We start from the raw sequence: 107,834 nt of genomic DNA on the forward strand, positions 1-107,834 counted from the left end.
TTTGTTCATCCATTTTGACACATTTTATAGTAAGTATGGCCCCAGAAGACCATCCTCGGAAAATTTCGAGAAAATCCAAGGGGGTGATCTCGAGCAATGTTGCCGAGTTGCCTCAACATCCATAGGAGGAGAGCCGCGTAAATTTGGAGCAGGCTCTGTCGTTTCATCCATTTCATTTGTTCATCCATTTTGACACATTTTATAGTAAGTATAGCCTCAAAAGACCATCCTCGGAAAATTTCGAGAACTTCCAAGGGGGTGATCTCGAGCAATGTTGCCGAGTTGCCTCAACATCCATAGGAGGAGAGCCGCGTAATTTTGGAGCAGGCTCTGTCGTTTCATCCATTTCATTTGTTCATCCAATCAGACACATGTTATAGTAAGTATGGCCTTCCAGGAGCATCCTTCGAAAATTTTGAGAAATTCCAAGGGGAAAAATGCATGCAATGTTGCCACATCCGTCATTCATTCCCGTCAAGCCGCGTAAATTCGGAGCAAGCCTTGTCATTTCATCAATTTCATTTGTTCGTCCAATTCGACTCATTTTATATAATTTATGGCCTCCCAGGATTATCCTTGGAAAATTTAAGGAAAATCCAAGGGGAAAATCTCGAGCAATGTTGTCACATCTACCTATCTTACGCGTAAAGTCGCGTAAATTCGGAGCAGGCTATTTCGCCTCATCGATTTCATTTGTTCATCCGATTTTACACATTTTATATCACCGATGACCTCCAAGCACCATCTTAAGAAAATTTCGAGTAAATCCAAGGATGAAATCCCGAGCAATGTTGTCATATCTCTGTATCAATTGCGTAAAGTCGCGTAACTTCGAAGCAGGCTCTTTCGTTTCATAGATTTCATTTGTTCATCCGATTTGACACATTTTATATCACCGATGACCTCCAAGGACCATCCTCGGAAAATTTCGAGAAAATCCAAGGATGAAATCTCGAGCAATGTTGTCACATCTATCTATCAATGCGTAAAGTCGCGTAACTTCGGAGCAGGCTCTTTCGTTACATCGATTTCATTTGTTCACCTGATTTGACACATTTTATATTTCCTACGGCCTCCCGGGACCACCATAAGAAAATTTCGAGAAATTCCAAGGGTGAAATTTCATACAATGTTGCCGCATCCGTCATTCATTCGCGTCAAGTCGCGTAAATCCGGAGCAGGCTCTTCCGTTACATCTTTTTCATTTGTTCATCGGATTTGACACATTTAGTATTAATTATGGACCCCAAGGACCATCCTCGGAAAATTTAGAGAAAATCGAAGTGAGACATCTCGAGCAATGTTGCCACATCCATCATTCAAACGAGTCCAGTCGCGTAAATTCGGAGCAGGATCGGTCATTTCGTCAATTTCATTTGTTCATCCGATTTGACTCATTTTATATCAACTTTGGCCTCCCAAGACCATCTTAGGAAAATTCCGAAAAATTCCAAGGTGGAAATTTCCTGCATTGTTGCCACATCCGTCATTCATACGAGTAGAGTCGCGTAAATTCGGAGCAGGCTGACGTTTGATCAATTTCATTTGTTAATCCGATTTGACACATTTTATATTCAGTATGGACCCCCAGGATGATCTTCGGAAAATATAGAGAGAATCCAAGGGGGAAATCTTGAGCAATGGTGCCGAATTGCCTTAAAGTTCTTACGAGTCGAATCGCGTAAATTTGGAACCGGCTAAGACGGTTCAACAATTTTATTTGTTCATATTTTTTAACTCATTTTATAAATATTATGGCCTCCGTGGACCATCTTAAGAAAATTTTGAGAAAATTTAAGTGGGAAATCTTTATCAATGTTGTTGAATTCAGTATCATCAATAGGAGTCGAGTCGTGTAAATTCACAAAAGGCTGCGAATTTTCTTTTGTTTATCCGATTCGCCTCGTTTCATATGAAGTATCTATCTCGGACTATTGCATGTTTATTCGGTTGGGGGGCTGAGATCTACTCACGAGCATCCTCGGAGTCCGAACACACAAAAAAACATCATGTCACCGCGAAAAATCTTGGAAAATTTTTCATTTTTTAGGTCGCCCTAAAATCACTAACAAAAAGGAGAAAATGATTTTTCCGAAGGTAAACTGTTGTATGTCCATGCGATTTGGGGACTGAAATCAACTCTGGAGCATCCCCGGAGTCCGAAAAAATTACAAAACCATCATTTCACCACGGAAAATCCCAGAAAATTCTCTCTTTTACGTTACCTAAATTATTTGTTATCTTCAACGAGGAAATAATTTTCCCAAGGGCAACGCTTCTTTTTCGATTACGTTTCGCAGCTGATATCTACTCAGAAGGACTCTCTGAGTTTGAACACAGAACAATAATTGTTTTTTATCACGGTGAATCCTGGATTCTTTGCACTGCCGGGAATTTGTCTAATACAGGGTGTCCGGAAGTTAACTTACTTAACTTTCAGGATCGCTTTTTCGGCTTAAAATATGATTTATTTCCCTATACACATATGCTCGAAAACGCTTCATAAGTGAGCTATGCGCTTCCAAAGTTGCCATTTTTTTCTTTCAAATTGATGTAAATCCTCGTCATTTTTTCATAAGTGGCTGAAACTTAGCATGGGGAATTTTTAGCGCTCTATTCATTTTTTGTGTTTTCAAGGACGTACGTCTTCGAAAAATGACGTCACAAGCGTTCCCGAATTTGAAAATTGCAAAAACTTTCTTGGTAAATGATATCTCGAAAAACGAATTATGGCACTTGAATGAGCGTGAAAAATCAAGGGGCAAAGATTATGCACAAAATTTTCCAGAAATGCATTTCAACGCAAAAGAGCTTTGACAAATTTTAAGATTTTCGAAGTTCCTTGCTGAGTAGGCAATTTTTGCTGCAAGGACTGTAAGAAAAGCCTATAGAGCAAGGGGTTTCGAAAATTCCGAAGCTATCGATACGGCTGTTGACCCTTCCTTTCCCTCACACTTTTTTCAGGCTTGGGACTGGCCCGAGCATCATCTTACGAAAATCGCGGTTAGGCGGCGATATTTTTGATATCAAATATCCACCGAAAAAGCATACTTGGAGGCTTGTCGAAAACATGGTTTCAAAGTGCGTTAGTTTCGTAGCACGAGTGTTAACAAATCATGCCGCCCCGAGCATTCACACGTAATCACTAAGCATGAAATGTTACACTAATTTAAATTGTTACACACACAATAACCGCAATTATTGTTGTTTGTTCAAACTCACAGGGTCCTTCTGAGTAGATATCAGCTGCGCGAAACGTAATCGAAAAAGAAGCGTTTCCGTTAGAAAAATTATTTCCTCGTTGTAGATAGCAAATAATTTAGGTAGGCGTAAAGAATAGAGAATTTTCCGGGATTTCCGCGGTGACATGATGTTTTTTTGTGTGTTCGGACTCCGAGGATGCTCGTGAGTAGATTTCAGCCCCCAAACCGAATGGACGTACAACAGTTTTCCATTGGAAAAATAATTTCCTCGTTGTAGTTAGCGATTTCCCGGCGACTTAAAAATATGGAATTTTCCGAAATTATCCGCGGTGACATGATGGTTTTTTCATGTGTTCGGACTCCAAGGATGCCCGTGAGTAGATTTCAGCCCCCAAACCAAATGGACGTACAACAGTGTTCCCTTGGGAAAATTATTTCCTTTTGTAGTTAGCGATTTCCCGGCGGCGGGAAAAATAAATAATTTTCCGAGGTGACATGTGGTTTTCCTCGTTGAAGATAACAAATAATTTAGGTAAGCGTAAAAGAGAGAATTTTCCGGGATTTTCCGTGGTAAAATGATGGTTTTGTAATTTTTTCGGACTCCGGGGATGCTCCAGAGTTGATTTCAATCCCCAAATCGCATGGACATACAACAGTTTACCTTCGGAAAAATCATTTTCTCCTTGTTGTTAGTGATTTTAGGGCGACCTAAAAAATGAAGAATTTTCCAAGATTTTTCGCGGTGACATGATGTTTTTAAAAGGTTTTCGGACTCCGAGGATGCTCCTGAGTAGATTTCAGCACCGAAACCGGATGAGCATACAATAATTTTCCCTTCGAAAAATTATTTCCTTTTGTAGTTAGCGATTTCCCGGCGGCAGGAAAAATAAATAATTTTCCGAGGTGACATGTGGTTTTTATTGTTAATTCGCACTCCGGGAATACTCCCGAGTACATTTCAGTCCGAATTAGGTGGCAAAAAATTTGCACTTCTGAAAGAGAGAAAAAAACAGGGCTTTTTAATGCGAAAAAGTAGCCCAACCTCACGCTACATATTATCTCTGGATTCGACTCCAAAGCTCAGAAAAAGCTCTGCAAGTTACGGCGATGAGCAGAGGAGTTTGTTAGGAGAGTTACACTGAGAGTGGACGCATGTATCAAGACAAACTCTCTGTGCAAAGATATATACGAAACACATCTTAACATAGTTGCCACTCTGTTATGGACCGACTCGATTCGTATATGAATGATGGGGACATTTGGCAGCATTGCTGGAGATTTCCCCAATAGATTTCCTCTAAAATTTCAAAGAATGATGCTTTGGGTCCATACTGAATATAAAATGTGTCAAATCGGATGAGCAAATAAAAATGATCGAACGTCAGCCTGCTTCGAATTAACGCGACTCGCGAAATATGGATGATCGTAATGTTTGGCGATATCGCTCGAGATTTCATCCTTGAATTTCCTCTATAATTTCCTAGGATGGCCCTGGGGTTCCATACTTAACATAAAATGTGTCAAATCGGATGAACAAATGAAATAGACGTAAGGGCTGAGCCTGCTCCGAATTTACGCGGCTCTCCTCGTTTGGATGTTGAGGCAACTCGGCAACATTGCTCGAGATTACCCCCCTGGATTTTCTCGAAACTTTCCGAGGACGGTCCGAGGAGGCCATAGGGACTTCATATAAAATGAATCAAATGGCATGAACAAATGAAATCGATGAAACGACAGAGCCTGCTCCAAATTTACGCGACTCTACTCGTATGAATGATGGATATGGCAACATTGCTCGAGATTTTCACCTTGGATTTTCCTGAAATTTTCCGAGGATGGTCCTGGGAGGCCATTAATGATATAAAATGAGTCGAATCAGACGAACAAATGAAATTGATGAAATGACAAGGCTTGCTCCGAATTTACGCGGCTTGACAGGAATGAATGACGGATGTGGACATTGCATGAAATTTCCTCCTTGGAATTTCTTGAAATTTTCAGAGGATGGTCTTTTGAAGCCATACTTACTATGAAATGTGTCAAAATGGATGAACAAATGAAATGAATGAAACGACGGAGCCTGCTCCGAATTTACGCGGCTCTCCTCCTATGGATGTAGACGCAACTCGGCAACATTGCTCGAGATATTCCCCTTGGATTTTCTCGAAATTTTCCGAGGATAGTCTTTAGGGGCCATTCTTACTATAAAATGTGTCAAAAAGGATGAACAAATGAAATCGATGAAACGCCGGAGCCTGCTCCGAATTTACGCGGCTCTCCTCGTATGGATGTTGAGGCAACTCGGCAACATTGCTCGAGATTACCCCCTTGGATTTTCTCGAAATTTTCCAAGGATGGTCTTTTGGGGCCATACTTACTATAAAATGGGTTAAAATGGATGAACAAATGAAGTTGATGAAAGGACAGAGCCTGTTCCAAATATACGCGACTCTACTCGTATGAATGATGGACATGGCAACATTGCTTGAGATTTCCTCCTTGGATTTTCTCGAAATTTTCCCAACATGGTCCTGGGAGGTCTTAGTCATTATAAAATGAGTGAAATCGGATGAACAAATGAATTGGTTAAAACGACAGAGCCTGCTCCGAATTTACGCGACTTGATTCGTATTAATGACAGACGTGGCAACATTGCATGAATTTTTCCCCTTGGAATTTCTTGATATTTTCCGAGGATGGTCTTTTGAGGCTATACTTACTATAAAATGTGTCAAAATGGATGAACAAATGAATTGGTTGAAACGACAGAGCCTGCTCCGAATTTACGCGACTTGATTCGTATTAATGACGGACGTGGGAACATTGCATGAATTTTTCCCCTTGGAATTTCTTGAAATTTTCCGAGGATGGTCTTTTGAGGCTATACTTACTATAAAATGTGTCAAAATGGATGAACAAATGAAATGGATGTAACGACGGAGCCTGCTCCGAATTTACGCGGCTCTCCTCCTATGGATGTAGAGGCAACTCGGCAACATTGCTCGAGATATTCCCCTTGGATTTTCTCGAAATTTTCCGAGGATAGTCTTTAGGGGCCATTCTTAATATAAAATGTGTCAAAAGGGATGAACAAATGAAATGGATGAAACGACGGAGCCTGCTCCATATTTACGCGGCTCTACTCGTATGGATGTAGAGGCAACTCGGCAACATTGCTCGAGATTTCCTCCTTGGATTTTCTCGAAATTTTCCCAACATGGTCCTGGGAGGTCTTAGTCAGTATAAAATGAGTGGAATCGGATGAACAAATGAATTGGTTAAAACGACAGAGCCTGCTCCGAATTTACGCGACTTGATTCGTATTTATGACGGACGTGGCAACATTGCATGAATTTTTCCCCTTGGAATTTCTTGAAATTTTCCGAGGATGGACTTTTGAGGCTATACTTACTATAAAATGTGTCAAAATGGATGAACAAATGAAATGGATGAAACGACAGAGACTGCTTCGAATTAACGCGGCTCTCCTCCTATGGATGTAGAGGCAACTCGGCAACATTGCTCGAGATATTCCCCTTGGATTTCCTCGAAATTTTCCAAGGATGGTCTTTTGGGGCCATACTTACTATAAAATGTGTCAAATCGGATGAACAAATGAAGTTGATGAAAGGACAGAGCCTGTTCCAAATATACGCGACTCTACTCGTATGAATGATGGATATGGCAACATTGCTCGAGATTTTCCCCTTGGATTTTCCTGAAATTTTCCGAGGATGGTCCTGGGAGGCCATTAATGATATAAAATGAGTCGAATCAGACGAACAAATGAAATTGATGAAATGACAAGGCTTGCTCCGAATTTACGCGGCTTGACAGGAATGAATGACGGATGTGGCAACATTGCATGAAATTTCCCCCTTGGAATTTCTCGAAATTTTCAGAGGATGGTCTTCTGAAGCCATTCTTACTATAAAATGTGTCTGACAAGTTGAACAACGGAAATGGATGAAACTACGGAGCCTCCTCCGAATTTACGCGGCTCTACTCGTATTGATGATGGATGTGGCAACATTGCATGAATTTTTCCCCTTGGAATTTCTCGAAATTTTCCGAGGATGGTCCTGGGCGGCCATACATATGTAAAATGTGTCTGATCGGATGAACAAATGAAATGGATGAAACGCAGAGCCTACTCTGAATTTACGCGACATTGACTCGTATTGATGATGGATGTGGCAACATTGCATGAATTTTTCCCTTTGGAATTTCTCGAAATTTTCCGAGGATGGTCTTTTGAGGCTATACTTACTATAAAATGTGTCAAAATGAATGAACAAATGAATCGGTTGAAACGACAGAGCCTGCTCCGAATTTACGTGACTCGATTCGCATCAATGATCAATCAATCAATCAATCAATCAATCAATCAATCTATCAGTGGTTATTAAAGTAGGTAGAGAAACTGACGAAGCATCAACTCCACCGTCCCTTCGCTCCCTCCCCCTCCCCTCCCCTCTTCCTCCCCTCCCCTCCCCTCCCCTCCCCTCCCTCTCCCCCCTGCCACTCTATCCCTCTCCCTGCCACTCCCCTCCCCCCTGCCACTCCCCTCCCTTCCCCTCCCTCTCCTCCCCCTCCCCCCACCTTCATCCGCCCCTACAGCCTACCTTCCCCCTCCTCTCCTTTCCCTCCACCAACCGCCCCTTTAGCCTACCTTCCCCTCCCCCTCCCCCTCCCCTCCCCTCCCCCCTCCCTCAACCAACCGCCCCTTTAGCCTACCTTCTCCCCCTCCCCCTCTCTCCTCCAACCGCCCCTTTAGCCTACCTCCCCCCTCCCCTCCCTCCTTCCTCTCCCTCCCCCTCCCTAACACTCCCCGCTTTTCCCGCATCCCTAATGCATTATGCACCTCTCCCTGGCCATCATCTGATCGCGACGGGCCTTTCCTCGGGCTATCCTTTCTGCCAATCGGCTCTAAAAAGATAATATCTGCGATTCATTAATACGGAAGACTCCAAAAGGGTTTAATAAACCGTGAAAACCGATCCCGGAACGATTTCCGCTGTTTTAAGATGGTTCCGGATCTTTTCCGGATCTTTTAGAATACTACCTGTTCCGAAAACATCGGACATCAACTTTGTAGGTAACTATGTAGCTCACTTCAGTTAAGTTAAACAAACAATAAACATAGATTAGACGCCACTGAGGAGAGGAGGCAACTACCATGAGGCATAGGCAGAATGAGGGAGCTAGCGCGCCTTGCGATGCTGCAACTTACACAACACTGTAGTACACGGGCTGTGTTGAAGCGAAGCCTACTTCAGTTTCGGATAGCGGCGGCTTAAAGTTCTGAACTACAAAAATAAAAAACTACGCATCTCGATTTGCGACGTTGGAGATTTCCGGTCCTAATTTTTTAGGTGGAGAGCTATTAGACGTTATTCGACGACTTCCGTGATTTTTCCTCCTGTGCGAAACATATTTTGAAAAAAAAAAAAACCTCAGAGAACGATGCTGAGGTGCTTTCCTTTAAAAATAAAAATAGGAGCAGAAATTTTCAAACGTTGCAAACGAGACGCGTTGTTTTGGACATGGCCGGATTTACCTACTTGCCGACCATGGGCCGCCTGAATTTTGCCGCCCTCTTCTCATTCATTTTGAAACATAATGTGCCGGAGGGAGAAGGGTGCATAAGACGCGTTCACTCGCGTTGGATAGGCGTTGGACACATTTTTTGCGTCAGCCCTGTCAACACTACTGGCAAAAGTTCAGTTCCGTAAACCTATCTCTGTGAGGACAAGGCCTTTCATTTGTAGGAAATGAACTAAAAAATTAAGTAAGAACAAACATAAATGTGGTTTGATAATTTTAACTCCCGCCGTGCCGCGCTGACCACACTGTGTTTGGCGCAATGCGTGAAGTATTCATGCAATCTCGCAGGCGCTAATATGTGTGACATGCCGACCGCCGCGCCGAGGGCTTCTCCTTTTTATCTTAAGTCCCCGTCATCATTGCTCTCTGCGCCGCGCCGCTCCAGGCCACGTGTTTGGTTTCTCTCTTAAATCAACCGAAACACGACAAAATTAGAAATTAATGAATTCTAGAAATTAATGAAAATATCGTTTGTAATTTTTTTTCTGAATCCGATTTTCTTTGTACCTGCATTTAAGAAAATTGCAAAATTTGCTGCCCCTAATTTTGCCGCCATGGGCCGCGGCCCATGTGGCCACCCCCTTAATCCGGCCCTGGTTTTGGAGTTTTGCCGTAGTTAGGTAAAGTAGGTACAGCTACCTATGCAACATCTTCTTTCTCGTTGTAAGCCACAACTTTTACGTTCTCAAATTAAAGGGCAACGGACGTGGCAGTAGCGTCATTTCACCTGAGGGAGGGGGGTTCTCGATACTCAAAAGAATATGATACCTGAGTAAATACTAACATTGCATATGAGGACATTAACGTTATAATACAAATCGTTTCTTTCCCGTCATACATTCACGTTCTTCGTCTCCCATTTGCCTCATTTTATACCTATTAATTTTATGTCAGATATGTTGTGAAACACCCCCCCCCCCCCCCCTCCAAGTAAATTTTCCCTTTGTCAAACAACTTTTACCACTTCCTGAAATTCGGCTGAAATGACGCCCTTCATCTCGCATGCAAAATGTCACAGCCAAATATTTGAAATATTAAGATTACTTATACACAATACTGCTCTGAATAGGTCTTCTCTAATTTGCATTTCAAAATCTGTCAATACTTACTCCTGGTAAAGATTTGGTATTTAATGTTCTTGCATTTACGCAGTGTGTATGTTGCACCCTATTTTTTTAATTCAATTACTAGTATTGTGCATCATCTTCTGCGCAATGCTTTTCTCCAAAATTTTTTGACCCCCTTAACACTCCAAAAGAGCTCCTCAAAATTCGAGAATTTTTGACAAAAAAATTTAAAATCATTGAGGTGGGAGAAAGTGGCCATAGCGTGAAGGCAAAATTAGGAGAAGAGGTTTGTTCACATTAAAAATTTTCTCTGTTTTGTGCGTTTAGTGCAGTGAGTGGATTTTGCTCCATGCAAAATGAAACATAATTATAGAAAACAGGTTATTTCGGTATGCTAGGAATACAGAAATTTCAACTCCTGACAAGTTATTTTTCAATGTGCCTATGGCTTAAGTATGTTCAAAAAATCTGGAAAGATAGCTTAACAGTAATTACTTATTCAGATAATCGATCATGTAAAGCGTTTCGGAAATTTACAAATATAATTACATTAAAATACACTAATTGCCTGCGACACATATGTATACATATATACTGAAAATTAGAAACTAAAATGATTTTTTAAAGTATTAATCTCTTCTATTGTTATTCACTCCCAATATTGGAATGCTTGAGAAGACAAGCGACAGAGGCCCCAAACTTGCTTGTACTTGCTAGATTGAATGCTATTCAGGACTTAGGATAAAATAGAGTCAAAAACGTCACCATCAAAATAAATTTATTAAATTGATAATTGAACAGAAGATCTTTTGTTACAACCTAAAATGAAGGTCATTTTTCATGTCTAATTTTAATAAACATAATAATTTAGTTTTTTTATTTATTAATTTTTGTTCTTTTTTTCATGAGCTGTTGCTCAGGCATACATTAAATATTTTAAAAGTTAAAGCAATTATTGAATCACATGTATTTACACGGTTAAATAAAAAACAAATAATTAGGCAGTTGTAAAATTTAAAAAATTGAAATAGTTACAAAATAGTTAAAAAGTTAAAAATTCCAATAATTACATATTTTTTAAATTCTTAGTACATTTTAGTTCCACATTAATAATACAAAAATTACAATAAAACAGTGGTGGGGATTAAAAACTTAATAGTTACTTGATTATTGATAAATAAAGCGATGAAGCTGGTATTTCAAACACCAAGTTCATAGGTCGAGTTCAAATCAACGCACGGTTTTCTTTCAACTGCAACAGAAAAACATTAAATATGATTATAGACACACACTAATTCAAATATTAGGTGAGAGTAAAAGCAGTCAAAATAAAATAAGATTCTTCGTTAGTTCCATTTTGTGAAATTGATTAATGAGCGAATATGTACAGAGTATTCATTTTTCCTGACAGTTTTACATTTTTCTCTTCCTCCATTAAGGCATCAAAAAGAGAATTTTTTTGAAAGTACAAAAAAAATTGTGTAATCTAATGTGCAGTTTTGGGATTAAATATAATTTTAAAAAAAACTTTTAAGAGAAATCTATTGATTTCTTTCTTTAAAGTTATGAAACAGCTCACATTTTACAGTAATATTTGATGGTTCTTAGTGAGCAAAGCTTAAAGAATTTTTTTTCTTTTAAGGAGAAAAATTCACTCAAAAAAGCAAAAACTTGAGGTAATCATAATCATCAATCAGGTTTAAGCTGATTGCCCGTAAATCTGACATTAAATGTCACGATAAAGATGGAAGCAGACTTTGTAGTGGAGGAATACATGTACGGTGGTCCTGCAGTGTGTTATTCATCAGGATGAAATTCAAAGTTTATTTTCATTTATTCTTACAACCCAACACAGAACAGGATTTTCCTTCCATCATACTTGGGTTGAAATGACATTCCGCTTTCTTACGGAGTGTGTAGTACTAATATGATAGAAACTCTATTTCACTTTGAACACTCTTCACACTCCTCTCCAAAAGAAAGCATTATTTATCCACTAGGATTTTCTTGTAAAATATTTCACCAAGCTCATCATTTTTCTTGCAATATAAACTATAAGAAACAACTGATTGCAAGCACATCCCTTTCCATAGTTTGTGCAGCCTCAGGAATGAAAACTCGTGTACTTTTCGAGCTGTCCTTGAAGGATTTTCAAGCACTTCTTGGGACTTGTCAGTAATTTGTCCCATAATGCATAATATTCTTTCCGTCTTGTGAGTCTGAGTCAGCAATTTTTGGTTCTTGTAGAGGAAAGGTCAGGATATTCTAAGTTGATAAGGTGTTTTTCCGAACAATGTATTTAATGTCAAATGTTGTTATTTCTTGACAGCAACAATTTACCGTTAAAAATAATTTTTAAAGAGTAAGCAGACTTCAAGCACTTTCAAGTCTTTAAAATAAAATCCCAAAATCAAGTTTTTTCAAAGTTTTTTCCAAGGCCACACAAACCATGCTTCCAGTTAGACCAGAGTCAACTGACTCATTAATACAATCTGACACGCACTTAAGTAATAACCACAAATTTTTATCCAATATAAAGAAAACCAAACAAAAACTGTAAAATAGAGACACATTGAGAAAGCAACAAACATGCTAAAAGATTAGAACATAAAGCAAGGCTCTTAACAGCAGCATAGTGCACCAAACACGGACTATCACTGTAATAAACTTTGTAAAAACCAATTTACAACAGAGCAGTCAAATATACACTGGATTTTAGACAACTTGCTGATTGATCAGAAACAGGGTAAGATTAATACCAGTCTTGTCCAAATACGTATAATCTATGTTCAGTTTTGATCTTAACATACACAGAATGATGAGATTAAAAATCATCAATGGAAAGTGGACTTACACATTTTTTTTCATAAGGATTAAAAAAGGGTTCTTGATAAAGAAAGGGATTCATTTTTAACAAATCCTCTAAAAATTCTATCATTCATCAGATGGAGGATTAAAGATGATTGTTTCCGATTTGTAGACAAATCAAATAAAGGGTTGCCCTAAAACCAGTATTTCTTAGTTTTTTGCAAATAATCCCCCAACTTACTAAAAAATTTAGTGATATTGCATGCATTCACTGTAAATCCCATGAGCGTTTTATTTGTGACCATCTTTAATCATAAAATAGTAACGGTATGATGCTCATTTTCTATGCGATCTCTTTACCTATGTTTAAATTTCACTTGATGTACTTCTTGTCCTTGAGAGTAATTCTCTGCGGAAAAACTGAGGCTAGCTAGAACTACATATGTATATTAAAAACTGGACTTACCCGGCTTTTTTACTTTGACTTTTAGTTGTCTACTATGGAACGCCGTCTGTACGAAAACCTATTTTCAGGGGGAGAAGTGATTTTTCTTGGGGGAAGAGCAATTTTCGTCGGGAGAGAAACACTTTTTCAGGGGTGGAGAAACTTTTTTAGGGGTGGAGACACTTTTTCTATGGGTGGAGAAGGAATTTCAGGAGGCGTGAGAATTCTGTGCTCCACTCTCCCGATGAAAATCTTTCCGTCCCTGATCGTGAATATATCGAATATCTGGAGGAGAAATGAAAAAAATAAAAAATTCTTCCCTCCGCCGTGCGTTCGATATCGCGACTCCTCGGTGCGGAGAAGGATCTTGCTGCGCCGCGACTGCTTTCGATATATCGATTGAGCGCGGCGGAGAAACGTTTCTACGCGTGGATCCACTTTTTTTCGCGGCGATCCACTTTTTCGCGGGGAGGAGCCGATCGCGACTGCTCGGCGCACAATGGTCCACAGACTGGATTTAACGGATCTTTATTCGAAAATGCAATGCACCGTTTTGAAAGTTGAAGGAGCTAATCATTTTAGGGTCGCGGATTTTATTGTACATCTTAGTGAGTGAAACAAAATATTACTTAACATCCTGACCGAGAAACTTGACTTTTTAATTGTGATTTCTGACCCTTTTAGGAATAAAGGTCTAAGGATAGCGAGGCTTTGTCAGAGGCAAGTAGAGGTCAAACTCGGGTTCGATGGCTCTAAAGACCTCAGAGCAGACCTAAAGAGGATCTCGGAAAATTCTAAAACTCCTCAGAACAGGAAAATCGTCGCAACAGTACTAAAAAAGCTGGTTCTCCGAGGAAAATCGACTTTGCCGGGAAAAACAGATGTGATAGTGAAAATCAAAGGTCATCAAGTCAAAATACATAAGAATCGATGTATCACACATCGAAAACATTTTTACAATATATTTTTAATAGACTTTGGGGTCGCAAAGGGTTTTACAAGGAAGGCTCGGAAAATTTAGCGTTATCGGAGTGCTGGAGAGTGATAAAAAAAAACCGAGGTCATATTCGGATTTAGCAGCTTCAAATACATAAGAACAACTCTACCGTGGGTCCAGGAAAATGTACCAAAATGAATTGCAGGCATCACAAAAAGACGTCAAATTTCCTAATTTTCCCGGGCAAAAGTCGCTTTTTCGGAAAAGTGAAAGATGAAAGGAAAAAACGAAGGTCATTTTCGGACTCAGCTGCTCAAAACATATCAGAGTAGTATAATTTCGTACATGAGAAAAATTTTACCTACATGCTGCGGGGGTCAGCAGTCGCAAAAACACCAAAAATGCCCATTTTCTGCCCAAGATTGAAGGGCGATGCACAAAAACGGAGGTCATATTCGAATTCAGCGCCTAAAAATACATTCAAATCACCTGATCACGACCGGGAGACTTTTTTTTTAAAAAAACAATTGTTTATACATGTTCTTTATTGTCGTAATAGGAGAAAAAAATCTTGAGTCTTAAAAGGGTCAGAAATCACAATTAAAGTCAAGTTTCTCGGTCAGGATGTTAAGTAATATTTTGTTTCACTCACTAAGATGTACAATAAAATCCGCGACCCTAAAATGATTAGCTCCTTCAACTTTCAAAACGGTGCATTGCATTTTCGAATAAAGATCCGTTAAATCCAGTCTGTGGACCATTGTGCGCCGAGCAGTCGCGATCGGCTCCTCCCCGCGAAAAAGTGGATCGCCGCGAAAAAAAGTGGATCCACGCGTAGAAACGTTTCTCCGCCGCGCTCAATCGATATATCGAAAGCAGTCGCGGCGCAGCAAGATCCTTCTCCGCACCGAGGAGTCGCGATATCGAACGCACGGCGGAGGGAAGAATTTTTTATTTTTTTCATTTCTCCTCCAGATATTCGATATATTCACGATCAGGGACGGAAAGATTTTCATCGGGAGAGTGGAGCACAGAATTCTCACGCCTCCTGAAATTCCTTCTCCACCCATAGAAAAAGTGTCTCCACCCCTAAAAAAGTTTCTCCACACCAAAAAAAGTTTCTCCACCCCTGAAAAAGTGTTTCTCTCCCGACGAAAATTGCTCTTCCCCCAAGAAAAATCACTTCTCCCCCTGAAAATAGGTTTTCGTACAAACGGCGTTCCATAGTCTACTATTCTCACTATTTTGTCCTAAATCGTGCAGGCGTTTTCGAGAACTGTACGGCACTAGAAATAGAGGACACGCATGAATTAAAAATGAAATTCGACGGAGAGGACCAACAACAAAAAAATAAAAATTGAAACACAATGAAAGGCAGTTCTCAGGAGGGATGAAAAAATGAAGCTGTGCGCTGTGACTTGGAGCAAAATTTTTGGAAACATCTAACTTATTAATTTATCTGCCTTTTTGTTTGGACCTTCAGCTGAAAATAATGGTTCTCAGCATGCTTCATTTGACCATATAATTTTTAACTTCTTAATACCAGTGATTTATGTGATGACTAAGTCCGCTCAGGTATTTCTGAACCACAAGTATTTCATTAAACATACCGACATTTATGGAGAGTTTTAGGTGAGTGAATACAATTTGATACAACATTTTTCATTTTATCTTAATTTTAATTTTCGGCTTCCTTTTGCATATGGATTTAAACAGTTTCTTCACCGAATCACTGATAGGAAAGGTAAATATATCGAGGTGTAAAAGACGCCAAACCTTGCGATTCAAAAATCTTGAGAGCCAGGCACATTTACAAACTCAAAAAATAAATTCTGTGTGTATATCAGATGATTCTCAAGTGCCAAAAAATGAGGTAACTGACGATTTCTGCCATGAAGCAGAAAAGCTGGATTACAAGAAACAGTCAGTGCTTTAGAACTGTACGCACCCATTAAAATATTGAGTGATTGTAAATTACAAGTGTTAAAAAAAAAAAAAAAAAAAAAAAAAAAAAAAAAAAAAAAAAAAATTGATGAAGAGAAAAAAAACTTGAAATGATGGCGTCAAGGATGCAGAAGGTGATAAAAGCTGATAAGACACAGCAATCCAGAGTGAATATCGATTTATTCCTGTTACAAACATCAGGATAATTGGTGGAAACTATTTCGAGACAATCAAGATAGATTTTGGCGAATTGTACTTAAACAATGTCATAATCTCCTCCAATTATACCAATGGAAATGGATCGATACTCAATTAGGACACAAGACTAATGGCGTCTGTACTAATTGGTAGATGTGAGAGATACTAATCAGATGTAACAATCGGCAAACAATAAGGTTTCATGAAGAGACAGGAGACCACACTTCCAACTACGATTTTGGCACACTCAAATTTTATGAATTTATACTTAAAAATGTCACTTTCCAAAAACTCCTCGAGCTGATGAACTTAGCTGATGTGACTGGATGTGATGGAATAAATAGCCTAGGATGGACTGGCCTACTTTTTTTTAACTTGGTATGTACATACCACAATAAAGATCAGTCTTGGATTTCTAGCCATCTCTATCCTGAATTTCCTGAACTATTGCAATATTCAATGCTGACTACCTGCTGTTACTAGAAGCCTGAAAAACTGATTGCTCACTTGATAACAGTTGTCATTAGTGCAAGGAATCACTTACGTATCTGGTAGAATAAGTAAATAATTAAGAATCACAGAATTCTCTCTAAGCACAATGGGAACCTTAAAAGAGTAGGTACATATTCCTATTTGACAAGGTTAAATTAGGTTCTTTTGAAGTATGACATTCTTCAACAGGGTTACTGAATGGAAAAATATTTAATCAACTTGAGGTTGAACCTGCGTAACGATACTTTCCTGCAGAATCAAAACATTCCTTTTATTTTTCCCAATTCAAATAATTTCTGAGCTTGTCACGATTTCTCAGATTTTTAAGACTGTTAGAGACCCTTTCTTACAAACTTCCGGGAGGAATAGAATCTTACCTTAACTGATTGGCATCCACTAATGTTTTGAGCATGCTCCTCCTTTTCATGTTATCTCTAGGCAGCAACTTGTTTAAAGAATTTCTTCTTTTACCCTGTGCTGATTTCTTCATTGCCGTTGATAAAGTGGCTTTGGAAAGAAAAAGAAAGGAAGATTCTTCCTGAATCAGGTGTAATTTTCAAGTGATTGAAGGAGCACCGCAAAGGTGGCAAGCAATAGGATAGAGAAGACTTGAGATTTTGAGCAATAAGGATAGCAAGTAAGTTTTTTTATGACTTGAATCAGCTAAAGATTTTTTAAAGTTAAAATCCATGCAGCTCAATTTTCTAAAATAACTTAGATTTTTACAGTAGAAGTTTTTAAATCTGATACAATGACAACGGTGAAAAAATCTGATAAAATTAATTGTCTGGACCTGAAAATTCTGAGGAAAAAAATTTGATTTGACGCTAAGATCAGTTGATTTAAAGGCAGATTCTTCATTTTAAGATTAGACTGACCCTGTTTCTAAAAATCAGCAAGCGTCTTGGTAACCATGGAAGTTATTTTAGTACTTCATTTTCTTAATGACGACTGTCCATGGAAAAGAGTCCTTTTAGGAACAGAAGCCATTTCTTTTCAGAGAGCACTTGAGGGGCTGGGTGCAGGAAGGACACTTGATTGCAGTGTTTCAGAATTTCTGCCACTAAATGTTTTGAAGAAGAACCCAATGGGTGGTTTTTCTGGGATTTTTACTACAGTACACTGTAGAATCGTGAAGAATATTCAGTAAAAATGTTAATAAAATATGAAATGCATGCATTCACTTTCCTTTCAATGAATGAAATACTAGCAGAGACTCTGAAAGACTGCAACCCAGAAGTGCCTTTCTTGAACCCAGCGCCTCAATTCTTTAGAAGTTAGTTCAAAAAGTCAGAATTGCAATTTTCCGCAAAAAACATTCTTAAACATCTACAGAGCTTTTAAATTGGAAATTACTTAAGTTTAGTACCAACAGAGGGTAAAACTGGCAGTATATTCTGAGTGTTTTAACCTAAAACACATTGGATTACATTTTCGAATGGCAATTCTTTCAAACTGCTAGGACCTTGATTAGGTTCAATGTATTTCAGACTTTTCTGACCCATTATTTATGTAAAACACCACTAAATTTATTTTTTGAAGAAATCCGTGGACAGTCTTTCATAAATATTCCGGGACTTGGACACATTCAATAAAAATCAGCATGCTGGATTAGAACCATGCTTGAATTAAGACCAATATTTGAGACATTACAACTCAAAATTTAGCGAACAAAATCTCTAAAAAAACCCTTCTCAGAAAAATTTTCGAAAACAAAGACTTGAGATTCAATAAAGTCAAAAATGATTTGGGATATTCGCGGAGTTACGCAAGAGTCCAAGTTAAGAAACATGTACTTCTGGAGCATTGCGATTGAGTAAATCAAGAGATTATCACAAAAGAGAAAATTTTAAGATCGAATTAAATTTTGTTTTACTAATATTTTTAGCTTCATGATTTAAAACACACCTGTCAACAATAAATCGGATAAAAACATGCAAAGTTCTATGGAAGAGACTACCCTAAATTTAAAAAAATGTAGCTGAGTCGCAGAAATGGGTCTCCAGGTGGGTATAAGCTCACACTGTTCAGGGTAGGTAGTGGAAGTTTGTGGCTTAAGTCAGAAGTATTGATTTTCTGTTTTTGACGCTCATTGCTTTTTAAAATTCTCAAGAATGTTGTGTTAAAATTTCAAGTCATAATTGGGCGGAATTAACTGGAATCAACCCAACTGCATCAAACGTTCCCTAAGTTCTTTTTCTGCTTTATTTTTTCAACAGAGAGCTAATCAACATTCTGATTTGAAATTTTTAGAGTATATTCTCTCTTTTTATTATTTTCGAGAATATATATATAATCTAGAACAAATTCATACAGAGTTAAAGCAAAATGTTGGTTGGTTCTTGATAAAAAACAAAACAAAACTCAAGAGGACTTTACACGACATGAAATGTAATTGAACTGGTTCCAATAGAATCCGTCTAATTTCAATAAAAATATTGGTGATACATCAATGTTAAACTAGACCCTGGAAACCCTCTTTTCTTGACTCCATTGCAAACACCTATATTTTCACTGTATATTTACACAGACATATTTTACATAGGGACAGTCAGAAAGGACTCAATCCTGTGGCAACTTTGGGACTTCCTCTGTGAGTTTCATTGCGATGAAAGGAGAAAAACAAGCAGAATCAAAACACATAGCGATGAATATTCAGTCGCCAATAAGCTGACATTTTTTTAAAACAGACAATGGACAGAAAACGAAAAGGTTCAGAAGCAAAAGCCATTCACCATTGAAAGCCACAAAGAAATCACAACGTAAATCAATAAAGCTGAAATTGGTACTTACCAGTTTTACCTGGCGTCGGGAGATGAGCTGTAACTGATTTAAAGTTGGCGCCACGAGGTGTCCTACTGGGCGGCAGCATTTTGGCACTGGGTAGAGGTTTATTTTCTTTGTTCAAGCCATATTTCACATTCGGCTGAAGCATGTCCCTTAGAGGTGTCTTTCTGCTGGAGGCTAAGCCTACTCTCTGCTTCCAGTTGTTCATGGGCTTCTTTTTCATGCCTACAAAAATGTTTTCTCATTAGTTTCTATTTAGATATATAATAACACTGAAGAGCTTAATATAGTAGCAAATACTTAATAATTAATTTTGCAAAGAGCAAGTTGATAAACTTTAGTCATGATCTTAGAGCATTTCCCTTTCATAAAATACTAAAAACATAACGGGAAAAGGAGATACTAGTACATCTAATGGACGCTAGCTTGATTCGAAAATCTCACCAACTCAGATCAAATCGAACTCATTGCCTAAAATGAGGAGGGCTTAGGGAAGGTGCCAAATCGGAGAGGACTTCCTATTACATTATTTATGCATACTTTTGAATAATGTCACATCCAAAAAACGACAGTTAGAATTAGATAGGATCATAAGACTTTCAAGACAACGCGGTGTTTTGTGAGAAGTTTATTTGCTTTAAAAGCACAAGCTACACAAACATTATGTTCAATCTTAAGGCAAATAAAAATTGATGACAATGACTATACTGCAGATGAGACGGGTTAAAAATGCTGCGAACATACTTACTTCTGGGTGGAGAGGGAAGTTTCAGATTATTTGGCATCGTGAAAGTACCATCTAAATTACTAGAGTTAATTGGTCTAAGTGGATTACTACTGGTAGAAACTGGATCACCGGGCCCTGGTGCCTGAAAAATAAAGAAACCGAGGCAGGTTTTTACTTTTGGTGCAGTCATAAAAGGGAACTAAGAGACTAGATACATAAAAGACACGGAAAAAAATTTGCTAGATTTCCTTTTCTTGGAAGTTTTTTCGATCTGAATACTTCATGCAATGTCACAATAGCCCTGCAGTAACTTCACCGCTGGCACGCTGTCAACGGAGAATAGTTTAAGTACATAAAATGTTTGAGTTTGTTGGGGGATAGAATGCTTGATGGTTTGCATTGTTTGAATTGACAGATGACTAGCATGTTTGCATACATTTCCTTAATGTTTTTAATAAATGTTAAGGTGCCTCAAGAGGTTGTTGGAATCATTCCATTGCTTATAGTAAACAGAGAATTTTGCGAACATATTGATCAAACTGTCTAAAATTCAGAGAAAAGATGCAAAAAGGACTTTATGGTCAATCTTTCTGTGACTTATTATTCTCTCTCTCTCTGATGTCAATATTATACATCCTCGACTGGATAATGAAGAAAGGACCCTTACCGGAGGCTGATTGACAACTAGGGTTGGTAACTCTGGCGATGACTGCGCAGAATCAGATGAAAATAATTGGATTGGCCGTAAAATGAAGTTATTATTAGACGCTTGCTCCATATTGACATCATCATCATCCCAGGTGACAGCTTTCATTTCCTTCCAGAAATTCTAAATAAGAGAAATTAAAGAAATAAATACAATCAAACAGAGCATTAAAGAGTGCCTGAAATGACCTGGAATCAAAATTACCAGTTTGTCCACCTCTAGAGCATTCTAATAGACTGAGAATAATTTCTATTAGTACCTGTGAAAAAAAAAATGGTTGGACAACTAAATCTTATGCCCTCGTCAAAGGAGTAGGAAGTGGAAGAAAAAATTTTTAAAAGCAGAGTTTTTAAGCTTAGTTAGACATTCATTTACTTAAGGTCCCCAGGTTGAGGTGGTCCAAGTTAGAGACTTATTTTTGTCAACACATTTCTAATTTTCCATTTGGGAGAAGAAACAATATCAAAGAGGGAGAGCAAACAAACTCTGTCAGAAATCCCTTCAACTGATTTCATGCGCAAGAATTTTAGCTGATGAACACTCATTATAATGCAATTTTCTTTGTAAAACAGAAAACTCGAGTTTTTTTTCTGATTTTCCAGACTGATCCTAATTACTGCAATTTTAAAATGTTTATTTTATTTCTTTTCCTGATGATTGCCACCTTGAAAATACTTAAAGATTGGTACCTTATATTCCATTTCCATTTCGTTTGTGACTTTGTTGAAGCCCTTGAGGAGTAGGAAGTATTTCATAATCATATTCGACGTTTTTGTCAACTGTTGTTCCCACACTTCCTGGCGCGAGCTTTGAAGTCTACTTAATTTTTCGCCATGGGCATACCTTTGTTCTAGATCATTATTTCGTAACTGGAACAACATACAAAAAATATATTAGTAGCCTTTAACATCAAGGATGTAAACGAAACTATTGTTACCATTGCTAACAATTTAACCAAGTTATTTGAACAGCCAACTTCTAACCATTATAACTTCAGTTTGGTTTAATATTCCAAGGGGGTTTTTGCCCTGGGAAGTCCATAGAACATTTATCTAGACCACATTTTCCAATTAGAAACTACTATTCCTGGTCCATCCATGAAAACATCTATTTGCGAGGGAAACTGAAGGTACAGGTGTTGTTTCTACAACTTTAGTACAGTTCCATAACGCAAAATGTAATCCATCTATGCTCTGAAGACAATAACTCAATTTCCAGTTTTTGAGGAATAAGGTTCGTTTTACCGCAAATGGTCTCATCTGTTCCTGTTATCGTATTTATTCATCAAGATGTGCTGTGTTTTTTTTTTTAAAATACAACCAATGATTTAGTTAAACTCAATTTGATGATAAGCATTTTTTCATTTTCTGTTTTGAAAGATTTAACTTTTTCACAAATTTCAAACATGGAATAGAAGCTGTTAATATCCAATCACAAAAAAGTAAATAAATTTTAGTTCTTACTTCTTACTTTTCATTTCCCTTAAAAACTATGAACTTATTTTTAAAACATAGTTTGCAAGAGACTGAAATTTTTTTCATCTCATACGTACTTTTGGAGCTCTTTAATGTCATAAGTATGAACGTGTAACATATTTTCGTGAAACAGTTTCATTCTGACGACCGTTGCAGGGCAATAATACGAGTAAATGAAAAGAGAAGGAAAAAAAGAGAACCAATAATAAAACCAAAATAAAATTGAGTGAATCTTACCGTTAGTTCTAAATTTCTAATATCTACAGATAAACTATTGTACAGATTATTTTTCTTTAATTCTTTGACTAAATCTTTGATCGCTAATGAATTTGTCTTTAATTTTGTTTCCGCTTGAGAAATGGCATCCATCACTCCAACTACTCTTCCTTCTAGTTGAGCAAGGCTTGATTCTAATTTTGTTCGACCCTGAAAAATCAATTTAAATAAAAAATCAGAAAAGAAGAGAAAATTGAAGTTAGCAAATAGAAGCAATTGACAAAGACCAAAGTTTCAACCTCCACTTTGGGAACAATTTAAATTATCATTGAACAGTTACGTGTCATGCTTTGCGATATATTGATTGATCTGCCATTATTTGAATCTAAGGAAAAGGATTGATAGACAGGGTGTTCGCAACGAACACCAATCGATTCTTCACCACAGCTTCAAATGGGGAAATATTGATAATCTATCATTCAGCCTCGCCACTGAAAAACAAATAAGCTAGGTACAATAAAAAGAAAGTTTAAAATAGGTTTGGATCTGAAAATGAAAGTGATGGCTGGACTCTGATAATGCACAACCTAGTATGCAATACAGTAAATTGCATACGTATTTCATTTTAAGTGAAAACTTATCTGCATTACTTCTTAAAAATCTTTGATTTCATCTCAGTAATTTTTAATGGAAATTCCTCACGATAAAGTTTGATGAATATTCTTTAAAAATATCAAACAATTAACCAGTAAGTTATTTCATTTTCTAATGAAAGGAAACTAAAGAAGAGATGCCAAAACAAATTATCTGAGAGATTTATGTACCTATTTTGCAGGTGCTCATTGCCTGGTAAAAACTGCATTGGGAGGCTGTATTAACACTGTGTAAGGAGCCCACAATTAACCAAGAAACAAATTGAGACTCACCTTGCCAGATGACTCGATTCCATTCTCTAGCTTGGAAACACGTTCGAGATCAAAATGCTTGCACTTTATTCGCCATTGGAGAATTTGTTTCTGTGATTCTAGGAGCAGGATTTCCTTGGTGATGCTTTCTTTTTCTCCAAATACTTTGTTCAGCTTGTCCTTCCATTCCTTGATTTGCACCAATGGCTTGCATTTGCAGCTGCTACTCGGAGGACGCTCATTGGCAATTTGGCTTTGGAGTTTCTGGTTTTGAGCTTTGAGCAGACTCAACTCTCTTTTGAGGTCGTCATTCATTTTCTTATATTGCAGCGGGTTACAGTTCATAGAGACAATGTTCTTTTGCAGCTGAAAACAAACACGATCAGGGTAATCACAGATAGTAGAACTAGATCATAAAGGAAAAAGAGATATCGCTATTTTTGAAGGTTTGAGACTCTTCAAGAGCAAATTGGTACACGTGTAAGAAAATTTAGTATTAAAAAAATTCCTGGCATGGATCATGCAAGTTTTCGAGAGAATAATTCAAGAATGGTTTGATATTTTCAAGCTCTGCAATTGAAAATTCTCAATCATGATACAATGGGCGAGGTGAGGTTTCAGAGTTAAAAATAAACTACATAATACATTTTTTTTTTTTAAGAAAACAAATAGCAGTTCATCTTCATCAATTAATTTAAACTGACACTACATAGCACACCCTGCATCAGCAACAGATTCACCCGTGCTGTGTTTCCGACATAATAACAAAAAACTTTGCAATTCACAGGCTTTGTTAGTTTTTCTGTATGTTTCACAAGAGAACTTTGTTTTTACTTGCAGAAATTTTGAGTATATTTCTTTACGAGTGTAGAAAATGCAGGATTGAGGGTTAGTAGGAAAGGTAGAAGGTAACTAAAAAAGTCGTAATTCCTTTTCCCACTAAATTTTCTGAGCAGTTACGCAAGGACATGTACCGACTAATCGCTCTGCAATTTCTCAAGAAGACTTGGAGACCGCAATTTAGTGGGTAAAATTATACAACTTGCGATTTAGCGTAAAAGCTAGGAATTTTGCAGGAGAATCCGTAATTCTTTGATCTACTTACTTGTGAACATTTTCAAAGCTTAATCCTCGGACTAATTTTCTAAAGATAAGTGTTCTTTATTACACTGAAATTGATTTCAAGAACACTATAAGAAAGTAAGAAACTCTCTGTAGGCTAAGACAAATTCACACAAATGAGGAGTCAAAAATTTTTGTTGCTTGTTTTCCAAATTTTACCTTAGATTTGATTTTCTTGGCACGATCCGCATATTTCAATGTGTTGTAGGTATCTTCATAGGCTATCTGTGCCGGTGATACATTTGCAATCATAATAGTTTTGCAATTCCCACCTAAACTGTCCTTTAAAATCCTGGTTAACTTTGAGTCACGATACGGAATATGCCGCTGGTTATCCGCTAGGGCATTAATCACATTTCCTGTGCAATAGAAAAATCTCAATTAGTTACACATGGTTGCCAGTGATAAAAATACTATTTTATTGTAGAATCAATAATTTTATATTGAGCTCTTAAACCAGAACTAAAGGGCACTCCAAAAACTTAAAATTTCTTCTAGTTTTCATAATATGATCTAAAATTCCTACTGGAGGGACATTATCAAAATTTTAAGAGCAGAAGATTTACAGGGTTATCTTGTGTGCAAAGGAATTCCCGCTTTAGTCATCAGGGAGCAGAAAGAGATCAATTATATGAATACAAAATGCAATAGTCTAAAACATATAAGGCACAAGAAAGCAATTTTAAAAAAATGATGACCCTTTGTTGTTTTAGAAACTGAGAAATTCGGAGAAAAAATAGACAATCTTGGTGGAAATTTCCAGAAAAATAGAGGGGGAGGGTTGTAGCAGAAGCTCAGAGGCAATTTGAAAATGTTAGTAAAAATCATGAGACAATTGCAAAATTTAGCTTCGAAGGAAATTATCCGAGACATGGCCAGCAGGCAACATCATAGAATTTTTTTTCACTCTTGTGGGATAAACTTTAACAGTTTCCTTCAACCAGGGTAATTACTTCTTGAAACACTGATAAAACGCTTCACTTACCTTCCAATATGAGATAATTTTATGACTGCGTAAAAGTTCATCACTATTTATAGCTGCCTTTAAAGGAACAGGAGACTTTTCTGTTCATCAGGACACAACTTGTGAAATTTTGTCGCTGGCATTTCTCGGAAATTGATGAAAGTTTGGTTCAAGACTACTTAGTTAAAATTGTTTAAATGGTGCACAAAATGACTTCAGAAATAATGGCTGATGATGAAATTCTAGATTTTTCAAGCATATGATAGAAAAGGCCAAAAATGAGAAAGGGAGGAAATCTTTTGTTTTTGAGAATTACCAGAAAGAAATACATAGTAAAAAAGAAACTTACATTTCTTAAAATCTTTGATAAAAATATGGATTAAACAGTTTTAAGTTGTGAGGCTTCATCAATGGCTAACTGAATGGTTTCCTCATTTGCGAAACTTTCGGTTAGTATCATCTCTGTCAAAAAGCTTTAAAATTTGCAAAACTTTTTTGTCAAGTGTTTAACCGCTAACTTCTCAATGTATGCTGCTTTCTACCCCAATACATCATCATTGAGATTGATAAAACAAACTTTCGATTAGAAAACTTGTTGAGATGTTCATTAAGAATTGCAATTTTCCCACTCACCTAAAGCTAGAAGCGATTTATTGATGTTCGAGCCTTCATTGAACCTTGCTTTGACATTTTGGGTGGCGGATGCCCTCTCGGAACCAGCAAGATCAATCATTGAAAGTTTGAAATGTTTGAACTGGTCAGTCCCTTTTGGCGCCAGTTTGACAAATACCTGTCGCAAGATGACAAGCAGTGAACATTAGTGAAATTTTTTTGCAATTAACGAACAAGTAAATGTTGTTATAAGGTATTTGAAAGCCTCAAGGAGAGATATTTGACTTCTTAGGATTCCTCCATCTTGAATTTTCAATTTCCTCAACTCGAAAGGGCAAAACTCTTTGCATTTTTTACCCTCTTCCAGCAGCATTTTATGTGAGAATCAAGAGAGATTTCGGGTTTTTTTTTTTATTCTTTCAAATACCTACTCCATGAGAATCGTATAGTTTTTCTTTTATGAAAAGAGGCGTGCGCAACCAGCACCTCCAAATGGAAAAGATAAAAAAATTTGGAATAAAAAAGAAAAACAGAATGGGTCAGTTGCGCTGGTCACAGAATTGTGTTTTGATGCTTGATTCTTGTAGATCAGTCAAAAATAAAAAGATTTGTCCAAACAGCAACTTTCTATGTTCAATATTAACGGAGATATCATCCTTCAAAATGTTGGGTTTTTGACGTCATCCACCGCGGTTGTGCATAACATGGTATGAGGTATGTGCTACCGCAGTGGATGACGTCATAAATCAAGTTTTTCAAGGCGCAATATCTCTGTTAATATACAACGTAGAATGTTGCTGTTTGGACGAATCTTAATATTTTTAGCTGCTCTACAAGAATAAAGCATCAAAACACAATTCTGCAACCAGTGCAACCGATCTGTTAGCATTGCTTAAAGTAGGCTCCTTAACTTTTGAAGGTGTGTATTCATGGAAAAGCCATTCAAACTACATGAGATATAGCTTACTTGGAAAATAGCATGACTCCGAGATGACTCAGCATTAGCATCAGTGGGATGCTGGGTCCTTTGTTTGTTTCCTTCTACCAGTCGCTCAAATAATTCGTCCTCTGAATTAATCTCTATCACTTTCATTCCACTGATCACTACGTCTCCATTCCTTTCAAGAAGATGCAGCTGCTTGGATTCGGGGTTGAGCAGATCGTGGACTACCTCGTTATATACCTGAAAGCATTGAGTAGTATATGAGACACAGGTTTTAACGTGTGAGAAGTTTTCAAATGGAGCATCGATGATTTACTAGGTGTCAGGAGTCAAAATTGGAGGAGTTTATCTTGAGTATGATATTACATTTTGACGGCGTAAGTCTGCAATCACATATCTCGTTTGCGGTGACTGAAAATCTTCGCCTGTATGTTATATTTGGAAAGGAGAAAAAATTGGCTTCATTCCTTGAAGTTTATGCAGAATTTTCTTCGCACAGTGAAGAAAAATCACGGCAGTTTTGAAGAATTGCTGTTGAGTTTTCTGTTTAAAAAATAATGTATAACAAGAAGTCTGCGACGTCGCAAACCCAGATATGTGATTGCCAACTTACACCATTTATTTACTTTTTCTACGAGCTAATTTCCCTTAATTTTTTCCATTTGATTGGCTTTGAAGACTGTGTCTTAGTTTCTTGATTGATGAATACATTTCTGATTCGATTTTACAATAAGTACAATGCCTGGAATTTTGAAACAATCTCATTCCATAATTTTTTACACAGCAGAGGATCAGCATCAACTCGCCTCTGATGAGCTCTCAAACTCATGCAGATACAGACCTGTACTGAGAGCTTGAGTACATGAGCACTGTCAATGTGTGGGTGGAAGAGGACATGACTGCTAGATAACGACTTAAAGCAGTTGCTACGCCCATACCTGTTTTCTTTCATTGTGGATTTTTGGAAGCAAGTCCTTCAAGACGAATTTTCTGACATGGGTTCCCTCTCACTTTGCCCACTTCAGCCCAACTTCGAGCCAACAGACAAATTTAAAGACAAAATGGTTTCAAAATAGGAAAAAAAGGAAGAAAATTCCTGGTTTCAATATCGATTTTCTGATAACGCCTGAGATTTAAAAGCACCAATTGATCCTAGCAATTTTCATTTCAGTGGTTATAAACCTACTAATATTTTACTGTTGTGAGTAAGAACGTTAATTATCAAATATTATTAGTGCTCGTGTTTCGTGGTATCAATAACTTTAGATACAATGCATAATGGAGGCTTGCTTTATTCCCTCTTTCAGTACTACAAACCAATATCAGGATTAAACTCGAATAAAATGAATGACTGAAGACCCAATCCAACCATGAGAAATTGAACCAACCTCGATGTAACCCACAACAAGCGTGATGTCATGATCTTCCCGCAATTTTTCAAGCTCAGCGTAGAGAGCCACCATGGTCAAGTACATGATACCTTTGTTCTCATCGTTTCCAAGCATTGTGTATGTTTTTCCAGCTCCAGTTGCTCCGTAGCTAAAAACTAAAAAAAATTGAAAAAAAAAAAAAATTAAATGGATGCCAAGTGGGAATAGTGAGCGGTTAAAGGTATGGTAAGAATTGATGGCAAAAAAATAAATAAAATAAAGGAGTGGGCCCTGCTTCAAAAGGTGTCTGATCTTCAATTAACAGTATGGTACAATTCTGCCATGCTAAGGAAGAACGCTGTGTGAACATACAAGAGTTGCCAAATCTTCCTTGATAAAACATGTATTTTTGACAATATTTATGCTCAATTTTCTTTTAAATTTTCAGATATTTTAGTTTAAATTGCGTACAAAATAGTCTGAAAATTTTGGAAAAAAAATATTCACAATTTTTCCAATAAATTCGGTTTTTATCGAAGGGAACTTGGCAAAGTCTGAAGGCTCATACGGTGTTCTTTCTTAGCATGGCAGAATAAGGGGAGGTTCACACTATCCTGAGGGGAACTCAAAACCATCCTTCTTTTATCTCTTTGATGAATTTGATTAGAAATTGGAATACTTCACTTTGGGGACTCAATACGTTCTAAATAGGCTTTGATAACATTTGTTGAGGAATTAATTATACCTCTTAAGAAGACAAAACTATTTTTAAATCTGAAATAAACATTTTTTTTTAAGTTTTGAAAAACTTACACCTACCGGGAATCAAATGATTAGTCAATGATTTTTTAAAACATGGGGAGGTAAAATAAATCGTGACCCATGCATACATTTCAGTGTGATGAGCAGTGACAGAGAATGTTAAATTTCAGAATGATATAATCATGAAGAGGCGTAGAAGACATTATATTGTTCAGTTCTGAGTTTAGTTAGTTAGCCTTGTTTAGTTACAGCATTTTGGAATAAGGAACTACAATTTCTGGCTCATTCACAAAAGCATCTAGATCTGCAAAGAGAAATTAATGGTACATAAGTTGTTTCTAAAATGAGCAAGAAATAGTAGTTCCTGATTGCAAAATGTAGACCAGTTAGGCGATGGGAAATGCAGATAGGCTGATTTTGGTGAAATCCAACCATTTGTAGTTTAAAGTCTTAGAAGAAATTCTAATTCAGAGGGTTTTAAACAAAATCAGACTGCATTTCTGCCAATACTTTAATATTAAAAAGGAGATGGGGTTCAGTTTCAAGCGTATTGATTACCTGAGCAGTTGTAACCTTCAAACAGAGTTTTGATGACATCTTTTGTGGTATGCTCATAAACTTCATTATTGTCTGCATATTGATCAAAAACTCGATCGAATGTCAACGGAAGGTTTTTATTTGCTCGCTTCGTTGGATCTCTTAATTTCTGTTTGACGCCATGGTAGAAGAAAGGGACATCGCTTTCTTTAGGATCAAAGATTAGGGATGTGGAGTCCACAACATCGATAATACTCCTGAAAAAAAGAAAAGACAAAAACTTTAGAAGAAACGCTCGCTGGTTGGACGGCTTTCAAAGACTAAAACTAATTTAGAGGAGAAACCTGCAGAAAATCTGTAATTATTGAGGTGGAATTCCTTTTGAAAAAAAAATAAAAAAAATTCATGATAACTCTGTGGGTCTTTTACTCAAAGGTGGAGGGGGGAGGGGGCAAGGAAAATAATTGCTCTCAAACTCCTTAAGTCCATAATTCTTTAATCCATCCTCCTTAAGTCCTCAAAATTATTAACACATGTACTACTATATGAATGATAGTACTGAGTTGAGCTTTTGCCAGAATCCTACTGCAACGAGCAACATTGAGTAGGTCTGAGGAGGTGAAAATTGCGGAGGCTTAAAACAATTAAAATGCCTGTAGGCAGGGAATGATTCCGATGAATCTTGATTTTTGCGAGTCCTAAACACTCTGCTCCAAAATTTACATTCACAAACAAGAGGGGCTGAAATTATGAAAAATTGAAGACATTGAAAAATGCATCTATAAATTGGAATTAAATGGATAAAAGTTGGTGGTTACTATAATTACTTAATCTATAATGTATCATCTCCCACACAGAGGGGCTTACCTCCAATTCAAGGTGTTGCAAAATTAACTTCAACAATTCAATTTCTTACAAGAACTTGACTGAGTATTTTTATTTTAATTTACGGATTTGGGAATGATCAGAGGAAAAACCAGTGAAATTCCCACTTTAAAAACCACAATGGTTCCTCTGTACCTAAAAAAAACAACTTACTTACTTACATGCAGAAATTTTCTAATTATGAAAGGTAGTTATATTTTTTTGTCCTAGAAATGACAAATTTTTCAAAGGACATTTCAAAGCTATGATGAATTATTGTAAACTGTGGCTAATGGAAAGAAAGTAGTTTTGTAATATGTTTTCTATTGATGTACGCATTTACTTACCTATCATTTTTTTCTCTTTCTCGTCCATTCAATGGCCTAACTCTGATGAAAACTTGAACATTAGAGTTCGTTGGCGGACTTGTGGAGGGTGCGGCAGAAACTCCAGTTGCACTTCTGAATCTTTTGATGTTTCGTGGGGAACAAACTTTTCCACCATCTCGTCTGCTGCCGAGGACCATGATTCTAAAAAACAAAAACATTATCAGAGGATAAAAAAGTAGACTAGGAGGCGATGAGCACATATCAATGAAACAAAATACAGTCAGAAACTTGAGGAAAAGCTGATCTTCCGCTATGATTAGAGTAAACACTTAAAATTTTTTTACAGCAGGTTGAGAGGAGTGCAGTCTACACAAAAAATCATACCTAAAGTACTTAATCTCTGATAAACTTCGACAGATTTGATAACAGCTCTGGGAGACAGGGGAGGGTATTCAAATTCGAGTTCAATTTGATAGTAAAATTCTTCTCTGGAGCACAAAGAAACGTATCCTCCAAGCATCCCATTAGGGTGTACTAAGAAACAGGCCCCATTGATTTTTACCGAAGGAAGGAATCTCACAGCCTCGAAAGAAATAGGGCCTAAGTTTCCAAGTTAAAATTTAGCAGCATTTTACAACTGCAGCCTTCTGCTTATCCATAGGGTCATAGGCATCATTCCAGGATCATCTTATGAGGATTGGGGGGGATGATAGACTTAGGTCTGCATTAAGGCAAGATTTGTCAGCTCTTTTTTTACTGCTTGCCATTATAAGAGGGATTTAATTAAGAGCATTAACATAAATGTATAGACTGACAATGTAGCAATTATTAGAAAATGTAAGACATGTTCTTCTCATTTTACCTTTTATACATACAAATAGGTAACTACTTATGCATCAAAATTAAGTTCATACATGATTGAAATAAATTTGCATTCTACATTTAAATTCTTGTGTTCCTTACGCGGAAAATTGTGTGAAAACAGAAAGACATCATCTATGACACAGGAATAATGGTTAATTGACCAGAATTCTCCCTAAAAATAGCCTGTTTAAAGCAGGTTGTTTAGGTATAAGTTCAATACTAATTGTAATATGTGAAAGTTTTTCATGTAACTGTATCAAACTGTTGGGCATTTGTCCTGAGAAAATGAAGTACATTATTAGGTTTTTCATAATTCGGGCTTTTGGTTCAGGAATAAAGAAGAAAATCTAGCAAGAAGTGACAAGCCAGTGACTCCTTCCAAGCATTCTTGCACAGGGTCATAGAGTAAGTGGATGCTTATGGAGTTTACTAGTAGCATCCACTGACCAAGGGCTCTAAAGGATAGTGAAACTATAAACTAAGACGAGGACAATGTTCTAGAGATAATGAATCAATGTAAGCACAGCAATGTATCATCAGATAAAAGCAGGTGCAATATCCAAGAGAACGGGGAGCTAGCTAAATGAAATAGAGAGGGCAAAATACGATTCTCTCTTGAAATAGAATGCAACTGAATCATTGTGTAAATCTTTGAGACCTTGAATCTGGAAGGGTCAGATAAAACTTATCTGTATATGATAATGAGCTTAGATAGGTATCCAATGAAAATAATGATAAGGTAACACAAGTGAATTAGCATCATAGGTACTGATTACCATTTTAAGTTAAGAAGTAAACTTCAGTACAAAATTGAAAGATGTAATACATCCATTTACTTCCATCAGAGTGGATAATTGGTTTACTTTCGGGGCATCAACACTCTCATGCCAAGTATGGCAGCACTCATAAGAGAAGGTAGACAAATGAAAAGGATCTGAGTTGAATTCAAAGGAATTAATCGGAGGGTAAAATTACCCCAAAAATTTAAGAGGCCATAGATTAATGGAGGAAAAGAATCTACCTTAAAAAGCTGGTCGAGCTCTCGAAATGGCCTCAAGCTAGAATCAGTGAACCATGTTGACAAAGACAACACCTTGAGATTTAGCCACATTTGAGAGGCTTTCCTCCAAAAATTTACAAGAGCGGTTCATTAAGACTGAGTTGAACACGAGTTTGATAAGAGAAAGGTGTTTGACTCAGGTAATTTTAACGTAACACATAAGTACCTTCAGTGTATGACAGGCTTCAGGTCTTGATGAATGAAGCTCTCACCAACACCAGTTGCAGCCTCAGTTTTGGTCAGCTGAAAAACCGAATACGGATCCTTGCGATGACATTTCTCGAGGACCTATCGACTAATGTTGACTTCACGTTCTTCTAAAATATCTACACTTGATCACGCTGATGATACGATTCGAATTAGGGGCCATGAAAATTTGGAAAAAACTTACCGATACCGATAAAACGAACTTTTGCACCCTCGCGTCGTGACTCGGATTTAAAAACTCCCACTTTTCACCGGAAAACAAAAACAAACGTTGAGTGACCGTTTTTTTATCAGATATACCAACCTTGCAGATTTTTTCCCAATCAAGTTGTAACAAGTTCCTTGTGTTGTGATTTGCTGTTTTCTTCTCGTTGCTCCATTCGTGCGTCAAATAATGTGTTTGATCGTTTGATTTAATTTTAGTTTACTGGAGAACTGACTTTTGCGATAGCTAAAAAGAATCAAAACATTTTTCTACTTAGAAGTTTATCATCGTAAATTGGTCTTCGTTTTCTATCTTTCGCCATAGTGTTGACGCACCTGACGGTCACATGATACATTTCGCGGGAAAAATGACGTTCTTTTCTTTTATTTTGAATTATCAACGATAACGGAAAAAATTGATAACTGCGAACCGTTCGAACCATTGATACTTTTTGTGCGCTTGTTCGGATCGGAAGTTTTAATCGGGACGGGAACTTAGCAAACGATTAATGTAGTTAGTTTCTCTTCAATGTTTCCCGTTTTTTCGTCTCTTCAAGAACCCTCAATAATTTAACAATTCTCATTTTCTAAAACCTCGTGGCTCGTGAACGATAGTATTTAAGTGAAGTCTGGTATCAGGGAGTGCTGCATCTTTATCTGTCACGCTTCAGCAATGGCAACCCCTTTCAAATTCAATGCTCCAATGTTTACTGATTTTTTGTCGTCAGATCAAGACGACATTAATAGACTAGATAAATTTTTCTGTAAGTTTTCATATCTTCTCTATCTTCGATAAGTTTTTTCACTCTTCTCACAGACCCTGCTGTTGCAACCGAAGAACATGTGCGGCACCCACAGTCATAACTCTCTTAGCGACTGTCCCTCCCCAGGCATTTGCCTCATGACATTATTTCTCAACCATTTTTCATGTAGGTAGCGTTGGAAGCAGTTTGAGATTCATCTAATGCAGTATAGAAATCAAAAATTGTGTTATACAATTTTATAGGCTTGCTTCTGCTGTTTCTCCTCTCACTTGAATTCTTAATTATTCAGGAGATTGCTGTTAGGTTTATGTGCTCCATCTCACAAAATTCTCAAACGAGGATACCAAGCAGTGTTCTCAGGTGTGCCGTAGGCTAAAGTCTGTAAGCTCTAGGCTTGGCTAAACAAACTTATAGCTAGGTTCGTGCTACTTTTTTACCCTGTATCATCATGTGTACGGAATTTTGAAGACAGGTTAAGGGTTTACCTATGTAATTTTGGTTATACGCTGTCTGTACAGGTAAGGAAAAGGTTCGCACATTACAGATGTATCTGTGCGCTTTGGATCTCTGCCATGAAGACACTCAGTAGAACCTAGACCCTATGTAAGATTGTTGTGTAATATTTAACAGGTCCTCTAGTCTATGCAACCCAGAACTGGTTGTAAGCTTCATGGATTTGATTGAATCAATTTCTTACAAGCTCAGAATCAGAGCTACTCAACAGGTCCATGCAGAGGTTCATACAGTATCACTCACTGGTGTTGATATGAACCAAGTTGAATTTTTTTTTACAGTATTGAATGAGCCTACTGCTTCATGAATAACCCATTTTATTTGTACTGTTCCTTAGTATCATGCCACAATACGTACTTTTTTGGATCAAGTATAGTTCTTTTTTTTGTGCAAGGGGTGAAAAGAAGACCTTAAGTCATAAGAAAATATCCTATACATATAGCATGCTAGGCCTCAACTCTGGTTAGTTTTCATCTGAGAGCTATTTTTGGTTTTTCAGGTACAAATGATGATCTTTCTTCCAAACCTGTCACCCGCATATCAATTAAGCAGGAAATTGCTTCTCCTCGAATTGGCTCTTCTGATAAACGTAAAAGCTTGTCTTTGAACAGTCTCCATATCAAAGAAGAAACAAAATCACCATCGCCTGTTGCTCCGGTAAACAAACGTAGAAGTCCTCGGTCAGCAACGCGTAATTACACAGGTATTTTAATTAAGTACTATAATTTTTTAGGTATCATACTTATTTTCGACAGATGTCACTGTTCATCGGCACTTTAGAACAGCTCGATTTAAATACTTTTAAACTTCTAAAAATAATGTAGGAGGTCTGTAACATTGCATGAACTAAATCCATGCTTCGGGGGATACTGCCTCTTATTTGAATATAATAATCGAGAATTTTGTTGTTGCAAAAGTGTAAGTAATAATCACTATTTAGGTTGCATCCAGTGTCACTGTTTTTATCAACGACCATGGAGAATGCACTGACGTCCTTTGAATATCATTTGCCGGAGAACATCCTAGCTGGAATTGTGCAATTAAATGTAGCTGCAAGACTCGAAGTGTGTACATTTCCAGCAATGTCAGTTTTGACAAATTGACTATAACCAATAAGAACTGGCTGATGACATAGAAGATCTTAAACAGGCAGCGTTGCAGCAGAGCATCGATGAACGAGATTCTCAAAGGACATTAATCACAAAAAAAATCAGCTTGTCCGCGGCTAGCCTACCCGTTTGAGTCACAGAAGCCCTAATCCATCCCCATTAATCAAGGAGAAGTTCCCAAAAACTTTATTGCTGATAGGAGCATTCTCCTCTGTGATTTTGATGGACAGGAAAAAATGGTTTTTTAGGGAGAATATTGGTTGCATTATATAAATGAGATCTTCGCAGTGGACCTAGAAGTAACAGTAGAATGAAGAACTTCACTGATTTTATCTTTATTAAGCTGTGTCTACACCAAACCAAAAAATTTGAATAATTTTAGTCAGGGAAAATCTGGAAAGTCCAGTAGTTTTTTCTGCCGGTTCTGAAGACATCTTGCGTACCCAAAATAGGTATAGTACAAGTTTACCAATCAAACCATCTATATTCTAGACACCATTAAATTTTTGGCCAACGTGTGTTTCTTTTTAAAACCGAAATGCTCATTCCAGAGAGAAAAAGTTCACACGATCTTTCTGAAATTCTATCATAAATATTACTTTCATGAGCTTTTTTTGAGCCTCTACAAAGAGCATTTCAGTTTTAAACCAAATTCTAGCACTTTTTAGCCAAGAAACTGGGTGTCACCACAACTCGTGCACACAAACCCACTTCGACGGTGAAAGTCGGCAATCACATAACTCGGTTTGCGACGTCGCAGACTTCCTGTCATACTTTATTTTTTAAACGGAAAACTACTCAACGGTAATTCTTTGAAACTGCCGTGATTTTTCTTCTATGTGCGAGGAAAATTCTGCAAAAACTTCAAGGAATCATGTCCATTTGTTCTCCTTTAAAAAAATAACATAGTTGCGGAGATTTTCAGACACCGCAAACGAGTTATGTGATTGCCGACTTGCACCGTCGACTTGTAGCATTAAGCTAGTTCTTTTTGTTCACATTTTAGTCTCTGAGTTTTTTCCTTTTAAATGGCTTCATTTTTCTAACTAGACCTGGAGAAATGCTCTAAACTCTTAATTTTTTTCTTTTTTCAGCTACAGATGATTCCAACAGATGCCGATCCAGGTCAAGAAGCTGTGTGTCCTCTCAAAAACCAGAGCTTTCAGATCCAAGCAACCATGAGAGCATTTTGAAGTAAGTCTCCTAACAGAGCTCCTAATGAGCAAAGTAAAAACTCTTGCAGGAGTCGAGTCAATTCTTTCCTGTTTTTACCAAAAATTTAAAGTGAGATCAGTATTTTAGCAAAACATGTTTGATAAGTATCTTGATTATTCCTTACTCCTGCTGTAGAGTCTTGTCAAAGAAGAAATCTGAAGCTCTCTCTCAGCAAATACTTTGTATCTAAGTGAAAGTCTGGAGAGGAAAAGTTACGCCTTGAAACAGAAAAGGAAAGTTCATCTTTTATTGTTGAGCTTCAAATATTTTTTATTTAGTGTATTTCCTTCGAAAAATACACTATGTATTTTTCGAAAGAAATAGACTAATCCGTTTTTTTTTATTTGGACCATTGGACGAGATAAAAATTGGTGGATCACAAAATATTTTCTTCATCAGAATCTTCTGCAAAAGTTGTTGGAACTATTGAACATGCCAAAATCAACTGTAAGGTGAGAAAAAAGCGGAAGTGCTTACATCGAAATCAGTTAAGCTAAATTTCCCGCTTTCAGAAGAAACCCCAAATTAATGTAAGTCAAATTGGTCGTTAAAAAAAAACTTGTATCGAGTTTCTTGAAATTTCCTACCTCTTCTCATGCCACAATACTCGTAAACTTGTCACAAAAAATTCAGTATTTGTGAACATTATTCCACCATGAAGCACACTGAATTTTATCTGGTGCCCAACTAGATTCAAACACTCATTGGTTCTTTTGGTGAGCAAAAATTCTAATTTACAAAGTTTGAAAACATTAATGATTTGTCCAAGAAATGTCAGCCCAACTTTAGTTGTCAGGAACCCCCTAAGTTGAACTTGGAAAGTCTCAATATGTCCCTTGTATTTTTTGTTGAACTTAGCTAGAGAAAAAAACGTATGTTATGATGCTGAATTTTTAATCCTGTGTTCCAGTCTTTTTCTGCAATTGATTTAATTGATTCCATATTATGTCTAAATATTTATTTCTCATTTCCAGCCAAGCTCTTGAACATTTAACTGTATCAGCGAAGAAGAAGAAATTGCCAGGACAAAATATATACAACGGTATTCAGTTAGACCCATCTGTATTAGCATCAAGTAACAAAGAACACCCAATGATGACACGTCGGGATAAAATTATCAAAACTCCTGTATTGGTCCTACGCACTCGCTCAGTGTTGAAGTCAGCCGAAAAAATTAATCCGTCAGCTTCTGAGAAACGGAGCCAAGCAGCTAAACAAGAGGAGGCAGGTAGCAGGAAACGCAAATCTCTCCAACCTTTGGAGGCTCTGTGCCTTCCGCTTTTTAGCAATCAAGCATCTTCAGAAGTAGACACCGCAGATGTTGAAATGCAGGATGGAATGTAAGTTTTACATTACAAGCTTTCCCCTCTGAATTGTGTAGTGTAACTATACATTAATGTGACTGCTCCTGTGGAAAGGGGTGTTACTTACTCTACAGATTCTGATTTTCCAGGGACTGGAGTCCTTTTTGTTAATCTCGGTAAACAAATTGAACTTGAAATCTCCAACAAAAAATGCTCTCAAGTATTAGGAAGAGTATGTTGCAAGGAGTTTAGTTCATTTTTACCAATCAAAGAGTGTGAAGTCGCATTTTGAACTGAAAATTAAAAAATAAAGAATCATCTTCTGAACTATGAACTTAAAACCGTCATTACTTATTACCTACGCTAGTTTCTTTGACAAGCTTCGTCATTTCTTGTGCCAAAGTGCTTGTAAAACAGGTCTGCAATGAAACTTGTGCAGGGTGTCTATAGGTCTGAAAAACTGGGAGGTCAGGAAATCTTATGTGGGAAATCAGGAAAATTCAGGTAATTATATGGAAAAAACTGAAAGTTGGAAACATCTTGAAACTTGAAATCTGATAAAATATCAGCGCTGTCAACACAATCAAATCGAGTCTCGGTCTTTTTTTGGGTCCAATGCTCTAATTGTCACGCTGGACAATGAAAAAGGGAATAAGTTTAAATGGGATTTTGCAATTTTAGGAGTTGAGTGTAAAATACATGAAAAAGAAAAGTTCACTTATTTCTGCAATCTGTACTTTACAGTGAAGTCAATTCCAAATATTGCTCATTTTCTATGCGACAAGTGCTAATTGTCGATGGTAAAAGTCAGGGAGTTTCGATCATTTTGGTAAGAGAAAATCTGGAAAAGTCAGGATATTTTCTCCTGCTGAGTCTGTAAACACCCTTCTCATGCCCTTCCCCTTTTTTTCTTTGTAGATAACCAACTGATATTTTTTTTATGAAAGTAGCAAGATATCTCCATTCAGATAATGAAAATGTATATGAAGTTCGACAAATAAATAGTAATAAAATTGAACTAGACAGAATTTTTTCAACCAATTAATTGAAGAAGATATCACTAAGTAATGTATTTCTTTGGACCCTCCTGTAGGAAAAAATGTGAATCAAAATCCGTCTAAGTCTAACCATAAGTCTGGAAAAACATCTAATTTTAATCTGACCAGCAAGGGTATTGGTTTATTATATATAGGAAGGAGAAAGCATAGGATCTTTGAAGTATCACTCCTGCACAGTGTTCGAAACTCATAGGCGCCAAATACGCCTAAGAAATCGGTCATGGCACTTAAAAATGAAGGCTCTGCGCCATCGTGGCCCCTGAAAATCCCCCCCCCCCCCCCAAAAAAAAAATCCTAGTTTTTCTGTTTGGTGATTTTTGTAATTTCACCCAAATAACAGCTACTAGTTCTGTGTCTAAAACATCTTGCGTCTAAAACATCTTGCGTCTAACTTGTCACTAAATGCGCCATGAATGTCATGATACATAGGCTGAAAGTCAATTTGGCCCCTAAAAATTGAGCTTGATGCGCCACATGGCTCCTGAAACTCCAAAGTGAGTTTGGAACACTGCTCCTGCATTAAATATTCAGATTCACTAATCATTGGTTTTCTTTAAAATTGTTACAGTGTCCAGATGAAAATTCCTAAACATCCCCAAGACGATTGTGTACAATTATCGTGCCCGCCTCCCAGGAAAAGCACTGTCACTTTCTCTGATGTGAAGTATGAACCAAAGAAGCCTGATGTAAGTGGTGATTCTTTTATTTTATTGGGTGATATTTTTATTTCAACTTTACTGTTCACTGAGGGAAAGAGAATGAAAAACCGAACTCCTGGGTAAAATTAATTCATGCGCCAATGCTTTATTGGGACATAGCAACGGATTCTAGACCAAACCCCAACAGAATATAATCCACAGTTCCTTTTTCACAGTCCTCAAGGTCAATAAAACCAAAACATTATTGCTTTTTCATTTATTTTTTAACTTCTTTACTCATGGTGTCTTTTTCATAGTTCATGAACTCACAGTTTGTCCCCCTATTTTTTCTATATAGATAGTCCTGTTTGTATAGATTTTGATAGTTTACCCTTCGAGTATTATCACAGTTTTTCTATCTTTGTTCAAGTAGTGAAAACTCCCTATATCTATATCCTTTATTGTCTCCCGGTTATAAGCTTGAAAAATATCATTCAACTCAGAAAAATTGTGTGCTACCAAAAAATTAGCAATATGTATTCTAACCTACATATTTCAATAATGGAAACCATTGGTTATTCATCTTTCTTTACATGAAAATTACCAAATTTTTTTATGGATATACCTGAGAATAAGTTTCCCACCTATGAGGAATCCATACCTAGGTACTTTTGTTGAATCTGCCTTTTTTTCCATACCTACCGGGTAAAAAGTACAACATTCGAAAATTCGGAATTGTTTTTCTCTTTGTGTTTCGTCATTGCTATTTCTTTTGTCACTCACATGATCTTAGGAACAACATTTTATTTTCTCTTTAACACAGGTGCACACAGACTCGAAAGGCCCCTACAATTTCAGCGCAAAACCTGATGCAGGAAGTATATTCCCAGTCACTCGTAAACGCCTCGTTCTGACAGAACCAAAAACTCCACAATTGAGAACTGCTCGTAGAAGTGTGGCGAGGACAAATAATAGAGTTGCAGTTATCAACTCAGCTGGAGGAAGTCAGACTTTCAAATTTCAAACGGTGCTTCATACGGGTGTGCCAGCCAATATCAAATCTGGCCCAACGGAAGTTAAACCTTTCAGCTTTGAGGAAAGAGATAAGCAGATGCTGTTGAAAAAAGAACAAAAAATAAAGCAGGTAAACTTTCTCTGCAAGTTGTCTTAAATATTTTATTACATTTAAGTTTTTTTCTCCCATCAGAAAAGGAAAAGTTCAGATCAGCCAAAGCAGGGGTCGATAATCTTCTGTGTGAAGAAATTGTCACACCATCCTTTTTAAAAGTTTGATCATTCATGGTATATTTCGAATTTTTACCATGAAGTTAAATAGTGCAATCACCAAAAGTTTGCCAATTTTTATTAAAAATGATGAAAGTATGCAAATGAAAAACCCTCAAACCAATATTTTTCATCTCTATAATTACTGATATCATTAGGAGACAAATATTTGGACTGTAAAGGAACCAAGCCACATCAGCTATTGCCAAATTTAATTGGCTATTTTAATTTTTACATGAAAACAGTTGTGCGGATTTTCGTGCAAATTTCATTGAATTTTCTCCATAGTACAAAGCAAATTCCTTAACATTTTCAAAGGTTCCGCACAAACGTTTCCTCATAAAAAATTAAATTGCCCAGTTAAAATTGGCAATAGCTGATGTGGCTTGATTCCTTTCTGTTAAACGCGGTCCATTTATAATCAGAAACGGGTTTTTACCAGTTTTTTGCCACCCAAAATATAGCCAAGTTGTGCATTACATTATCCTATGAACCAGTACCTGTAGCCTTGGTAAAACAGTACTGTTGCTTAGCCTCTTAGGGTGAAAAATCACAAAAAAGCAGGAATAAATAGTTGAAAAAATGAACGCTTCTTAGCCCATTACAGGTTGTAGTTATTCATATGGGACACTACCATGTTAAGTAGACAGTAAATAGTTGACTGCATAGACCAAGTAACATGTAACATCTGATCTGCTAACTTATCTGAGGCAGTTCAATCGATTGAATGTTCCTTCTGTAGAGCTTATTGCCAATGCATTCTCATGATACATTTGCTCTGCATTTTTTATTTTAATTTTCTTGTTTTCTTCTCAGATGTTGGAGGAAGAAAGAAAAAAAGCTGAATTTCATGCCAATCCATTGCCATCATATCTCAATGTCAAAAAAGAGATACCTATCCCCAGCACTCGCAGCTATACTCTCAGCAAACGCCGCACTCTCTACAAATTCGAACTGGTAGGCACTAAAGTTGTAAGCGGTTCAAAGATTTTAATGAAGCCATTACTTTTTTCACACATTTTTTTTATCAGTCATCGCATAATGCTTCAATGTGTCGCAAAATTATATGAAGCTAGTGGCTCACAACAAAGTCTGTGATATCTTTAAACCTCCTTTGACTTTAATCCTTTAATCTTTCAAATTATCTGGAGCTAGTGGCTTATAACAGTTTTTGATATCTTTACAACTCCGTTCACTTGTTTTACAACAAAATTACTTTGGAACCCAATGACCTATTTCCCCTGAAAGCCATTGAGCCTCTAGTTAAGACTGAATAAAGGAGCCTCTCTGTTCACCTATCTTCTCCATGTTATTCATTCTATTGCATGCTAATTACATAAATTTTCCTGCAATGCCTAGAAATACAATGATGATTTTCCATGAAATAATTCATTTCATTTATTCAGGTTGGCAACAGAAGAATAGTACTTGAGGCACTATAGTGAATGCCAGGCTTGTGGGGACTTTGAAGTTTCCAATTTCATTTTCTGTGTTTTAATTGCATTGTTTCACCTCTCCTCCCAGTGAATCACTGTACTTCTATCTTTTAAGTTTATTGTTACAATTTTTTTACAGAACGAAAAAGAAAACCCTGCACCTCTGCCTTTCAAAGCCCAACCCCCGACGGTGCTCCAGAAAGACCCATTCATACCCAAGAAGGCAGATCGACCCTTACTAGAAATCCCTGACTTTGAACTGAAAACTGAAAGAAGGGCCCGAGAAAGAGAGCAGTTTGAAATAACCATGAAAGAACGGGAAGCACAAATGGAGATGGCCCTCAGAGAGGTATCGTATTTTATGTCCTATCGTACAAATAAGGGCTTAAAGTTCAGCCAGGTATTGGATCTCAGGATTTTCGAGAATGATACAAATTTAACGTAAATCTCAATCTTTAAATCTGACTCTAGAATTTTGGGAATTCCTTACTTTTTTCCTGCTCGTAAAAGTGGTTGCTTTAACAATGTCCCAACGTTATTTTAAAGTCATAGATAGTCCAGTCAATCTAGCATTTTTCTGGGAAAATCTATATATAGAAGGTTTTTTTGCGGAAACATGTTGCATTAGGCTACCAGAACAACATATCAAAAGTTTACCAAAATCGGCCGTCCGCTAAGGCCGCCATCTTGAAAAAAGGGGGGGCGGGGGGCCAAAATACGCCGCCGGCGACCGGTTTTTAGCTTATATCTTGAAAAATATCGATCCTACGGAAAAATGTCACTGAACCTTTTAAAAAGATCATAAAATTTCCTATTAGAAACACTATACATTTATCAAGTTGCGACTTCTGGTTCGTGAGATATGGCGGTAGTTTCCTGCGGCTAGGAAAGTCAAATCTTGCGAGAAATCACGTTTTTTCAACAAAATCTGTAATTATCTTAAAAACGGCGAGTCTGAGGCAAAAAAGTGTTCTCACCGGAATGAAAGAGCATGAAATTTCCATGCTAAAATGCTTATGAATTCACTAGGGGGTCCGCCCCCGGAGCGCTATGCGGTCCGAACCAACGGCGGCTACTACGCGGTGAGGCTCGGCTTGGCCGCGCCATGAATTGTTGCGGTCCAAGATGAAACGGCTTCACTTTTTTGGTAGATTTACCGCGAGGGTAAGTCATATTATCCATTTAAATATGTGCTAATTTCCTTTCATCATGAACCCCCCCCCCCCTCCCCCTTTAGGTCATGCATGTTGTATAGTTAATAAATGTCAACGGTCGCGCTTGAAGATAATGTTATTATTTTATGCTTTCTTATTCAAATTAAATTTGTCAAACAAATCCTCTTTTTTCAAAGTAACTAAAAGGAAATGAATTAATACAAAATATAGAAAGAGGGAGTTTAAATTCATCCTCTGCTTCCTCTTCGATCAGTGTTTCTGCTTGATTGCTGCATCCCAAGCCGGAACAATGTAGACAAATGTCACTGCATGGTAGACCAGCTCTCTTACAAGAGCAGCGGTCACTACAGCCTTTCGAACATGTACATGAGATGATTTGTAAAAGTTCTTGGGGGGGGGGGGGGGGGTCAGGCGGGTTGAGCATAGGCACAAGGAGAAGCCTGAGTTCCGAAGATTTCCACCCCCATTCCTTGGGATTCCGTTTTCTTCCTCTCCAGAGTTGAACTTGATAATATACACGTAAGAAGTGTTGTTTGCACGCATCTGAAGTTGGAGGCAACGTTTGCAGTTTCACCTCAGTTTTTGCCTTGCCAAAGCACGATTAAAACATTGAAATCTGCATTTGTTCAAAGCAGTAACTGATTTTTCAGCACCATACAGCAAAAGAACGAGTTGCTCACCCGCTTGACAAAGCTCATCTTGAGTGCAGTCGGTTTCATCAAATTTCTCAGCAATACAAGAGACTTCGCCACATTTTTCTAACAGTTTAATAAATTTGCCTTTGCCCTTGCCACGAAATGCTGAAGTAGTATCACATCCACTGACGACATGGATAAACAGAATGCTCTTCTTCAAATTTACATTCGATGTTCGCAATTGATTTGAGCTAAAAATTTGGGCTGCATATTTGCCCTTACCTGGTTTGAGTAATAGGACGTCGCTTGATGCAGGCGTCAAAGCTATCATTAGAACAAGGAGGTCAATGTCTTCACCAACGATTAGAGTACCTATATTGAGAGAGTATGGCCACCGGTGTTACCACCTCTGATTGGCTCAGCCATCTTAGGCTGAATGGAGCCCTTAGGACCCAAAAATGGCGGACGCCATAAATTAATGTGATGCAAAATGACTCAAATTGTAGTTTTCTTTGCTTATCGTAACGAGAAATTTACCCAAATGCACTATTGCGATTCTTTGCATATTTTTAAGGCTAATCGTGTGCAATTTTTGAGAAAAATTATCTTAGATGTAGTAAGGTTGGCAGCAAGTGCGGTTGGTGAAAACCGTCAAAAGTTGGCAATGACCCCCCTCCTATCCACAAAAACCAAAACAAAGCACCGCCATTTTTGGGTCCTAAAAGTCTCTCCATGGGGCCCAGTGGCCATACTCTCTCAATATAGGTACTCTACCAACGATAACAACTTGTTTCTTCGTTCCTCTCGGCAGACTGATAGCTTCATTTACGATGAGAGTATCCGCATCGTCCTCTGCTTGAGATACTTTAACTTGACTCCCTGTAGTAAAGTGTTTCGATAGCAAGCAAATCAAACGCGCCTCATTCTTTTCATTATAGATAGAAGCAAGTCCTGGGCCACGGATAGAGGAGTGTCCTCAAAAAAAATTAAGGCAGGACATTTCTTAAAGCTATAACGTCGTCACCTTTCAACGCTTTTTGTAGAATCTGTTGCGCTTTTTGTTCGTATCCATCAAAAACAATTGAACCTTCAAGACCATCATGCTTTTCAACATATAGGTATTAATAAACGATTCCACCGCTTAAGGTAATAAACGAAGAAATGCTTGTCTTATTCCTATTTCTATATTTTGTATTAATTCATTTCCTTTTAGTTACTTTGAAAAAAGAAGATTTGTTGTTGACAAATTTAATTTGAATAAGAAAGCATAAAATAATAACATTATCTTCAAGCGCGACCGTTGACATTTATTAACTATACAACATGCATGACCTAAAGGGGGAGGGGGGGGGGGGGTTCATGATGAAAGGAAATTAGCACATATTTAAATGGATAATATGACTTACCCTCGCGGTAAATCTACCAAAAAAGTGAAGCCGTTTCATCTTGGACCGCAACAATTCATGGCGCGGCCAAGCCGAGCCTCACCGCGTAGTAGCCGCCGTTGGTTCGGACCGCATAGCGCTCCGGGGGCGGACCCCCTAGTGAATTCATAAGCATTTTAGCATGGAAATTTCATGCTCTTTCATTCCGGTGAGAACACTTTTTTGCCTCAGACTCGCCGTTTTTAAGATAATTACAGATTTTGTTGAAAAAACGTGATTTCTCGCAAGATTTGACTTTCCTAGCCGCAGGAAACTACCGCCATATCTCACGAACCAGAAGTCGCAACTTGATAAATGTATAGTGTTTCTAATAGGAAATTTTATGATCTTTTTAAAAGGTTCAGTGACATTTTTCCGTAGGATCGATATTTTTCAAGATATAAGCTAAAAACCGGTCGCCGGCGGCGTATTTTGGCCCCCCGCCCCCCCTTTTTTCAAGATGGCGGCCTTAGCGGACGGCCGATTTTGGTAAACTTTTGATATGTTGTTCTGGTAGCCTAATGCAACATGTTTCCGCAAAAAAACCTTCTATATATGGATTTTCCCAGATGACCCTTATTTAGAGCTAAATTGACTGGACTAAGAAACAATTTATGAAGTTATTTTGGCAGTTGTTGGGTGAGATGTAAACTGCACAAGTAGGTAACTTCAAACATTTAGGAAAATTGTATTAAAAAAAAAAAGAAGAAAGAAAGAAAAAAATATATAATTCATTTGTTTGGTTTTGTTTTTTTTTTCCTCTCTATTTTTATTTATTTATTTTTTTTTCAAGAGTAAAGAAGTGACTTAAAAAAATGTATGTGTACGTTTATTGACAGACTTTAGTTTTGCATTTCACCCTCCGCACTTTTCACGCATCAATAATTTTGTGATTAAATGATAGTTTACCAAAAACGCTCAAATTTAATTCATTCCTCACCACTTCAGGCATGAATGAGGGGTGCAAAAAATTGGAAGGTACTCCTTATGACACGTTTCCCTCCTTATTGAATCTTACGAATTCTTAAATGTATCCAAGATTCCTCAATTTCTCAAAAAATGACTTTTTTTCCTAAAATCTCAGAGGGAATTTTCAAAGTTATGAAAGGAAAAGTCTTATTTTTTAATTAATTTCAAATTACTCATCTTTCTTTGAGTTTGCTGCTTTCTGATCACATAATGGGGAAATTTGTACACCTCCTGCATCAGCGAAAATACAAGTTTATTTTGCAAACAGTGAACTCACAATTTTGTGCTCATGACTGCAAGATTTTTTGAAACGTAATGCAAGGAAAGATTTCCAATGTCTGAACTCGAAAACTGCATCCCCTGGTCAGCCACATTCCTGACTTCCAATGATGACAACAGAGTTATGAAGCATTGAGTTGGAACCCTAAATAACATTGCTTTCATCTTTCATTACTGAAACTTGGATTCACTGTAGATGTACTTTTTCTTTTTATAGCGAGAAGCGGAACGTAAAAGGCAAGAGGAACGAGAAATTGCTATGATGCGGCAACAGGCTGTTCACAAGGCGCAACCTGTCCCTAAAGTAAAGCCACCCCAGATCAAGCCATCGATGAAGCCCTTAACTAACCCGGTATCACCTAAATTCTCCTCTCGGTTCACTCGGCAAGAGAACTGATCCTATCTTTATTCCTAATTTCATCTAATCTCTCAACACGTACAAGAATCCTGCATGAGAAACGCAGAATATCTTCCGAGGCATGCTTTAAGCATTGTTACATAAGATAATTTTAATCCGATTTTCTACTCGTTTTTACTAAGAGACAGCTGGACCCTCTTTTTAGTATGTACATTTTTTGTTAAATTTTATATTTTATTTTAGTTGATAGCACCTATATGTTGCCTCAAGATAATTCTTAAGGCAATAAAACCGAGGAAAATGATCTGGAAATAATCGTACGAAAAGTAGAAACAAATGATAGACTTTGATAGTAAAGTTAGGTACAATAGTCAATCAGACTCAACTCTGAAGATGGGAAAGCGATCTCCAGAGCATATATGTCATTTAAAAATTTTGATAATCAATTTTCATCTTAAAAAAAATGGACCAGAAATGACAAGGAAGAAGTGCTGAGTGCAGATAAATTATGAAGCAAATCTCATTCTGATCATTGATCTCATTGACATACAATATCAAACACTATGCTCAGAGCCTTTAACAATACACTGGGAGTTTCAAGTTCTACACTGGTGAAAACATGGAAAAAGGAGAAAAAAAATATCAATGATGAGAGGGGGTTGTAAATAGATTGTAAGATGTAAATAGCACGTGCAAGAAAAAAGTCAGATTACTTTGAAAAATAATGAAGTCCTCAAAAATTGTCAGCTGTTTAAAAATCCGTGCATTACTCACGTTCATTATTCTTGTATTTACCTCTGAGTTTTGAACTCTACATATCAGGGACTTCCCTTTTCATACCAAATTGAAAACGTTTCTTTTTTCTCCTTTCATAGTCCTTGCCAAATGAGTTTATACATTTCTAGACTACGACATAAGATCGGTTATCCTGATCAGGGTTGCCAGCGACCGGGAAAACCAGGAAAAGTCAGGGAAAAAAATCAACGGAGAAAAGTCAGGGAAAGTCAGGGAATTTCGGTGTTGGTCAGGGATTTTTCTGATTTTTCGTGGAATTAGGCGCGGGCGGTCTCGGGCTCGCGTTGCGGGATCAATTTGGCAATCTGACTGCGTCAGATCCATACATATAAGTCAGGGAAAAATATTGGAAAGTCAGGGAAAAGTCAGGGAATGGAAAAAAATAATTTGGCTGGCAACCCTGCCTGATTCTTCCATTTACTTTACATGTAAAATTGATGTCAGACAAGCTTCTGTCGCAGTCTAAAAATGTGTAAACTCATTTGGCATGTGGACTCTAAAACCATGTCAAAATCAATTCTAAGTTAAGCCCCCTAAATTTTTATTTGAAATTTATATTTTCATATTTGTGTATTTTTATATATGTTTTATTGTCTACGACTTAACTCGGTAAAATTAAATTAAAGCAAAAATCAAGGTATGATAAAACTTATTCTTTTCTTTCTCATCAACTATTGATAGTGGGGGTAGGTTCCAATAAGTACAAAAATCATTTACATAGACTGATTCAGTGGCTATGTCACAATTTGATATCGCAGTTTCGATGGTTCAAATGTAGACAATCACATAACCTTGTTGTATTTGCACTGTGGTGGTAAAATGCCCTCAGTGTTTATTGCAATCAAAATTTCTCTTGTTTAATGATTTATTTTTTGATTTATGACTTGCCAATGACTAAGTTGTAGGGAATTAACTTGAGCAGAATTTGGAAATGAGATTATGCTCTATTGTTTTGGTTTGAACCATCACAGATCCATCCGTCAAAAATCGCAAGAATGATGTAGCCACTAAATCAGTTTATTGAGAAACAGTGCAATTAAAAAAAAGACTGCCTCTTTTAAACTACTTTGGTGCCATCTCAAAATCAACAAACTAAAACAAATTCATACTAAGCAATTAAATCAAAATTTTTAAGAGTAACCAGTGAAAACATTGAGGTTATGGCAGTTTAATGATTCCATTTGACACTTCTACCGATATTTTGTAAAAAAAAATAAAAGAGTCAAGGCATTGGATTGAACCAAAAACAAATTATATTTTAAACAGGTACAAAAATTCCGCTGAGAAAATGCCTGTAAAACAAGCGGGCTATTTTCTTAATCAATAAAGACACACAGAAGCAGCAGGATAAAAAAAATCATGCGTCACGTATGAGTTGACTCAAGTATATTCTGTAAAATCATCCATTTGCACTCGCCGATGGTATCGCGTATCGGTTGAGTTGGAATTCTGATTTTCAAGACTCCTCTCTTGCATTACTTTAGTTCCGATACTCTTAATTTTTCTCAGGCGTTCCAACCAGTTTGAGGCGTACGGGTTCCTGGCATTGCTTTGGAGGCTCTGCAACACCCTTGATGCCAACTGAAAATTAAATAATAAAATCAATTCAAATATTGAGTCTGCAAATCTTAGATTATAATTTTAAGGTTTTAATTTATCAGAAATTAGGAAGCTGAGGGCCAAATCTATCACTTCAGATAAAAATGTTGGTTACGTCTAACAAGAGACCTAGATACTTGAATACTACATTCAATGAAATTCTGATAGAGCCACCCCTGAAACAGCTACTTCTCCAGAATAAAGACAGCAGCAGCTTGTCTGCTTATATTCTGCATATGAAATTTTCACTAAAAGTATCATTTTCTTATTCATTAATTTATTTATTTATTTACATCAAAAAGGTTAATAGTGACGAATTTAAAAATATATCCGGCAAAATGTTGTAGAAATGAGACAAATTAATTGGAAAAAGGAAGATTCCACTCACATTAGCATGTAAAGCTAACTGCCGAGCAAGAACAGCTACATTCTGATCGGAGACTATCTTTGGTTCTGAGTTTCCTACATGTTCGACTAGCTCTTCTCGCACCTTGACCGTAACTTGGTTACTTCCATGATCCAACGGTTCAATTATGACACATGCATAATTGAACTGACCCTGCAAATAATTCAAAGGTTACCAGAATTAGCTGCTAATTAATCACAACATAACTAAATTATAGGGGAAAAGAGAGAATACACGCCTTTGTGGTAATCTTTCAAAATTTCTCCTCTCATTATATTCCCTTAAAATAAAACATACTAAAACTTTCCGTTAAAATTTTCATGGACTTTTTTCTAAGAAGCTACAGAAAATTAGAAAAAAATTGACAATGTAAGGCTGTCCAAAAAAATAGAGAACTTATCACCAAAAACTCAAAATCAAGAGCACTAGTACTGATGCACAGAAATTACTGTACAAACATTTTGGAGTAAAAATTTCAAGCTAAACGAGAATGGTGATGGTCGGAAAGAAAGGAGAATGTTTACCTTAACGGTTCTAATATTATAATCACAGCCGCTTTCATTGTAAACTATTGTAACAAAATCGTTTCCGATGTTTTTCTTTTTGTTGTTGCAATTCGGATCAGTGTCCAGTGTGGGCATGAGGGTTGCCGTGTGGAAAATCACCTGCATCACATCATCTTGCCAAACAAATGCGAACTGACCGTCTGTCCCATTCATCTCCAAACCACCCAGAAAAACATTTGTTGCGTCTGCCAATTTGATTAGAGTGCCTAGTCGCTGTAAATAGTCACGAAAAAAAAAACAAATACAAATCAATTTACCAGTAACCAAGGGGGTAATATACCAGAGCCGACTTATACACCGATGACATCATACCTCTCCTCTTACTTAAAGTTGAGAGTGTATGTTAATATCTTGCTTAGGTATTGAGATCTGAACTTGGCGTTGCGTCAGTGTCTCTAACGTCGTTTGGTTAAGTGATTGTGATATGTAAGTATGACATTTCAAAAAAAAAAGAGATCTCTTTCTATTTTCAACTGAATATCCATCCACACTTGAAATTGTGCTTTATCTCACAAATAACACGTGTCTAGAAAAAGTTACTTCAAATTTCATCCTAGAGTAGAAATGACGATTAGGGTTTGAAAAGGGCATTAATTTGTTATAGTGTTTCAAAATCTTCATCAGCAATTTTTATTTTTTTGTGAGGGAACTATTTGATCATTAAACTTGAGATTTAGGCCGAAGATATCATTAAAATATGAAGAATATTCGGTTCCACTTCCATTTTTCGACAATTTTTTTTTCCTATTGCCCCTTTCATCACATGGCTAGATTTTGTATACGCATGCCCCACAACAGACATTGGCTTGTCATGCTAATAAATCAAAGCGCACTTGGCCGGGAAACATCTACAGTTGCAGTTCAGATTAGCCTAAACAGATGGAGCTACAAATATGAATACTTTTGAATAACGGTGGCAGAGAGATAACTGAAATGCTACTAGAAGGATACAATTTTGAGAGAGTTTAGAGTAAAAATATAATGGGTAATTTTGAAGCAATGAAACTAAGAGGTACCCTTTCCCCACCCAAGTCTTCAATAATCACTTTACCTGTAGAAACTCAGCATATCTGACGGAGCCAAATTGGTTACGTAAGATTTCTACTTCCGAATTGGCTTGTCCTGGTCCGACATACAGAACGCCAATCTGAAAAAATATTATATTTCAATGGTTAGCGAGAAAGGATTCTAACAAAACTGATAGAAATTTGATCAGGAAAAGAGAAAAATCAATCTCTGAAAAATTAAACCTTTGCAATACTTCTAGATAACAAAAAGGAATTTTGCCAGATTTGACGAGCCTTTCGCAGAGAAATAGATGTTAAAAATGTTGACTCAGTTGTTCGAAAAATTAGAAATGGACTTATAGACAAGGTGCAAATTTAAGCATTCTGATAGACGTTTGAAATGAAATGAGAGAGTACCAACTCCCTGACGGGTTGTGGGAGGACCGAGTTTTGTGGTGGTTAGGGCGTCGCAGAGCGCCAGAGAGGGCTATGAAAGCAACTCTTAAGTATGTACGATACATGCTTCTCCTTAAAAATTTCATGTAAAACACAATACGTGTAGCAAATATTATTAAAAGTAACTCCTAACTAAGATGCTAACATTTTTCTTTAGCACCAGTTACGCAAAATTTAAATTTCCTGCTCACTTAAAAAATCAGAGCCTACTTGAATCAAATCGCGCTTTATCATGGTTTTGGTAAGCTCCTCGATAGGCAGCTTTCCTTCCCCACTGTGCATTGTTCAAAGAGTAAACATCATGCAATAGCTGAGCCAAAGCACCGATTTTGATGCTGTCATACTGCCAAGACTGTAATGGTAATGTTTAGTGTGCAATTTGACTCAAGCAGATTGGCTCTTTCGTGCATAGGAAGTTTAAATATATACATCGGAAAACGTTGATATCTTGGTTCGCAGTTATTTTCAATGATTTTCATTGCATGAATCCTGTTTTACGTGAAATAATGATGGGACAACATTAAAATTCGCATTTCATCTGGTGGTCCTTTTAAACATGCAGAATTAGCTCATTTTTACACAAATCGAAATTTAACTTGCAAGTCTAGAATTTTTTTGTATTCATTTTTTGCGGGAGGGAATTTGGCTTTCACAAATACTCAAATTAAAGGCTAACTTCCCTTTTTTTCTATAAAGCACAGATCTATTTTCCGAAGTAGAGTCCAAAGAGGTCAAGAAAAATGTTCACATGATAACGTTGCTTCCAGCTTCCTGAAATTCTACGTCTGCTTCAAAATTAGTATTAATGAAGAATCAAGGTCAGTGCTGAGCAAAACTGAAGTTTTTATGAGAGGTAAAACACTATTTTAAACGTGAGTAAGAAAAGAGAAATAAATAAACCTCAGATGAAAAACACATTTCACATACCTTGTGCGTTTCATAAGGTGGAATGTAGTCTAGAACATTGATTGTTCTTTGATGGTTTTGAGAAATCAACAAAGGTTTTTCCGTCGAGTGTCCAAAAAGCGCTGAATGATACAGTTGCAGAAATACAAAACTGAAATTTAAAAGTAAAATTGTTACACATACATAACTGGCAAAGGGAAACTCGAACTCGTACTAATACAGCTTAAGCAAAAACAAATTGATAAGATACCACACACGCTTAATAAGCATGGTATGGTAAGTATGTTATTTATGACTGAAAAACTAATCAATGTTCTATTTGCAACTTAAATGAAGCCACATGTATATAAGTAGCAGGTGTCGAAGTTTTGGGAAAATCGTTTTCAACCTGTGCATTTCAGTGTCCATAAAGCAAATAGGCAGCAAGGTCTCCTCTAAACAATGAGTTTTAGAACCGCAACTCCATGTCCAACAAATATTTCCTGTGGGGCAAGGCCTTTTTTTTTTCTTTTTTCTTTTTTTTAAAGGAAAAATATTCGATTCCCTAACCAAATTTTTTTTTTTTATTTCCAAGTTTGAGATGCTCATGTGCACTGATTTCTATCGGAACAAATTCATAGTTGCAAATAATTCCGTTGTTATATTTTCGTTTTCTTTGATGAAGAAAAATCCCTCTTCATAATACCCTTCAACTTGAAAGCTCTAAAATTCAAAATTTTAAGTATGAAATTTTATGATGTAATCTTTCATGAAGACTAAACTCAAGGATTCATTTGAATGAGAACATGTAATATCAATGCTGTCTGGTGCGTATATTACAATAAATGGAGCATAAATTCATATAGTGCATCAGATCAATTTATGTTCTAATTTACAAGAGGGGATGTTGACTTTTACCTTGGATTTACGCCGGACTTGATTGTTGGCTCTTTGGGCCGGGGTATCGAATTGTGTTTGGCTTTGGCGGAGGATTCCCATTCCATTTTAGGTTTCCGCGCAGGACTCATGACGGATATTGTGTGACCTCTGTCTCTTTTGAAAGCTAATGGTGGCAAAGTGGCAGGGTCTTTCCTTCGGTCTGCTTCAGAGGGCGCAGCAGATTCCTGACAGAATGAAAATAAAAATCAAACAGCTAGACCTTAGTAAAATTTTATCAATAAGTCTCGATTGAAAAAGTCCTATCTTACTGAGGATACTCTTTATCAACCACCTGTTAATTGGAGGAGGAACATGATAAGAATTTTTAGCTGTAATAAAAATATGATCTTCATTTCAACGATCTTTGAAGAAATCAAAATATCAACCTTAAAATCATTTTAAATCCTAAATTTATCAATTAAAATAGGTGCTCACTAACACGAAATAGATATTGCATCTTCTCAAATAAAACAAGGATATTGTCTATGAGCAGCTATCAGAAATCCTTGCTGAAAGTTAAAATTTTACTCCTAATCTAACCTAACCTTACCTTAACCGAACCTAATTTGGATCCACCGGCATCATAGAAAAAATTGACCTCTTACCTTCCCATATTTATACTGCAGTCTCGGCGACAACTGTGAAGCAGCAACTGTGGGCGCAGGGAATTTCAGAGCTGATTGCGACTGTGCGTGACTCGACGGAAGAATGTTCATAAGAGTGGATGCACCACCACCATCGACCGAGTCAGTCCCATTCGACGTTACCCCTGAGCTTTCGTTGACTTTCGGTTCTCTCGAAAATGGAGCAGCAGTATTAAATTCACTAGCTCTTGTACGATTATCAGAGACACTAGACCAGGGCTCGGGGTCTATGGAAATCAAGGAGGGATGAGAGCCGGTTATGGTCTCCGGAAGTGTCGCCAGCGTCACTTGGTGGTGGGGCGTCTCTAAGGATGATGAATTTGCAGTTGGAGGCGTGGAACCTTGACTTGACATTTCCTCTGGGATTGCCTCACAATTTGTTCTGTAGAGGAGAAGAGTTTCAGTTAATAGCAGTGAAAATTTGCAATTGTTCAACCCAATTCAATCAGTTTTCCATTGAAACTGACTCTGAAATTTTTCTGATTTCCAATCTGAGAAAAGTACTGATAAGTATAATCTAAGATTCTCCATTATGAACAGGAAAACAAACTTTCATCACAACTAACACCTAATGAGGCTGATAAGTTTCAAAAACCTGTCCCTTTCTTCAGAGTTGAGGCATTTTCGATCAAAGTTCACGAACTTTTCTATCTTACATTTAAATCTTTTTTAATATCACCTTTCTAATTAATGATGTTATGGGTTTGATTTTTTAGTTTCACATTTTAGCATACATACGCAATGATAACGTTTTTCTTAGTTTTATAATAAGTTTGTTACTTTGATTTTACGGGTGTTTCTCCTTTAACCTGCATGAGTTCAGTTGCTTCAAAAACTAAAGAAAACTTCTGTTAATTCAAAACGCATGGGTATACAGTTTATTTATTTTTCTTTATAAATGAGGAACATTAGTAAAATGTGTACTTATCATTTATTTTGTTGAGCCTAATGAAGATATATAAAATTCAAAAAAACTTCCTTGACTGTCATTTTCTTTCAGCTTTCCAAAGAGCTTTCGTTTTTTTTTAGAGTGCTGGTTTGCAAATGAAGTCATTTTTTCTGTACCCACTTCTTGCTATTGTGTGTCCTAAACTTTTTATATGCTACAAGACTTGTCAGATATTTGAATGCTTTCAACTTTAGAGGAAGTGAGAAGAATTGTTATGGTTACATAAACCTAGCATGATTTTGAAGTTTTGTAACTGTAAGATGGATTGCAAGTTTGGAGACCTTGCGAGAAACTTTTACCTTAGATCCTTATTAAACATCTGCTTGGTTAATTTCTTTGACTCAATTACACCATCTTTGTCCTGTTCTTGCTTGCAATCTTTTTGAAGGAATGGATTTTTCCAATTGGAACTCATTTCAGGACTTGAGTTTGAACGTCTTACAGGATTTCTATTTTTTGAGTTAGCTGAAACATAAAAACGAAGAAGAGTAAGAAGGATACAGTCACACAATGTTCGATATACATTAAAACTAATGATACCTGAACTTACGAGAGAAGAAAATGTTTAGGAAGGCAAAAAAAAGTATAATGGGCCGATCATAGAAAATTTAACAAATTTTAATACTACTAAAATGAAAAACGAAATTTTCAAGTTTGCCATCCATGATTCAACATAATTTTGGCCTTTTTTTAAAGTTTGATCATCCTTAGTTTTCATTTTTGTAACTCATAGATCTCTTACTTATCTGATCCAATTCTAATATCCCTCCCGCTGCAGCTAGGATCTTGAATGCAGGTTGCCTTTTACCACGATTTAAAGTTTGTGCAGCCTTGCATTGAAATCAGCTGCATGGAACATGGATTGCAGCAGAGACAATGCGTAATTGGGACAGTGGCTATGACAGGAGGAATATTTTTGGACGTCATTTTGGATTTCTCAGCAATTCGCAATATGATAGAGGCCAGAAATATGCAATATTGAACTCTTTTTTTGTGGATTAATATTGGCGAAATAAATCTGGGCAGATTCCTGTGAGCTAAATGCATTTTCCAATTTTCAAAAAGGCCACAATTAAAAGTTACGAAACAAACGAGGGTTTTGAATAGCCTCTAAAAATAAGATGCTGAAGTTTCATAATTTAATGCGTGTTTGAAGTATACTTACAATCAAAATCTTCTAGATCATCTTCCTCATGAACGCTGTCAATTGATGAGTGCCGCGAGGGTGAGAAAGGAATGCTCACAGGTTCTGAAACTATTCTTTCACAACTGCCAGTTGTTGATGATGGGTTTGAGTTGTCTTTCAGGGACTCAACAGAACTGCGGTGGTTTTCGAGACCATTCTGATCATGATTAAAAAACAAAAGATGTTGAGAAAGCTTTTAATCACAATGGGTTAGTGACTCCTATTTTCTTTCATTAATTTGCTGAAAGAACAGAGTGAGCTCAGCTTCTAGGAATTTTTCCAGACTTTTCGAACCTTACATGGCAAAGCAGCCCTGTTTTGAAAATGCCTAAAATAGGAATTGTTTGTAACAATATTTTTAGCAGGCTTTGATGACATACTCACTGCTCAGACAGGAAAAAAGGTGTTTGCTGACTGACTGAACTTATCCTCGAGCATCACCTAGCTATGTCAACTCAAATGTCAGATTTTCATCACTTTTTTCTCCCATGAGAAAAGATTTTGTGAACTTTTTAAATTTTTTCTTGGTTATTTCACGTTTTACGTCAAAAAATACTATACCACAACCCTGCAATCATTTAAAAGGAAAGACACACAAAAATCATGACCATAAAAAAAAACAAGAGTTGAATCTGTAAGAAGCCAGGGAAGTTTACAGCTTCAGTCAATTATTGTGAAATTGAAAAATTCTTTGTGAAGTAAAACAAAACAGCTTACCAAAAGAGGTTTCAGGGCTAGATTTTCCTTGGCCTCATCCTGAGACGGCTGGTAGATTTCCTCCAATCGTTTTGATATCGTTGGGAAGAAAAGGGTTGTTATGTCTGTGAAGGGGAAATCTGGCAAATAATGTGACGTCATTTCATTTTGCAAACGCATCATCCAAGAAACATCACCTTCAAATGAATAATTGACATCAAAATTAAAAATGATATGATAAATAAGTGGTCCAAAGCACATAATAAACTTGCAAACTTAGAGGATGAAAAATAGGACATCCATTGGTGGGGATAAAGGAGATCTTAGCAAATGTCTTCAGATGATACAAAATTATTATCATATTAAGCTAAAATCAAATAAGAAAAAACAGCAGCAACAATCAATAGATATTTTTATGTAGGAGGCTGGAAGGAACTAAAACAAAACTAAAAACAACTGAAAAAATGAGGTAAAACAACTATGAGCTCGACAATTAAGAAGGAAAAAAAAATCGGAGAATTAAAAAACTCAAACTCACAAAAAACATTAAAGTAAACGCTGACATGTTTTAGGACCCTGCTGTCCATGTTTCGAGGCTGAACTTTTGATTGCGTGGTTACCCTTAATGTCTTGTTAGATTTGATTCCTGTCAGGGGTGATTGGATGGATGCAGTAAGAGGAGACAGTTGAAGGTCTTAAAAGCAATGAAAATGTATAAAAACAGAGGATTGATAGTAGATTTGGATTCGGAATGTTGGGAAAACTGTTTACCTGAGGTGATGGGTGGCACCCCTGATAGAAGTCAAGTCAAACAAAATGTGAACAACAACCGGCTAGCGAGAATTCAGCCTTGAAAAAGGTCCCAAAGCTAGACAGCTTTTACTTTAATTCATTAAGAAAGTTAACGTTTTTTAATACTTAATAAGATTCTTTTTTCTTCCTTTGAAGTTATCAGTGTTCCATATTTCCTGTTATTTTCATTCTTGTGTAAGCCGGAAATAGAGGTCAAAATGTAGAAGGAGAAATTTGATTTTTTAAAATCATTTTCCTTCCTCACCTGTTGGTCTTCTGATGTATACCTCTGCCCAATTCTGACACCAGCAGATGCAAACCTGCCGTTCTTTTTCTGTGGAGCCTTGATTGGCAAAAAGGTCTAGTTTATTTTCTGGCTCAAAATCATAGAGTTTCTTCTCTTCCACAGGTGACCGGGAATTTGTCTGAAAAATTAAGACGAAAATTAGCCAATTTAAATTCATCTTTCATTCATTTTCTTATGTTTGTTACACAGCTTCCTCAGAGAGAGAAAAATAAAGTTTTAAAATAAGAAATAGTTTTTATGAAATACATTGAAGTGATTTTAATCTGACAGATTGAACTTCTTCTGACTGAATCTGTTCTTTATTTTTACGTTTCAAAATGTACTTACATCACCGGGGTTTGGAGCTTTTCGATTCTTAGAATCACTATCTGCAGCTAAAGGTGAGCCAGGTTTGGCATCTGTAAGAAAAAAATTTTAAACCTTAAGATGTATCCTTGAGCAACAGAGAAAAGTTATTAGACTGCGATATGCTTTCAATTTTATATTTTTCAAAAATAAAAAGGACATTTTTAAGAATACCAATTGAATCAGGCTACTTTTGAATCACAAAGCTTGGTTGCTGGGTTATGAAATCAAGGCATATTTTCTGGATATAGTTGGAAATGGCAAGTTCGCCCACAAATACATTTTTGGCACTTTTTGTACATTCTGATCAAGGAGCCGAGTAAAGTTGAGGATTTTCTCAGGAAAAGGACGAGTAGAAGCTTACACCCTTTTTAGGGAAACGCATTTTCTGAATCCTAGTAATTAGAAATGATATAGACTTCATAGAGTGTGGTGGGAATATGTACTAATTTTGCTGTGTTTCTATAGGAGGCAGCATATCATCACACCTTGTCAATTCGGCACATACATATTGGGCATTTCTACACTTGTCTTATTCACGCATTAACAGTTTATGAATGATAGCTTAAATTTCTCTTATTTTTTGGTTAAAATGAAAAATGAGACATGTATCCAACATTCCATCCTCCTTCTACACTTGCCACAAGAAAGTTGATCCAGATAAAAGGGTGTATACCATGTTTTTGTAAAAGCTTTACTGTAGAACAACCATTCCGTTTGTTGATCTGCGATTTTGCATACTTTTTATAAGAGTGAGGTTGCAGGACGGATCAACCATTTCAGAGAGGATACGTTTTTCAACATTTAAAATTGCTTTTCCTCAAAACTAAAAGTTTTGTTGGATACCCTTTTACCAAAGAAGTTCTGAATTGATACTTGGGGAAAATATACTTTCAACTTTGAAAACAAGGTCAATTTGTAGTGCAATTCACCTTTGTCCAATCGACATAAATGATTGCATCTATCACAGAGATCGTTTCGAATTGGTTTTTGAGAGCATCCACTGGTAGTGACAGTAATGAGCTTGTTTCCTAAGAGCCACGTCATGGATTGTCCTCCATGTAGCAAAAACTCAGCGCTAGGTTGTCTAAAACAACAAAACAGATTTGGAATCGAAATATATTTTAAAAAAATAAAGTTTTTTGATAGGAAAATGTTGCTCACTTTCATGTGAGTGTGCTCAAAGTTTTATCTACATGTTTGGTCTGGAATAGAAACAGAAAACAAAAGAAGTAGTTTTGTCGCACTTGGACAAATTTATGCTCAGTTTTAATCTATGACCTACCGTTCTTCTGAAATGTTTCATTGATAACACTTTAAAAAGATGTTCAATCAATGTCGATAATGCAAAGAATAATTTTCCTCAACTTGAATGGATGTGGACAAATATTCTAAGAATTACTATTTCACTTGATGTGTTAGTTTCACATTTCATTCTGTGTACTTAAAATGCTTCATATTCTCGACACAATACCAACTTTTCAAAAATGTACTAATGTCTCATACATTAAGATGACTCAAATGTACTATAGAAAAAAATGAAGAAAAAAAAGGACTGAGAGACAATCACCAAGATTTGGAAAATGCATTGAAATAAAAAACTGAACTGACCTAACTGGCATGGCAGCACAAGTGGAAAAGGTGTACCTAGCCATGAGATCAATACAAGTTTCCGTCAATTCACGGTGGAATGTCATTAGCGCTTCATCTATTGGAGGTTTCAGATCTGAGACAGGGCCCCGAGAATCTAATCGAGAGGCTCCACTGATGGGCCTTTCGCGCCTTCTGCTACCCTGAGAAGAGAACAAAACAAGGATAGAATTAGACGAGTGGACATAAAATCAGTATGGCTATGTATCCTCATGCTAACAAATTGCTTGGTGAGTTCAAATTCTGGCAGTGGTTACTGTTGCTAGCTCCTTACCCTAAAAAGGCACCCACCAATGGGCTTTTCACAAAATTTTAATAAGTACTGACTAAAATGCTACTACAGAGCTTTATCGAGCGGTCAATTTTTTAAATAAAAATAAAGATTAAGCGTTTTGATACCCGTTTGGGGCAAAAACAAGTGGAGCCTGTGTTAAAGGAGGCTCAAGCCCTCTTACAATGCTGCAACGTGCTTACACTCTGTGTCATGAACATGCTAAAGTTGTGGATCATGTTCTCAGTAACAGAAAGCATATGAACAGGGAAACTGTAAAAATCCATATCTTGCTTGCGATGTTTCAAATACATCAATACATATAAGGATTACAATACAGCAAAAATGCGTTTGAACCAAAAAAGGATAAATACATCTGAGGTATATAGAGTGTGGATATGTGCCCACTCTAAAGGAGTACATTGACGTTGTAAGTTGACAATCACATAACTCGTTTGCGGTGTCTGAAAATCTCCACCTCTATGTTATTTTTTTAAAGGAGAACAAATTGGCATCATTCTTTGAAGTTTACGCAGAATTTTATTCGCACAGAGAAGAAAAATCACGGTAGTTTTAAAGAATTGCTGTTGAGTATTTTTCCGTTTAAAAAATAAAGTATGATAGGAAGTCTGCGACGTCGCAAACCGAGTTATGTGATTGCCGACTTACACCGTCGACATGTATTTGTCCACGGTACTAAAAAGGGTCAACCTTTCAACTTTGAACTCGCCTTCAGAGATTCTCCATGAAAAATCACGTCAGATTCAATCACTTTACCTGTTCTGTGAGACTGGAACTTCTTTTCCGGTTGGTGGAGTCTTCATTAGTTATATCAACATTTTTCATCATCTGACCTTCTTCAAAAGGGACAAGCACATTCGCCTTCAAACCGGTAATTATGAACTTAACAAAATCCCTCCTAAATGTGCGACGGCACTTGAGGAACCACACAGCTATCACATGATGAGCAAGAGAGACTGTATAGTGATTATACTTGAAAGGATTCGTGTACGGCAGAGCAATCGCAAATACTGACATGTACTGATCACCGACAAAATTTGCAAATACTTTAGGCAATCTTGTGAGCACTGCAAATGAAAAAATTTCATATTATAAGGAGAGAAGATTACAAGGACAAAGAGGTCGAAGGAACCAACAATGAGTTAGGCAATTCAATATCTTTCAGCTTTGGCTTCCTAATGAAAATTAAACAGACCTAGCTTGCTGCAGAGAAACTTTAGTATTGGGTTACAATTTTAGGATCTCGTTGGCTTCTGCCGGGCAATGTTGTGAGTCACTTGGTAATACAACTAAGAATTCAATTAATCTCAATTTGACATGGGCTAACCTAGGGAACCTGGTACAAGTAATAAGTTAAATTTTGCAAAGCATCCTTATTTAATACAATTCTTGACGTCCTCTCTACCGTTCCAAGAAGAAAAGTCATGAAGTTATTTTGTCATGTAATGGTAAATAAAAAATTGATTTCTTAAAAAATCATTATATCACTAAAAAGGCAAGGGTGTAGTTTGTAGTGAGTGTACCCATAACTATGGACTGAGGTCCTCTTCTCTTTAGACTGTCACAAATTGAGCACTGAATACTTTATCTGCCAACTGAATGGTTGTAGAAAAAAACAGGGTGAATTAAATACTTATACCCATTTTATGCAAAATAGCTGTACGTCAACCCTACACTTTAGGTTGCCTCTGTAATTTTAACTTTTGGTAAATACCAGCTTTCTTGAGGTCGAACAATAAAGATTAATTTCCTTATAAGGTAGTCAAAACAATTCAGAAGATAATGAATAATGAGTGCTTTTCTGGAAAAAGTTAGACCTCTCAAGAAGTTCCTCACTAGATAAAAATTCCAAGATGGGCACTGCAATGTAGACTGTGGCAGACATTTTAGATAGATTCAGGAGAACACCTGGTAACATTTTCACCATGACGTCCCTCATTTCAAGGGTGCACGTTGTTAGGGCCATCACACACTGTCGAGCACATCTTGAAGCAAGACCTGAAAGGTAGTAAAGAAGAAAAATTAGCTATTACAACAAAGACCCTACGTTCAAGACGTTGGCAAGAGATGCACCTTTCTGGCCAAAATGACTCTGGAACCAGTGTGCTATCAGGCATCAGATGAAACTCCAAGTCATGTTCTTTTCTCTACATGAGTTCTGGAGATCAGAAATCACTGGACTAACCTAGAGCTAGACAACATGCTCGTCAGACATTTTGAGAAGTTGGAAAGTCAGATTTAGGAATGAAAAGGTCTATACACATATGTATACTGTTCTGTTGAAAATGTTGCAAAAATGCAAGAGGCTTGTGTAAGAAAAGAAAAGCCCAGACTCAAATCGGACATCCTAATTTGAGATTTTCCTGGATAAATTTTCCTAGATTGACGTATTTCATAATATGAGTAAAATAAATTAAAAATCGAGCATCATTCATTACTCACCAACTTCGAGACACTTGATAAGTTTCTGCTGAAGAGGAAAATCCAACGAAGAGTGGTATGATGCCAGAGCCGCAAGAACTGGGTAAATATAACTATGAAAATCGGTCCTTGTAAACTTGGGGGGAGCATTTCGCAATGCTTCAGGCAGCCCTCTCGTTTTGTCATTGATCTAGTGAAAGAAGGAAGAAATTAAAAGAGAAAAAACCTTTTTTCTTGTAAAAGGAAAACAAAATAAAAGGGGGGCTTGAATCAGAGGTGTAGCAAAACAGAGTAGCTATGAGAGAGCGACTTTGAGAAATTTGGTACTGATTTCAATAGGTGCTGCTATAGATTCACACCCAGATGCAGATCTCTCCGCCCTGAGACAATAGGTGCAGCGACTTTTGCTAAAAACTTTGCATAAATTTCATTCTCTTCTCTGACAGATTAATTACCTCTCTCATTGCAGTGGATAGGATGTGTTTGACTGTGATTCTAATAGATCTTCCTTTTGAAACTCATTGATTGAACACGTCAAATATCAAATTAATTCAAACGTATTACCTATTAATAATAATTTTTTTCAATGATAAAAGACTGTATTCTGTATCATTAGTTGTACATTGGGGTCCAATGGCTCCATTTAAAATAGACACAAAACCTGTCTCATTGCATTCATGTCAGAGTAGTAGAATGTGTCTAAGTGTTCTTTGTAATTGGAACTAATATTTTAGGTAAGATTTGCTAATGATAAAATTGCTAATGAAATATGTGACACAACAAATTCTACACAAAATTTAGACTTTAAGTTACAATTTACAGTATTTTTGGGAACAATCGGAAATTGATACATCGAGCATTGCAAAGATTATTGCCACTAAACCGATCTATGAACATTAAAAAGAGATTAACTGTCTAGTTACCATTAAGCATAGAGCTGCTGCCAACTGGTCGACATCGTTTCCATTTCGAGCTAACACGAGAGCTTTGTTTTTGAGGGCTTGAGGCACTTCTTGGAGGACAAGCAGGAGGACTTTCCAATCTAGAAACAGGAATGAATAAATAAATGAACACACTTATGATAAAAATAGACTCAACATCTCATAAACACAATAGTGTATGCAAGCACTAAGTGATACAATGGCAAAAAATAGTTGTGTGCTTTGCATTCTACACTCTACTGCCATCTAAAATGGTATGGTGTATTCTAGCAAACAACCTACTTCATTAGATTTTTGAAGGACTCAAACACTAGTTTACACAGACTTTCAGAGGGAATCAGCATTTATGTTTACAGATCCATGGATAAGGAGCCCATAAAATTGTTGACAGTGGAATCTCTTTGTAATACTACCCAGAGCTGTAAAATCAGGGATACAAAAAAAATTAAATAAAAATGCCCCTTCGCTAAAATCGAATTTTTGAGACAGGATGCATAGAAATGCATAATGACAGTATAAGTCTGCAACCGCATATCTCGATTTGTGACAAGGCAGACTTCCCGTCATACTTAATTTTTTAAACCGAAACTACTCAACTGCAATTATTTAAAACTGCCATGATTTTTCTTTTCTACGCAAAGAAAGTTCTGCAAATGCGTCAAGGAATTATGTCAAATTGTTTTCCTTAGAAAAAATAATGTAGAGGCGGAGATTTTCAAACACGGCAAACGAGATACGTGGTTGCGGACTTACGACATCGACATGCTTCTTCCTCAAGTTTTAGACTTTGCTAATGTGCATTTCGACACTTCTGGGTTTCTTTACGTCAAGACGACTCTCCTTCAGTATAAACCAAAACTTTTAACAGGCTCAATCTACAGCATTATTTACAATAACAGAGGAAATTTGGTCAAAGAGCACTCTAATATAAAACCTGCATACCAAGCTCTTGTTTGAGGCAGGTGACAACTGCTTTGCAGGCTGTCGCGAGAGATATGTAAGTTACTTCACATGTTGGGTACGTCACTTTGGATGGAGGGTTGGAATTTGAGAGTGTGCTGAGAGAGCTGATGGTTGATGGGCTGGTGGGTGGACTTGCAGCTTTCTCTTGTGCCAGAGGAAGACCAATAGTACTGTGATGATCGACCAGTAAATAAGGAGAGAATCGGAATTCTTCTTGAGGGTTTAGCGGGTATCCTAGATGGTAGGTTGAATCGGCTCGTAGGCGAAGGAAACACTCAAAAATCTGAAAACAGGTTATAGATATTTACAGGTTATATTTATTATTCAAGGACCATAACAGGATGGCACTTTTAAGATGAAAAGGAGAGGATTAGGAAAACTGATAAACAGACATTCAACATGACATTAAAAACAGAAAATTTTGGGGAATAAGTTGAAAGGGATTTATTTAAAAAATAAGAGAGAATAAGTTTGAGCCCCAAACATGGCCATTCTAAACTTTTTAAAACTTTTTTTTAAAAATATGTTTTTTGAACTACAAGCTCGAGAGCATCATAATTCTAGTTTGGTTAACATTTTTTGGGCGCTTTCTGAGCCGAGATGCAAGAAAAATATTCCCCTGAGGAATGGTACCAATATGCCAATTTCACTGTCTGCACTTGCACCTGCAATTTTCAGCACTTGCTACTTTTCTCATGAATGGTCACATGTTAATGGTGGAATCTCTTTTGTAATGTTTCAAAATCTCCGCTCCTATTTTACTGTTTTAGAGGGAACAAACCAACATCATTCCTTCAAGTTTTCACAGAATTTAATTCACTTAGAGATCTGAGAGAATCATGGCAGCTTTTAAGAACTAACGCTAAGCAGTCTCCCGATCAAACAGTATAGCATGACAGGAAGTCTGCAAGGTTGCATACAAACCATTCGGGAATTTCACCACCATGATACAAAAAGTTATTTTTCATTATAATTTATTTTCAGTGAAGACTTTTTGGAAAATCTACAAAGTATTTTCTTTCCATTTATATTATTTAATATTTTTTGCAAGAGAAATATCTGGAGAGTGATAGCATAAAATTTTGAAGCAAAATGATTTTTCAATGCAATCAAAACTTAGGAATATAGAAATAGATAAGAAACGGAAAAAAGTGGTTTACCATAAATCTAATTGATGTAACTTTTTCCAAAACGCTAGGATGTTTGTAATGCATATCAAGATGTGAGACCAAGAGACGATAGGAGGCAAGAGCAACTGACGATGGAAGCTGATAGATGTTTTGGGTAAAAACTGATATCAGTCCAAAAATAACTGTTTTGATGTCCGCTGCTTCTGTTTCTGAGAGAATCGGTGGATTCGGCTGTTCGAAAGGCCGCATCAAAATCTTTGACGACAAAGAAAGAAAGAAAAAAAACATCATTCCCGGATAAATATATGCATACATTGCAGAGAAAACAAGAAAAAATTTAAACTAACAGAAAAACAAGGTTAGGACTGGCAAGTAATTTGAGGAAATTTGCAGATTTTTTTTTTTTTTTTAAATTTGGAGACTAGGAACAGACTTTTGAGCAAATATGTCATGTACTTAATGCCTTAATTCATATGTGTAATTTCAAGCTCACAATAAGTGGTTGATAAACTAAGACTTTCTCCAAACTTAACATTTCCCTTTCAAAGTAAATAAAATAGCAGCTCAGAGCCAGTTAGGGAGAATAACTATTTCCATCTATCATTTAAAATAGGCAAGGAGTACCTAACTTAGACTGAACTTTTTTCAGACTATCATTTCTTGATTAATATCATTCAAAACTGATCATGAAATTTGTCAATGTAAAATGTTTCAGCGTTGATACATACGCTAACTTCTTTTGCTGGATCCATGGATAAAATGAAAACATGATTTACCCGATGGATAATAAATCTAAATAAGACCGTGGAAATGAGAAAGTAGGACGGACAAAAGACAACTCTGTTTAACTCCAGAACCTTTCGGTTGCGATGAAGGGTGGAATATCACTATGCATTACCTTTTCAACTATGTCCATTAACTTTAAAGCTCTTTTGGCGTCGCACTCAAGACAGAGCTTAACAAGTAACTCGGCTGCTGAGTTTCTGACGATAACTTCTGATTCTTGTGCAACATTTTCTAATTTCGGGATGACAATATTGTCGACTAATTCTTCTTCATAGCAGGACCTGGATACAAGAGTAAAGGATACTTAAAGCTATTAAATACAGCTTACACTAATCAGAGATTAGACGCTCTTACTTAAATGTTCTTACGTTTCCTAGTTTGATACTATGAATGAGATTGAGGACCTTAGTGCTCAGAAGCAAATTGCTCAGGAGAACAATCGGACTACATTTTGTAATTCGGAGCTCATATTTCATTCATGAAAGCACCTATCTGCAAATGGGCATTATTAGCAAGTATGTTGTTTTTTAAAAGAGCCAGAGGTAGCAGTTTTCAGATGCAAAATGTAGTCCAATTAGCTAAAAACATCTCTGGTATCCCAAAGAAATAACTGTTAGCCATTTACTTCATTTTTCTGCAAAAAGAGAAGGTGAAGTTGCATTGATACTCCACGCACACTACGCAGTGTAGCAAGAGTCGCCAACGAACCCAGATTACGCAGTGAGGGAAGGCTACACTCTCGGCGAGTGAAAAAAGTCAGAAATTACATGAATAACAATGCAGCCACGGAAAGGCTGACGAATGAGAGCTGCTGCAGCTTTGGGTTATGAGTATGCAAATACCTGCTTTCTCTGACGTTCTATTGCATCCAAAATTCACATTTGCCTCATTTTAACGAAATGTTATCCACACCTCCAAACTTGTGTCTGACTCATTGCAAAAAACCTTAATAATGGAGCAGAAAAATATGTCTTAGGTTTTTTGACTTGGACAAAATTAAAGTTTCTGAAATTTTCTTTTTTCAAAAGGGGAAAATGACAGTTCCAGAGAAAAATCCAATACAGGTGAATTTCCAACTTACTGCTGATCCAACATATTAAGATTATACTATAATTGTAGTGATTCTTACAGAGATTCCCAAATGGCTCATCTCAAAACTTACTTACCTATTGTAAATTATTATAGTTAACAGAACGTTAAGAGTTTTGATGCGGATGGGATTTCGTTTTTCTTTATTAAAGTAGATGTCTACGAGGGATTCCAAAATGTCAAGCCAGTTAGGCTGCGTTGGTTCGATCGAGTTTGATAAGTAATTGACCAGTCGAAGGATGGAACTTTCCTGGAAGGGATTAAAAGCACAAAACGGATTAAATTCGATAATACTCGTTCTTGATACGTTTTTCATGGCAAAATTGACAGAAAATTAGGGACACAGCTAAAAATTATAGGTTGTAACAGAAAAATAATTTTAATCTAATTAACTGAAGGATGACTTTGATGGACACAGTGACAACATCATAAGTTCATCCAAGATTTGTCTTTGTTTTTCAAGGCAAAATAAGGCCTTACAAGATAACCAGCAAGCACATGTATTTTATTTATTCAGAGTGACTCGATCATATTATTTACAACTCACACTAAAATAATTGAGGTCACAAGTTATCAAATATTCTATAACAGAGCATATTATTCGAAATGATTCCAAAATTTGCAAATGAGTTATGGTATTACTACTTTGGGTATCGGTTCTACAAATCTTTGGTAAAAGCGCTATAAGTAAATTGCTGCGTTTCAATGGTCAATATTCCGATTTTTTCATGCAAAATGTTTTTTGTTTGGTATTACAAAAAAAAAAAAAAAAAATTAGGGCTGTAATAATTTTAGAAGAATGTTTTAAAGTTGTGTAACAAAAATGCCTTAGTCACAGTTTCCTTGTTAAAAATGTTTTGCTGAGAAAAGCTCAAACTTTGTGATAACTCACAGCCCTCTTGCTGGTAATAGATAATTTCATTTACGTATACCTGCTATGCATAAGAAAACATCAAGAAAAATATTTGATGAAATATTAATTATTTTATGAAATTTATAAATGCTCTCAATTTGCAGTCTTGGGGTCACATGATAGGTGTTAAATCTTGAAAGAGCAAGGATCTAAATCGCTTGGTTATTTCCCTTTTTTCCCTGTGCTCATACCTAATTTCCCAAAAAGAGGAGGGTTTTCAGCCTCCTTTAGTCTTTGCAGCACTGCATTTATTTACAGCCTTGAACACTCTTTCACTGATTAACTAGAAAATTACTAGGCTTCAAAGTTTTGCCCCCAATCAGTACTTTTATTACATTCATAATACTCTGACAGATTCCTTGAAAGGATGCTGAACTTTGAACCTTTTTACAAAAATGACTTAAAATTTGAAATTTTCACTTTAATTGCTATTCAGAGTGCAACTAAGACATATATACAAAGAGTTCTTTTTGGTTTTGCTTCCTTATTTGTGAAGAAAATAATCATAGAGCTGATCTTTAGGAGACTGAGGCCAAAAATGGAGGGTAAAAGTTTCCAAAACCTTCCAAAATTTGGCTGATGAACTGTCTGAAATTTGAAAAGACTTAGCCAAGTGATAGAAAAAATAAAATTTTTAACATGAAAATAAATAGAAAGAGAAAGTGCAAAGTGTAACCAACCGGTCGCGAGGAGGCACATTTTTCTATTACTTCAAAGACTTGGTGTTTGTTTCCCTTGAACTGATTAGAATCCATGAGCTGTTCAATTGAATTCAATGTATCTTGTAAGTAGCTATCAACTTGCCCAACAGCTGGAAGTAGGGGCTGATTTGCTAAGACACAAATATAAACTTCCGTTAGGTAAATGTGTATTTGCTTCAAAATTCTATTGCGATAAAGTTATGATGACAATGACAGCAGTGTCTGATAAAATCCATATTTGAGACTCATCAGCAATTTGCTTTAAGACTACTAGGGCCTTGATTCAATAAAAATTAAATCTTTCAGTTCAAAAATAAACCAACTCTGGGGGGAAAAAGAGGCAAAACTGAGAGAAAAAAAATTCATTGGAAAAAATATTTTTTAAAGATTAGAGAATGTTTTAGATACACGTTGTGAATCTATTGTGGTTAGGTCAATAGGGAAGGGTTAAAAAATGTTTGCTCTTCTGTCAATTGATGCTTCCTGAAAGCGGTGGTTTTTGAATAGATCAAAGTCCGCTGATATTAAAATGGAAAGTCATTTTTTCCCTTCTTTTTTCAAATCTCTAAAAGCATAAAAAATTATGAAGACTATTACAGTAATGTCTGATGCAACATTTGAAGTTCTGTTTATCTGTTTCCAGACAATTAAAGCCTTGGGCGGTTCAGATTGCCAAGGATGATTGACGAAGCTTCAAAATTTACTGGATGGTAAAACGGCTCGCAAAATTTTGCACGATCTAAATTTTTCTCATTAAAATTTCTTCCAGCAAAGCTATCAAAGGTCTCTCCAAATCAGTGGAGGCTGAATTGTCTTCAGATTTGACATCATATTGTTACAAGTTATCTCAGAATTTATAAGATAGAAACGAAAAAGATAAACAGTATCCAAAGCACAAGAAAATCTTACCAATGTGGACAATAATGTCATCAAGAATGAGCAGAATGAGGTCCCACGAAGAATCATACAACTCACTTCCAAAACGGGAGATTAAAGACTGAACACCCAACATGACTTCAAAAACTACTAGTGTGTGATCACATTTCAGAGCCTAAAAATTTGCAGAAAGAGTTATAAAGTGGGAATACTGGCAAGCAACTGAAAGGATCCTACAAGTGAGAGATTTTCTGTGATACAGCAGACTGCAAAATAGCATAATTATTATTTCTGTTCTACTGTAACTACTTTGTATTTTACAAACACATGTTGATTTTTTTTATTTAATTTTTTTATTCTTGCACTTGCTTTCATGATAAAATGAAAACGACAGAGCTTCTGATCCATTTTAGAAGAGTATGAATTTATTTAGATTGGCTTCTATTTAGTGAGCGGTTCACAACCTTCATTTTTATGAGGTATCTTCAAGAGGTAAAATATTGTTGACTCAAATAATCAAGACTAGTTTAGACCGCTTCTTGTTTCATGTAATGACCAATTTTGAAAATACTGAATGAAAGACACAAGGCGCACATTTTCTTAAAACTTACAAATATTTTAGGTGCGTGAATGAAAACAAAAGAGATTATTTTGCATTCAATTTTAGTAATTTACTAATTAGAAAAATAGGTGTGATGAAGCTTACAGCTCTGAGGGATGGAAGAACAGAGGTGGGTGTGCATTTCAAGGTTGTGACACGATTTTTACCCCACAATGCAGCGGTGATGTAGAAAACCGCTCCGCGAACAAGACCCACATCAACCGTGGTGCTGGCATCTTGAAGTATTCGACACATGATGTACATTGACACATGCCCTAAATGGGTGCCGATCAGATTTCTCATCACCTAACATGAAATAAAAAAATTAGATATCACCAAGAGGAAAGAAAAAAGAATAAGAAACACAAAAAACATGCAAGTTTTTTCAATCAGACTTTTGTCTCCATGAACCAAGGATCTAATAAATCTATTATACATATAAAGATTGGTAGGTACAGTAAAAAGTCAAGACTTCAAATTTTGGTTAGAGAAAAATTACACGAAATACAACATTTTCAGGATGCTTAAATTAGAATCAAATAAAACAGAGGTACAATGAAATAGATTTGCAGAAATTGGATCAGCTTGAGAGCCTGTTAAATCAGGAAACAGCTATTGACTTTTAATCTATTGTTGGGAAAAACGTGAGGAGTGGGGAAAAACTATTCCAAAAAAAATTTCCTCACCAAATCTTCATGAGATCACATTTTTATGCATCGGAATTTAATTGAAAATGAGCTCAATAGTACCATCTGATAAGAATTTTCTTTCCATCAGAATGATGTGATATTTATTATCTTCTGTACTTCACAAGACAACGAACACCAACTTCACTTTTAAAAATGATACTTGATGTGCTGGTTTACGGTAAGTTGAAAAGGTGCACAGAGATCTATCTTTGGTCATGTTCCATTGCTCTGGTTAGCTTTCAATTTGAACGATAAAATTTTCACTCAAGAAACTGGTAAAACGTTTCCATATACCTTCAATGGCTCATCTTAAATTTTTAATCCATGCTACTTGGTTCATGAGATTCAATTACTGTGCAGGTTAAAAAAAGTAAATTGAGAGAAATTTTAGGATCTAAAGACTAAAAAAAAGGCCTATGAGGTTTATGTAGGGCTAAATAATTTCCTGAAGGTAAAAAGTTAAAAGAAACTCTAATTTCTGAATTAAATAAAATTAATTGATGTGAAGATTCTACCTTCCAGCTAAGTTGGCAGTAGGCCTCTAAATTGACAGTGCGGCATAAGGCAGAGATGAACGGTGGTAAAGATTCGGATGCAAGGTTGCTGTAACTGATGACAATCTGAAGAACTTGAAGGCCTGCCAGAACAACTTGGTCAGAGTCATGGTTGCAACAAAGCTCACATGTATTCCTGAAACATAATAAAAGCAGAGGAAGAGTTATAATTGTCATGCAATTGATTTGTCATTGATGACTTCACAATAAGTCTAAAGAATGGTCTAGAAAAGGAAAGAGCAAGGTCCTTTGGACTTATTTTTATTCATTAAGAATGGAAAGAACCATAATTTACCTCAGCATAATTCTTCCAAAAAACTGGACCTTAAACCACAAAAATCCTGAATTTCTAGTTTTCACCTCACTCATCTAAACTCATAATATCTCAAAAATTGGTATACTTCCAAGAAAAACAGACACAATATAAGAATTTAATCGCCATGAGAGTTACTGAGATGGCAACATTTATCACAGCTGTGCAGAGGGATGGCGATACGTACAGGACCAAAAAGTGGTGAGCACCTCTGAAAAACTTTCCCGGCTGTAATGAGGGTAAAATTGCCTTCCATTATGGATTAAATATATTTTGGGTTACTTTAAAAACTGAATTGCTTCGGATGAAGCGTGCGTTACTTCCTTCAATATAGTCACAAATTATAATATTAGAGATTTTCCATGAGAAGCACTGATAAAACTGGTGTAGGCTGGAGAAAAATTGAGGATGTCTCATTTTTCAAGGACCGAACACTTAAAACATCTCATCTCTTTGTCAGGATTTGTTCTACATTGCTATGAATCAGTGAAAAAATATTAAAAGTGGTCCTTTATTTTGCGCACACAGAGTTCAAGTTTTGAAACACATAGTCATTTGAGGGAAATAACAGATTTTGAAAAGTAGGATTGATGACGCAATTGGGTTGTGATTCATAAAAATGTGTTTGCTACGGTGTGCAACACAAAAAGGGGCAACTCAGAGGCGGAGTCAGGAGAACTGTTCGATCCATTGTTTAAGGGTTGATTGGCTTTGGCGAGTCTAAATCCTTTGAATGTGCAAACATACCTACGTTTCAACCTCTAAACAATGCCCCAAGCCACTAACTCTACCTCCCAACCACCTCGTGTGGTAGTTTTGTGTGGTAGACTGTGAGGAAAGATTGCTCTAAATTTGAAAGAAAAATTCGAGAGTTTAAACAATTTATTACTGAAACTGGAATTTTTGCTTCGATTCCGACAACAATTACAAGCGCATTAAACTTTTAAAGAACTATGACAACAGGAGAAAATTATACTTTAACACTTACTGAACAATGCCTGAAATAACTTGGTCATCAATGAATGCAGCATTGTACTTGATACAATTGGCCAAGATAATTAGGAACTCTTGAGCATAATTAGCTCCAACAACAATATGCATCCAATTTAACAGAAATGGCCCAACTGACTCTTCAAAGTACTGAATATCTTGTCCATTCTTCGTTAAACTTTGAAATAGTTCTAACCTGGAAATATAAAGAAAAAAACATTCACTCTGTTAATTCTGTCCCTTCCACGGAACAAGTCAAAGATGCTAATAATTAGATAAAAAGCTGTAGAAGAAGCTAAATAAAACACAAGCCAGTCATTGTGCTTCCTAGACTGCATATTGATGGATAAATGCAGCAAAAGTGTATCTTAATTGCCACATTAAAAATTTCTGATTATATTAGATTCCTTTCAAGGAAGACTGATCCAACTGTTCCCTTGTAATTTAGGGCAATATTTCTGTTTTTGGAATGAGTGAAGAAAATTCATTAACAATTTTAACAGAGACATCTTTTTTGTTTTCCTTTTTTGATAGTGTCAATTGTGCAATGAGGTGCAAAGTATCTTAAAATCTAATCGGAGGAATAAAAAAGAGAGGGTTATAACTTGAAAAACCTAGGAGCTGCAAATTATTGTTAGCCTAAGGAGGCAAAATCAAATCTCTATTCTTAAATGTATCGATTAAGATTGAGTTTGAAAACAAACAAATAAATTTTCCTTTCTCAAATCTCGAGAAAAGACTTTTCCTCGTAAGTGCAGTAACAACTGGTTTGCTACTGAAGAAATTTTAACCCAGACATACCTCTGCTTGACATCTTCAGAATTGTGGTGGGCTATGACATTGAAAAAGTGTACACGCATTAAACTACCAAGCCGATCATACTGCCCTTGAATTAATGACCGGAAAAACCCAAAAGCTAAAAGGCGATGTTCACGGTTGACCTCCTCTTGAAGCAGATCTTGTAAGCAGGTCCACAGTCTTTCTGCTGCATTCTGAAATTAATGAACAGGAATATTTTGGTTTAGGTATTGAAAAAACACATTCCTCTATTGGGAAACTTTTATACTTCAAAATAAAATATTACAGACCAGTTAAGTATTGCAATATCACAAACCTTTGGGGACTTAGTATGCTCCTCTACTCCGAATAGAATTCTATGTGCGTACAATTTTTTTGTAGTTTCATACGTAAGGAATTTTTCAGGATGCCAATAGACTTGCAGGGAAAATATTCTCCTTTTTGTTGGGTTATCACTGATGGATAACAAAAATTATTGAGCATTTTTGGACAATAGTCAACTAGGTATCTTGCATGATAAAAATGGGGTGCTCAGTTAGGTACAAACTGGAGTGTTCTTTAAAGTTTTCCCTTCAAATTTTATGATGAGATAATTTTACATAGGTAGCGAGAAGTTAAGAAATTAACTCTAGACAAGATATAAGTATTAATAGTAAAACTTTAGTTGAATTGCAAAACCTCACAACCATGTCATTTGTATAATTTGCATTCCATTAGATAAGCCTAAAGAAAACATGTTAATATCTCGCTTGAGAGTTAATTTTTGAACTTCATGTTGCATTTCTACGTAAAAGTTTACGAGGAACCATGTAATGTAGCGCTTTAATTCATAACTCTTCTGACCCATTGGAGTTCGTTCTGCTATAAAAACATAAACAGATTTAGTGGCCGTAAGCATCATAGTTCTACATTGCAGTTCAGTGGTTCTACTGAGGACAAATGCATCTTTTGAAATTAGTATAGTAAAAACATATTCTTTGGATGAACCTAAAAACTAGCAACAAGAGAACAGCCTAGTTGTTGGATTGAAATTTCCCTGTGAGCCTATGCATTTTGGGAGAAACATACAACCTGATTTTTCAGCCCTGTAAACAACAAACAAACCTTAGAATTTAATAACAATACCTGGCATACATAGGAAAAATTTCTATTTTGCAGCAGGGTTTCAACCAATCCTTGATCTCTACGATGTTCAAAATGACTAGAGAAAAATGAAAAGAAAATAAGAGGATCCACCACAACTTCAAAATTTAAAACCATCCCTTCCAAATTGGATACAGCAGAATGGTTAAATATTGGTGTCTTTCTGCAAAATTTAAAGATTTCAATTATTGCTAATCAACGTTTTTTACAATGTTCAAAGAAAAACCTCTTGATTGATATTGTCTTTTTGAGATGTGCTTAATCGAGAGGTAGGTATACATTTTTCCATTCATGTTTAATAATTAAGATATGTACATTGACAAGGAAACACTTACATCTTCAAGACGGTGGCTGGATACTATGTCACTGAGTGCACTGATTGTTTTAAGCCTCTGGTTGATGGGTGTTTCGTCACTCAGCTCCTTTATTACTTCTGGTGTTAAGACATAATCTTTTTCAGGTCTGCTAAGTCCTATATGAGGGCATTAAGCAGAGTAACTAAGATTCTTGAGTGGACTTTCAGAAGGCCAAAATGAGCAGTTATATCAAGAAATACTGATGGTAAAATAGAAGCCTTTCAAAATATTAGCGATTGTTTCTGCCTGGGCAAGCAGTCCCTTGCATTCCTGCAGATATAAAACCGGTCGCTGTGATTTGATGCTCTGCAGAATGAAATACGCCACTATACATCTCAAGTGCAAGAGCAATATGAGTGCAAATTTCTCTTTGCCTCTTCATATGGGAGGCATTATCTCTCGATCGTTCGACTGATAGCTCGCCAAAGACCACACTTCTTTGTCTCCTAGGCAAGTGGTCCAGTTGACCAACTGCTATGATATTATCATAGCTTGAACAGCAGTCTAGTTTTTTAGATTCCCGCTCTTTCGCTCTTACGTTCTGTCAGCATTAAAATAATTGCTTCCGGGAAAAATCGGACTGAATACAAGTACATAAGTAAAGGGAATTAACAGGGAAGTATGACATAACCTTCAAATTAGAACATAGAGACAACTCACCAGTTCCACCTTTGTTTAGGCGGAAAAATTGCCGCAGCTTTTCAAACGTCTTGCCATCCTTCGCTGACATGCTTGGCTACTGCAATCAAACTTACATTTTCCTCACACCAATTTCATTAATTATTATCAACTCCCTTATCAGTGACACAACCTCAAACCCGATCCACGAACCAACAACAACACCATCACCTCAAGCTCCCCTATTTACCGTTTGGACCAATAGGAAGGGCGCTGTGCTCCGAAATAAAGTCTTCGCAACTCTGATTGGTTAGCCTTTGAAATTTTTCGGGAGAGGAGGGATAGTGGTTCTTAGGAGGGGAAAATTGAAAGCAAAACAATAACAAAGCATGTTATCAGTTATCATGTGAAAAATCTTGGCGTGTTCGGCTTCTTGTGTCTCAATCGTAATTTTTCCCTTTGAGGACATCTTTGGCTTCCACGAATGGTTTATTGGAATTGATATCAATGATGGCAACTGTAGTCAAGTGCTTCAAATTTTTTACCAGTGCATGTGCAACAACTGATACGTTTCCAACCATGCTTGTTCCCAGAACTTTTACACACTTTTTCATAAAAGTACATTCCAGCTCTAAAGCCAGAATTAAAGCATTTGATCGCATGAGAATTAATTCTGAAAACCGACTCATGTATGGTGACCTCCTAGAAACACAATCTGAAAGGAAAAAGAGGCTGGCTAACAAGCGGGAAACTTCCAGCAAGTCCGATGCTAGTGTCGAACAGAAAGCTAGAGGCGAAACCAGTCTTTCAATGGATAGTAATATCCCTGCAAGTGTTGTTGACTCAAATAATATATCCTTAAAATTTTCTGAAACTTTAAAGATCGAGCCGGCGTCACCAGTGGACAAGGATTTCAAAGATATAGAAAAGAATATTGCGCAGTGTGATAGTAGCAGTGAAGTTAAAGTAACGATTGAGACAGATTCAGTCACATCCACCTCCCAGTCTTCAAGTGGAGTGAAAGATAATGTCAATAATTTGGCTGAGGATCCTCAAACAAATACAGGTATTTATTTCATTGGCTTCCATTTAAGCGGGATATTATGTATTGCTCAAAATTTGATAAGTACCTACTAAGTATCAGATCTATGAGTATGAGAAGCAGTGCGCTGTGTCACTCTAGAACCAAATGTTCTTCAAACTCATCAGGATGAAGTTATAATTCCCTCATCTAGAAGTTGACCCTCTTCAACTCACTATCTCACAAACCTCTTCTATAAAAAATTGAGAAGTTAAATTTGTGAAAACTATGAGATCCACCAATGTGGAATGATTAATGAAATGGGGTCGTAGGTAAAATGATGTTGCTATTGAAAGTCAAAACTTATGTACCATATTCTAACGTTGCAGTAAGTAGTACGCATCTATCATTTTTGAAAATAGACAGGAAAAGGTAGGAACGAGGCTGAAAAACCAGCCTGGCTGGGCCAGGCAGTCTGAGGCTGTTTTTTCAGCCTTGTCCCCGCCTTTTCCTGCCTATTTTTATTCTATGTTCTCGCGCTGCCATAGTGTACTTTTATCTCCATCGTTTTATCTATATATTTTTTTTAAAAACAAGAATTTCCTAGGTATCAGCAGGAATTTTGAACTAAAAATGAAGAAATTGCAGACTCTGGAAGATCACGCAACTATATGATGTATTATCATCACAAAGAAATTTATTACTCGATGATTCATCCTTTTGAAGAATTGAATTTATTCAGAAATCCATCATATTATAATCCAAGATCCAAGGTTTTACACTTTTCCTGCAGTTCATCATGTTAGGAACTTAATTTTTGAAAGAAGTAAGTACAGCATGTGAGTGATTGTTAATCAATTTGTTTCAGAACGTTTTACTTTTCCTATTGAAAATGCAGATAAACCAGATCTTGAAATATCTGCAGACACTGAATTACTCCTCGGAAGGATCATCACAAAATCAGATAGCCTGTACAAATATCCTTCAGTGACCAAAATTCTAAACTTAACAATGTCAGAAGCATCCAAGAGTGCTCTTTTTCGATGGAGAAATAGGTTGATTGCTGAACTTGGTGAAGAAAAATTTCAAGAACATCATGCAAGTAAGTTTCGTTTCGGAAAAATCATCTCTTGCCATTTTGACAGGTAATAATTTCACAGATACAGTTGTGTCTGAATAAATAATACCTAAAGGAACTGATGAAGACCAAGATACATGACAAACTTGGAATCAAGTTAACATCAAAAATGAAAATACACCATTCCAGGAGGACAGTGCTGCCATGCTAAGGAAGAACGCCATATGAACATTTGAGAGTTGCCAAATTTCCTTCGAAAAAATGTTCATTTCTGAGGAAATTTCTAGATATTTTCCCTTGAAATTTTCAGGACTTTTTGGTGGAATTGCAAGGAAAATAATCTGAAATATTGGAAGAAAAATTTTCATAGGTTTACTAGGAAATTCGTATTTTATCAAAGGAAATTTTGCAATGCCTAAAGGTTCATACGGCATTCTTCCTTATTACGGCAGAGTAGGGTTCTGCTCAGCATTACATACATGAACTAAGTACATGAAGATTTGTGTTTAAAACTCCTCCATCATTTTTTGAGGAAAAAATATTTTCAAGCTAACACAGTTCAAAAGATGGAGGGGACGAGTTTGGTTTTGAAGTGTAGTATTGTTACTGTGAGGGCTAAAAAACGGTACATTTCATAAATTTTAAGCTGCTCTGATAAAAATTTAAAACTCGGACAACACCCTCTAAAAGAGATAATTTTCACCATAGATGTTCTTTGAATCAACTTCAGACCAGAACATGATTAGCCAATTGTTTTAAGGCTCGTGTTCATGTAGTGGGATGTATCAGATGCCACCTTATCAAGACATTCAATTGATGTTCAAAAAGTTGATAAGGATAGTAACATGAGAGGTTACAATGTAGCTAGCTTTTTTAAGACAAAATGAGAATCAATGTAGTAATATGATATATGAAACGTATTCAATTAAAATTTAAAAAATGTATTTATCTGAGAGATTACCCAAGGATGAAAGTAAATTTTGACTCTCCCTACCTTTGAAATGCCAATTTATCCTGCCTGCCCACCCTTATTATCTACCTGTAGTACGTGTAAGTACCTTTACATATCATATTCACTTTTAGTTTCAAGAAAACCTCTTTGATTCTTTTCATGTGTTAAGCTTCCTCATGTTTTGTATGATTATTCCTTTTTCAGAACAACTTCAATTAGGTACCTTATTCCATTCCAGTCTTCAAGAATACTTACAGGTAACTCCTAAAGATGAATCAGTTCTCGAACCTGAATTGGAAGGATGTTGGAAAAGTCTGGAGAGAGTTCTCCCTCGGATATCTACTGTCAAACTACTAGAAAGCCATGTTGTACATGAAAAATTAAAGTACCGGGGAATTATAGATTGCATTGCTGTGTACAGGTATTGTTGCTCTAGAAATGTTTTCTCATCTTGTAATTTTTACAACTAAGTATGCTCTCTTTTTGCATTTTTTAAAATAGGATCTCAGTTAGAAGAAAGAGTCAAAGTACTCGGTTTGAATTGAAATGAATACAAAAATATGGTTTCAAACCTTTAAGTACGAGACCTTTTGGGCCATTTTGAATTTTACTAAGATTATTTACTTTTATTAACTCTTTACTATTAATTGCACCGAGTTTAACGGAAAGGAACCAAGCCACATCAGCTAACGCCAAATTTAACTAGGCAATTAAATTTTTTACGAGAGAGTGTTTGTGCAGATTCATTTGAAATTTTTAAGGAATTTGCTTCAAGCTATGGAAACTTTTCCCTGAAATTTGCACGAAAATCCGCACAACCGTTTTCATGTAAAAAATGAAATTGCCCAATTAAATTCAGCAATAGCTGATGTGGCTTGGTTCCTTTCTGTTTAACGCGGTCCAATTACTGGCTGTTACTAATTTTGTTAACTTTACTATTACTTTTATACTATGACTGGGCTATTCATTCATTTTTTCAAGTTACATTCTTTACAACTACTACATTGGAGATAAGTATTCATAAAATTTGAGTTTTGACTTTCAGAAATGTTCAAACTTAGCTGAAATGATGAAGAATACCTAAGTAACACTCAGTTTATTCTAAAATTTTGGAGCGTTCATTTGTCTCATCAATCATCCAAAACAAGAGAAAAAACCAATTTTTACGCGTGTATGCCATGTATTTGTATCAGCAGTAATTCAGTCACTCTCCTTGTTTATACTCATTATTACAGTTCATTTTATTTTCCCCCTCTAACCTAAAATTCGAGTACAGGTCCTTTACTCCGACTTAGATTAAAAATAGTGCGGCATTTCACCTATTTGCCTTACTGGCCTCCTCTGACCTTCACAACTGATCCCTCATCAAGACTCAGGCTTTCTTACTTGATTGGACACTTTTTGTATCTTGCAAGTAATCCATTTTTGTGTTTGTGAGTAAAGTCTCTCATTATGTAATTCAAGGTGTACTCCATTTTCATCAACCCTTACTTCTTTGTTTATTTTTGCACAGGAATACCCCTCTCATCATTGAGTGGAAAAAATCTGGGAAGTCCAAAAGTAGTCTAGCCATGACTTATGATGCTCCTTTGCAGCTATCCGCATATATTGGTGCCTTAAATTATGATTCAAGCTACCCATTCAAGGTAAAAGCTCAGAAAATGTTATATTCCCTATTTTAATCATTTTTCTGTCAAAGATTATTGCTATTTAGTGTGAATGGGAATATTATCATTTCACTATATCATTGTAATTGCATGATGATTATCTACAGTAATTTTTACTTGCTTTAGTTCCTATACTTGAGGAGCCTTCCAGAAAAAGGGCACATAGCAAAAAATAGTGTTAGAGAAAAATGCATTTTAAGTTTCCATCATTAATTTCTGGCCACTGATGGTTCCTTTCATCGCAGCTTGAACTCCCGATTTCGAACGAAAGTCACTGTTAGTGGCCATAGAGTAATGATCAAAACTTCAAATGCATTTCTCTCAAACGCAATTTCTTGTTATGTGCCCTTTTTCTGGAAAGCTCCTCAGTTGTATTTCTCTATCTCATTGCTTGTCATGGCAAGAAATCACATCAGAAAATTGAGGTATATCGACGGTGAAGGTCGGCAATCACATAACTCGATTTGCGACGTCGCAGACTTCCTGTCATACTTTATTCTTTAAACGGAAAACTACTCAACGGTAATTCCTTAAAACTGCCGTGATTTTTCTTCTATATGCGAGGAAAATTCTGCAAAAACTGCAAGGAATCATGTCCATTTGTTCTCCTTTAAAAAAATAACATAGTCGCAGAGATTTTCAGACATCGCATACGAGTTATGTGATTGCCGACTTGCACCGTCGATATGTTAAAAAGATCATCAAATAAAAAAGTGTACATTGATTTGTAAGTATTTTTTTTTTTTGTTTGTTTGTTTGTTTTTTTTGGTCTAGTATTATGTCTCTCTTGATTATTCTTGAAATAATGATTCATGCCTTGATTCCTTTTCTGCTAATGTTTTCTATCAAAGCTACTCATTTACTCATACTTACCTGTATCTCTTCACATTGACGTTCAGAGCAATGAGGAGAAGTCACATTGTGCTAACACCAGTAATGTATGGCTTTTATGAGCAAAAGCATTCTTTTTTACCCACTGTTTATTTTTTTCTTTAGGTTTCCGAAGGTCTAGTTGTTGTTGCGTATAGTGATGGTGCACCCGCAAATGTATTTCGTTTATCTCCAGCGGAGTTAAAGCATAATTGGAATGCCTGGTTGGAACGCTACAAAAAATTTACGGATATGGTAGAGATTGAATCAACCTAAGGAGCAAGTAAGTGAATGCTTCGCTACTTTTTGTGTTTTAATACTGTGCCAAATACTATCATGTTCATTTAGAATATTCAAGACCACCAGATCCCTATTTTTTTTCTGACAAAACAGCAGAAGATTTTAAAAAATCCAACTGAACATTCATTGAGTGAATCAAGTACATGAGTGGACAAAGTTGTGTGGAAAAAGTGTAGATAACAGGGGTAGGCAGCGCATCCCAGATTGAAGGACTCGGTGGGTTGCCTCTTTTGGAGATAGTTCACAAGGGAAGGCTCCATGGAATTCTTTTAAAAAAAAATGGAAAATGGTTTCATAGAAAATATCTCAGTGTTGAATACTAAGTAACGAAGGTGAAATTTTTAGTTAATCATTCACATTTTCCATGACAATCAACTATTATTGCATACTTTTTCCACCAAAATTTGTGAATTTATTGTTTTGTGGCTGTACATTTCGCCTTAGTAGTCAGCAAAATTTTAACTTTGATTCCATTGGAAACAGAAATTCAACAATTTACCAAAAAATGACATAACTTTAGCCTTAATTCATACAAATTTGAATTTTAGAAATAATTAGCTGGTTATCAGCAATAGAGTGAAGAATTAAATGAATTAATATTGTTCAAATACTAAAATTTGTCAACCATAAGAGTACTAACCAAAGGCATATTGAAAAACAATTTAAGGATCTTGTCAGATGAATATAAAGGGCGTTATGCAATCTCGGTGCAACTGCATTTGTAGTCACAGCACAAACTGATTGCAGTAGACGCATGGGTCTTAAGACAGTATGTTGGAGTTTTTTGCGGACAAGTGTTAAAAATTCAGCATAAAGCTGAAAATCTCAATACAGAGGGAAAAAGCTCATTTGAGCACAGTTGTCCCTCAAAGAGATATGCTGTTTGATGTAGCACTAGTTACGTCCATTTAGGAAGGCAACTGCAGACTTGTTTCGGCCTTGTTGGGCCAGTCCTTAGTGCGGTGCAGCCTCCTGAATTGTCTGCTACCAAGTTCGAGAGGTCGTGAAACCCTTTTTGCATTTTTAGTCATGATTGTGATGAAAATACAACATTTTCAAGTTAAAGATGCATTTATGGATAATCATACTAGAATATGCCGTATAAGATAACAGAAACATAAAGAAAACTTCACTTGAGATGAAAATAAGGCTTGCTGGTCTTTTCCTCTGATTTGTATACTGTACACACAGTTCAAAAGTCATGTTTGCTGCTAATTTTTAAAATGTCCTGAAATATCCAGTTTACCAACAAGTTTTTTTTAACCATGAGCGCCTGATCTAACTAAAACCTAACAACATATCTTAAACCTTCCTTTGTAACATATCCAACGATCGTTTTAGGTTGTTAGTGCTCCTGGTGTGAAAAACATGTAGATGTGGTTGAAACACGCCTATGGACCTATGTTTAAGTAACAAAAATTTCATCATCCAAATCGTTATTATTGTAAATTTCATAAGCTCAAATCTTGATTCATACAGTAATTGCTACATTTTAGAAAGGGTCTAAAAAGTAGCCCTCATTGCTACTCTTTCTAAGAGTTCAAGCCTTTTTTAAAACAAGAAGGAAAATTTAGGGCTCCTAAGATATGAAATTAATGAAATTTGTTTTAATATTTTTAACTTCTAGTTTTATTTGTTTGTTGAGCTTTCAGTTATTGAAGTGGACTTCTGCTGTTGATAAAAGATTTTCACCTAATTGTTCGTATTGTTTCAGGATGCCGTGTGATTAACAAGTTTCAACTAGTTCAGAAAATTATAATCAGTCTTTTTCACCTCACTGCCAATCCTTTCAGGTGTGCTGGCTCCACTATGAATATTTGAGCCGATTGTGATAATATCAATTAAGTTTTTACTCCTTTTTTTCCAACCCTGTAGAAACTGATACTGAATGTATCAGGCTGAAAATGAAGGTAAGACTGTTGTATTCTGTTCTGTTAAATCATATTTTTTGAGCTTTTTGTATTATTTAAGTTACCCTGCAGAAGTTAAATTTTGTAAAGTTCATGTATTACTTGTTGTACTTTGTTTGATGCATTTATTTGCGAAGTCTCTGATGGACTTAACCCATTGACTTAAGATTTAATTTGACCCTGCCGGGCCAGGAATTATGATTTAATTTGGCGAAAATCAGCAACTTTGAACACTTCAAAATAATCCAGAAATTATTTCTCAAAGGGTGAAAATTGACAAAATAAGCATTCACAATACAACGTTTGAGAAAAATGGTGAAAACTTTGAACACAATGATTTTTTTATGTGGTTTATAGCTGTCAAAATCGCAAAAATCGCAAGATCAGCGAAAATCAGAAAATTTTGAGGTTATTTCATGTGCAAACGCACATTAATATGAAAATACCGCAACAAAACAAGCAATTACCGTACACAATAAGTCATAGGGTGGCCACACTACTCATATAAACATTGATGAGAACGCAATCTACCGGAGAATTGCCGAAATAACGCGAACAATCAGCGGACGGCTCTGAGCCGTCATTGCAGAGCTGGCCCAGCGCTGCGATGACGGCTGGGAGCCGTCATTGTAAGTCAATGGGTTAAGTTTTGAAGTTCAGGAATGGACCACTAGACAGGATAAGACATGTGCCCTGCAGAACATGTTTCCTCATCAAAATTTCTCGTGAAACAAGATGAACATGTGAAAAAATTTCAACATCAAGTTACAAGAGAGAAAAAAATGTAGAACAGTAGATTCAAATTTCCCACTCGCAATAAAAACCATAATCAATGTAGGTCTAATCAGACATTAGAATCAACCCATACATTAAGCACATAACTGGAACTTAACCAGAACTCTGATTCAAAGTATCTTTAATTTTGTCCAAAAAAAAAGTTCGTACACAGTAGAATTCTTTCATCACAGAAAATACCGAAATTAGCTTTATATTCGATTCGATTCAAGTAAACTCTGGTTTTTTTCTCTCAGCAGGAAGTGTGAATTAATGTAAACAAAAACAGGTTATTTTTTAACTTATTAATATAGTTTGGAAAATTTTAATGCATCTTTTGTATCCTACGTTAAATTTTGATGAGGTAAAATATATTTTGGTTTTTAATTTCAAACCGAATGCAGTGGTTCATTGTTTACTTAAGTGGTGTTAAAGCACTATATAATCATCAAAAATCGTGTAATTTCTTTCATTACAGCAATAGAGATATTACACTCAGAATAAGGAATATTTTATAGGGTAAAAATTTCAAGAGGAAATTATAAGAAATTAAGACTGCTTTATTCTAGAAACTAACAGCAACAGGAAGTAAAATAAAACTACTTTGTTCCATTTTTTCATTTTATAAGTGCTGAATCCAGCCACCTTCATTTATACCTACTCTACTTTTTATAGACAAAAAGTTATGCTCAAAAGACCCACTTTCTCAGTTTTTCCTCTTTCATCTTAATGCTAGACAAAAAAAGTTCAAAATCTTTATAGTTTACCAGCTACAAAAAGAAGCCATCTGCTCACCTTATAAGGACTAAAATCAATGATTCTTTATTTATTTGGGAACTCTTCATTATAAATCTACCTGCAGAGTTTTTTTAGTTCCCACGTAAAACCAGACGCACTGTGGCATTGTAGCTTTAGTCAATATTCAAGGAAGCTTTATAAACCTACCCAAGAGGCTGTCTCTCATTCTCCATCTTGATTCTTGATTGTTCTTGATTTCACGTTTAGTTTTCTGTTAACTTGTGTAGCTTTTCTTAATTGTCTAAGAATACCAATAATTAAGTCATTACATGGGTCTTTAAATAAAAATCTAAATGAAATCATTATTTCAAATGAAAAATTGGGTGGACCTATTACATTGGCTCAGTCATACATTTGTACAATGTACACAGCTATATTTTAACATTTTAGGACTTAAAGTGCCTCAACCTTATCCCGGCATGTGTTAAAACTGTGAAGTAAAGATCTAGGATTTCTTTCTTTTTGTCCTGCTCTAGACAAATAAACTCAATACTTGCCTGTCATGAATTCTTTCTGACAGCCCAATTTTGCAAATTTTTCTTCTTTACTATTTCCAAACGTCTCCGCAACTCGTCCGCGTTGACAGGCTTAGATGCTTTGTTCCATGGCGTGATGTCCCCTTCGAGTTGACTCTCATCCCAATCTACCACAATGTTGTTCTCGGGTCGTAGATGCTCCTTGGCTGTCAGTGGCCGGTCCTCGTTTGGAGGTGACTCAGGACTATCTAAATCCCATCGAATTTTGTGTCCTCCTGCACCTTGCTGGTTTTGGCGGCGGGGGCTTTTGCTGTGGTGCGGACCTGTCCGTTGTGCAACCTAATCAAATTTATCAATTTTAGAATGCATAAAAATGTACTGTTGTAGCATCATCAGTAAAAAAAAAATAAATAAAAAAATGGATTCTATGTAAGCACAAAACGGTAAGATCTATCCAAATGCCAACTGTCATATTCAATACCAATGAAGACATTTTTTGTTGACAAAAAAGGTTATTGCCGTCATCTAGTAGCTGTAGCAGTGGTTTCTCTCACCATGGATCTATCAATTTTTGGTGCAATATGTCGATGGCCAAAGTGCAAAACCACTTATTTCTATCCTGGTGTTTCAAAATTTCTGCTTGCATTTTGTTTGATCGAAGAGAAAATAGATAACTTTATAGCTTGAAATTTTTACAGAATATTCTGTTAACAGATAAGAAAAATCAAGAAAGCTTTCAATAAATTACACTGCCTAGTTTTCCAAAGAAAAAATAAAGTATGACAGGAAGTCTGCAATGTTGCAAACAGAGATATGAGGTTTCGCACTTCAGCCATCTACGTGCTCCTTGTTCATCATTGACAAAATAAAGGTAGAAGAAGCTAAGCATTACCACCATGGATGATCTTACATACCGTTTTTCTCGAAAGGTGACATCTGCATTATTATTTAGTGCAGAAACTTTTTGGAGTTTGGAAAGGTCTATTTTGCTAGTCTATACCCCTCAATAATCAAAAAGTTTTCATAATCCAGATAGACCCTGTTACTTATTCATACCACAATTTTCTCTCAACTGTTTGTGCCAATTGCCCATGAGCATTGCTATGATGATTAATTCATGATTTTATAGTGCCTTAAAAAGTTTCATTCACGTTTGAAAAGCCATTTTAAGTAGTTGTTTAAGCTCAATTGTGTAGCGCAATTAAAAAATTTAGCCAAACCTGTGTTTGCAGCCGGCCATTAGGCTGTTTTTTAATGACGCCTCTTGCAGTGCTTATGACTGCAGAGTTGCGTTGGCCAGGACCAATGTGCTGCACTTTTGTCTGCTTAATATACTCCATTTTTTCTCTTTTAATTTCATTTGTAATCTGGCGCATCAGTGCTCTGGTGCTTGCGTGTGGACTGGGGCTTCTGCGTGGACTGCGCCGAGGCGAGGGGCTCCTACTTCTGTAATGCCCTTGTCGGTACCTAAAATTTGAAAGAATAGTAATTGATCAGAAGATTATTTTGTATACTATACATTCTAAGTTAAAGTGAAGAAGGTTATTGCTAACTTCTTCGTAATTTGTTCAATATTTAAATCATGGAAGAATGCCCTGTCAAAACTAAGAATGAAGAGATTCAAATTCTTGTACATCAGACTTCTATATTCAGGGCACAGCTCATTTTTCATGCTTTGGCATGATTTTGCAAGTTCATCAAGTCTTTTTTTTTTGCAAAATCCTTTGAAATTCTTCAACAACTTTCTCTTGTAAACACTGTCTAAAACCGGATCACGAATTCAAATAAGTTTGTGCAGGTAAGGGAAGAAAATTCGACTTGAGCTATGACTATTCCTGAGTATGTTTAATCAATCCTAACCAATCTAATTTGATCTTGAGTCAAAGTTGGCCCATTCTAAACGTGTATAATGACTGTGAATAAATAGGTATTTTAGGAAAATTTACTATTTCAGAAAGGAATCAGTAATTTGCATTATAATGTACTTGAGAATTTAAAATCATATTTTGCGGCCTGCATGTTCCCATCTTAGTGTGAAGTGTGAGTGCAGTGCAGCAACAGTTCCTCAAGTATCAGGTCCTTACCTTTGACGTACAATATTCATGAGAGCGTTGTCTATTTGCGCAGGGGTTTTTCCACGCACAATTCGGCAGTCGAATGGGGTTGGAGAATTACTCCTAACTATGAGTTGGTGTGCTGACAAGTTTGTCTTGTCTTCTGAGTCTACAAAGATGAGATCAAGGCTCGCTGAAAGACCCGCTTTCAGAAGCGTATCAAAGTCTTCGGTTTCTTCTTGAGAGGTCAACAGTTGATTCTCAAAATATTGATAGCAGTCTTGACACGTACACAGTTTTGAAGGCTCATCGTTTGTGCATTCTCTTCTGCAGATCAACAAAAACTTCTTGCTAGGATTTGCTAGAAGGAAATTAATATGATAATCCGTTATGCAACCAGCAAATAATTTTGCGAAAGTAAAACTTTAGTTTAAGTTGAGCATCAAATTCAGGAAAAGATTGCTTTTGCTGCCTGTTAAATTCTTAAAAAAAGAATGAATAGTTACCCCCAATAATTATTCACTTTAGTAAATAGTTTGAGTTTAACGTTTACTCTTGCTCCCTCTGCACCCTCTTAGCAGTTCATGTACTTAATGTGATAATGTTCCATGGCAGAGCTAGTTTAAGCAACTCTTTAAAGTCACTACCCTACCTCTGTAAAATTTCCTGGAGGAATATCGAGTCCCTTGAAGGGTAAAATTTCTCAAAATGGGTCACTGGCAAAAATGGTCGAATTTGAATTAGCTTTTTCTCCTCTTACAAATATTTTTTTAAACTTTTCAATGAACTTCTTGGTTTTTTCTCGAAATTTTACGTTAGGAATACCACACTGCAACCTTGCAAACATTTCTTGCCATCACCCAATTCTTGTTTCAACTCTTTGCCAAAAATACGTCTGAATCTCAATTCTATCATGTTAGGACGAAACTTAACTCTAAAAAGTTCCCTAGACGATTTTTTAGCATTACCCGTGTGACAATCCTGGTTCTGATTCTGTAATGTCATTGTAAAAACTTTACAACACTGTATAGTTTTTAGTTGCCTAGTGATTTCTCCCTGCTGTTCTGTTTATGCTGTTAATATATAAAAAGTTATTGCGATCCAGTTTGGTTTCCTCCGGTATTTGAGATTATTTATTTACTGATTAGTTTAGCTATTGAAAATAGCTCCAGTCATTTTTACAGAATTTAATTTTCTGTAGATTGTTCAGGTCGGAGGCAAATAGTGAAGTTAGGCATATTGTCAAATTCCCTGGCAGATTGTACGGCGCGCAAGCGCATATACTTGCACGGAAGAAGTCCTCAATTGTTACTATGGCCCATCTTTTTACAGAAGTTTTTCATCAGCATCTTCCCTTATACTCATCATAAAACAGCAAATACCTTGTAGATAATATGTTTGTATTTAATAAAAATAGGTAAATCTGACAAAATGCCTGATTTGAATACATGCCCGGCATGCAAATGCGGGTAGACATTGCTATTTTTTTCTTTCTTTTTTATTCGTTAGCTAGGTTGTGATGCTTTTTGTACCAATTTAGCTCCGATTTTTCAAATATTACCAGCCTTTTTGTTTTGCAAGAAATCGAACAATATCTTAGAAGCCAGTGCATTATCAATGCTATCATCCAGAAATGAGACCCAATGTTCAGTCACTTTTTCTGTTATATTTGAACACCATATAGTGCCGTGCTTGATATGGAAACACGTCATTGAGATAGTCTCCGCTTCCTCTGCATCTGTGGAAGAAAGAGCAAATAATGAGAACTAAAGCTTAACTATAGCTTAACTATAGCTTAAGCGCCAACTTGCCAAGTCATGCGCTTTTTCGTGTGAGGTAATATCTTTTAAAAATTGCGCTCCCTTTTTTTGCTCCTATAGCCCTTAAAGCACCATTACAAACAAGATAAACGGAATGAAACACAAGACGGTAACAGAGCAAAGGAAAAGAGGCGCGTTGATAACGGCGTAGAGAAACGACTATTCGTGATTGATGGCTTGAATCCGTACAGAATGTACAAACATTTCAAAATTGTCAGTTGAAAAATGCTGACTCCGCGGGTTCGAATATCAGAGCCGAGTACAGTGCGGCCAGCGGACTAGCGCCCACGAGACTGCATGGATACTTCACGCATTGCGCGTACGCACCGTGATGGACGTGCAATGCGTGAAGTATCCTCCGCGGTGTACGCGCAATGCATGAAGTATCCATGCAGTCTTGTAGGCGCTAGTCCGCTTCTCGCGCTAGCCGCACTGCGCTGTGCTCTAATATTTGAACTCCGTGTCCGTGTCGCATCTGCAAAATTGGAGGCGCGATTGAGGCATGAACACTAAATGCTCCGCTCCATGCTGCAAACCACCGATAACTAGTGGCATTGTTATAAAAAAAATCATAATAAAAGCATGAGAAGTTACAATAACATTATATAAATGTTCATTTGATATAAAAGACCCAACGAAGCGGCAACGAAGTGCCGCTCAGATTAGGGATGAAAGTCAAAAAACGAAGCGCTAATCCGCCTTTCTTTCCTTCGTTAAGGTTGACACTCGATTTTCTCCCTATTTTTTCAATTCAATATCTGGTTCTATATTTAGGATGTATATAATATGTAGACGTACATCTAAAGCTCGCGCTGAAACATCCTCTCCAAGCTTTCATAAATTCAGAAAGGGAATTAGATTGGCTTTTTGATCACCATATTTCAGCCGCCCCCCAAACGATATCTTTTCTCTGGTCGCAAAAGCAGTTCTATCGTGATTCTGAGAATTAGAAACATGTCTGTGTCATGTTCTGTCATGTGGGACTCATCATGTGCGGTCGTGATTTTTCCTCGGTTCTCTTCCAAATTCCACAACGAACATTAGCTTTTGCATGTTCAAAAAGAATAAAATGTAGAGATCTCACACTCGCCGCACACGCAAAATGCACAGAAGAGGGGAAAGTCGATGTCGAGGCTCTAATTTTTTAATGGGCGACAAAACCAGGGACAAAGCACTCTACACTGATAGTCGGGGCGATTTTGGGCGCTTCTGGGTACCAGATGCGCCCTTTCCAACCGTTCGACTCCCCCGATGTAACATGTACTATACTACATGCCCTTTTGCCTTATGGGTAATGACGCCATTCTGGTACACCCGGGAAAATTGGATTTTTTTTCTGCATCTGTTATTCGTAAAAGTTTTCGTGAAATGTTTTGCTTTTAAGCATAACAATCTCGCACGGACGTATTACCTGGTTAAAGTATTTTAGGGCCTCCTTATGCTTTAAATACTTATATCCGAGGCAGTACTTTCAGATCGATTTGAAAATATTACGAACAGTCACGTGATCTCTTCATTTTAGTGACGTATTACTGTGCTACTTTGTGATTGGTTCATTTTCTTGGCGCAGCATCGACACGTCAGCTGTTTGCGGCATTGAGCGGAAGGTTTAAGGTTATGTCATGGACCAAGAGAATGAATAAGGACCCCCAACTCCAGTTAGCGGAGACATTAGCGCTGCCTGGATGTCACCGCCGGCCGGCCGGTCCCTCTCTTCCCCGCGACCCGCGCTTCCCCTCCCCACTGCTGAACTCCTCTTCACGCGGCCCCGCTACCCCGCGACCTGCGCGCCCTACCTCGCGGCGTCGCGACGCCGCTGTCCGCTAGATCGCGTTGACGCACCAGCTTTAGAGGTTCCGCCGCTCTTTCCCGTCGTCTGATTTACAGTGCATCCTTTATGTTTCCATTCGCCACCAACTTATTCATCACAAAAGGCTTGTGGAATGTTTCAGATTTTCGCGGTCGATCTGAAGTTTTGAAGGGTTTTGCGGTTAAAAGTCCCACTTTAAATTCCATCTTCGACAGTCTTCGGGTACATTAGTTGGTAGTAATATGCTTTGTCAAAGAAGCGCCCTCCAACGCTTGGGCGTTGGAACTGCTTGTTTTTCTTCCATCTGTCGACTGTTGTGTGGCTTTTATTCCAGAGGACCTCGAGTGCCTTCAGAGGGATTGAGGCCTCTGAGGGGTCCATTTCTGATGGGTTCAGTCGTCCTGGGGTCCATTCCTAAAATACGTCATGCTCAAGGGGAGGGGGGGGGGGGGGGCAGCGTCGAGCCCATTTTTTTAACATTTAACATGAAAAATTGACGAGATATGGCAATTTGCCATCCTTAATTTATCTCAATAAAATGCTAATTTGAGAGGGTCCAACGAAGCATCTTGTAACCCATTTAGGGAGGTGCAGACCTGTGCTCGGGCTAAAACGGTACAAGGAAGAAATCGGATTTTCCGCGTTACGTAAATAATATTCATCGATTAAGGCCATTAGATAAAGTTTCAACGTTGAAATGCCAGAACCAGCACCATTTTCAGGGGGAAGAAACAATACTGCCTAATTGACAATTTTGACGAAATTGAATTAGCAATTTTAATGCATTTTACAGTGTATAATGTTCAAGCTTCTGTTTCTAGTTTTTTCTTCCAATTTTGCATGGGAGCGCTGTAATGACCCTATAAAGTCTAAAAAAATAGCAAATCTAACTCTAACTTTTTTCTTCGTCCTGTAAAATCATTAGTTCGCAGATTGGCGGTATTGTTTCTTCGCCACCGATTGTCACATTTTGAGGCTCACCAATGTGACTACCGGCGTAAGTGTCGTTGTTCCGTCAGTCTGGGGCTTGTAACATTTTCAAAAGGACCTTAAAGTTTTTCGAAAAAAAAAAAAAAAAAAAAAAAAACCAGGAGAAAAGAGCAGAAGGATATATGGATTGCATTTTGCAAAAAGGAACCACTAGCATTGCAATGTTGCTAAGATTGTGCAACTTCTTTTGTCTTGGAGGAAAAACCCGATTATCCCTTAATAGTTTCTATTTTACTCTCTAAAAACTGTAAATTTAAGACAAAAATTACCTTCTAAATTTCAATGTTTTTCACAATTTCCGCAATTTTATTGCAAAGGATTAAGTTGCACAATCTAAGCATCATTGCAATGCTGGTGGTTCCTTTTTGCAAAATGCAATCCATATTATGGACGAATATAAGGTGTTATGACAGTCTTTGCAAGGTAATAATGATAATGTCGTTGGAATGAAGGAGATTGCAGATGGATCTTTGGACTTGAAGGGGTTTGTGAAAAAGAAAGTGATGTAAGTCATGAGGTGGATGCAAATATCGAAGCAATTTTAAAAATAAGAGGTGCCGCAAAAATTAATGTTGCGAGAACCGGCCCTATTTTACGTTCAAAAATGATTGATAATAGCTTGTTGAACTTTTTTTTTAACGATAAGATGACTGCACGGACGTTATTTCAACCAAACTTTGAGGAAGGTGTTTCAAAAGTTGTGCGGAAGAGGCATTTGCTAATAAAGGGAAGGACAAAATTAAAAAAACAAATCATGAAAAATACCGCAAAATGTAAATAAATGGACCATTCAACAGCACCACAAGACATGTTTTTCATCAGAAGTTCCCGCCGAGATCGTTAAAAAATGTTCAGTGATTTTAAAATGAACGGAAGATTGTAAAATGATGGTTTTTTAGTTGACATTGTGCTGAGTAAATTCAAACTTCTCTCTTCCGAGAAAACCACGTGGAGGTCAAATCAACCATTGAAAAAATGTTAATGTTATCCATAAAATTTTAGTCTGTCGATATTAGACTCCGAAAAAATTTCCCCTCGCATACAACGACCACTATACAAACCGATCTCATACCATAATACATGATACATGATAGCTTGATCCATTCGCTTCTGTGAGCGTTGTTGGCCAGAAATATTTTGAGACCATCTTTCTCCAAGAATATTTCCATTTGGAAGTAGCCAACGTGCGTTAAGATTCAGAAAACTGAACATCTTAGGTAATACAGAGAAAAAATCTTATCCGAGGACGATTTTCCCTGAAAGAGATTCGCTATTTGGTGTAACACTAGCGGCATCTTTTTCAAGTTTAGTGATCAATCAGCAATTGCATACATTCACTACTATCTAGATTTTCGAATAGGGGGGGGGGGGGGGGGCGTGTCTATGGTGGGTTTCCCCTTGGATGATTCTTTCTATTTGCGTGTGCGCGTCAATCCCAGTAATAATTAAAATACTTTGAAACCGTATTTAAAATGTTACGTCTTAGCAATTTGTATTTTTTAAAAAAAAATCGCAGGAGTCTTATACGGCTCTCATGAAGAGTCTCTGGACCTTGTCTAGATGTTGCCAAAATATTTTAAAATTAATTCCAAGTTGTTTTTTCCCAAAATATATCTTGATTGCGCTACAAATATTGTAACAGATTTTTTCTGTTAAAAAGATTAAAAAATATGTAAAACTCAATTTTCCTTTCAGTTGTATAAACTCTGCACGAAAATCTTGTCTTAAATTTTTTTTTTAATCGATATTAAAAATACTTTGCTTAAAATGTTCCCAATAATTCTACAATTGTATCAAAACACTTCACTCCAGCTGTGGTAGTAACGCTGCGTTGGTGCTCTTTCAAAACTCTAGATTACTTTGACGTTTAGGATGGAAATTTTCTGTGCTCTAAAAATTTTAAAACAACTCTGCTACAATAATATAACTTCACTTTCGGCACCTACTGCATATTGTTGGCTCACGTTGAGGCATGTGTATCTCCATCGCCACGTCTAAAAATGTTCTATTTTTTTTTCTTTAAATGAAACAAACCTTACTATTTCTTTGAAATGTTTTGTAAATAATTTTAATTGAGTCAAGAAAATAACAGAAAATTTCAAGAAAATCGTATGTTAGCTATCTCAGAAAATGAATAAATAAATAACTTAAAAGTTAAAACTTGAGTGGAGAAATGCAACGTTGCAATCGGAGGCTCCTAAATCCAAGAATTAAAATTCATTTGCAGGTTTTTTTTTTTTTTTTTTTTTTTTTTTTTTTTTTTGAAAAAATAGACAGACCGAAAAGAGGGGCGTTGAATTCAGCAGAAGTGCAGAGGGTCCGTGGTCGAGAAAAAAATGTTTTGAAATTACTGGTTAACGATAATGCGAGAAGGGAGACGCAACTTCTAACCTGCCTCACTCTTTGTCTTTACTCAGAAGCAACGCTTTACCCGGGACTTTATAACCGTCAACGTGGTTGTGAGCACAGAGAAAGGTGGACTCACTGTGGAGCGCCTTCATTTTTTCTTCATGCAACACGGACAACCCTTGACCAACTATAGTTACATTCAGGCGTTATCTTATTAAGAAATACTTGGTTTTTTCCCGATTTACAAGCGGCATGCGCAGCACAGGCACATCTATCATGCCGCAAAAATCGTTGAATATATTGAGTTTTATTTTGTAACCTATTATTGGTTTACTTTACATCACGGTTGTTTTCCAGCTTATATTTTTCAAGATTACAAGTTTACGTTTCTTGATTTCATGCTTTCAATTATTGAAGTAGGCATGCGAGGTACTTTTGGATTTTGTGTTGGTGTAGTGTGCACCACAGTTTGACGGCGAAACTGCAAAAACGTAGAACTCTTTTGCGGTGTTTCAAAATCCCCACTCTCATTTTATTTTATCCATAGGGAAAGAACCAAGACAGTATGGCGTGGCGTAAATGATCGATTATCGATATCTCGCCATTTGAAGCTATGGTAAAGAATCGATTATTAAGGTGTTCGCTGCGAACACCCTGATAATCGATCTTTTTTCATAGGTTTAAATGACAGATCAATCGCTAAATCGCAAAGCACGCCAGGCCACTGAACCAAGATCATTGCTTGAAATTCTCTTTGAATATTTTTCGCTCAATAAAAACCTAGAAGATGTTCAAAAATGACCCTGACTCTTTTTCCATTTCGAAAATAAATAATGACAGAAAGTGTGCAGTGTCGTTAACCGAGTTACGTGCATTTTTGCAGTTTCATGCACCGGCACAAGCTCATATTTGTCAAATTTTTCATTCTTAAATGAATGTGTCTATGAATTGAATGTTTTAAAAATTGCAGTAGGTATTTTTTTGGCAAAGGATACGCTACAGTCCTCAAAACAGGCCTTTTCAACTTTATTTGGAAATGAGGTTTTTTAAACCAGCTCTAAGTCATTTTTATGAGTTAAAGAGTTGAGAATTTTTAAATTGACACGGGGTTTAAACTCTACTATAAACTGGCTGAGAAAAATAAAAATCTCACGCTTACTCCTTTGGAGCTGTCTTCCGGGTAAATATTGGAATGTTGCCTACTTTCCATCCTAAATTTTCAGTAGCATTTAGCGCTTGCGGTGTATACATTTTGCAATTTTTAAGAAACCTATGGCAACCTGTGAAACTTAATGGAAACGTACAGAAAAATGAAACCACGTGTTTGCTTTTTATATGATTATTGCTTGCCGACTATACAGGGTGTCTCACGAAAAACGAGCCACCTTGAATATCTGCCGAACGCGTCGGAATTTCGAAAAACGGTAAAAGACGTGTTCGTTTATACCGAGGGGGACACCTTTTGGCGTATTCGACATTTTCCCAAACCGCGGGAGGGGCCCGGGGCGGGGGGTGCCCCACCCGTAAGTCGAACTTTTCAAATGGCACCCCTACTTTTTTATTTCAGAAATCAATTCTACGCAAAAAAACAAGCCACCCTGTCCAAACCGAATGTAAATCGGACAATTTTTCAGTGATTGACAGAGTTTGAAACATTTTTTTCATGCTCTTTTCAAAAATTTCCCACGCCCAATGGAATTGCTGTATCAAACCAAACTCTCCGCCAAAAAAATTCTTAAACAAGGCACTTTCGATAAAAAAATAAAAAAAATCTGCTGCACTCGAAATCTGGAGCACGCGGAGCCCTTCTTTGCGACATTAAAATTCGTTATACCGAACATTTCCGAGGGGCGCTCATCGGGAGGGAGTAGTAAGTTTTAGACAAGAATTATTAATCTTTTTCCTGAAGCATGAGAAACCGTGTCCACGAAGAAGCAGTTAAGTGGAAAAACAAATGGATTAGCTTTTTGGGGGGGGGGGGGGGGGGGGGGGTGTCAATGACTTGAGCCGGACCTTGATACTTCTGAGGACGCTATTTTTCCGCGGTGCGTTGTTTTTCTACTTAACTGCTTCTTCATGGACACGGTTTCTTATGCTTCAGAAAAAAGATTAATAATTCTTGTCTAAAACTTACTACTCCCTCCCGATGAGCGCCCCCCGGAAATGTTCGGTATAACGAATTTTAATGTCGCAAAGAAGGGCTCCGCGTGCTCCAGATTTCGAGTGCAGCAGATTTTTTTTATTTTTTTATCGAAAGTGCCATGTTTAAGAATTTTTTTGGCGGAGAGTTTGGTTTGATACAGCAATTCCATTGGGCGTGGGAAATTTTTGAAAAGAGCATGAAAAAAATGTTTCAAACTCTGTCAATCACTGAAAAATTGTCCGATTTACATTCGGTTTGGACAGGGTGGCTTGTTTTTTTGCGTAGAATTGATTTCTGAAATAAAAAAGTAGGGGTGCCATTTGAAAAGTTCGACTTACGGGTGGGGCACCCCCCGCCCCGGGCCCCTCCCGCGGTTTGGGAAAATGTCGAATACGCCAAAAGGTGTCCCCCTCGGTATAAACGAACACGTCTTTTACCGTTTTTCGAAATTCCGACGCGTTCGGCAGATATTCAAGGTGGCTCGTTTTTCGTGAGACACCCTGTATAAGAGCCCTAAAAGGAGGTACTCAGTTGCGTTACATTACATTGGTCTGCGAATAATCATGAACAAAAGGAAACTGATTTTTTATCATCAAAAATTGCAGTACAGGCATTTTTCTCGCAAAAGGTGCTGTAACTTTTAAAATTAGGCTCGCTTCAGCGGTACGTTATTGAAAAGAAATGTTTTCGAGCCAGCCTTGTGTAGTTTCAAATTGGTTTAAAATTTGAGAAATATGTGATTAGCACAGGTTCAAACTACTTTAGATTGTTTCAAAAGAAAAGGAGAGCTATCACCTTGCTTTTAATCGTGTAAACTTTAATCTGGATAGTTCCCAGTTCGCGTTGTAAGTATTTTTCAATTTTTGGAAAGTTTATACTATGCTATGAACATTAATGGTGCGTACTTACTGGTCCTAGAGACGGGTTGAAAGGTGTGGAAAATTAGAGCAGTCAAACCGTGAAACATAAAAACGGGTAACATCTCTAAAAAACGAATTACTCGATACTTAAAAAGTTACTAGACTGACATTATTCGTCCCCGAATTCCGATGCGGCTTTGTCATGACTAAGACAAAATCCACTGTGCGTCAGTCGTTCGCTCCTCCCCTAGGTACCGAGTTCCAATCGCGCACAATAAAAAGTAAAAACACGTAACGCGGGACTACAGATCATGGCGGTACAGGAGGTTTTTTTGATACTTATTACGAGCCTTGCTTTTCGCCCGTTGCCCGTAAAGCTGCGTGCTCACACTTCACATTCTACATATCTGTTTTTAAGTTCCTAGAATTAAGTAAAGCTTTTTAGTTTGTTTTTGGCTCAGAAACATCTTTTGCCCGTTTTTTACAGTAAATTCGATTTGCATTTCTTCTTTATGACCAGCTTGACATCTCATTCATCGAATTATTTCATTTTACTCTCTTTTGTAACCCAGAGTTTGAGACGGTTGAAGATAATCAGAACTGAAGGGATTCCAATTTTCATGTATTTTTTTGCGGCTTTTTCGCCGCCATAGTAGCCTTTACCGTTATTGGAAAAATCGTTAAAAAAAAAAACAGAACCTCTGTAGAGGATAGCAGGAATTTCCAGAGCGTTAGAAGGTCCAGGTGTTTGTGATGTTAGAGTGCGTCATATTATTGGAGTGGAAAATGACACCATATTCGACGTCAATGCCAAACATGTAGTCTAATTGGTCACATCAACAGTCAACAAAATGACAGAAGAATAAAGGCTGCCAAAAAGATGCTGAATCGTGTTACTTCTGGGTAGTAGTAGGGTCATCGGCGTGTCGTGCTTTGCGATATATCGATTATTATGCCATTCAAACCTATCGACGGTGTGAGTCGGCAATCGCGTAACTCGGTTTGCGACGTCGCAGACTTCCTGTCATACTTTATTTTTTAAACGGAAAACTGCTCAACGGCAATTCTTAAAAACTGCCGTGATTCTTCTTCTCTGAACATAGAAAATTCTGCGAGAACCTCAACGCACGATAGAGCTTTGCTCTTATTTGAAAAATGAAATAAGAGCAGAGAATTTCAAACACCGCAAACGAGGTACGTGGATGCTGACTTACACCGTCGATATCTTGTTTGTGGTGTTTCAGAACCCTCACTACCATTCCATTTCATCAAAGGAGGACTGACAGACGACTGCTTGCAATTTTTGTAGAATACTTGTCACATCAAGAAGAAATAATTGAAAAGTTTCTCATAAATGATGTTGAGTATTTTGCCATGTAGAAACTATGAATTTCACGGGAAGTTTGCGGCGTCGCAAACTAGGTTATACGCGTTTTTGCTGGTTCATCGCACCGTCGAATTGCGTCATCAAGTACACATTTTCTAAGTGCTTTTTCGATCGTGCGACGAAGGCTTTGTGATCGACAGAATTTCCGATGCGGAGCATTGTAAATGGATCTTACATTTTATTGTTCAGGCGCTTGATTGTTTGGTCTTATTCGAGAGGCTGAGTCACACTTTGACCGCCATTTTTGGGCTCTGCGCAGAGTGGAAAAAGCGGTATGACTCACCTGTATCAAATAACGTGTCCAGGATCAGAAGGGCAAAGGTCACTTTTTCCAAATTTCAGATAATCGCTAAAACTCCTAACTTTTCTCGGCGTAATGAACTTTTTCAGCAAATATTTTCATCATCGACCAAGGGCAAAGTGATCGGATCTGACAATTTCAAAAGTAAAAGCCTAAATTATCACGCTGATTTTCTCGACAAAAAAATGGATATACCTATGTCATTTCTTTCACCACTACCCCAAGAAGCATTTTTCAATGGAAAAATCGGGATATATTGCAATTTTATCGATGATAAAATCGTCAGGATCATCAACATCTGAGCGATTATCCTCGCTCTTATCGGGCTAAATCGCGGTTTTATCGCCTGGAAATTTATCACGATATTTTCGAATTAAAAACCGCAATAAATGGCGATTTAATCTCGATTTTATCGACGAAAATTGATCGCGATTTCATCGAACCAAAAATTGCGACGTGTAGAGATTTAATCGCCATAAATCGCTATTTTTAATGCGATAGTATCTCGATATGCATGTTGCCACCAATATAACCGCGATAACCAACCGATAAAATCGCTATTCACCGCGATCACTGCTACTTGGGATCCTTTTTAATCCTGAAACTGTCATGGTGTGACTTGAAAGTTATATTTTCTTTCAAGGATAGTTAATATGGAAGGAGAGAGACAAATTTTCAAAATTGAATTCGTTTCTTAATGTTTTAAAAATAATGGGTTGTGACTTCCGCTAAGCTCTTTCCACTTTATTTTTAGTCAATTTTTTTTTCTGTCTCTTTGGATGCGGCTAAAAACGTGAAATTTAGCGGTGCCCTTATCTCATTTTCCTCAAAAAGTACTCTTGAATTTTTTTTATCTTACATACTTCCAATTGCGTTTTTGCCGAAGTATAATCTCGAAGAGGAAAGTTAAAAAGTGTGGAAATTTTTCACGCAGACAGAAAAGTATGAAATAGATTTTAGATTAAGCCCACGCACTCACCGTGATTTTTGGGTTATTTTCCGTCTTGCGGATTGTGATTCGTGGAAAGTACTGGCTTCTTCTTTTTTCTGCAGCTGCTGTCTGCTACGGGCTTATTCAATCGGATTTCTTTGAATCGAGCTTGCGTGTCTCTAGAGCTACTTTGTTCAACAGACTGAATTTCAAAGGCGCCCCTTTTTTACAATATTTTTTCCTCTCCTTATTTTTTATCTCATCAAAAAAGTCTCATCTCTCGAAGTATGCATGATCAAAAAAGTATGAGTCCACTTTTTGACGAAGCTTGGTCCTGCACTCTTGAAGTAACAACAGAGGCTTTTTCGTGAGGATGTGAGAAAAAGAAGTGCCCCTTCAGTTTTTGATTATGCAAGCCGGACATCCATGGAGCAAGAATAGTTGTATGCAGGCGTTGCAACCAATGGTGTTAATCATCCTCGGCCGAAAGTATACAATACCACGCATCTCGATTAGTGACGACCGGAATTTTTGGTCACGTTTACCCATTTGAAGGATATACTGATCATCGCTCTTGTGCACGAATTGCGTATGATTTTTATTTGCCCCTTCAAAAATGTAGTTTAAAAATACGTTTACATGATCGTCCGAGGATACGCTCTTAAAAAATGAAATGAGAGTAAAGTTTTCAAAAAACCACTGTCGAAGTATGTTTCTCTGTAGTTCATTCGAAATAGTAGCGATCAAAAACATCAAAAATGGGTCGTTCTCTAATAGAACGAAATCCGCCTATGTTAACACTGTAGATTGCGGGGTATTGCACCTATGTATGTGTATCTTATTTTATCCTATGAGGTATAATGGGATGTCAAAAAAGTTTCCGAATAAAGAAATGAATTGTTTCTGACCCAATATTTCTGCAATAAAATCATTCTCTAAAATCTTTGGAGTATGTGTATCTAAGAAAGTATAGGTCAACTGACACGAACAAAGATATAACACGTTACCGCACAACAAATTTCTGGTTTTGGTTTGTCCTTCGAACCAAACCAATTTTTTTCGATTCCTAGGTGAAATAGAAGTCCGAAAATGCGCATAGTAACTTCAGGAAAATTGTCTGGTGCTCAGGGCGCCGTCATTTTGAATTGAGAAAACCTACGATCAGTTTTTTTTTTGAAATTTCTCTTCAACGGTTAATCTTACAAATGAACAAAAACCAGCAGAAAGAACATAAAATCTCCTCCCAAAATCACCCTTCTTTTTCTTTCTTAGCTTAATTTTTTGGTCGTAAAATTAATGTTTTGCATTAAAAAATTAGCCTAAGAAAGGCGCATTTTTGCGCCTGTTTAGTTCATATCTCCAGCCGCGATCATCTGAGAAAAAAACTGTTAAGCTCATCGAAAATAACGTAAAATTTACTTGTAGAAAACATATGTCAAAAGTTTCAAAGCTTGGATTAATCCTGTGAAACAGCAGTTTATTAGCTCCGCCCTTAAAATGTGATTTTGTGGACCATTTTTCTTGTAAGGAATGATCTTTCTCCATTTTTTTGTTTTCTTTGGAAGACTGACCGTTGAGGAGATATTTCCAAAAAACTGATCGTTGGTTTTCTCAATTTTGGAAAATTCAAAAAATTTGGTTTGGTTCGAAGGGCAGAACCAGTAGTATAGAAATGAGGATATGCCAACACTTGACCTTTGACATTTAAGGCGTCACCAGAGGGAATCGGTGTGACATCACTAGCGACTGGTTAATTGTTGCGGGTTGCCTACCTATCGTTGCCAGTGTTGTAAAATTGTGCAGAAAAATGTTTATTTTTCAACCATGGTGTGAGGTCACTAGCGGGTTGTATACCTATCGAGGGGTGATGGATAATCGTTATCAGTCTAGTAAAATCGGCGTTAATTTACTGGGTGATGTAGCATCAATGATGTAAAATTGAGCGGGAAAATTTCGAGAGTGTTTTACTGTATAAAATGATAGCCGTCTTTACGTGCTGTGACGTCACACCAAACAACATTGAAAAAATTAAGCGGGGGCCGGGTTGAATTTTCAAAAATGAAGACCGGCAAACGATTTCCTCAGACTTTTGAAACGGAGAAAATTTTCGAGTGTAATCTTTGTATGTATGTATGATTACCTTTTCAAAATTATCCCCTGGAATGGATCATGCATTTTTGGAAACAGTGAATCTTACCGAGACGGTTATGACTTTCGAGTCACCCGGTTGGTAATTGAATAATTATCTTGAAATGTAAATTACTTGAAATGTAAATTACTTGAAAGGTCATGATGTGACATTTTATTTTATTTTATTTTAATTGGATGTGATATTTGATGCTGCGCTTTCCTTAAAACCCGAATTATATCAATTACTTGAAAGGTCATGATGTGACATTTTATTTTTTTCCTATATCAAAATCATCTATAAATACTGAGGATGAACCCGAGGGTAACATCATACCGTCACTCTGTCAGTTTGCGTGCGTGCCTGTGCTATCCTCTGCTCCTGGTTCGTGTAATCCTCAAGTGGTGAGTCTACTACATGTTTTCAAATCGAAAATTTCCAGTGAATTTTATTACCCGAAAGTGACTTGTTTTCTTTACAATAATTTTCTTTACAATATTTCAAAACGAAAGTGACTTGTTTTAATGATTTTTAGACAAATATATTACCCAAAAATTTCTAGATAAATATATCACCCGAAAATCGAAAATTTCTAGTGAATTATCCCACCCGAAAGTGACTTGATTTAATCGATAATCTCGAAGGAAGCAATATTCCAAACCGAAAGTGGCTTCTTTTAATTCAAATTTCAAATCGAAAATTTCCTATGCATTCAATCGAAAATTTCCAGTTCATTCAAATCGAAAATTTCAAATCGAAAATTTCCTATGCATTCAATCGAAAATTTCCAGTTCATTCAAATCGAAAATTTCAAATCGAAAATTTTCAGTTCATTCAAGTTGATAATTTCTAGAAGAAAAATCATCTGTTTTAATCTAAAATTTTTATAAAAATAAAAAAACGTGCTTGATCCTCTTCTGAAAACCAATTTCTCTCTCTCTCTCAATTACAGATTCACCTTGTGTCTGATATTTCCATCCGCCTACCCGAGCGTGTCTCATTTTTTAAAATATTAATTGGTGAGTCTATGTATATGTCTGCGTGTTTTATTGTATTCAAATCGAAATTTTCCACTCCATTCAAATCGATAATTTCAAATCAAAAATCGAAAATTTCCAGTACATTCATTTCGATAATTTCAAATCGAAATTTTTCACTGCATTCAAATCGATAATTTCAAATTGATAATTTCAAATCGAAAATTTCTAGAGAAGTCATCTGTTTTAATCCAAAATTTTTATAAAACCTGGTTAATCCTCTTCTTCTGAAAACCAATCTCTCTCTCTCTCTCAATTACAGATTCACCTATAGTGCTATTTTCACCTCCCGTCAGCTTCATACCTGTACGTGCCATATTCTAAAAATCCTAAATTGGTGAGTCTATGTGTGTGTTTTACTATTAGAACTATAGCAGTTTTCAAATCGATAATTTCCACTGCATTTAAATCGATAATTTCAAACAATCGATCATTTCGACTTATTTATATCTTGATTTTTAAATAAAAGGAAAAATTAAGTCTCTCTCTCTCTCCAAGCAGCACATCTTTATCATTTTTTAATCGGGGAGTTTGCTACAATACTTGTTTTCAAGTTTGATTGATTGATCGATCGATGGTTCATGTCAGGTGAAAAATGTATTTCATTTTACCGAAAAAGTGATGGATTTTTATATCAATTTCAGATACATTCATCCATCCGTCCGTCCGTCCGTCCGTCCTCCTCTTCGTTTTTAGCTGTTATTCAAAAGTGAGTTCCTTCTTCAAAATTTTCTTCTTCTTCTACTAAAAATGGCTCCTACTTTCTACTGCAACTACTGTGATGTCTACTATACGGAAAACTACGCCCACGATTCGGGCGTAGATCATATATCTAACCTTTTCCAATCCGATTTAACCGTGGAGGACTTAACGGTTAAATCTTTCTTCTTCAAAAATGAGGACCCTCAACTCACCGATCTCCCCGAATTTTTCGCGATAAAAAAAAATGAAATTGTAGATAAGCTTAGATTTATTTTAGACAATTATACCGAAGTAAAAATTAAAATTAATAGCTACTTGATAAGGACTGATTCGAGTAAAAATGAAAAGAGAGGGCTTAGTATCGTGACGAAATACGTCAATAGCCCTCCGATTTCAGATCTCGAATCAGTGTACGATCACTTTGTAAGTAAGAATTTAGAAATAAAAGAAGTCTTGTCCCCGACGCCTCTTCCAGCGGAGCCAACGTCAGCATCGTCAACCTCGTTAAACGAGGATGTCGTCATTGGCGATGAGGAGGCACCAGCGGTGGCGGGGCCGGGAGCGCTGCCTCTTCCAGCGGTGCCACCGTCAGCATCATCAACCTCGTTAAACGAGGATGACGTCATCGGCGATGAGGAGGCACCATCGGCGATCGGGTGCGGGGGCGGTGCTGGAGACACTGCTCGGTGTCGAAGTTCGGTTTTTAGAGGGTAAATTCGCCCGTTTTTGTGAGATTTGTGAGGATTTCTACCTAAAAACCTCTCGGCACAACCGCACGTTCGACCACCTCCGGAATTTGTTCGGATCCGACGAGCAAGTTCGCGAAATGCCTGCCGCCGCGCGGGGACAACTTCGGACTTTTTTCATTAAAAATACCGACCCGAGCGTTTTAGATACGGATCTGCACTTGAAAAAAATCAAATTTCTTATTGTTCAAATTTTAAAAGACACGCTATCTCAACTTCAAACAATAAAATCTAATATAATCGTGCATTCCGAATACATTTTACCGAGAGAGGGGGAAATTCAGGGGGTCTCGTTCAAAACGAAAAATTACAATATTTATCACGAAGCCGATTGCCAAAACACATACTTGCTATTTGAATCCAGTATCAAAAAAGAGAGTGCAGATTTCTATCTAAAAGGTTCGGGTTGGACCATTAGTAAAATCATAGGCTCCGAGCTGAGAGTGAATAAATTCAATGTCGTAGCATCTAGTGGCTCTAGTTATTTACCTCTACCTATAAGTTCTAGTTACGTAGTAAATTGTAAAAATCGAGATTCTCGCTGCTTCATGTACGCCATGCTGGCTAAATATCTGCCTAAAGCGTGGGAACAGTCAAAGACCCGAGTTCTTACAAACAATATCTGGATAAATATGACTTTAGCTGCGTCAATTTCCCGGTCGAGATCGAGGAAATAGGCAAATTCGAAAAACGGAATAACTGCTCCGTCTCGGTTTTCGGGTTGGGCCGTGTCGGAGATAAGGAAACGATTCGCGTGTTTCCTATTCGTGTGAGTTTGAGAGAAATCGAGAATCGACACACCGATCTCTTGTACATCACCGATGAGAGCGAGAGCAAATTTCACTATTGCTACATTTCCAATTTTGATAGTCTAGTCCGTAAGCAGATAACAAAATCCAAGAGGAGGATTTATATCTGCAAGAAATGTTTCGCTCATAAATATAGTCCCGAAGATCTGACGGCTCATAAAAAACTGTGTTACGCTATATCTAGCGATTTGTTCATCGCCTCTGCCCCTCGGGATTTAGTCAAATGTTTCAAAGACGAGAACAAAATGATTCCAAATAACTTTCTGGTTTTCGCCGATTTTGAAAGTTATTTGGAAAAAATTGATCACGAGCCCGGTTTAAATTCTTTCAATTTCAGACGTCACCAGCCCCTGTCTTACGCATATCTCATCGTTTCTACAGATCCCAATTTCAACACCCCCTCCCCTGTTCTCTATCGAGGTAAAGACCCCCATGTTCATTTCGTGAAAAAGATGATCGAAATTGCGCAGGAGATAAACGAGAGTTACAATGATCGCAATTCCGAAATTATAATGAGCCCGTCGGATCTTCTCGATTTTGAAAATGCTAGCAATTGTAAAATTTGCCATGTCAGTTTTGACGCCCCAGGCGTTGTAAAGTGTCGCGATCACTCGCACGAATATTCGCCAGAGGGGGAGTCTAACTATCGAGGCGCACTTTGCAGTCTATGCAATATCAAGTACCGTCACCCCGCCCATATGACGGTTGTTTATCACAACGGGTCCAAGTACGATTTCAAATACGTGGTTCAAGGGCTCCAGGGGCTTCCGTATCGCGTTGAAATCGTACCAGCGAGCGAGGAGAATTTCATAAGCATCAAAGTGTACGTATCGCAACGGTTTCATATTCGATTCATCGATTCCTATCGATTCCTCCCGTCATCTTTGGACAAACTCGTCTCGACGCTCGATGAGTCGGCCTTCACGTACACGCGACGGTTCTGCTCCACTCCGGCGCAGTACCGTATCGCTCGACGAAAACCGGTTTTTTGTTACGATTTTGTCGACAG

General features: G+C 36.8%; 5 protein-coding genes across 8 annotated transcripts; 2 read left to right on the forward strand and 3 right to left on the reverse strand.

Moving 5' to 3' along the window:
• Nucleotides 1-10,638: 10,638 nt before the first annotated feature.
• On the reverse strand, nucleotides 10,639-33,382 carry LOC109031059 (kinesin-like protein KIF18A). 3 transcript variants are annotated; one of them, XM_072298044.1, is made up of 17 exons: nucleotides 33,111-33,382; nucleotides 31,039-31,221; nucleotides 29,849-30,084; nucleotides 28,547-28,704; nucleotides 27,183-27,398; nucleotides 26,237-26,393; nucleotides 24,799-24,998; nucleotides 23,539-23,883; nucleotides 22,634-22,822; nucleotides 21,611-21,790; nucleotides 20,883-21,044; nucleotides 20,237-20,357; nucleotides 19,495-19,713; nucleotides 17,079-17,208; nucleotides 15,294-15,353; nucleotides 13,152-13,178; nucleotides 10,639-11,129 (listed from the first exon to the last, which is right to left on the reverse strand). In XM_072298044.1, the coding sequence occupies exons 2-15, from the start codon at nucleotides 31,215-31,217 to the stop codon at nucleotides 15,308-15,310; spliced, it is 2,538 nt and encodes an 845-aa protein (XP_072154145.1). In that variant the 5' UTR covers nucleotides 31,218-31,221; nucleotides 33,111-33,382; the 3' UTR covers nucleotides 10,639-11,129; nucleotides 13,152-13,178; nucleotides 15,294-15,307. The 3 variants fall into 3 exon arrangements, with proteins under 3 accessions (XP_072154145.1, XP_072154146.1, XP_018897898.2); XM_072298045.1 differs by lacking the exon at nucleotides 33,111-33,382 and adding an exon at nucleotides 32,906-33,043; XM_019042353.2 differs by lacking the exons at nucleotides 13,152-13,178; nucleotides 15,294-15,353; nucleotides 17,079-17,208.
• A 376-nt stretch (nucleotides 33,383-33,758) lies between these two features.
• LOC109031060 (uncharacterized) lies at nucleotides 33,759-48,959 on the forward strand. 2 transcript variants are annotated; one of them, XM_019042355.2, is made up of 9 exons: nucleotides 33,759-34,119; nucleotides 35,132-35,335; nucleotides 36,842-36,935; nucleotides 37,931-38,296; nucleotides 39,887-40,004; nucleotides 40,780-41,100; nucleotides 42,057-42,197; nucleotides 42,816-43,025; nucleotides 47,376-48,959. In XM_019042355.2, the coding sequence occupies exons 1-9, from the start codon at nucleotides 34,029-34,031 to the stop codon at nucleotides 47,553-47,555; spliced, it is 1,725 nt and encodes a 574-aa protein (XP_018897900.1). In that variant the 5' UTR covers nucleotides 33,759-34,028; the 3' UTR covers nucleotides 47,556-48,959. The 2 variants fall into 2 exon arrangements, with proteins under 2 accessions (XP_018897900.1, XP_018897899.1); XM_019042354.2 differs by having other exon boundaries at nucleotides 33,760-34,119; nucleotides 36,836-36,935.
• Nucleotides 48,960-49,541: 582 nt separating this feature from the next.
• Nucleotides 49,542-77,144, reverse strand: gig (TSC complex subunit tuberin). The gene is made up of 30 exons (XM_019042349.2): nucleotides 76,955-77,144; nucleotides 76,274-76,410; nucleotides 74,799-74,989; nucleotides 73,996-74,193; nucleotides 72,656-72,830; nucleotides 71,557-71,757; nucleotides 70,884-71,025; nucleotides 69,954-70,105; nucleotides 68,438-68,610; nucleotides 67,384-67,552; nucleotides 66,516-66,740; nucleotides 65,335-65,638; nucleotides 64,375-64,493; nucleotides 63,473-63,641; nucleotides 62,867-63,028; nucleotides 61,787-62,097; nucleotides 60,700-60,881; nucleotides 60,021-60,175; nucleotides 59,071-59,141; nucleotides 58,702-58,861; nucleotides 57,666-57,841; nucleotides 56,928-57,105; nucleotides 56,062-56,227; nucleotides 54,775-55,195; nucleotides 54,149-54,354; nucleotides 53,273-53,402; nucleotides 51,934-52,029; nucleotides 50,841-51,095; nucleotides 50,299-50,469; nucleotides 49,542-49,892 (listed from the first exon to the last, which is right to left on the reverse strand). The coding sequence occupies exons 1-30, from the start codon at nucleotides 77,022-77,024 to the stop codon at nucleotides 49,692-49,694; spliced, it is 5,466 nt and encodes a 1,821-aa protein (XP_018897894.2). The 5' UTR covers nucleotides 77,025-77,144; the 3' UTR covers nucleotides 49,542-49,691.
• Nucleotides 77,145-77,288: 144 nt separating this feature from the next.
• On the forward strand, nucleotides 77,289-86,816 carry LOC109031062 (mitochondrial genome maintenance exonuclease 1). The gene is made up of 6 exons (XM_019042356.2): nucleotides 77,289-77,978; nucleotides 78,802-79,035; nucleotides 80,168-80,384; nucleotides 81,477-81,609; nucleotides 82,627-82,783; nucleotides 84,515-86,816. The coding sequence occupies exons 1-5, from the start codon at nucleotides 77,420-77,422 to the stop codon at nucleotides 82,774-82,776; spliced, it is 1,293 nt and encodes a 430-aa protein (XP_018897901.2). The 5' UTR covers nucleotides 77,289-77,419; the 3' UTR covers nucleotides 82,777-82,783; nucleotides 84,515-86,816.
• Nucleotides 86,030-99,682, reverse strand: LOC109031063 (uncharacterized). The gene is made up of 5 exons (XM_019042357.2): nucleotides 98,834-99,682; nucleotides 90,374-90,550; nucleotides 88,843-89,173; nucleotides 87,979-88,225; nucleotides 86,030-87,097 (listed from the first exon to the last, which is right to left on the reverse strand). Exons 1-5 carry the CDS (start codon nucleotides 98,904-98,906, stop codon nucleotides 86,783-86,785), a joined length of 1,143 nt encoding a protein of 380 aa, XP_018897902.2. The 5' UTR covers nucleotides 98,907-99,682; the 3' UTR covers nucleotides 86,030-86,782.
• Between the last annotated feature and the right edge of the window lie 8,152 nt (nucleotides 99,683-107,834).

This window comes from Bemisia tabaci, chromosome 3, assembly GCF_918797505.1.
Source record: "Bemisia tabaci chromosome 3, PGI_BMITA_v3".
In the NCBI taxonomy this organism is placed as follows: domain Eukaryota; kingdom Metazoa; phylum Arthropoda; class Insecta; order Hemiptera; family Aleyrodidae; genus Bemisia; species Bemisia tabaci.

Bases quoted from the DNA above. Each gene is read 5' to 3' on its own strand.
- LOC109031059 (XM_072298044.1), bottom strand. From the start codon at position 31,217: ATGGTCCTCGGCAGCAGACGAGATGGTGGAAAAGTTTGTTCCCCACGA. The intron at 26,394-27,182 runs GTAAGCTATATC...ATCTTGCGACAG, and splicing joins GGAGTCATGCTATTTTCCAA to GTATTTGTCAAACTGGCGCC. The intron at 17,209-19,494 runs GTAAGTACCAAT...TTCTTTCCAAAG, and splicing joins CCCGACGCCAGGTAAAACTG to CCACTTTATCAACGGCAATG.
- LOC109031060 (XM_019042354.2), top strand. From the start codon at position 34,029: ATGGCAACCCCTTTCAAATTCAATGCTCCAATGTTTACTGATTTTTTG. The intron at 35,336-36,835 runs GTATTTTAATTA...TTCTTTTTTCAG, and splicing joins AGCAACGCGTAATTACACAG to CTACAGATGATTCCAACAGA. The intron at 40,005-40,779 runs GTAAGTGGTGAT...TCTTTAACACAG, and splicing joins ATGAACCAAAGAAGCCTGAT to GTGCACACAGACTCGAAAGG.
- gig (XM_019042349.2), bottom strand. From the start codon at position 77,024: ATGTCAGCGAAGGATGGCAAGACGTTTGAAAAGCTGCGGCAATTTTTC. The intron at 66,741-67,383 runs GTAATGCATAGT...TTGTCGTCAAAG, and splicing joins TAATGGACATAGTTGAAAAG to ATTTTGATGCGGCCTTTCGA. The intron at 52,030-53,272 runs GTATGTGAAATG...ATATTTTTTCAG, and splicing joins CACCTTATGAAACGCACAAG to ATTGGCGTTCTGTATGTCGG.
- LOC109031062 (XM_019042356.2), top strand. From the start codon at position 77,420: ATGATGGCAACTGTAGTCAAGTGCTTCAAATTTTTTACCAGTGCATGT. The intron at 80,385-81,476 runs GTATTGTTGCTC...ATTTTTGCACAG, and splicing joins GATTGCATTGCTGTGTACAG to GAATACCCCTCTCATCATTG. The intron at 81,610-82,626 runs GTAAAAGCTCAG...TTTTTTCTTTAG, and splicing joins ATTCAAGCTACCCATTCAAG to GTTTCCGAAGGTCTAGTTGT.
- LOC109031063 (XM_019042357.2), bottom strand. From the start codon at position 98,906: ATGTTACCCGTTTTTATGTTTCACGGTTTGACTGCTCTAATTTTCCAC. The intron at 89,174-90,373 runs GTAATATTTGAA...ATTTCCTTCTAG, and splicing joins CTTGCAAAACAAAAAGGCTG to CAAATCCTAGCAAGAAGTTT. The intron at 88,226-88,842 runs GTAAGGACCTGA...TTCAAATTTTAG, and splicing joins ATGAATATTGTACGTCAAAG to GTACCGACAAGGGCATTACA.